Raw genomic sequence first — 112,951 nt, forward strand, 5'->3', positions numbered from 1 at the left:
GATTATCTGTACTTTAAAAAGGCAACCAAACAGACCCACTTGTCCTGTCCAGATTATAATTAACTTCTGTTTTTTGCAGAGTGGAAATAAAGACTAATATACAACAGGCTCAGTATGCCATAGCTAATGCAGAAAGGGTGAGAAGTTATTAGTTTTCAGCCCGTTTTTAGAAGGCTTTATGCAAGATAGATACAATTACAGTGTCATATTTCTGAAATAACATGTTTGGGAATATCTGTTAAAAAAGAGATGCTTGTTTTTAAAAGACCGTGTGCATTATGTAAATCACTGTACAGTGAATACATTCAATGCTAGACTTTAAAGATACGCACAGCAAACCCAAAACAGTATCAGAAAGGCAGAAGCCCCTCCACTCACTGCTTTTCTGTACCATTCCTTAACAACTAAACAAATGTTGCACCAAGTGGAAAGTCTAAGTAGCAGTGCTAATCTTAGATGTTGTTCCACTGTTTCCATGGCCCATTGCAGCTTCTTTCCCTATTAGCATACATTACATAGGAATACAATCCATTTTAAGTACTCAGATATTTAATAAAGGGTTCTTTAGATTGATGAGACCCGGCAGTAGCTGGAAGGCAGTGTAAAAGGCAGATGTGAAAATAAGTCAGCAATTGCTGCTGAAGCTCTCAAGATTCAGTCTGTTTTCATATTCTGACCATCCCTATACATTTGGTGACATCTAGAGAGATCTCTCTATTAAGCCAGGGCTCTATGAAGACCGTTTTACCTAGTCCCTAATATCTTAAAACATAATTAGCTTAGTGAAGGGAATCTCAGTTTGTTTACTGTACTAGTATTTCATGACCATAGGATTCAGAGTACAGCAGCCCTATGTTCTGGTCTGCTCACTCCAAACCGACAAGCGTGACTCTCCCACATTCAAATAAGCATTGCACTGCTAAGGGTCTAACACATTAAACTTTTATTAAGAAAATATTGCTTAGCATGAGGATCTAAACTGAAGCCAAAATTCATGCAAATGCTGCTAGATTACAAAAAATATATACAAATACAGAGGAAATCTATGCTATAGAGTTCATTCCATTTATTTCATAATAAGCTTGCTCAGCAAAATTAGAGACGTCAGCCCAGACACAAGACAATTGATCAGTTTCCACTGAGAGAATTCTGTTTAATGGTCATAATCTCAATGCTTTACCTACACATTTTGTAATTTCAGACATATATAGGGATGAATAAACTGTACACATACAAAAGGGGAACTGGCTGATGGAGCAAACTGGTCAACCTGAACCTTTTTTTTATTCCTGGAGACTTCAAATCCAGCTCTAGACATGCATGAATCAATACTAGGAGCCAATTCAGAATAGCATGCTTAAAATACAAGTATAGGATGTAATGGTCTGCAGTTACTCCAGGATAGGGTCCAATGCGCAGTCTTTTAAAATGTAGCTCTGCAGAGTCTGACTACATTATAAGCCGATAAAAATCTGATTAATAATCCTAAATATACTTTTCCACCACTCTATCAGAGATCATTTCTGTACATGTTGCTTCAATGTGTTAGCACGTTTGACATCCTGGTACTCTATACATTTCAAACACTCAATGGGATTTTTAATAATATTAAAAGAAACTAAAGATAAGGCAGACAGCCACCTTCACAAGGTGTAACAGAAAGCTAAAAACAGGAGGATGTTAATCTCACCATTTGCTTTTAAATGATATTCACATATATGTTCTCATTATTCAGTATATGCATTCATTATGTCCAATCAGCATTCACTTTATTATATTCAACAATAATAAAAGTCAAAAATAAAATTGATCAAAGTTAACTTGTCTTATAAATCGATCGATCTTTTAACAAATTAAAAGCCCTAAGAAACATCTACCTTAACTTTTTTTCTAAAGGTATTAGTATACAAGGTATTTTATAAACAATGCAGCATTTGAAAAAACATCATTACAGAACATGTTCCAATACAGCTCCTCCTTTAGCCTTGGGCATGGTAATCTGGTTCTCTGTCATGTGACTTGGATTTGGCCTTTCTGGAGACAATTCATGGAAGGCCTCTGCTAAACTATGAGCACTTTGCCCATGACTTGCAGACATGAACAGGAAGTCCACACAGTCCTCAACACTGGGCACCATGACTGTCTGCTTGTAAACCTGAAACTAAACAAAAAAGATGTGGGTAACGCTTTAAAATAAAGGCTGCAAATGCATCATGAATTCCATCTGAAGTCATTCATCCCTGTTAGTTCATGTGAATTTAATTTCCTGTATTCATTCCATGTTTCTTTGTAACAAATGATGCTGATCACATGCATAAGACATGCATTACTCACCCTCTTACTCACCCACCAGGGGGTTTTGAGAAGTGTTTATTCATGCATGAATGCATGCCTTATACATGTGATCAGCATTATTTGTTACAAAGGAACATGGAATGAATATTGGTAATTAAATCCACGTGAATTCAAAATGAATGACTTCAGAACTCCGCGGAAGTGCATAAGAAATTCAGGTATTATTCTTGTGGTATTCAGCCGGAATTCATGATGAATTCGCAGCCATTATTTTAAAGTATTACCAAGATGTGTTCTGTTATGATGATGTTTCCTTCCGTGTGTTGTTTATTAATTGTCCTGTATATCCATAGAATAGTTTTGATACTCCAAACAAACTAACTGCGAATAAGGAACTTTCTTGTTTGGAGCTTCCCAGACAGTTGACATGACCCTCAGACCTACAATGGCCCTAAAGAATAATGGAACTCCAGCAGCTCAATGGAGTTCAATTGGAGATATTCAGTGTAAGGAATCCATCAATTACATAATAGTGGACTTGTCACATCCTTAGAAAGATAATTAGGTTTCCCTTAACTTCCCATTACATTTGTATATTCATTTGAGTCACTTGCTTCCAAAAACAGTTCAAACCTATTAGGTGGCTAAATTGCCCATTAGAAAGCAAATATAAAGCTGTTTATTTTGCTATGGTACTGTGGTTGACAGACTACACACATTTTTGACCTCCCAAAATATCTCCCAAATGAGTAAAAATAGGTTTTAAAAGTTAGAAAACACCTTTTTTAATAATAAGCAAACTGTTTAACACTGATTGAAGATTTAAAATTGAACATGATCGTCACATTCTAATACAAGTAACCCCAAGACAACAACAACTCCCATTGGCCACTACTCAACCATCCAACCAATCAGATGCAGACTTGTGAATGCCACAGTAGGACAACAAGAGCTGCTGATAAAGACCCAGAGAGACTAGTCAAAACCTCTGGGAGGGAATCCTATAACATCACTAGGCAATGCAATGGGAAGACCCTGATAAAATGGCTTATTGAGGACTATTCTGGCGTTTCCCACAAAGCGCATTCATAAACTGTCCACCGCTGAGGGTTTCTGCTGGAAACTCTTCATATGTGTGTGTTGGCCTATTATTTCACACTATTATACATTAGCAGAACGATGTTATTAATGCTAGTCAAACATCTCACAATGGGATGGGGGATCCCAATAGTAATAGCCCTGACATTGCTGGTCACATGCAAGTTAATTGACCACCAATACATATGCCTGGCCAAACCATCATAGAAGGTGCCCAAACACAGTCATTTTCTGCCACACAGCTGTCTGGATATCTCATACAAAACATATATTCATAAAGATAATAAGCCTCCAATGCCTGAGGTTTAATACTGTCTTAAGGTTTAATACGGTCCCTGGCAAAGTCTAGACCAGGGCTGTCTAGCTGGCTGGTCTTGAGTCCAAAATATTTCTTTTGATTTAGAGCTTATTTAAATCTTAAAAGAAGTGCAATCGGTAAACAAAGTAGATTTTTTAAAATATTTAATGAGCACAAAATACAGAAGCAGTTTTAGTAAAACCTTACATATTTGCACAACTTTTTCTTTGTTACTGTTGAATCTGTTTTGTTCAATTTTAGTCTTGTTCATTAAAAATGTCTTTTGATAAGGCCAGTGGTCATAAGTATAGCTGGCTAACACATTTCATTAATTTAAAACTGTTATAACCTAATATAAAATTAGGGTCACTATTTAACAGTTGCTTTTTTTTTGTAGTGGAAGAAATTCAAATCATAACATTAAACGTGTAATATAGTAACTAGCATATGTCACGCTAAAATAGAAATGAATGGGAGAAATTACAAGCAAGGTTCAGGGCACAATCACTTTGCAGACAAACGTTCCCTCGCCCACAATACAATTAAAAGTATACACTTCCTATTGGGGCCCCCGGCAGGGAGCTCAATATAAAACAAAGTATTTCTTGTGCTAACATTTGCAGACACTCCCTGGGGGCGCAATATGAAGATTCTGGTCTGGAAGCCATTCAGACCCCAAGGTACTTATAGAACTGTATAGTGGTTAAGGAAGAGTGAATGGCCTGATGCTGTTAGCTGAGAATGGGTTACCAGGGCATGGTTCTTCTTGCATTCAGTAACAGTTTGGGCTTAATTAGATTGTATTGTAAAGCGGTGAATGGCTTTTGTAAATACCATCTGGGGAGGTCTTTTCAGCTGCATACAAGATGCTGTCATTCGCATACAGGTGATGCTTTTGAATCTGTGTGTGCAGACTTGGGCCTGCACACTTCATGTGATATGAAAACATCTGCTGTGACAATCTGGTATTGAATAAGTAATGATTATTACAAGTCCCAATTTGATTTAAAAAATAACCTTTTTTATATTCTGCAATATGCTTCTGCGCTCATTTGAATTGCAATAGCAATACAAAGCAACTTACTTCATGCATTAAAAATGGATGCATTGCATTGTCTTTGATTCATTGAAGCTGTGTTAAACTTTATGAATTTTGAACTTTGGTATGTATCAGTTATTTACAAAAAAAAAAGACATCCAGTTCACTTAAAATGAATCGGGCAAGGAGACTTTATTTTTTAAAGATTGAAAATAGATTTAATTTGGCTTCTAGTTTATGGGTAAATAGCTGCTTTGCCAAACATTGCCCCACTTATGGTAGCGTGCGCTGTGCCTTTATATTCAGTGTGCACACCCAGTCCCAATGGACATTTGAAATACCACAAAATGAAAAACAACATACCAAAACTATAGTCTGTGCAATCAGTCAGTGGCAGATGCATCGTGAAATATTTTGTGTGGGTCAGGCTTGGGTGAAAGCAGAAGAGCTTGGTTTGAAGCAAGACTGGCAATGCTGCCATGTCACTTGAATTAAAAGAATGAATTCTCTTGGTCAATTCACTAAACGCTCTTTTTAGCGACGAGTTTAAATGTATTGTTATATTACAGTGAATTCAAAGCAGAGATACTATATCTCCTTGGTGCATTAGCACGAAGCTCATTCATTTACAGCAACTCAGACTGCAGTTCTAATGGTCATGTTCTCGTCAGTGTGGCCCATGTTAATGAAGATTTTATCCTCATTGTTAATGCTTCTGGTTCCTTAAGCAGTGCACTTCTACAGTTTCAGTTGTGTGATTGTCAATTACAACAATTCAACCCCTGACACAAAACATGTTAAAAATTCCTGTAATACAGTATACTGCTTCGTACGACTGCACAGTATTTTGGTGTAAAACGATCAACCCTACTCACTAGTGTTACCATGGAAATTCCATATTACAATTTCTAATAGTTTTACTATTGACATCACACACCAAAATGCGACACACAATCTAAATATTAAAAGACTTTTGTAAGGATGCTATACTCATTTATGAAATAATACTACTAAAACTGCATGTGGAAAGTGATGTTTTTGAATGGACTATGGGGTATGTAGCTATTTTTATTTTTTGTTATTCCTCGTCACTTTCGTGTCAACTGGGTTAAGGAATCATATTACAACACCAAGTTGTATTGCATATATATGACGTATTGAGTAGTATAAAGCTGTTATTCGGGAGTCATTTTGTAATTATTTGCTTGAATTGTACAAAATATTTGGTGGATGGTGGTGACTAGACTTGAATGATATTTGGTTCATAAATTGAAATCGGTATAACTGAGTGGATATGAAACTCCTTTCAGCCCTTCAGCTGGCATTACTTTCCTTAGCCACCAGAGGGAGTACACCATTTATACCTTCACCAGAGACCCAAAATGTAATGATAAAGCAGAAGTATGTATGTGTGACAGGGTATTTACTGTTTGTGTGCTTCAGTGTGTATGTGTCTTTCTCTCAAAGATTAATTTAGCCCCAGGACACAAAGCTAGTCAGGTATGCTTCAAAGAAGCCATCCCCAAATAGCTTTAAAATTATGTATGATTCCGCACGAATAATAAACATGTCTGCACGTGAAACTGAACTTTATTATTATTATTATTATTATTATTATTATTATTATTATTATTATTATTTAAAGCTTGTTTGAGGTTATTGACATTATATTGAAGTTAAAAAATAAACTGTATAGCGATGTCTCTTCCGTAGAGGGCACTAAACTGTGCAAGGGTTTCATAGAGAGTAATCTAGAGGGCAGAGAGGACTGAAGCTGCTTTGCTCTGTCCAGCAGTGGTCACTGTTGGGCAAGGTGTAGGTCTCACCAAAGGGGGGCACTGTACAAGGTCCGAGAAGAATTGTTAGAGAACTGAACTGAACCATGTTAACTTTTCATCTCTACTGCCAATAAAACATGCAGGTTTGTTCCAACTGTAGTACTTCAAGACACATTGTTAGAAGTGTTACCTCAGACTTTGGGATTATCTAAACTGTCTTTATTTAGTGGTGTCTTTATTTATTTATTTATTTATTTATTGTCCCCATACTATTAGTATTTATCCCTTTCATTCCCTTTAATTAACAAATGATGCCCACATACAGAAATTCAACTACAGATCTTGTTTGTTTCCTTTGTATTTGTTGTAAACTATGGGAATAAGCTTAAGTAAATGACAAAATCTAGTGTTTGAACTATTTATTATTATGTCTTTTAATATACAAGGGTGATTAAAAAGTAAGTTTACCACATCAATGATATGGTGTGTCACTTATTTTCTTATCACCCTGTATATGGCTTCTGTTTTTGGTCAAGATTATTTTCTCCTCTGTCTTTCTTCTGATTTTAAGCTTTAATTCCTTTGTGGCTGTTGCATCTGTTCCATTCTCCTCCATTGCTATTGTTTTTCATTGCAATGTATTATTATTATTATTATTATTATTATTATTATTATTATTATAAGTTGTGATGACAAAATAATTCTTTTTTTTTCCCAGCCCTATTTATTGAATGCTGTAACATTGGTGCTTTTTGTATTTGTACATTGGTGTTATGAATAAATCAATAAATAGACAATTTTAGCATAATTTTTATCTGCCTAAGTGTGAACATTTTCCTGTTTTTTTTATTTGAATCTATGAATTGATTATACAAGTGTTGCGGTCTGGCCCTCCTCCTATTCAAATGCTAGCAAGAGCTCCATTCACAGTGTTAGTCTATCATTATTATTTATTTCTTAGCAGACGCCCTTATCCAGGGCGACTTACAATTGTTACAACATATCACATTATACATTATTTCACATTATACAGATATCACATTATTTTTACATACAATTCCCCATTTATACAGTTGGGTTATTACTGGAGCAATCTAGGTAAAGTACCTTGCTCAAGGGTACAACAGCAGTGTCCCCTACTGGGGATTGAACCCACAACCCTCCGGTCAAGAGTCCAGAGCCCTAACCACTACTCCACACTGCTGCTCCAAGTATTAGATTGTACAGTGCCTCTGTAAAACAGCACACTGTAGAATCCGGCACAATTTTCCAATCCAAAACGATTCAGAATTAGATAGATTTTACTGTACTCCAAAATGTAGTCTGTATTCATTAATTAGATGAAAAGTTTAAAATAGTTTTTGTACAAAAACAAACATTAATATATACTGCACTTTATTTAGAATTGAATTGCCTTTACTAGAAAGGAATCCTGTACAAGTGTTCTGTATGTAGTACAGTAGTGGCTAATAAAAAAATAGCCTAGACTACGGTGTGTGGTCCTGTAGTCTGAGAGTTCTGGCTTACATATGGTACATTCATAAAGCTCAATTACATCACAGATGAGTGGTTCTGACTAGGATGTACTGCCAGATCCTTGTTCGTTTGGGGATCAGTAAATACTCTCTGCTAGAAAAAGCCCTTCACATCCACCCCAGGCTCATATGGACTTTGTGAGTACTGTAGAGACGATGAGCTGGACGGTAGCCATCAATAAAAGCATATTGAAAGGTAGATCTGATGTTGGAAGCCTGGTGTTTGAATTGGAAACTCATTGTTACCACACGGTGATGAATGACGGCCTGGAGCTTAAATATGGAAAATGTTGAGCTTGTTACATAAGCACTGTGTGTTCCTGACTTTCCACAAACTGGAGCGAGTGACTAACACCTCCTTAAACTAAACAGGATTTCTTGCTTTATTTCCATTAGGACCCGACGCCCTTACGTAACCTCGGGCCTGCGTCTTAATGTTAGTGGTGCTCCGCTCTGCTGAGGAGAATACAAAGGAAAAGTTCTCTGTGTTAGTGGGAGAGTTTAAATGCTGCTGATACAATGTTACTGGAAGTGTATTTTCACAGCTGTGGAATAGCTTTCCCTGCAACGTGCCACACTGCATAACAGGGGGCTTTTGTTTCACATCTTTTTTTAGATTTTTTGCATTTCTGTTTTTTCAATGTGCACAATTTCTGATAGTGCACACTGGCCTACAGAGAGATTCTGATTTTGCACTCACCTTAAAGGTGTGTTGTATTTCGTTTGAGCACAATGAGATTCTTCGTGGAAAAAATATATCATGTGTTTAATTGTATTTATTTCTACATGAGTGCTATCATCAATCTGTATGAAACTTTGGGAAAACTTTATATAAGTTAATATGTACATCTGACCATCTTTTATAGTGTTATGGTGTCTTCTAGTGAGAACTTTGGGTGGGCAAGAGAACCACAGACCGACAGGGTCACCTGTAAATTTAAACTGACATTAAATCACGTTTTAATTAAAAAAAAAGACAATGGTTAATGCCGTTATTCATGTCCTGGAATGTTTTGGAATCTGCTGTTTTGATTGGCTGAGAGTGGCTTCAAGATTAATAATAACAAATGTAAGCAATTCAAATGCAATTACAGTATTACTGAACCAATGTTTTTCTTATTGAAATCATGTATTCGAGTGAGTAGTTTTTCATGATGGATTTATGTTAGTTTCAGATTGAAATATTTGTGTGATTACTTCATATGAATTTCTCATTAGTTCAGTAAGTCATATATTGGTTATTTCTCTCCTACCCTATTTTTGGTAAGACTTGAACTGAACAGGCACACTTATTATAAATGACCCTGTGGTTGTTATTTACAACAGCACGTAGACAAATGACATCTGCTGAGTGGACATTGTGCAGCTGGAAGCAACGGACCACACTGCCTCCAGATTACTGCATCACACATTGCACTGTATCTGTTGACCCGATGAGCAAATAAACAGATTTGTAAAAGATGACAAGGTAAAAATTCCCAAGGTATACTGATCCAGGAGTGACTGTATCCTAAATGATTGTTATCAAATTCAAATTTTCAAATGTATTTATTTAACCAGGTTATTACCCTTGAGATATACATCTTTTTACAAGGGGGAGACAAATCATTCAAACAGGACCAAAACATTTAATAAAAAAGAAAGCATCAAAACGATTCCGATTTATATGATCCAGGTATTAGTCGGTATTTACAGGATTTGCAAATAAATATTTCTGAGGCTGTTTTTATGTTCAAAGACAATGAGTTCTAAAGATGAGGTGCTTGATATACGAAGGCACGGTGGCTCATAAGATCTCAATTTAGGGATTTTAAAAGTAGGCATGTTTTGTCTACAATGTAATTGATGTAAACCCATGCAGGGGTTTTATATACCAGCTATACTTGGCTGCTCTGTACAAATGAGTAGAACCACAAGCCCTCAGTGAAGTCCAATACTGTAGCAAAAGGATGTGATGATTTCCCACAAGGGGCAAACCCTTCCTTCACATTTGAAAGAACTGTGGAAGGATTAAAGAAACCATTTATTCCAACCAATTGCTGAAAAAAAACCAAAAAAAACACCCGGAATGCTGACAAGTGAAGCTGACATGCTGACGCCTTGTCCTATAAGAGTAGGATTGTAGTCCAGACTGGAGGGCTGCATTACCTCAGTGAGGTCAGTGTTAGTCTGTATCCAATAACCCATTAGCTGCACTCTCTGGTGCATTAGCAGCAGAGTGCTAGAATCTGGGAGCCGCTAGTGTTGCATAATATTTATGTATTCTCTCTCTCTCTCTCTCTCTCTCTCTCTCTCTCTCTCTCTCTCTCACGCTCTCTCTCTCTCTCTCTCTCTCTCTCTCGCTCTCTCTCGTACCATCATCATCCAGTATGAGTCATTCAGTATTCAGTCAGCCTGGAGCCCAAGGCACACAAACAGAAGAATGGATCATTCTCCTCTCCATAACCAGATTAGGTCACTACTGTATATCATTCTGCTTCAAAATGACCTTTACTCATGAAAACATAACATGTTATTGGAATTGTTTTTTTTTTTTACATTACCAGGGTATTTTCAATAATGCTGAGTGGTTCTGGGACCTGGTGCTCCATTATGTTTTACTCAGTCTACCTTTACCTGGCTTTGAGCCTAAGCACTGAGCAGCCTTCCTCGTTCCATTCAAATGATGAACCGCTCAACTCTGCCGGTCCCACCTATTCTATATACGTGCAGTAGGTGAGGACAGCAGAGTTAAAAGGTCAATTTGTCTCATGTTTTCAATGTAATGCGTGTCGGTTCAGTCAAGTTGAAAGCAGGTAAGTAGCAGGGTTATGAAAAATATAGATTTACACATCCCACATGTTGCATCTCAGTTACATATGTGAGCAGGAGGATGATGGAAAATGTAGTTCTGAGAGGTCCATGCGGATACACGTGAAGCCATCTTAAGGCAAGAAATGCAATTTAAAAGTTTAAAAAAGTGGTCAAAATTTAAATAAATAAATAAATAAATAAATAAATAAATAAAACAATACACACACCTTACGTAAACAGTTGTAGCAACACATGGGAGCATGCAACACAATAAAATAAAAAGGTCCTTATGTACCCTTTAAAGTCTGTTTCAAAGCTTTTTTTTTTTCACAATGGCCGCTGGGGTCCTGTAAATCAATGCAGGAAGAAAAATAACAAGTGCTCTGGCTTTTCAGATCCGTAACCCATCATGGATCGTTACTGCTGTGTTACCCGTCCGCTCCAGCTCATCCAGAACTCTGCTGCCCGCCTGGTGTTCTCTCTGCCTCGCTTCGCCCACGCTACTCCACTACTCCGCTCACTCCACTGGCTCCCGATCACCGCTCGCATCCAGTTCAAGACTCTTGTACTAGCCTACAGATGCCTTGACCAGACTGCACCCAGCTACCTCCAGACCCTCATCTCTCCCTACATCCCCACTCGACCTCTCCGCTCCGCCTGCACTAGAAGACTAGCTCTACCTCCGCTACGCTCCCCTGCCTCCAGAGCCCGCTCCTTCTCCACCCTTGCTCCGCAGTGGTGGAATGACCTTCCTACAGATGTCAGGACTGCCCAGTCCCTGACCACATTCCGGTGCCTCCTTAAGACTCACCTCTTCAAACAGCACCTGTAGAACTCCTCTGTTTGTATCCTGGGACACTATCACCCTTCATTTAAATGTGCTTTATTTTGCTCTTATCTGCCCCCTATTTTACTGCATTTAATCCTGTACTTCAGAATACTATAATCTGCCAAGTGTTTAACCTGTAGTATTTTGTATTTAATCATATCCTGATGTAACTATCACTACTATCTGCTGTATTATTGAATTGTGTTTTGTCACACTTGTACTTTGCTTGAACAAAAGTTATTGTATTTCTTTCTCTTATTGTATTACTTGTATTGTAACACTTAATGTATTTGCTTACGATTGTAAGTCGCCCTGGATAAGGGTGTCTGCTAAGAAATAAATAATAATAATAATAATAATCCTTACACTATCAGTGCACTAATGCTGACATTTGCAAAGAGCTTTGAAATAGACTTTAAAGTTATGAGTGTAAAAAGGTGTGTCAAACTGAACAATATTTAGTGCTTTTTTCAATTCTCTGGCCTGAAAGGGAAGTAAAGAACTTTGAAGTGATCGCAGTACGGGATAGAGTTCGAATTGCTTGTTGGATCCAGCAAGGAAGAGTTTGAATGCTACCTGCACCTTTCATTTCTTATTTATGAACAAGCAGGAAGAGCTGGCTCCATAGAGATGCCCTCTAATGCTTTTCTGAATAACAGCCTGTCTGTAGAAATATATAATGGGAGGATTGCATCATTCACCACAGCCAACTGCTGTTATTTGTCTGCTGCTGTAGTTCACCCAGTGTGGATTGAATATGTTGAGCTATATATGCAGCGGTTGGACATTCACCTGCAGTAGTATGTAGCACACACTAGGTTATTTTTAATATACTTTCACTGTGTAACAAGGTTATGAAAACCAGAATCTAACCTAACGGCTTGGTAGATCACTGTGCAAGCTGTGGAAAGGTAAGCTCTTAATTAGTTTTACACCTGTGTATCCAGGCTTCAACATCAATAAGTGCTAAGAGCCCCATTGATTTCCAATCCGCTACCCAGGCGCTTGTTAAAGCACACCAAGACAAAACTCTTTGGATTAAAAAGGCTTTCATATATTCAAAGTGGATTAGAAATGGATGGCAACATGATCAAAGAGTAGCGCTTCGATTTACATTTTCATTTTTATTTCACTGTCTGTTTACCTGTTGAATTACTGTGGTTTGCCTTTCATCCATAGAGGGATTACAAACTTCCAACTCATTTCTTTCAGCTCTAAAAGACAACCATGGATAATTGAGAACTGAAAACTGATGTGTGAATATGTATATAGCTCTACATTGCATATCTATTTATGTATATTGAAATGGATTTAAGGGATGGAAATGAAAGCAGTTTGAGTTTAATAGAACACACCTGAGCTTGTTGCCTGCACACTGTAGCTAATAAAGCTCATAGTAAAACCTGGAATGGATATGTATGTATCTATACATGCATCTGACTGTGTATATATATATATATATATATATATATATATATATATATATATATATATATATCAACTCATCTATGTCATTAGTCATAATCTGTTACTTTATATTTTTACATTAACTGAATATTTCACTGGACAATTTGAATAAAAACATTTGAAACTAAAAGACAACCAGATACATGAAATAAATAAGTGAATGTAGCAAGGTTTAAATGATCTGAGCTGGATTTGAACCCAGCTGGGTCCCAGAGGAGGAAAGTCTTTATCAGTGAACAGCGCCACGGTGTAACCTAGTCTCCCACAAATGAGCTCATGTGCTAAAATTAGCTGTGCTGTTTTTGATTCCTGGTGCGGATGTGGCAATATTGATTGGAGTCCATATCAATAACAAGATTGGGTTTCAGGAAATGACCTTGTCGGCTGTGGTTATAGAGGCAGTGTTGATAAAGAGGGTGACTGCACTGCACTATCGCTGTGCCTGACCAGGCGGCATCAGAACTGCTAAAGAAAGAGAAACAAGAGCCCCTTCTCCAAGCTGGTCAATAGTTTCATGAAACGTAATGTTTTTAGGAGTGTGCTATCACTTTTAACCCTTCCACAGTAAAGTGGTTTGAACAAAATGCTTACCTGTCATGCACTTCCTTTCGCTACACCTCAAATGTGCAGTTTTGAAAGAAACACATGTTAAAGTCATCTCTGTTTGCAAGCCTTGTTTATTCAGGTACTGTTTCTCTTCCTTGGTCATTTTGCCTGCAAAGCTCAATGGGGTCCACATTCCTTCTGTCCTGTCATTAACCAGCCAACTGCTTCTTCTGTTGAGTGACATGCTTTTAGCACAGGTGAAGTGAAATGCCATAGGAAGTGTAACAGAGAGTAAGGAATGGAAACTGAGAACTGTCTTAACTTACGATGTATTCAAATGAAAACCCTGGACCTGTTTGCTGTAACAATTGTTGCTTTCAATTGGTTATATATACTGAGCATTAAAAGAAACGTATCACTTATAGTTGAGCATCAAAAGAAATGTATCACTTATATTTGGATACAATTTACTAGATGTGATCGAGAAATGACAAACTCTGTTTTAGATCAGGTGCAGTGACTTTTTATTGTGCTGATTAACAATTTACATCACGAAGGTGCTGCAAAATGATCTGTCGATCTTGGGCAGGTGTTGTGACTCTTGGTCTCCCAGTTCGTGGCTTATCATTGACAGAGTGTGTCTGGTTATACTGTCTCGCCAGGTTTGAAATTGCTGGCTGTGAGCACCCAAGATGGCGAGCCATAGTACGCTACCTTAGTCCAGCCTCTAACATGCCGATTGCACAAAGATGCTGCTCTCTTGACAGATGTGGCATATTGTTTTTTTTTTTCTGTGATTTTCTTTATTGCTTTTATTCAAGCTTGCAATTCAACAGCTGAAATCACTCCATATCCAGGGTCCAACCAACTGTCTCACTAATTATGTGATTAAGTGCATATGCTTCAGTTATAGTCACTCAAGTGTGTCATGGTCAAGGATGAATGATCGAGTGATTAAAAAGAAACCAAAAACATTTTGTCAATGTCCATCATTTATATACCTTATTTTTTTTGAAAATAAATGTGTTATAATAGTGATAAGTTTATTCTGATGCTTGGTAAATATATATAATTTATATTGCTTCTCCATCACTCCACTTTTTTACCATCTGGCTTAATTCCCCTCCCTGCTGTAACCCAGTTACCTATCAGGAGGACTGAACATCAAGGGGTGACCTTGATTCCAACTCTCAAGTCAGTGGCTTCTTTCCACCAGGCAATCCTGAAGTACTGAAGTTACTATACCAAACAACTGAACCCTGGAGGTGAGGCCCAACCTTGGACTCGTGGAACAAGCTGAGGTAGCTGAAGACCGATAAATTGATCCACAGACAATTTTCCTCACTAACCCAGCGGCCAAAGGCCAATAGGATTTGAAGCACACTCTTATGAGTCACCCAATGCTTAAATTGTCTATGACTTTTTAATGGAGTGATAATAAAGGTCACGCCATAGAGCCATGTGATCTAAAATGCAGGAAATCATTACCTGAAAGTAGTGGCTTACATTCAGAAAAAAAATTAAAAACAAACAAACAAAAAAACTTTTATTAGGAACACATATACTAGTTTCTTACTTGTTTAAACCTCCTACATGGCTTAAGACTGACCAGTAAGCCAAGAACTCCCTGCATCACAGTATGCCCACATTTTGCTCAACAGCAACCCCTGTTGGAAAAACAAAACATAAAATTGGAATTGCCACGGGTCTTCCAGTCCTCTGTGGAACTAGCTGGTGGTGCAATGCAGTGACACCTAGTGGATACAACACAAAATGTCTCCCAAGAGAAGTGTGTAAAACAAATTCAATTGGTTTTTATACCCTTTTCCCCCTGAAATATCGAAAAACGGCAAGGCCATTAAATATTCTAATTTGAACAGAGACTGCAGGAAAAGCAATAAGCACAAATGCAGTAGTCTAACTTTGACGGCAGAAAACACTGATGTGCATTGGTGGAGGCTTAACAGTATGGTCCCTGTCCTTAATGTGTTCATATGCTCACCTTGGGTTGCTATAACGTACCTCGTCCACTTAGATTCCTGGATCTGTTTAAGGGTCAAGTTAAATTGTAAGACACCATCATTCAAGATTTAAATCTCTGTGTAAATGCTACATTTATTATTGAATATTGAAAAGAAAACATACACAATGTGTAGGTGCTGATTGTAAGTTGTTGTTAGTATAAAATCAGTATAAAAACAACACCCTTTTTACACTACACTATAAAGGGTTGAGTTTCTTTAATTGACCACAAGATGGCAGTCACTCACCATCTTTAACTGTTGTGTTCCCCTCTGTTAGAAAACACAGTTGGTTCGGTCTCACCCAGTGGACGTCCCTCCTACAGCACGGGTCTCACCCTATCAAATCATCTTTGGTGGCAATGTAGACAATAGCAATGCATTGGTTCTATAGTAAGCAGCAGTGGAAACACAGGGTTTATTAATGCTCCAATACAATGCCATGCCAGTACCTTCTGTGCTTTACTAATATTTAAATCTGTATTAGCTGTATGAGTTATTATGTACAACTGCCAACTTTATTATTATTATTTATTTATTAGCTGAATTCCTGTAGCAACTGATATTTATGATCAAGTACAATTTTCAAGTAGTCAAACTTGTGCAATATCACTCCTGTTAACATCCCCTTCCGCTGATCACCACATTGAAATGCCCTGGCCATAATAAAAGGGCAGTCCAGCTCCTGCAACTATCACTCTGATTATTGTCTGGTTAATATCACTCACATGTATTAGTTATACAATTGATTTTCACCACACTTAATATCATTTGGAAAAAAAAGCAAAAGACCAGAAGGTTTACACGTAACTTCTGTACAGTATTGAAATATTCTGACATAAAGTGTATGAGTATGGTTGTACAATATTGCACACAGAATACCGCAACTGTTTTTAATTATAACAATGTATACTAGTAGACTGTATATGTAAAAATCGAGTTAATGTTCAGATACAAACAGGATAGCTAGGCCTGTCTAGTGTAAAATGGTCTCAGTGACTGGCTTTTAATGATGTAATGCAATGATTGGTTAATAAGCAGAAATAGGATGCCAGGGAGTCCTGGGGTAAGATGGGAATTCGTTTTTTTTTTTCAGGGTAAAAAACGAGTTCAGTAACAAGGTGGCCTTTCCTTTTAGAGTTATGTATCTGTATGAATATATTGCTACTAAAGTGTAATGACCGAAGGAAGCACAAGTAGCTAAGGTAGAGGTAATAAAAAAAATCATTTAAATATTATATTTGAAAATCAAAAACTCCATATTAGTTATGTCTTTAAAGCCCCAGCATGTCACCAATATTTATGGATTTATCTGATCAGACTTATGGAATTATGAAAACTGCCTCCCCTGAATGATTATTGGAGCAGCAGAGAGAGAGAGAGAGAGAGTCAGGTTTGCTGAGAGAATATGTTCTCTTATTAGATGCTTTTCTTTTTTTCTACATTTCTTCAGCATGACTGTATTGCAGTGTTATTAATGCTTGCCTGGGGGGCCCATCAAATAACATTTTGAAAAAGATTGAATTATTGAATGATTTTTGTTAAAATCCCACAGGGAGTGCTGTTTCACTTGGGGTCTATCGTGCTATGGCTTTGGTTGACACAGAGTAGAATACAATGGTGTAATAAAAAAAAATGGTGCGGAAGCTCATATCACATGGGCAATTAACTCACTGATTGATATGCTACTATATAAATGAGCTGTGAGGCCTCAGACACACAGCTTTAGACCTAAGATAATTAGCCATGTGATATGCATATACTGTATGGGCCTCAACAATGCCACCTATGGACACATTATATATATATATATATATATATATATATATATATATATATATATATATATATATATATATACAGTGCCTTGCGAAAGTATTCAGCCCCCTTGAACTTTGCGACCTTTTGCCACATTTCAGGCTTCAAACATAAAGATATGAAACTGTAATTTTTTGTGAAGAATCAACAACAAGTGGGACACAATCATGAAGTGGAACGAAATTTATTGGATATTTCAAACTTTTTTAACAAATAAAAAACTGAAAAATTGGGCGTGCAAAATTATTCAGCCCCTTTACTTTCAGTGCAGCAAACTCTCTCCAGAAGTTCAGTGAGGATCTCTGAATGATCCAATGTTGACCTAAATGACTAATGATGATAAATAGAATCCACCTGTGTGTAATCAAGTCTCCGTATAAATGCACCTGCACTGTGATAGTCTCAGAGGTCCGTTTAAAGCACAGAGAGCATCATGAAGAACAAGGAACACACCAGGCAGGTCCGAGATACTGTTGTGGAGAAGTTTAAAGCCGGATTTGGATACAAAAAGATTTCCCAAGCTTTAAACATCCCAAGGTGCACTGTGCAAGCAATAATATTGAAATGGAAGGAGTATCAGACCACTGCAAATCTACCAAGACCTGGCCGTCCCTCTAAACTTTCAGCTCATACAAGGAGAAGACTGATCAGAGATGCAGCCAAGAGGCCCATGATCACTCTGGATGAACTGCAGAGATCTACAGCTGAGGTGGCAGACTCTGTCCATAGGACAACAATCAGTCGTATACTGCACAAATCTGGCCTTTATGGAAGAGTGGCAAGAAGAAAGCCATTTCTTAAAGATATCCATAAAAAGTGTCGTTTACAGTTTGCCACAAGCCACCTGGGAGACACACCAAACATGTGGAAGAAGGTGCTCTGGTCAGATGAAACCAAAATCGAACTTTTTGGCAACAATGCAAAACATTATGTTTGGCGTAAAAGCAACACAGCTCATCACCCTGAACACACCATCCCCACTGTCAAACATGGTGGTGGCAGCATCATGGTTTGGGCCTGCTTTTCTTCAGCAGGGACAGGGAAGATGGTTAAAACTGATGGGAAGATGGATGGAGCCAAATACAGGACCATTCTGGAAGAAAACCTGATGGAGTCTGCAAAAGACCTGAGACTGGGACGGAGATTTGTCTTCCAACAAGACAATGATCCAAAACATAAAGCAAAATCTACAATGGAATGGTTCACAAATAAACATATCCAGGTGTTAGAATGGCCAAGTCAAAGTCCAGACCTGAATCCAATCGAGAATCTGTGGAAAGAACTGAAAACTGCTGTTCACAAATGCTCTCCATCCAACCTCACTGAGCTCGAGCTGTTTTGCAAGGAGGAATGGGCAAAAATTTCAGTCTCTCGATGTGCAAACTGATAGAGACATACCCCAAGCGACTTACAGCTGTAATCGCAGCAAAAGGTGGCGCTACAAAGTATTAACTTAAGGGGGCTGAATAATTTTGCACGCCCAATTTTTCAGTTTTTTATTTGTTAAAAAAGTTTGAAATATCCAATAAATTTCGTTCCACTTCATGATTGTGTCCCACTTGTTGTTGATTCTTCACAAAAAATTACAGTTTCATATCTTTATGTTTGAAGCCTGAAATGTGGCAAAAGGTCGCAAAGTTCAAGGGGGCCGAATACTTTCGCAAGGCACTGTATATATATATATATATATATATATATATATATATATATATATATATATATATATAATACACACATATTTTTAAAGAGGAGACAATTATCTATTCAGGAATACCAAGATATGTAATGAGGAAGTAGTCTGAATTAAGTTATCTGGCAACAAACTCCCCATCCCCAGTTGTACTGCTTTCCTAGAAAAGGGAGGACATTTCGGGGGACCATTCTACTTGAATATTTAGCCTATTTTTAAAGGGGAATGATAATCTATTCAGAAATACCAGGGTATTTAGTAAGTAAGGGGTCTGAGTGAGGAAACATGGGCAATAGAGAACTGCTCCATTCATACAACCCTGGCTGTCAGTTGTGATGGACAGATTCATGGCTGGCCTCATCGGTCTAGGTGTGTCATGCTAGGAGGTTGCAGATTCAGGGCTGGTCTCATCAGTGTCTAGGTGTGTCATGCTAGGAGGTTGCAGTTTTTTGGTTACCAGTGGAATGAGTTTCCAGGTCAACATAACAAAGAAACAGCCCCTGAGATGTGCAGGTCGGTATTGAGGTTGTTGCCTTTTATGAGCACTACATTTGCAAACATTAAACTCAGATTAGCAACTCATATTTAATATGAGCTTAATAGTACATTTTCCACATAACATGCATTTAAGATTAAAAACATAACATTGTGGTACTGCTATTTACTATGTGCTACCGGTGTAGCTGTAGTAACTATTTTTGGGATCTGTTAAATAATACAATTAGTTCTAACTAATGTTATAAATACTATGTGTAATGGGTAGTGCTGTGTGATGCATTGTCGTTACAGAATCTGTCCCTGGGCGGTGAGATGAGATGAAGTTAACTTAAAGCTTTAAAACCACGAATGCAGACGAGCCAGTGTGGTTAAGAACCATGCTTGCGCTATGCTGGGTCGCCCGACCTCCGCCCTGTTACACATGCACTTAATGTTATGTCGGCTTTCAAAGTGATAAAAAAGGATTATGTATACAGTTATCTATTGCAGATCATTTATCTAGTGACTCTGCAGCAGCAGTTGTGATGATAGTTCACCCCCTAGTCTCTGTAAGTCGCTTTGGATAAAAGCATCATTATGAAGGCGTTATTATTTGTTTATTTAGCAGACGCCTTTATCCAAGACTAGGGTGAGACTAGGGTGTGTGAACTATGCATCAGCTGCAGAGTCACTTACAACTACGTCTCACCCGAAAGACGGAGCACAAGGAGGTTAAGTGACTTGCTTAAGGTCACACAATGAGTCAGTGGCTGAGGTGGGATTTGAACCGGGAGCCTCCTGGTTACAAGCCCTTTTCTTTAATCACTGGACCACACAGCCTACTTATGAATGTAACATTGGGTCAAATTCTTATAAATCATGACTGTTGATATTCCACTTGAAGGGGTTGCCTAGCAGTGAATTTCTCAATATGTTGTGTAACCAACAGCTTCCTTAATAATTTGTGATGCAAACATCGGAGGTGCAGCTGCAAAAACAGCAGGGATGTCTCCAAACATCTTAAAAACCTGAGACATTATTAATGGCTTAGTCACACTAGATCTTAATCAGACTGCGATGTTGGTGCTCAGTGGGGGATTGTCTGGCTGTGTGTTCCACACTATCTTCTGAGGTGTTCAGTTAACCTGGCCTGGAATTCGGCTCATTTACACAGAAGTGTGTGCTACACATGTGTTTCTATTTTTATGGAACAACTCCAATTATGTAGGCCCCATATCAAGGCCCTGTGCATACCTACTATGACCGTTTGCAGTGTCCAAAAAAGTCTAATTATTTAAATTCAAAACGAACTGATTTAAACTACTAAATTACAGCTATACAGTAGTAGTGTTTATTACTGAAGACTACATTTACCATAGTAAGGTTGCGCTAAGGTCGTTCCGGTTTGAGACGGAAATCATACCGGGCAGCGAGGGAGGGGGCCGGGGGCGGATCTGTGTTTACTTCCGGCTTTCTTGTATGTGGTAGCTACAGATCGCAGTAGCAGTGTAGTAGCTCCAATATCGAGCAAAGGGTTCACGTCTGAGGAAAGAACAGCGGCATCCCAGGACTTTTTCACGCTTGCCCCGAACCCTGCTGAAAGCGAGCTGCGGCCACGACCTTCCAGCGGTCCACGGATAATATATAATAAAGGGCACATCGCAGCACTTGCTTGCTTTCCCCGTCTTCTTAACCTCTAAATGCAGCCCAACTCCCTCTGCCAGCCTCGAGAGCAGCCCAGGTCCTGCTGTCACGGTTGATGCTCCTGTTGTTATTTATTATACTAACAGGGCAAAGCCTCAGAAAAAAGGAGCGCAAAATAAAGGGACGTTGGAAAGAGACCCGACACACAGAGAGTAGTGAGGAGATCCGGATAAAGCAGGAGGAAGCCTCCAGCTTTTTTGTGGATTTATCCTTAAGCAACGATGGATTGGCTTATGGGGTAAGTGCTTGCATTTGAAACACACATCTTTTGGCAAATTGTCAAACGTACAAAAAAGAGTGCACGGCTGATACGGGTTCGTGGTTTCAAACACAAACAGAAAACAGTAGTTGCTTTTCTATGTGTATCTACTACTAGCTCACATGGCTTGTTGCATGCACAGACAGGTTCAGGTTTAAAAAAGCAACGTTGCATACCATTCATGTATGGAACAAGACTGGATAATGGGGCTGCCCTGTTGCACTTTAGGGATGTGTTTGTTGGTGCACTTTTCTCGTGGCACCGTTAATGCGTGGACCCTAGCAGGCCTGGGGCTACACTGTTACTCACTGTCCACCGGCTACAATTATAGCTGTCAGGAAATAAATGCATGCACGTGCCAGACTCAGTGAATGCTCACCCTTTTGCGAAACATGATTTTGTTTCTCAGGGGATGGGGATTTCCTATAACTGTAATTTTTATTTTAGGCCTGTGTGTTGCCACTAAAGTTTTCTTGTGCTGTTCTTACAGCATTGGATGATAGTCATAGCGATTTTGAAGTGCTCTTCATTTTGAACTTTCTGTACATATACTGCAGAGTGTAGTAGAGGATATGGGTATTCTTAGGGTATATAGTGCACTTTCACATTTGCTGAGCATGTTAGTTCAATTCAATGAGCCACTGGCAGTTGTGTACCATGCCAAACCTCCACCTTGGCATCTTAACATTTATCATCTAAGTTCCTAAAACACAAGTTCCTAATCCAGGGTTTCACAAATAGGCTTGGAGTGGATCTGGGTTTTGTTGCTCCAGGGAGTTAGGATTTTTCTCTGAATCTGCCTTTACCTTGCTCTGAGCTTGTCTGGAGTTTCTTGACTGGTGGGACCAACAGCCTTCTTCCTGCCATTCAAATCATGTGAAAATGTGACCTTTCAACTCTTAGCCCCACCTATTCTCTCTGCCTATAGGCTATGCATATTGGGTGGGGCTAGCAGAATTAAGTCACACGATTTGAATGGAATGAGGAAAGTTTTCAGTCCCTGCATTTAATGCCAGACAAGCTCAAAGCAAGCTGAAAGCTGTCTGCTCCCAACAGGTTTACGGATTAATAATGTTAATAGTCCACACAGACAACTGACAATATATTGTTCAGGGCTAGTGCTTGCATCTAAACCTAATGGTGAGTGGTAGAAGACAGTGTAACAATACCTGCAAGCATGTTAAACTTCTCTACCTGAAATAGTTCATGCCCGTTTAATGCAGTGCCTTTTTTTTTTTTTACCTAGAAAGCAAAAAAATCGTAACAGATGTATTTTTCACTGTTAGTTTTTACACAGTACTGTATTTGGTTAGGCAAAAAAGTGTAAATCATACACTTTATTTGGGGGAACCTTGACTGATTGACACCTCGAGTATTTTAAGGATTTATCGAACACCTTGTGTACAACCATCAATAATAATTTTATTTATTTATTTATTTAATCATTTAGCAGAGGCTTTTATCCAAAGCGACTTACAGAGACTTGCTTACAGTAGGACCTTGGTTTGGATTAGACATAAAACACAGTTTGACTTCCTTTGTTGCTGTTATTAATTGAATCAGCTGGGGAGTGAAACAACACTTTTGACTGCCCATTTTCAGCAGTCCCTATGAATAGATGCTGAGAACACAGCAATGGTGCCACTGCTACTGTAGCAATCACTTATAATTCAAAAGGCACTTTTAATATAGTTTGTACCAATACCCTCTTTAAATCTTCATTGTGTTTGTACGATAGACTGAGGTGCTGTATGTGAAGTAAAAGACCAGTAGCACTGACAATCCCTGTTCAGTTAAGTTGAGCTGCCCAGTGTCAAGTCAGAAATTGGAGATGCAGTATGTCAACTAAACCCCACTCTTCTTGAGAGTCTCAACATGCTTTTGGTTTCAGTGCTTGTAATGTCCAAATTATTTTGTAAGGTAGAGATTCATTTAAGAAAACTACTGTGAAGCTACCTAAAAACACAACATAAAAAGGTATCTGAAGCTATCCTTTTAAATGAGGATTCGTCAAGACTTTCCGTAAATGTCTTGGAGCGTTACAGTAGATGTTACTGTACGGGTCATTGGGGTACCAGAAAATGGGTACGTTATTTTGCAATTTTAAATAACATTTTAAGCCTGTATTTTATAACACTTATCAATGCCTTTTTTTTAACCTCACCATGTTGAAACAAACATGTTTAATGCAGGTGTAGGGCCTGTAATGTCTATAAAACAATCTCCAAAAAAGGCTTGCTGTTCCGCCACTGTCTCTTCACTAGTGGACTAGCTGACTGTAGTTATCTAATCAATTAAGTGGATCGTTTGAGAAGTTTCTATTCCTGTGCGGTCTGGAAAGGGTATTGGGTTACTGGCTGTACCAGCATGACACATTTAGCAGTGGTAGCAGTGACTTAAAGTGATATTTGGATATGAATTGCTTTTTTTTTTATTGACACTCTTCACAGTTGTTCAATTTGGTGTTTATTTCCCCCTTCTTGACACGTGTCCTGTAATATGGAAAAGCTTCATCTCCCTGTTGCAAGTCAGTTTTTTTAGTGAGCAAGGCAGCAGATCTGGTAAAAAGCTGATATATTGAGCAGGCACTCATTTGGCAGGTGCATCTGCATCTAGGACTGCACAATTACTAATGATTAATGACCGTCTCAAAAGTGACTTTGCTGCCGGTTTCCACTGCAGACATCCCTGAATGAATTACAGATTGAAATCCTTGAGAAATGGACAGCTGTCCCTTCAGAACCATCTCAGTCTTCATACTCGTCACATCAAATCACTGCCGTCTTGGCTGTCTATAGAGGGCCTTACCACATATTGACACTTATGTGGCTGGTGTTTCTAATTTTTTTAGTCCCTTGATTAAAAATACTGGGGATAAAACAGTTAGGCTTTGGAAAGTCAGTTTAACAACAATTGGCTCTTAAATTTACAAACTCTCAGCGTCTTCTTCAATTCAAGTGCTGGGATTTAAACACAAGCCGCTAGAGATTTCAGAGGGACAAAGATAGCTTTTCAAGTTAGTCTAGCTGGTCCAACAAGCAGCTTTCTGTACATCTTGTGTCTGTTGTGGCTGGAACAAACTGAAGTTTGTTTTTTGCCGATAGGCTTTAACTGCAAGCACCATGTGCTCCCTTGGTCAGAGTCCCACAGCTGATTGTGCATACTGTACTGTATTCAAAGATAATCAGCAATTAGAAAGATAATGGCAAAATAATTGGAATGTACACAGTGCAACACTGAGTTCAACAAAGGAGCCAAAGGCTAAATTCAGAAATTCAGACAAACTGTGTTTCTCCCAGAATAATCCTAAATGGGAGTCGATCCTTTCAACTGGTTATAGGCTGCAACAATGAAAGTCACTTTAAAATCAATTGTAAAACATACTCTTTAAGTGTCTTTTACGTTTTAGTATCATCAAACCTTTCGTGGGGGATTCATACCAAATGCGTTGACTAATTTGTTTTTAGAGTCAAAGGAATAATTCAGTGGCTTGACCTCAGCCAAATTCAAATGAGACTGCAGCTCTACCGTATTTGTTTGTGCCTGTCACTGAAAAGCCACATGTTCACCATGCTAAAATAAAAAAATACATACTAATCAGGGAGTCTTGGCTGTCGAAGCCAGGGACTTCTCATTAAAACCACTGTGGACGACACATGAAAATGAAACCCATGATTTATATTAAAGCCTACAGAGGAGCTACAGTATGTGAGTGCGTTTGAACTTGTGTAAGAAAATGATTGGTATTGTTCAATAAAATAAGAGAAAACAAAACTATACATTAGAAAGCATGAGTAGAGTATTAGGAGAGGATCCCGGCAACTCAACACCATGGACTGAGTCAAGTGCAGCATGTCTTCAGAACTTGATACAAGAATGAGAAGCACAGTGGTAGGTGAGCAGAGAGCCAGGAGACTCAGCACAGCCACTTTCTTACTGGGACCCCTGGCTAGCTGTCAGAATAGTGCTGGACTTTTCATTCTTCAGCCCAATAAAACTACAGCAGGTACCAATTCGGTGTAAGTTACATCTGTTTGTAAGTCCCATCCCCCTTTTGGGGGGCAGGAAAATACAATGAGGGAAAATTTTAGAAAAAGCAATTTACTGTTGCCATTTAGTAGTGTAATGTTGCACTACTGTTTTCTGAAAAGAGAAGAGACAAAACTTGAAACAAAGTTATCTGCAGTATTCTTGTTTGTTTTTAGTTTTTGCTAAAGAATAAAATCACTGTGGTGTGAAAAGAGGTTGAGTCTAACTGGCTAACATTGTGTTATCCAACATGTAATGAACCATTTACTGTACTTATGAGGATAGTCATTTCTTCTAGTTTTAGAAACATCGTCGTTGCTGTGGGTCTCTGAATTCAAAGCTGAGTGAAGCTGTTACTGTATTGTGACGGCCCAGCTAAAAGCTGCCCATTGAAATGTGAAAGATAAATACGCTTTGGAACACCCACATGAATAGTTTAGAAGAAATTATACAACAGAAAGCATAAATTGGTTATAAATAGATGAACAAGTTGGCTGCTTACATGAGTAACAGGCTTTGTAAATGCACATGATGTTTTGCCTTTATTGTACTCTATGAAAATGATTTTTATACCTGTTACATACCAGACCATTCTATTGCAAGTCCCCCGATCCATTAAGATATTGAGCACTTGAAAACTTACAACATGCTCTGTATGGATAGAGGTGAGCCGTGTTCTGACCGAGGCATTTTCTGATCCTGTGATTCTGATAAAAATGTCCCAACCTAACGAATACAGGATGGAGTCCAAGGTGGCTCTTCAGTCTAAGCATACTGTTTGCTGCCAAAATATGTCTTGTTTAAGCATGGGACAACTGGAGGTTTCAGGAGTACTCTTCTATTAATAGATAGTTAAATTATTTGCCAGGGAGAGATGCATATCGTTTGCAAAGTACACTTGACCCTTTCTGATCCCACTATAACGTGAAACATAGGCTGCATGTTTTGAGTTTGCTGTACCAGGTAAAAACCAACAGTGATAGTATTTTTGCAAATGGGGGTTCTGCTTTTCAGGTTCATTTTGTTTGCTGTTTTAAATATCAGGTTGAATTTTTGCATTAAAAAAAATTGTGTTTAGTCAGCGCTGATGTGAAATCTAATATTAACACCCCAGGCCTTTTGGTAATGCCTGTTCATATGAGTGATATCCAGTGCTGCTGTTTAATGGCAGGACTTGCCGTTACGCAGTTAACACTGTCTTGAGCATGGCAGTTTAGATTCGATTTTGCTCATCGCTTGACAGGCTTGCTTTTTTATCTGCAAGATGGCTGCAAATATAGAATCAGTTCATAAGTAGAATAGACCTATAGTAAGTCTGAGCGTTGTTGATCACAAATAGTGGATACGTGGCTAAATCCCAAGGTGGTTGTGGTTTTGTGTTACTTGTTTTTGTATTTTTATAACTCAACTTTTTCTGTGAACTTTTTTCACTGGTGTTTTGCCTTACAAACTGTAGTATACAGTAGTTCATTTTTTGATGCAGCATTGTAAAAAGTCTTGTACATTTTTTTTATCTGATTTTAGAGGCGGGTATGCACTTCCAAATTGGAAATCGACTTTTGGCACAGAGAAGCAGCTTTTTTTTATATCACAGAGCACAGGTAAGAGAGATCAAGTGTGTGCTGGAGATGGCGGTTGTTTTTCAGGTACTTACTTTGAGGCAACTTTGAGCACCACTGTGGGGAAAAACCTTGACATGCCTTCTAGACAGATGTAGGTTTAATATAGGATCTATTCAGATTGGGTCATTTCAGAAACTTAGCTTTAGTGCTGATTGGGCATAGTTTAGCCCATCATAGAAAGGGCATAGAAATCCATAATGAAACACTGTGTCAGTGGCATTGGGACAGATGTATGGTACAGTAGCAGTAGGGGCCTGTTCAGAGTCCTGGGGCAGCGCAGTGGCTTGTCCTTGTAGGGAAGAGGAGGGTTCTTTAATTGGATTAGCTGGTGTATCGCGCTGTGGCAGCAGGCTTCCCTAAATCCCTGAGATCAGGGCAGAGCCATGATGCTGTACATTGCAGCAATGCCTGAACCAACAACAGGGCCCCAGTCTTTGAGTCCCAGGTCAGAGGAATAAATCGGCAGCCCTGACATCAGCCCACGTCACTTTAGCCTGCTTAATAAAAAATAAATTCCAACACCCACTGTACTCCTCATCCCATTCCTTTCTCACACTCCACTTTAATGCAGGCTGCTGTCCCTCTGCCTGCTGTTTAGAGTGTTTTACACAGGGGCTTTGAACTGCAGCAGCATTAAGGGATCCAGTCGCGCTCACAATAGGGGTTCAGAACATTATCCTCTGTGACAGGATGGCTGTTTCTCAGTGGATGTGTGTGTCTTACAGTAGGTGTGCCACCTTATTTCAAAAGACTAGTTATCATAGGATGTTGAGAGATTGTACAATATTAGAGAGTTTTCTGTAGAAAGAGGCAGCTTTTTGGAAGGAAATCCTTTGTCCAATTGTGATGGAACTTGTTATCAAGACATTCCTTAGCACAAATTACTCTGGATCAGAATCTAATTTAGGCTGACTTTTGGCTTGCTATATTTACGAATTAATTGACTTCTCATTCATGACTAACTAATTTAAAGGATTCAGGTTGAGGACTGCTGGTTTTGATGGAACTACAGTACTGTATGTTTGGCCATAGAACTAGCCTATATCCTCGGAGAGCAAGTATGGTACTGCTTGTTTCTAGTAATCCCATTTGCACAAAAAGCCTGTCAACCTTCAATCTCTTGGGAATGGTACCATACTGTAGGTGCTAAAGTACAGTAAAGGCTTGGCACAGGTTTTCCTTACTGTGCTAGCTGTAAGGTCTGGTGCTACAGTATTTGTAAGATCTGATTCGGTGTCTTATTTAACATAGCCTACAACTACAACTCCACCAGTGCAATAACTATCTAGCCAGGGGTTACTGTGTCTTATAGTTTCACTAAGCTGTTTGCTATCATTAACATGTGCAGATTGTGCATGACATTGTGTCAGGTTAGGCGCTTCGTGTTAAGCTGCAGTTATACTGTAATTACAGGGTTTTAAAGGCGTAGCCCGAGAAGCTCAAAGTCAATTTTCATACCCTTCCCTTTTTAGTGTCAGTATTTATTTTGATTTTTTGTTTTTGTACTTTTTTTTTTATCATTTTGGAGTTTTTTCAAAGCTTTTTTTTAATACATTGTCTTTAATAATCTACATACTGTACATATTTGACTTACTGTGTGAAATCAGAATTCTAGGCATGAAGGCTTGATATTGTTCAACAAAACTGATTGGAACATTTTAAATACCTAGTATTAAGAATATGCTTTAGCAGGCTGACAAAAGTTATCATACCAGTCTGGTTTCACGGCTGTCGTTGTTTAACATATCATTTTTAGAAAAAGCACTATGTACTTTTATTTACAAAATTATGTATTTAAGTTTTATATTCCCTTATGTAGTAGCTCACATCATGACGCAAGGCAGGTATACAAAATTAATAACCTGCATAGTATACGTTCTCGCGTGTCATTTTAAGGTTTTGGAAAAAGCTTTGCACAAATATTGCTAAGGTTAATTTATCAACATCCCAGTTACTGTACTGTATGTGTATGCATGTATTTTTGTTTTAATGAGCACTTGTGCAAATATGTAGTTTCTCTTTCAGATTGTAAATTAATCACAATTATCACGATAATCTCAAATCATGTTTAATGTACCATTCAATTCAACTTTCCCCTAGTTACTAATTCTTCCACTCTCACACAGTCTTGTTCTGATTTTTATGTTTGTCGGCTTTATAAAATTAAGACATACCAATGAATTAAAGTAATTCTCAAATGCACATAGCATCTCTTTATGGACAAATCGGTTCGCTTGTCCCCAGTAAGAGAGAGGGACAAAACACCTCAATAGCAGTGGTGCTGATACAGTGGAGATTTCGATGACTGTCAGAAACAATATAATTAACTACAGTGAAATATCAACACAATAACAAATTATCGGTAATATCCCAATAATTATTAGTTCAATCCTATTTGTTAGATAGTAAGTCAACTTTTATAATGTGTAAACTTTAAAGGCCCTTAGTTAATAAAAGGTGTTGGTTTTGCAGAGTCACAGTGGGAAGCGTCTGTGTCTCACTCTCTGCATTCACTCTGCAGCTTGGAAGAGGTTCTGTGCAGACTGGAGAGTTGTTTCACCACAGCAGGATAAATACAGAGCCAGCTGCATTTACCGAGCCGCTGACCCCTTTGGCAAAGCAGAAGCAGGCCACATCATTAATTCACGCCGGCAGGCTTGAAGTTGCTTACTCATGCTTCTCAAAGTTACTGATGAGGTGTAGAAGGTTTAATCCTCTGCCAATGTCCAGCTGGGTTACAGAGTCCAAAACTGAGGTTTTCAAATAAGAGACTGAGTGCGTGTTGCACGAGCGAAATGGCCGCATTTAGTACAGCAAATTCTTAAGCCACTGTTTTTATATTGAACACTGTTTATAGTAGAGGTTGGCAAGGGTGCCTGAAAACCCGGGTACCCGTTGGGTTATAAATGACCCAACCCTGCCTGTGTCTCCTTTTACTACCCAGGTATCGATTTATTAATTTGAGAATTTAAAGAAAATGTAGAAAATATGGCAATGCAGTTGTAAGCGCGGGTCTCTGGCTGGCGTAATAAAGACAACGTTCTGTGATCCATTAGTAATAACCGCGTGGCTTCCAATATGGAATGCTTTATCTACAGTTATTGCGCAGTTTCTTACCAAAAAAGATCAAATAAGTAGCCTTTATTTAAAAATAAATAAGCAAATAAATAAAATAATGTGAAGCACATCAAGTAAGTGTGTGTCAAAACCCAGCTGGCTCAATTTACGGTACAGTAGCTATTGCAACAGTCTATAATGTAACAGCGGTGCTGTACTACTGCATTAGTTTTAAACCTGAACATAACAGCCATGTTAACAACAACAACTACAACAACAGCGGAATATGGCCAATATATGTCGCAAAGAATCCTGCAGCATGAATGCTAGCATAGTTAAAGTGAAAGGATGATTTTAAGTGCAAGAAGTTTGATATTTTTACCATTTTAAATCATTAAATTAGACAAGAGTACAGTTTAGATTCTAATTTGTTTGTAACAATCATAACAACAAATGTTGACCTTTAAAGCGATGAGACATCTGAAAGCGATGTGTATACAGTACATAGAACACAGCTTACGTTATAAAACACAGGCCTGAACAGTTGCAAAGGCAATAAAAATAGACAATCCCACACTATAACATTAAAACACACAGGTCTAGCTAGATAAAAAGTAGTAAAAGCCTAACAAATTTAGTTGTTGCAGCACTAAAACCGAACACAAAAGCCCTCTTCCTGCTTTTAAATTTCCAACTCGAGCAAATGGTAATTACATCTACATCCACACAAGCACGTTCAATTAGACAACAGATCTTTCTTTTATTCACTTCTGTGAGCAGCAGAGCTACACACACCTGGGACTCTCTTGCCATGAAAAGAAATAACTAACTGGGATCCCAGCTTTTATCTCCCATTGTTTTTTTCTCAATAGCCAGGGTTAGGAAATCTGTGAAATCGACGTAGTAGATGAAAGTTAAATAAACCCAAAATCCAGGGGGTCATCCGTTTTTATAATAACCTTGTAGTATTAAGTAAGAATGACACTTTGTCTACACTTTAAATAGTTTTGATTGTCACCCGTTACATCACAGCTGCCTACTCCAGGGTATGTAAAAAATAGAAGCGATTTGGAAATATGTTCTCGAGGTCATTCTCGATTTGATTTATTGAGTATGTGTTATATTACCGGATTGAAGTAATTCTCACTCGCATTGCAAGTACAGAACAACTAGTGACATTGATTGAGTGAGTATTAATGGATGAAGTACAGCCTAGCTCACATGATCACTAGATATTGCGATCGTCCCTATCGTCCCCATTATGGCACTGTCAAAATGCAGGAACCCAAGTAATTCATTTCTGTTGTGCCTTGTGATAACATCAACAGTCATAAACCTGGACTTGCTTTCTGGCATAAATCTGGACTGGCATCAGCTTTTAAACACCTCCACACCTAAGTCCGTATATTCCCACACTCCTTTTTGTTGCAAGACTGTTCAAATGTCACTTCGACGCAGTCAAGCATCACCTTTAAAGTATGTATGGAATCCTTGTGCTATGGCAGAAGAGCAAGATTCCTGAAACTGATCCCACACCTGAAAGAGGAATGTAAAAAGAAAATAAATCAATGCAGTCTACATGGGGAAACTTAGTTGGAAGTTTAATTACCCGGATCTCTACTCTTAATAGGATGAACTAAACCCTTTTATCAAAATCTATTTCATCCCCCATTTAATTGAAAATACAACGCCAGCTAGATCTGCCCCAATATGGTGCTCTGTTGTCGCTTGTTTTGTTCATTTCTTTTAAACTGCATCAATCTGGCATAACTGTGCTAGTTGGAGAGAAAGTGACTTTCACTGCCTGTGGTGAAGCACACACTGTACTGTACAGTACTGTGGTCTACTGTGCATGATTACAGCAAGCATGAGCCAGCTAAGTGTTAGAGTGCACATAGTCTGGGCAAAAGTCCGCAAAACAGCAAATGACTTTGTGTGAGAGCAGACCTTTGAGGATCACCTGTGTATCCAAAGCACCCTTTGAACAAGGACACAATACAAACAAAACTACGTCTGTCTGTTCTCGCACACGTTAAGCTATATCTTGAGAATCCCATTGTGATGAAATTTTGTACAGATATTCCTTAACCACGGCTCTTGGGGACACACATTGTGTGTACTGTATGTCCTTATGCTGAGATGCAGTATGTTATCATTCACAAAGCCGAAAGACACACATAAAATCAACATTGACATTTAAGCAAAACCACAGGTACTGATTATTTTCAGAACACTGCAGAAATGATGTGGGGATTGTTTAGAAGCGAGTGGTTCTACATCTTTTCTAATTGCAGAATTAGACATGCGAGCGCTGTACAGGCCCTGTATGGCATTTGGAGATTTGAGTAATCTGCTCTAGTGACGTGTAGTGCTCTGTTTTAAGTAGTAACCCACTTTATTTATTTATTTATTTATTTATTTATTTTCCCTTCATTACTGCAGCAGTGTTGTGGCTTTAAGGATGACTGCACTGGCCTTTGGATGGAAATAAGACTCCCATTGCATAGCATTTTCACCCATTCCAGATCCTATGGTAGAAGCACCTCAACTCTATCTTCTCGCATTCCAGAGAAGTTCTATCTTTTTTTTGTGGTGGTGCCATCTGCTGCTGATTTGTAGGAGTGATATTTGTAGTGATATTTGACCCCCCCCCCCCTTCACAGATAACCAGTCTAGATTGCAAGTGAACTTCATTAATATTGGATGCTGCTTATGGTCAAATGTATCTGTACAGCAAGCTGCTCAAATTGGCAGATAAATGAATGCTGTTCCATTAGAAGTGTCTGTATAGAAAATCGCTAGGGATTTCAGTGAGTTACGATCGTCAGTATGTGCAAAACCTGTTTATAATTGATAAGCAATAAAACACATTGTTTTAATTTTAATGAGATACTTTCGTGGGGATAACTAAGCTCATTTTTTATTGCAACAAGAACACTTTAAAATTAGTTTAAAATGCAATTCTTATTTTAACTTTCTCTTACCATACAGTACTTTATGGAGTTTGCAATTAGATGACTGGATCTATCCACTCCAATATTACCTTTTAATAATTTAGTTCTGTGATGCTACTGTAGCTTTCAATAATATCCAGTGCTGTTGCAACCAAACTGTCCAGTCTTTGATTTTCCCAGCTAATTAGCATTTGTTCTGAAACCTAAAGTCCATGCCCTCCACTCATAGACAATAAGTGCTGTTTGGTCTCCTATCTTTAAATATTGCAGTGCACGTAAATATAATTAATTTCTGTCAATATTGTAGTGTTTTGAAAGCAGTGATTTTTAAACAAAACAAAAAACAACCTAGTTATGTTTTTAGCTTTGCAGTGCACAGAACATTTTACAATTAATGAAAAAATGTTACAAACATTCTCACAATGATACATCTAGGTCTTAAATACTACTTATCTAATTTCCATTCAATTATTCATTTCCATTTCTTGGTCTGCACTGTTTTGCATCAACATACTGTGGATAAATGTCACGGTCATCATCTTTTTTGCCGTACAGATAGCTGTGCCTGGGGATGTACAGTATGTCACTGACGTACATGTTTTATCAGGTATGTTTACAGGATAGATCATACTGGACTGTATAAAGGATAAAAGCAAAGCAAGCTGCAATTGTGTTTTGAATCAATGAGTTTATATGCACAACAAGGGCAATGGTTAAATAAAAGGCTGGAAACTGAGGTTCAGCTAAAATACACCTGCCTATTTCAGTGAAGTATCTGAGAAGAGAGTGCACTCGGGAGGAGGAAGTGGTAAGAATAGCTAGAGGGAGCAATAAAAGAATAAAAATGAAACTAGAAGCAAAGTGGGGGCTATTAAGAGAGATCATTAGAGAAGGAAAAGCCATCGGCTTTCCCAGCAGCAAGAAACTGGAATAATCTTCAGCACTAGATTTTAAATTGGGTTTTTTATTATATGATGGATTTATTGCCACTATTTCTGTAGGTGTGGCCCAGCCTTGGTATTACCAATGTGCAATGCTGTCTGAATGCTGGAAGTTAAATTACATTTATGAAGGGCCCTAAAAACACATGTATGCAGACAAGACACACGCGATGTATAGGACACTGGCTGTCACTGTGGAAGTGCGCAATCTCAGAATCCTTGAGCTCTGTGTTGTTTTTCTATTGCTTTAACTGTAGAGCTGTACAAAACGATCACTGCATGGTGTTGATTGTGCAAATTTGCCAGTCCAATTAAAACAGCTGCTTGAATTTGAGATGAGTTCCCCCCACCCCAGAAAACAACTGTCAGCATTCTTCTCTGTGCCTCTTTGGAGAGCTGCAGTTGAAACAAATAAACTTGACCCTATTGAACCTCACCTCCGTGTCATCACCTGCTTGCTACTCAATTTGAGTAATCGAATAATCAATTCATGCAGCTCTGATCATTATTAATACTGGGATTTATACTGTCTGCTTGGTTATCACTGCTGGGCATTGGGAGGGGTAAATAGTCACAGTGATCTATTTTCATGATCTATTTGCTGGTAGAGCTTGATACAAGCACTCCCTAAATTGGATAAATATGATTATTTGTAGGTGTTGTATTGTTGGTCTACAGTAAATTGCTATACTGTGTAGACTCTTGGACAATTGGTTGATAAAAAAAATGACCAATAAGATTGGTGTACTAAATAAAATAGTTTTCAGTGCAGTAGAATTCAATTCAGCCCCAGTTTAAGTGTGTGTGTGTGTGTGTGTGTGTGTGTGTGTGTGTGTGTGAGAGAGAGAGACAGCTCTGGATACATGCAGCACCTGAGTCAGAGATGTGTCTTTGTGGTTTCTTGTCTCACTCTGTAAGACAAAGCCTCTGATCACGTGCGGAGAAGCTGACTAATGTTTTTCCACTTCCTGCCGTCTTATTGTATTTAATAGACAAATTAAAAATGCATTATCCTACGTCAAAAGATACCCTGATAAGCGGCATTGTGTATTGGAGTGTTTCAGCTGAAGAAAAGGTTTTAAAATGTAGAATCTAATTTATTGCACATTTTATTTCAAATACAAGTGATTGGGTAAATGTCATCCCCACAAAACTGTGGAGCTTTGATCCTACAGTACAGAAATCTTATCGATTTTATATAATATTGCTCTAAGAAATAATAAAGGCTGTTTTTTATTTACTTTTTATATCAATAAACTTGCAACATTGTGGCAATTTTCTTCAACATCCATAATATGAAGATCTCCCTCCAGGATGACCAGCACTCCCTGTCTTTTTTTGTTTTTTCCATAATTTTAAAACATAAAAGTCTGCGCTAATTTGAGAAATCTTACACATTTCAAATAAACAAGCGTTTCATCTACTGCCTTCATCATTGGCCGAGTTTAATAAAAGTGCATCTTTGTATTCATTTTTTACCCCATTCCAGTGATGGTCAAAATGAATACCGTATAAATTAATTTACCAGGACAAAGCGGACTGATCACATCACCCTAAAACCTCCATTCTGTATGTGTGGGGATGAGAGGTGCATATAGTTCCCTGTGTCTGAGAGCTGAACTGATTAAACGCAGCGCTTCCTTTGCTCAGATTCCATGCAAATCACCTTCAGGATGCAGGATTTGAGCTCTACCTGGGCTGCTCCCAACCTTGGAATACAAAGACACTCCTGAAACAGAACAGGGTTTGTCATGGCACTCCCGTATGTGCTGTGAATACACTGCGTGTTGATTTAGTACAGGTCTGAAGTCATAAGGGTTTGAACTTCACAATGTTATTCCAGGTACAATACAAAATACAATGAGTGAGCAAACAGATACAAAATATTGACTTTACTGTCCAGTGAATAACTCTTTCACTTTGTTTTGTTTGAAATTCAAATGGGTTTCGGGTCTTGCAGTGCATGCATTTGTCAGTATTCCATTTCATAATTATCTAAGCAATGATCTCTGACTAAATAACCCTTTTCCAGTAGTACATGCCTGGTAATGACAAGAGACAAAGCTAAGGCTACTCACAGTGACAACTATCCTTCACTTGACAGCACTTTTATTGCTGTGGAGTAATACTGGAATCACTTTTATCCTTTTTCTTTTAGCACTAGTGATTGCCTAAGCAGATGGTTATTGTAGCACAGTGACAAAATGAGTTGTTACCTTTGTTAGTTTCCGCAAGACAAATACATTGTATGGAAGACTGGTTGTAGATTAAATAATTTTCATGATACTGTTAAGATCGTTTTAGTTGTACCTGTCCCAAAATAAAGAATCCACATGATCTGTAGCTTGCATACAAGTACCCTGCCACCATATCTCTTTAAAGCTTTGCCTTAAAACAGAATAGTCCATCATTAGTCCATCATTGTTGTACTGTTACTGTAGTATAATCTATTGGACAATCACATGTGTCTCAGATTTGATCGTGATTGGGGCCTCATCTGCGTAAATCTTTTACCTCTTTTCTAGAATAACCCAATTGTGTCCTTTTTTAAGGAAGACACTGTCCCTTTAAGAATGTAACCTTGACAGCTCCAGCGCGGAATGGAGGAAGAGTCTGACTTCCTGCATTGATTGTAATGTATATGAGATAAAGATCACTAATCACCGCTGCTTTGTTGCATTAAAGCTGCCTACAGCCTGCCGTGTAATTCATGCAGCATGCTCATTCAGCTCAGGGCTAAGTGCTTAACCCTGTGTGTTTTGGAGTCTGGGTTACCCCGAGGAATGAAGTAAAGCCTCCAATGTGTTGGCTCCTGTACCGCAGACATGAATGAGTTAATGGCATGCATCCTGACCGGCAAGAATGGCAGGATGAAAAATACTCTCCACCCGACATCCTTCCAGTTGAGAAAGGAGTGCTGAGAAACAAAGTGAGTGCCATTATTAAAGCTGCTGAAAAAAAAACATCATGACTCCATACAGCAGCTATTACACTGACAGACAAGAACATCAGTTTGTTCGTTTAACCTTCAGTAATGTTTGTCAGGATTCAAAAATAATAAAAAAGGACCTGTTGCTGAGCAACTGCCAACACTTACATTTAAACTCTTTATTTTGAGAGCCGCTCAGCCAGCTGTAATTAAACTTGGTAAAGACTTTAAGCACCAATTATTGAAGATATCATCTTCTAGTTTTGCATGATTTCTGATCGCTGGTTGTTTTGGGACAATGAATGTGATATCTTCAGAACAACTTGTTCCAAATTTAATGAAACTTTGCATAAATGTGTGTTACACATAGTTGATTCCACATACTGTGAATGAAGGCCAGTGACTGACTTGTCCATGCTATTGACACTATTGGTTATACTTCGTAGGGGAAGCAGTAAAGAAGCAGTTAACTTATTGTTATAGTTTCTTGTTAGTCTTATATTCCCTTATACTGTAGTCCCTGAAAATTGCTTCAGTAGTTTCCAATTTTTTTAAATGACTGGTCCTAAGGTATACATTTCACTCACTGTAGAAAGTGAAATCAGAAACTTCAAGGACAGGGCTCTCTGCACTATAGACACCATGTCAGGGGAGCAGAGAGCTCCAGTATCCCTAAGTACTATACTAGGCAAAAGCAATTGAGAGTGTTCTCAATATATGTTTAAGATTGCAATGCGGCTGGCATTCTTTACATGTTTGTTTTTATTGGGCGGTTGAATATAAGAGCACAGTGTTTTAAACGGTACGTTTTCTTCATTGTGGCTGACCCCCCCCCCCCCCCTCTACTTTAAGTGGTTATGTACATTGTCAAATCATTCTTTTTTACTGCATTGACCTACATCTTATGTTATTAGGCCATCTGTACCAGCCGTGCCTGTGTTGAGAATAGAAGAAGGCAGGAAGGCAGTCGCTGTGCTGAGAAGCACCGCTTCCTGTGTTTGTGACTTTGCAGGGAGGTTTTAGGTCAACAACCTTTGGGGTACTCGCCAAAATGAATTAAACAAGTTTAGAGAGAACTTGACTTCCAATTGACTGAGCTATGTCCAGCTGTGGCTTGTTTTATTAAATGGAAAAGCCCAACTAATCTCCTTACAATAACAAAAACCCCACATGTCCACATTTTACAGTATGTGACCATTCATGTGAATAAGGGCATGCAACATAGTGTTGTAGTCATGTAACTTTTTGGCTTCTGGATGATAGACTATTTTGAGACACTGTCTTCAGATTCGGTGCACATTTGTATTCTTTGATTGTCTAGATCAGGTTTGCTTTGGTGGGGGTGGGGGGTATAATGCAAGCAACATTAACCCTTTTGCAGGATTATGTGAACACTGCATGCTAAAATTGACAGTGAACGTGACATTGACTTGCATATTGAGATCATGTGACCAGCTCTTTAGAAATACCAGCATAGTTTTCATGGGGGTCCAACAGAGGTAGGCTTATAAATACTGTACGCCCACAATGCAGTCCAGATTGCTTTAACGTCAGAGTACTGTATGAATGAACTTCTTTAGAAAACCATCACTGCAGCAGCAATGGAAGTACATCAGTCAGGCAAACATCTTATGAAAATCGAAAGGTACTTAAGGGTGTCTGTCTGTCAACAGGATCTTTGTACTGTAATGCCACTCTGCATTCCAGCGTCCTTCAGTTTCATGTTTTGTCTTGTTAGCGCTTGCACTACAGTATAAGTGTCTGTAAACCAACTCTTACATTTCTTTGTACTAATGTGACCTGCTTAAGTTACAAATCAAGTGAGATTCCCTATCTACAGTCAAACGCTGGGATACATACCATACTTTAGCAAGCAGAAATACCACAGAAACCCAAGAATGTTAGCCAGAGCTGTTGCCTAACCTAGAAAGGAATTTTAGAAAACAGCCTTTTATTTTTTTTTTTTACGCTTTGACAGGATTTATCACAGTTTAGTTTTCATTATCATTATAACAAAAAGAGTAGGGTGGATCTTCTTGAACTATAAAAATGAGCTTTAAATATTTTAAACTTCTATTGGTAGTCGTTTAACATGGGGGTGTGGGGGGGGGGGGGGGAAGATTCCCGTTTTTATAAGACGAAATATATACTATACACTGAACAGTCCTAGTTATCTCTAGCTAGGACTGTACTGTTGTAATAAGAGAAGCAGATATAGTTTTTCAGAAGCAGAGGAGATTGTATATCTCAGCCTTATAGTATTGGGTGAAATTGCAATGTCTTGGCACAAGAGGGCAGTACTTGTTTAAGAATTGAATTGTAAAATAGCATGGCCACCCAAACCAGTATTTGTAAAATAAGTCAAACTTTCCAATCTAATATGTACTATAGTAGTTCAGGAATTGAGCTGCAAAATAATCTTCTCAAAACGTTTAAAACTTCAATTTGTTAACAGGATATTTCCCATTTCCTTTTCAAATTGAAACTTGATGTATTTATAACGCTGGAACTAAAACTCAACCATTTTGAATGCAACAGACGTTGAACATGGTAACATTAAATCATAAAATATTCTTCTCAAAACGTTTAAAACTTCAATTTGTTAACAGGATATTTCCCATTTCCTTTTCAAATTGAAACTTAATGTATTTATAACGCTTGAACTAAAACTCAACCATTTTGAATGCAACAGACGTTGAACATGGTAACATTAAATCATAAAATATTTTCCTAATCGATCAAGCAGAACATCTCGGAAAATCATTAATATACCTGCTCTGTACCACTGTACAGGGTGGTACCTGTACAATCTCATCCTACTGTAAACCAAAGATAGGGGCCTGTGTGTGTGTGTGTGGGAGTACAGTATACATGGCTGATGATCCACAAATGAATGATAGATGCACCAAACTGCCACAGATGTCTTTCGTGCAGTGGCCTGGTCAATAGGATCCACTGTGAGGAGAAACAGTTCTTGCCAGTTTTGCTTCCAGTGGAACACACTTTGTGGAATTCTCAGCAAAGATCAATGATTTGCACTGCCAGGAAGTGAACCTTCACTTCCTTGACTGTGACTCCCCTGTACACAGCCTTGCCTTTTTCCTGGTGAGCCACTCAGGGGGCCCATGTTACACTGGATTTGCATTTATTGTCGTTGTGTGTTCAGTGAATCCTTTCTCTCTAATTGCATCTTCTCACTAACTGCTGCACAGCACTTGTCTGTAAGAAGGCTATTAGACTCCTTAGGAAGCCTGAGAGAGCACAAACCTACTGCATGTAATCAGGCAAAGCTTACAAAATACCTGCAGTTAACAGAAGGTAGGAATCCTTGCTACTGCTACCTCAGTACAATAAGTCAAATATTTCAAAAGCATTGCTTTTATAGGTTAATTTTGTTGCTGCATAATAAGCACATTTCTGTGGATTTAATCATTTGGTAGAAACCACATTTGTATTATTCCCATGATCAATGCTTTCAACTCGTAGCTGAATTCAGTTTTAAACCATGGGCATGTTGATTTTTAAAAAATAAATAAATAAATAAATTCAACAAGTACTTTCCTCCTAATTGCCAGTTGATTCTTAGTCATAAGATTTAGTGTTTTGTACAAGTAAGCCGAAATCTGTTAAGAATACAAAGGAGCTTAGGCTTGGTTTAACATGTTCATAATGACACGCCCAAAACAAAGAAGGGAGGACATTTTATATGATTGATCTAAATACTATGAAAATGTAATCCGTTCTGTTGAAAACAATAGTTGGGTGTGGTTTTTTTTGTATGTTGCCTTAAGGTGTTATATTCACCTTCACCACATGGTGGCGCCAGACTATTGGTGAAGATTCTTGAGCTGGGACATTTTCACACTCCATGAGTAGCTGACTACAGACTTCTAAAGAGTGCTTTTCTGATTGGTAACAAACATTCGAATGTTGAGAATTAAATGGAAATTAACGCAATTCTGGATTTCAAATGATCTTTCAAGCAAAAGCTTTGCATTTAGTGTAGTCTTCTGATAAGCTCTCAATTGGTTTGATGTTTTTATTTTTTTTAATTATGAATCGTACTCTTCAAAGATAGCTGCCACCTTTGCATCCTGTCTGTTTGTGGTGTTACACTTACTGTACAGTGAACACAAGCACTAAGTTGGATCAGGGGGTTAAACAGAGCTCCAGAGTACTGTACAGGGTCATAATGAACCTCAGATACAAAGGGTATTGTGGGTCCTGTGAGCAGGAGTTGCTCATCGGTGGGAGCAGCACCTGGAGATGTATTTCACAAGGTTGCTGCTTGCATCACTTGCATGGCCACTGTACTCCTGCATGTGCTTTGCATATCACTGGAAACATGTGTTCTGTTCCATATGCAGAACAAAACAATGGGTGCCAATGTCTGGTTGAGTAGCTTTGAAGTATGCTTACTGAGGAAACCTTTTTTGATTTGGTTACTGACCTCATCAGGGAGCTACAGTACAGCATCACAAAAACCAAAACAACATTGAGCTGGCATCTTCACCATTCCCTTTACTCAGCCCATGCATATTATATCACCAAAACTCACTGTACAAATCAATGGAATGTTTAAAACCATGTTGTCTGTTTAGAATGTGTGTGTTAATATGTGTTTTCTACATCTTACTGCAAGGCAAATATGTTGCAGTGGAGTAAATTGTTAATTCTCACTACAGTCAACCTCTTGAAACAATATACTGTAAAAGACTGGAAACTGAATTATATTTTCATCATGGAAACTGCTTATTTGTAGCCTGAATATCCGCCCGAGACTATGCATTATAAAGTGCAGTCGTGAAATACTCTTTAAATAAGTCTTGGAGATTTGGCCGGCTGGTATCATAGCTGTCAAGCTCACTAATGTTTTTATTTCTTATCTCCTTATTTACAAAGAGAGCATCCCACGTGTTTTTGCACAGAACATTCTGTTTCCTTGCGTGAACCCTCTCCGATTCTGACGGTGGAAAAACTAGGCTGCAGATTGTCGTTAGGAGCCAAGATTGAGCATCTGCTCCTATCCTTGTACACTTGTGAAGATCCTAACGTGATAGTTGTGTGAGGAATTGCCTGTCACCATCCTTGGTCTGTAACCTTGCTAGTGTTGGGGACGTCTTGCGCCACTGCAGAGTTTAAAACATTAAGCATCCAGCTCCACTTTAACTTTACCAGCCCAGTCCCTTGGTTACAGTACTGTATTCAAAGAGACTGACCACTGAAAGTACCTTTCTCAGTGTGATGAATACACCATTACTTAATCTCAATGAAGTGTGGGTGTTAGGTCAAATGTATTTCACGTGTGGTTTTAAATCTCTGGTAAGGCTGCGCAGAACTGCAATGATTGCAACACCTGCAGCTGTTTGGTCACACCCAGACCTCAGCACTGCAGCATAGGTTTATCAGTTACTTATCACCTTTTGTATAATGTGTCCATAAATCTTTTTAAGTTTGATCTGTAGCTGCCCTCCAGTAAATCTATTGGAAACTCAAGTTATGCTCTCCTACTGTTTGCAGTATGTTGTAATTGAGACTAAACTTTAGATAAACAGACCTTTTTAGTGTTCTCTGTACCACTTCACAGTGCACAAAGCCAAAAACTCACTTTATGTACTTTTAGAATAATATATTATCCAGTAATTCAAATACTTACCATCTTGGTCATTTGTTTTGCTATTTGTTGGTGTAGGACACATCATAATCATCATGTGTTCTCATGTTCAGTTTTCAATATATTTAGCACAAAATGCCATCCATTACTGTAAACACCAGTCATTAGGTAAAACCAATGCAACGATGCAGGTTTGTCTGCTTGATATAGTTTGTTATGGTTGTACCTCAGTTCAGTAGGTAACAGGGCTGTGCTGGATTGTAGGATGCCAAGTCGGATGCAGAATTGTGGGGTTGTAAATGTAACTACATGGCATGGAGTTGTACACTGATTGATCAGTCTATAGTCGAGCATGTACTTAACTGTAAATTATTAAGTTGGATTTGTGTCTTTTATTTTCTAATTGGAATGGTTCATGCCCTACATGGATGACTGTTGTACTGTAGTTTTCTTCATTAGCAGAAAATCAGCATGTGCATTCTCTTCAGAGTGCAGAGGTCAATACAGAGCTGGTAAGCAGTCCATTGCCTTTGCACTGCAGTGATTTGCTTGAGCCCTTAACCTGATGTAGGAATGGAGTGCATGATCCACTGATCTATTTCAGTATGTGAAACTCTGTAGTCACTTGCAATAGCAAGTGAGGCTTTTGGGTTTAACTGGCTCTACTGCACTGTTAAAAGCTTCCTGGACATTGCAGTGGCCCGACCTGATTCCTTTTGTGACTTGGTTTCTTTCTGAAGGATTTCAAAGATCGGCTCCCCCTGCTACCCCCCCTTCCCACACTAATTGAGATCCACGACTCTACGATGCTGCCTTTTTAAAAGCTGTGATCCGCTCGGTTCACCATCTTAGATAGCTAGTAACTCAAGGCCACACATCAGAGCGTCTGACAGATATGGCTGGAATGTAATAGGGCAGTTCAGTGACTTGATAGGGCTCTGACAGTTACACACTGCAGTTGCCCGTGAGAAATACCTAAGGATTATTTAAGAGCGAGTGCACGATTTAAATTAATGTATTTATAAATGGTATGAAACACGAATACTGGATGTGAAACCTCTACCCTTTGGGAGGAGGGGGGAACTTAAACTAGCATGTCCATGTGTTTTATTTAGCAAGTAATCGGAGCTTCACTTGGGTTTGTGACATTTTTGCGTCCACTGCATACAATATGTAAGGCTGCATTTCACCAGCTGACAGGTTAAAATGCTTTACAAGGGGGCACAGGGGGAGAGAAATCGCACATAATCAAGTTACAACTTTTATACAATATGTATACAGTCCTCAAATAATGTGTATTTAAAATATCTGCTGTCTTTTACAAGTCTGCAGTGTTGAAGAGTTATAAAGTACAAGAATGAACTACTGTATAGTGCCACAGTGTGAGGAAAATGGCTAGTTTGTTTGCCAAAGTAAAATTTGCAGTACAAAAATACCAAAGCAGTGTTTCAGTTGCAGCATATAAATACTACTGTGTCTTACGTTGACGCATGCAAAAAACACAGTAATGGATAGCTGAAATGTCATCAGTGTTACAGTGGTAACAAACGAGCAAAGGCAATGAAGCATACAGTACTGATGTACAGTATCTTTATTTCTTTGTCTGTTCTGTGCATCAATAATCCTTGCGTCCTACTTCTGGAATGCGTCAAGAACACGAAATTGAATGCACAACAGTTAAATGATTTTGCAGCCCATGGTTTTAAAAACAACAAAAAAAAACCCAAATGGACTACTCATAATGTAGCTAAAGTCCTCAAAGTTAACATGAAGAATGTTTGCAAGGAAATGACAAACTATAAATCAAGACTGTTGTAGTTTTTGTTCCAGAAAAGTCTGTTGAGGTATAGTACTGCAGCAGCTACATTACAGGCACTGTATAAGATCTGCTGGTTGTACTGTAGCAATCGGTCATAACCATGGTAACATGGAAGTCAAGCAGGAAAACACATTCCATGGCTGTACTGCAAGTGTTTCATAGCTACTGTCTGAGCTGTGTGCTGAGAGGGTCTCCACTGGAGACAGGAAGTGCTGGAGACAAGGGGAGGAGGAGGAGGAGGAGGGGAGTGACTGGTACAGGCTTTGGTGCTGAAGCCAAGATGTACTGCAGATGTGCCATGCGAGGGTAACTCCAGCACACATGGAAGGAGACGGCTCTGCTCTATACAGTAATGAAGGGGGCGGGGGGGCGGGGGGGGCGGGGGGGGGGGGGGGGGGGGGGTGCTGCTCTGGATTAGTTGGCAGTCCGTGCCAGAGTAAAAAAAAATCCCTTTGTGGAACATTAGCCATAAAAATAAACTTGGAAAAATGAACTACTTTTATGTGTGCCAATTGTGGGGGGGGGGGAAACATTTTTTTTAATCCTTAGTTATTTACTCTTCACTGCAAGTACTTTAGACAAGTTTTCTAACAACTGGGCTACTTAAACTCACAGCCCTCCATTCTCTTGCACAGAAATCCCCAAACAATTTGATACTGCTTTATCCACATTTTAGATTATCACTTTTAACCATAAGAAAGCACTAAAGCCAATTGCAGTATCTTACACAGCGTGTGCAGCCACTCGCTCTTGGCTGCTCAACTGAAGTTGAACCCTTACCCTTCCACTTCTTAAAAATAATCCTCCACATTGATGGCTTGCACTTTATCTGTGAGGCATTTAAGGTAAGCTTTGACCTCATGAAGTTCAAACATTGCTAGTGCATTGTATCCCATTAGAAGATAGCTAAGCTGGCATTCTGGTGTTGGAGGTGTGTTTACAGACCAGCGGGTGGGTTAGGGAGATGATGGGTAAAGTTTTTTTTTTTTTTTTTCCCCAATGCATGTCTGTGCCACTGTGGCAAAGTGGTAATGACGTGCAGGTGAGTGCAGTGCAGAATAATCACACAGACAGACGTTGGTACAGGTGCAAGGGTGTTTATTTAATTTAATAAATGTCCAGAGCCTCAAGGCAAAACCTGTAAATAATAATGGTGCTGGAAGTGATACAGCGGCGTGTATCACTTCTAATTGTAATCCTACGGGTTTGACCCGCAACCCCAAAGTCCCGTTCAGACACCCACACTAAACACAAACACAAAGACAGTGCGTGATTCAAGTGCTAAAAGGTGCAAACACAAAGACAGTTCCGATAGTGAAAAAGGTGAGTGGTGAAGTCCGGGTTTTCGCTGGCCTGCGGCTGCAGCTCCGGATCGTGCTCAGTAATCTTTAGTGAGACAACAACACACAAGACACACAGTGTTAGGACACAGACACAAAAACACTCACGGTCGATTTCCACAATACGGGCTCCTTCTTGGTTATATGAGTTAACCATATGCAAAGGAACAGATCACTCAAGCCATGCCCCCTATTTATACCCTCGCCCATGACCCCGAGGTTAACGAGCGCATCCGCTCCTCCAGTCCTCGGATGCCACGCCGCTTACCTTCTGGGTCACTGAGCTCGGGTGCCATAGCTCCGCCCCCTTCCGAACCGACCGACTTCCATCTACCCTACGGAATAAATTGTCGTGCCATTTCATTAAGGGTACTCTGTTCCTCGTACACCGTGCTCTCACAGGTCGAAAGGGAGATCTAACACTAAGACTCATTCGATCTCTGTCACAGCCACATTTTTTCTTTCTTTTCTTGTAGGCCAAAACAATAATGTGTTGTGTAAATGAGCTATCTAGGATGTTCATTGTTTATTCAAATTCCTGAATTTGCATTATATATAAGCTGCATCTCCCTGTAACAATTGACATGATGGGGAAATACAGCAGAGTCCTGATGCTGTGGAAGGTGTTTGGTTGGCAAGCGCTTCCGTATGAAAGCCTGACCTTTCATAAGAAACATTCTCCAAAGTGATTGCAGATGACTTTGCTGTTGATTTCCAAACCTGAAATAGAGATGGTAAACATTGAGGAATGGTCACGTAACAAGCTCAGGTGAGTCTTATTAACCCCATAATAAAAACAGGAATGGATCAAACTCCTATGCAGTGGGAGTCTTGTTTCCATCCCTGTGCCATATTTAAATAATTTTGCTATGGGGTTTAGCTGAAACAAGACATGATCTCATTGCTCAACAAGCAGTATATGCAACAAGATCTGGATACCATTGCATTGTTTTATAGTTGCGTTTTTACAGCTAGCCAAACAATCAGTCAGTGTTGGTGGTAAAATGTGCTTTCAGAATGCTCTGTTTTACTCTTGTGTGTCCAGCGGTCCAGATAAACTGCGTACCTGCTGTTTTTACGTGTTTAAAAAATCTGAAATACACACTAAATTTAAATATAATGCGTAAAAAGATGCATGGCAATTTTGCTGCACAGCTTGTCTGCCTCCCCTAAAACGTCCACTAACAACATCTCCCAGAATACAATGTCTTCAGTTACTAGGAAACTACACAAGAAAGACCAACCCAACAAACATTATCCAATCTCTGGCTAGCCCTGTTGTCTTTGTAGCCAATCACAGTAAGAATAAGAAACATTGTAAACTACACAGGTTGAAGCGTAAACACCCCAATCCAGCTACAAATCCAACTGGAGCCTCTAAAAAAAGGTGCATATAATATTAAACTAACTGTTTTATAACTTATTAATGCATTTCCTTATTGTATTTATCTGTATGGTTATATTGAAGTTTTAATATATTGACTGAGTTTAAGAATTTTAATGTTAAAATATAAGTAACGTAATTAATTTGCAGAGTCAGTGTGATACCTCAAAAAAAATGCGCTGTGCCGATAAAGAACCTTTTAAATGGAAGGTTCTTTTTTAATGCCTACCCCGTTACCATTAAAGAGTGTACATTATTTATCGAGATTACTGGTGACTTCAAGGTAATGTTGCATTTTACTCTGTTAAAATTAGAGGGTAAGTTACTTACAGACCCCAAACCTTATCTGGAGCGATGTGTGTGTCACAGTATTTGAAGCGGAGGTTTAAACTCATTCAAGGTATGTTTGAGAAAGAGAATGCATTTTGTATTCGTGTAAGTTTGATCATGTAGGTTTGGACTGATACAGTAGGAGGGCTACAAATAAACTATTACAATTTGAAAAAAGACAATGTTAACAACTATAATATCAAATAAATCCACACAAATATAAGGGTGGTCTATTTCCTAGTCTCCAAGCTATTACTGTTATGATGTAGTTAGTAGTAGTAGTGTTGTTGTTGTTGTTGTTGTTGTTGTTGTTGTTGTTATAAAATATTTGAATGTACTACACATACATACTAACACAAAACATATTTGCTTCATTGCACAGCCTGTTCAAGTACTTATCTTGTCCCTGCCACTTGAGTTGTTAGTACGGTAGAGTATAATAGAACAGTTTCCTTTTGATATCTGACAGGCCTTTCATTACTGAAGTTCCCTAGGCTGCAGTTAATCCTACAATAATAGACGACCCAGCGCCTTTGCTTTGACTGGAAGTGTCGCATGACGTCAAGGCAAGCTCTCAGCTCTTCTCCATTTTCAATCAGCTCGACACAGTGTAACAAAGTGTTCGTGCTCCGGGTCCATCGACACAGACACCCAAGCCTGGGGGAGCTGGGGGCTGTTTCACAGGCTGCCCCTGTTCTACAAAGGAATCAGAACAATAATGTTGTAGGCCAACACAGCAACATTAGCCAGAGCCCTGTTTGTCTATCTGTTTGTATAGTGCTGCTTCATTATCTGGCTCGCACATCAGAAAATGATGAAATATGGAGGTCAGTGAATTGGTGCACCTGAAGTTCAGTGTATCTACAGAATACTCCATATGGCCTAACCAGGAACTAACCGAGTGCATGTTTGTTTGTTGTTTTTTATACTGTGTAAATTGAATTAATCCTAAAACCTGTACAGTAGTACTGCTGTTCTGTAGCAGTCTCTCTATGTACCACACAAACAGGCTGTTTTTCCTGCTGCACGTGCGGGGAGAGTGACGGGACATTCCCTTTGTTGCTCAATCGTTGGGTTTTCCTGCAGGTCCTCTGAACAGGATAGTGGCACTGGGTCCCTGTGTTGTACAAAAGAGCTAATTGTCTTTGTGGTACTCTAGGTGGTATTGCACAACATTAACCAAACTGCAATGCAAATAAAACCAGGAGCTCCCTGCCTCTATTTGCATCACATTTTCCCTGTATGGCTATTTTACATTTTTTTTTATATAGAGAGAGAGAAGTTCAATTTTTTCAAAATGGAAAATCCCTGAATCAGGTGCACTGTCATCTCAACTATGTGTTCAGTCAACTGCATTATGTTGATATTTCTATGCTGAGGTTCTTCATCCAAAACTATAAAACACTAAATAATGGTTGTGTGTAGTGCTTTATTGGTGACGTCAGTGGGCAGAGAAAGGGTATTACCTTAACTGTTGAGTCATCTGGCTTAGCCTTCAAAAATTGTCAATTTTAATTTTACATCTATAAAAAACACACAATTCCATAATACTTGAGCAGTCTTGTATCAGGGAGGGAATGTAAAAGATGAACTTGATGAAGGCCAGCATCTGATTGCATCTTCCAACCCCCCCCCCCCCAAACTAAATATTTTGGCAGTACTAGGAAATCCTGAGTTCTATAATAGCTGCATTTAGAGAGAGTTGCATTCCTCCCTTCCGTCTCAGCAGCTTTAATTAATGAAGCCAGACGTTCAGGGTAATTTAATTAGACTCAGAATACAAAATGCGTCACGTCTCGACAGGGTTTGCTGATTTTAAATCAAGTCGATATAAATCATGATTTTTTCATTTACTGCCTATTTTATATAGTTTCTCAAGGAAAAGACATGAAAAGTATGTTTTAAAAACCTTTTATGAACACATACAGTGCCTTGCATAAGTATTCACCCCCCTTGGACTTTTCCACATTTTGTAGTGTTACAACCTGGAATTAAAATGGATTTAATTGGGATTTTTACCATTTGATTTACACAACATACTTAACACTTTGAAGGTGCAAAATATTTTTTATTGCGACACAAAAGTTAATTAAACAAAAAAAACACATCTGGATCCTGCAATTTTTGCCCATTCTTCTTGGCAAAATTGCTCAAGCTCTGTCAAGTTGGATGGGGACCGTTGGTGAACAGCAATTTTCAAGTCTTTCCACAGATTCTCAATCGGATTGAAGTCTGGGCTTTGACTGGGCCATTCTAAGACATTCAGGTTCTTGTTTTTAAACCACTCCAGTGTAGCTTTGGCTGTGTGTTTAGGGTCATTGTCCTGCTGGAAGGTGAACCTCTGCTCCAGTCCCAGGTCTCTTGCAGACTGAAACAGGTTTTCCTCTATAATTTCCCTGTATTTGGCTCCATCCATCTTGCCCTCAATCCTGACCAGTTTCCCAGTCCCTGCCGATGAAAAGCATCCCCATAACATGATGCTGCTTTCTTCTCGCCACTCTTCCATAAAGCCCAGCTTTGTGGAGCGTCCGGGTTATAGTTGTCCCGTGGACAGTTTCTCCCATCTCAGCTGTGGATCTCTCCAGCTCCTTCAGAGTTTACCATTGGCCTCTTGGTTGCTTCTCTGACTAATGCCCTCTTTACCTGGTCACTGAGTTTTGGTGGATGGCCTTCTCTAGGGATGGCCTTCTCGCGGTTGTGCCATATTCTTTCCATTTTTTAATAATGGATTTAACGGTGCTCCGGGTGATGTTCAAAGTTTGGGATATTTTTTTATAACCCAACCCTGATTGGTGCTTCTCCAGAACTTTTCCCGGACTTGTTTTGATAGCTCCTTGGTCTTCATGATGCTGTTTGTTTAGATATGCTCTCTAACAAACTCTGGGGCCTTCCAGAAACAGGTGTATTTAATCTGAGATCATGTGACACTTTAATTGCACACAGGTGGACTCCATTCAACTAATTATGTGACTTCTAAAGGCAATTGGTTGCACCAGAGCTTATTTAGGGGTGTCACAGCAAAGGGGGTGAATACTTATGCAATCAAGACTTTTCAGTTTTTTATTTGTAAATCATTTTGAAAAATATGTAGATTTTTTTTCCCCACTTCGACATTATGGACTATTTTGTGTAGATCAGTGACAAAAAATCCTAATTAAATCCATTTTAATTCCAGGTTGTAACACTACAAAATGTGGAAAAGTCCAAGGGGGGTGAATACTTATGCAAGGCACTGTACATCTTAAACTTTTACTGTCTATAAACTAAAACTCTTAGGGCTGTATTCTGATCACAGTGCAAATGCAAGTGCAAGCGTGCGCATAAATGGAGCGAAGATGTAAAAAAATGACATGGTATTCTGAAGACATGTTTTGCCCTGTTATAGAGCGCCTGCCCCATCATGAACATATTCACCCGCAGAAACCAGGTTTATTTAGTGGTGCAATCAGGAACTTTAACAATTGAACACACTATAAAAAGCAAAGTAGTCCTAAGTAACAAATGTGTGGCTTTTGGACTGACACAGAAAGAGGAAATCAAAGAAAAAAAAAAGTAAAAGAAAAGAATGACTGGGATGAGTGAGGGGGGGTTTTCTCTGGCATACTCCTCTGCTAAATTATTGTACATCACATGTTGTAGCTCACATTTAGAGGATGGCACAATGGTAAATAATTAGCATTATTTATGTATTCATTTAAGATTGAGTAATTTAGTTTGGTATGTAACTATTCACAAACCACCATTTCCAACATCCTGAAATTTACAGTTTGGAGGTACTGTAGAGCTACAACTACGGTACTACAAAAAAAAAAAAAATTAAAAAACAAAAGAAAAAATGTGATTTTTAAATCAAAAATACAATTAAAATTTTTTTAAAAATCACCAACCCTGTGTCTGGCCACTTAGGAGGAGAAAGAAAAAGAAATGGCTTAAAAGCAAAAGTCACCATAGACAACTAAAAATTTAAAACTCCCTATATCTGACATGCATTCAGTCACTGAGACAAATGGTGACAATTCTATCTCTAAATGTTCCGGTGTGGACACGTTTGCAGCAGGTGGCTGCATAAGCATGCAGGAATACCATGTATATCCACATACAATTGTTACACAGTGTCTAAAAAATAAAAAAAATAAAAACTTACAAAATTAATTTAATTGAAGTTCTGGTTGAACAGTTTCCAGATGTGTCGTGAATGCCGACCAGTTAATTTGATTAAATATAGCTTGATTGGTTTAAAAACTCCTATAGTTTGGAGTTTCCCCAAATCCTACATTCATAAAAAATATTAAATGAATTATGCCCTTTACCTCCTTATCAAATAGGGGAGTTTCAGAACCAAATTTAAGCTCTTTCCATTCCAGCATCACAACTGTATTGTGGGGTTTGTTCTATGTATCCATAATTGTGTTGACTTTATACACCTGCTTGACCAGTGGTCTGCCATGTGAAGCCCCGGTCTCCATGAAGGGGAGCTGGAGTGGGTGGGTTGCTTAATCCTGGAGATGACTCTGTTGCAGTGACTGCAGCTGAAGGAATCGATCAGTCTGAATAAAACCTGACTGCAATAATACACATGTGCTATTCATCATTGAGGACTTCCCGGCTGCCTGAAATGCTTGAAGTATTGTCTGCATGCTTTGAAATTTTAAAGAAAGCTTGCACAGAGATGATTAAGTAACAGTGGGTGCTTGTTTTTGGGGAAAGACTGAGCATGGTGAATCCTATACATTACTATACATAGCACGTTGTCCACGCTATGTAAATGAATTCTACCAGTAGGCTCATTCTAACCCAGAATAAACCTGCTTGGATGAAATGTATTGTTGCTAGGTGGCGCTCTGATTGCTTTTGAATCTAACTTGACATTTTCATTCAGAGCATTAGAACGATCGGAAGTCCCATATAATTTAAAATAAAGTATGAACCTTCACGTTACAATTAACCTTTAAAATGCTAGAAGTGCTCAAGTTTGTGCATTCGTATTACTTTTAATGCAAAAAACATTTTAATTGTATTTAAGTAACAAAAAAGCAATTTAAGCTAACTTGTGCAATTATTTTAATCAATTCATAGTTTTATTGATTAAAAAGCATGAATTGATTCGCCAGACTTAACATCTAAACAGTTTGTTGCTTATGATATGCCAGGAAAATCCCTTGGCATACTGTATCCGAACTGTGGAGCAACATCTGATTGCAAGTTGGATCCTACTTGTGCCATATAAGGTTTACTGTTCTATATCCTATCCCTTATACAGTATCTCCACTGCCGCAGAACTGCTATCCACCACATGGCTGCTTTGTGGTGAAAAACAGAAACAGCTGACTTGGCTACAAAGCACTGCTGTGCTAGTGTGTGCCAACACTCTTCATTTTCTAATGGGAATGAGGTTTTGTGCTAGGAAGATGGAGGATTTACAGCCCAAGAAACTGTGTATGCAGAGAGAAAGGAAGGTGGATTCAAACACAATGCACATGAACCAATGTTCTCAGCCATGTTGCTAAACAGAACATCCATATAGACCCATGCAAATACTGGTAAATGCATTGAAAAAGCAAAAGCCTATGCGCACAGCAGTGTTTTGAAATGTCATTTTTCATTTGTAACTTCTATGCAAACACAGATCTGTTTTTTTTTTTTTCATAGGCAGTAAGACTTCATATAACTGTGCAAAATACCCTTTTGAAGTTTTATATTTTCTTTATTGTCTTAATCATATTAAAAGTTACTGAATCACTCAGGATAAAACTCATGACTGCATTTCCCGGTGATTACCAGAAAAACTAATATGACTGCGAGTTTTAGCTTAAGGTGCGAGACAAGTGATGTTTCCTGCCGTTCAGATAATGTTTTTAACTGATGTCTTGTCGTTGAGCACCAGGCTTTGTGCGCTGGGCTATCCTGCACGACTGCCTCCACCCCTGGCAGTTCACTGGCGATGTGTAATAGTTCTAAAATTTGCTCCATGTCTCTTTTATACCAGGCACGGTGGGGTGGAGTCCACTGGCAGACGAGCCGAGCCCTCCCTTATTTTTTTTTTTTTTTTTTTTCTTTCTTTCCCTTCACCTCTGGAACTTGGTTCACTGAGCACAAAGTGCATGGGAGCAATTGATAAATGAGTAATACTGCATTTTCACAAGCCATCAGACATTACAAGAAGATTATTTATAGCTTTCATAAGATACTCAGTACTTGGTGTATTTTGAACAACTGTGGCAGGTTCTGAAAATCCCTGTTTTTAATTGATTTGAACTGAATTCGATCCAATATTCCTACAGTAACACCCCCATACTTAATGTTCTCTGTTAAATTATCCCACTCCTAAGGTAACAATACTAAGGTCTGTCATTTGAACGTGTTGGTTGTAAGTTCTAAGAAGGGTTTGATGTGTCTCGGATTTAGAACCGAAGTCATTGTATTTTATCTTGCTCTTAATTGTATTAATACTTGTACTGTGATTCTTGAAATGTATTTTTGTTTACGACTGTAAGTCGCCCTGGATAAGGGCGTCTGCTATGAAATTATTATTATTATTATTATTATTATTATTATTATTATTATTATTTTTGCCCACCAGATACAAGTTAATTTGGTCGCCGGTCAATGCTCCCTGTCGGCATGGACAGTTTGTTTTGCTTTGTTTTTTTTTCTGTTGACGCTTCATTCCGAACTGGCAGTTTGTTTTAATGAGGGGGGAAAAACAAGAAGAGTCAGTTTGCAGCAGGAACAAGCATTTAAAAAAAATAAATAAATCTGAAACAAAATCTGCTTTGATGGTGAAGCTCCTTTTTTAAAAGCATGGAAAATGTCTTGTCTATTCAGTGACAGCGTAGATGTTGATCAAGGACTTTACATTGCGTGTTTACGGTTGACAATTGTTACAAAATGACAAACACTGAGCACTTTGTTGGGGTACCCCAGGATCCTATTAATGTAACAGAGTAACAGCACCACTAACACAGTAAGAGTATAGATTCCGGAGCAATGTACAGCATCTCTCTGAGCAGAATTGCAAGCCTTGCTTGAATCCTTCCGTGCACCTGTGGTCTGGTCACTGAAATACTGCACACATTCCCCTGGGCCCAAAGCCAGTCCTGTAAACTCACTGTCTGGTGCCTGAATCTGACGGGGCCATGCAAGGGAAGAAGAAAGGATAGCATTCCTAGCCTTTGCAGTGCAATCTCGAATCTGTTTTCACAGCTTCTTGTCAGCTCTGTCGGCTAATTTAGCTCTAACCTGCCTGAAAATAGTTTCGGATGGAAGTCAGATTTCACAGAAGGTCTTGGAATATAATTTTATATGAGGGGGTGAAAGCGAGGGCAACTGGCGCATTACCGCACAGTACTGTAATAGTATTGTAGTACTTACACTGGTGAGAGTTTGGTATTTTATTGTAAACATATTCTTGATTCACACTACTACGAATTTTATTACATTTAACTTACAGTATACTGCCCCCGGGGGGGGGGGGCACGCAATATGCAGCGAAGTTCTTGACTGTGGGAAACTAGGGGTTAAGCAGATTCTTGCTTCTATTCTTAGCTGATCTGTCTTGCCCTGAAGATGTGGCCCCCTGTCCTCTGGCCAGTTTAGCTTGGCTTGAGTTACACTGTACACACTGGAAGAAGAACAAGCCTATGAAACTTGAGAGGACCATGTCCTTGCAGTGATTATTTAGAGGGGCAGGGGTGCAAGAAGGCTTAATTTTGAAATAAATAAAAGGGGAGGGTGTGTGTGTGAATACCTTGTGGTTTTTTTTTTTTTTTTTTTTTTGGTTTTGTTTTTATATAATATATATTTCTATTTTTTTAAGACTATCCATGATGGATGTAAATTTTAGTTGCTTAAATGTTATTTCTATCGGGAGCTGAGCAGGAGAGCTGTGTCTAAGTTAGTTGTGTACATGTGGGATGTTCCATTGCACAGGAAGGGAAGCCGAGCAGCCTCGTCAGAGGATGTTGCAGTGATTTATGCACGGCAGTTTGCCCAGGACAGGAAAAAGGGGGGAGAGGGGGGAACATTAGCAGTCTGTGAGTCTGGCTTAGAAGTACACTTTCTTCTTTCTCCTGGAGCCTCTTGATTTTTAGTACATCACTTTAATGATTTGACTTTTTGTCGTTGTTGCCAATTTGTATCACCCCCGCAAATACCAAAACCAAACAAGAAAAAAAAATAAACTGTTCCACGTCTAACCCCCGCTGCATTCTTCTGTTTGCTACGTTGTGGTTCTGTGCAAGTTGTTTAAACATAGCGGGGCACTTCTGTAGAACGAAAAAAAGAGTAGTTTTATTCACAATTTGAGGCTAATTATTGAATAGAAAAAACAAATTACCAATCGCATCTCTGAAGAAAGGCAGTTGCACAAAGGGAGGGGTGCCGTTTCATTTTGAGAGGCGTGCTTTTTCTTGTTGCAGGTGTACAGAACGCTGGAGAGGATTTGTTTTGACACCACCGGAGAAAGGAAAGACAAGGTTAGGCGCGGTTTGCTGTGCTCTGTTGCTTAATTAATTAGCTCTCCTCTCTGTGTCACACACACAGACAGCCGCTGGAAACAGCTCGGGAAAGGGAAAGGGAAAAGGTGGCTCTCCCGGAGTCCGTCTGTTTTTATTTTGTTTGTTTTATAACTTTTTTTTTTTGGTAAAACGAGGACGCAAAACGGATCCATTCTGGATTACTTTATTCGAGTCCTATCTGCCGGTATGAGGTTAAAGAGGAATGGCTCCTATACGCTAAATAGGTAAGCAGTATTGATTGTATGTAACTGTATATTGCAACCCTATGGATGTGCATTTAAATAGATGCTCGTGTCTGTAATGCGCTATAAAGAAATCACAATGAACACGTATGAGTTACTCTTATAAAAATACTGTATCAGTACAAAATAGCTACAGTAGAAAACTACTCTTGATATTCTGTGAACCAAGACACAACATAATATAGTGTAGTAGTGCATGTTGTTGTTGTTGTGAAGAGTTCAGCTGGCAGGGACGGTATTAATTCATTTATATTTTATGCAATCATTGTTTTCCATTGCAAAAAAAAAACTTCAGACGCAGCAAATAATCGAGTAATATGCCATGTACGGTGTATTCATTACAGTACAATGCATTAAGCACTTGGGTAAAAGCACATGTGTAATTAAACTATAGAGATTGAAAAAATAAATGACAGTGGCAAGTAGTCGCAGCCATTGACAGTCATCTGCAAGTATCCTCATTTATTGTTGATGATGATGATTATTATTATTATTATTATTATTATTATTATTATTATTATTATTATTATTATTATTATTATTATTATTATGATATTTGAATGTTACAAGTAATCAAGTGGTCAGTCTACTAAAGCACAAGGGCAACAGGTCAGTACAGAATATAGGTTAACTACATGTGTAAACATGTTTACAGGTTTAACATGTAGCTGAAATGTTTCATTTCACGGGGTTTATGTAATAAAATAAAATACAGTACCGGTAAATAAATCTGCATGCTGTATAGGAAACAGTTTGTTAAATACAAGCATATTGCCTTTAACGTATCAGTTGATTTATCTATTTTTATTTAACATGTGATGAACATTAGACTCATACTGCATAGCAGATTCACCCATTCCTCGTTTTAATACAAACTTGATTAGCCATACTGTGTCCTATTCAACTGGTAGTAAAATCTGGAATGAATCAAACGCAATGGAAGTCTTATTTCCATCCCTGTGCTACAGTACGTTTTGACTAGCTCTGTTTTTTATATTTCTATCTAGCAGTAAAATAACACATTCATATAAAGTTAGTATCAGTGTGTGTGTTTGTTTTTGTGCAATGCCTAATATTTCTGTTAATCCTGATAATGGCAGGCAGTAATGAAGGCACCAAGGGGGGGCCCACCAAGAATATCTACTGAAGCCAATTGGCTGTATCAAATATTGCTGTATCAAATGATTGCTTTTGAAATTTCAGTTAATGCACCATCTTGCAAGTATCTCCCACTATGTGAAATCTTAGCTAAATGTAGGTGTCATGCAATACCGTATTTGTTGTGACCACTGGGACACTTTGCAATGCTGCTGTGGGGGAAAAAAAGCACACTGCAGAGCTATTTTGTATTGTAGTAACTTCCTAATAGCATATAGCATTAGTTACATATGTGTTCCTGGGAGAGATTGTTATCCAAGCTGAGCATTAGCACAGAGTGTACAAATAAGGCAAGACTGTGGCCTCCGGGAACTGAAAACTTACCAAAAACCGCTACGCCATCATATCTGGGTCCAAAGTTAGTCAGGATTTGTCACTATGCTGGTTGCTCTCAGTCACAGGCATCTCATATTTGCTTGCATATGGTTCACTGACATCAGGTTGCTTAATTGTGCACCTGGAGGCATAAATCTGAGCCTGTCAGGGGCAGACAGATCTTAAACACATGACTTAATGAAGCGGAAAGATTGGAAACAGGTCACTGACAGCTGTCTGCTCTGTCCCTACCGGTTCTGCTGGGCTCAGGTGTTTTTCATGCCTGCTGCAGGTTTTATTTATTTATTAGGGTGTTGAATTGGAGACCTGAGACCTGGGATCCATTTTTATTTATCCACAGAGTAGTGGTGGATAGTAGCACGAACACTGTGATGTGGTCATCTAAATTGAGACCAAACTCGTTTCACTTCTGACCACTAGGGCCAGTGTACCTGTACTGCATGTTTGGTTAGTTGTTACTGCATGAACTGTTTGATTATCAACACTAAAAGCATAAAAATCCAAATCCATAGCTGGTCCATTTTGCGTTTCCAGAAAACACTACCACCAGATCCAGACCCAGCCCGTAGGTAATGTAAATTGCAGTTACATTGACTTTGCTATTCTGCTGAACTTGTTAATTGCAGCAAGGGATGCAAATGTCCTTTAAGAACATTTGGAGAGAGCTCAGTCTTCACAAGGATAATCTTTAAAATGATGAGCAGTTGCTGTAAAACATGTGTGGGCCTGGAGTCAACCTCCAAGTAAACCTTCGGAACCTAAATTCCCTGAATGCATCTCAAATAAATATACAATGTAGAACTATTTGGCAAGTGTCATACTTTTCATTTTTTTAACAATTGAGTCTGTCTGTGTTTAATAGATTAAACCAGGGTTCTCAGCTCCAGTCCTCACAGATCTCTACAGTCAGAATTTGTCTTTTAACCTTTTTGCTATTGCTTTGTTTTGCAGACTAGTTTGTGTTGCCATTATATAGAAAACACAATAAAAAGGGTGGAATAATAGTAATAGAGTGACTAAGAAGTAAGCAATTCATTTGTTACAGTAGCAGTGGTTACAGTAGCTCTCATTTTAACAATAGAATTTCCACATCTCACATACTCAAGGTGGGGCTGCTTTACTGACAGTGCAGGGACAGTAGAGTATCTGTGCACCTCGTGTCAACAGTCAAGGTAACTTGGTTGCTGTTATTAGCAGTTGCAGAGGGACACTATATATATGTATGTATGTATATGTGTATATATATATAATTAATTATTTATTTTTATTTTTTTTATTTTATTTTTTTTACAGGAAACATACCGGTATTTTCAACACCGCCTTAACAACCTTTATTAATACAGTATGTAGAAATGCTTAAAATCATATGAGACTCTGCACCTTTAAGAGTACTAATGTAATCCCTGAGGGAACGCTAAACCCCTTGAACTGATAAGGAGAAAGTGCTTGGGAAAAGCAGTTTTTTTTTTTTTCTGCGGGGAGATCAGCTACAGCAGCTGCAGTACTACAGTCAGCAGTTATTTAAGTCCCTTTTGCCAACCTAATCTTCCCGCCTTTCAGACCATAGCCAACAAGAGCGAGAGAGAGCAGGAGAGAGAGGCTGGCTTTCGGGTATTGTGAAGTTGAGCAGCTCAGTCTGCAGGATCGCACTGCTACAACTGCCATCACCAAATCTGCTGCTCTTTCTTCAGCTTTTAACATCAGCTTCTGAGTGCCAGATTCCTCATCTAGTGTAACATTGACTCCTACATGAGAAATACCCGCACTCTACAATGCCTCCCTCCCTAGGAGGTTCTTGCTGGACAGGGAAGTGGAAGCTACACTAGGCTGCAATGCTGCTGTCTCCAACACTGTAGTGACTGGTTATCTAAGAGCCTGAGCAGTAGGGGGGGCAAGGAAGACACCGCCCCCCCCCCTTTTGAAGAGGCTGCATGGGCGTTCTGGTTTGTTGTGATTGCTTCTTCTATAGGTAACATGTTTCTTTCTTGTTTGCAGTGTACAGATTTATTTCGGGGTGTGGTTGTGTTTTTCTGGGGGTGATATTCTGTAAAAGGAGGCGTTGTATTGGCAGAAATAACATATAAACATTCTTCTGGTTTGTGTGGAGTAGGGAGGCAGTTTGGCTAGGGTAAATGGCTCTTAGCCTGGTTTGAATGCTAGCTTGATCACATTGTGGGATCCGTTTACTGTAGGGGTTATTTCAGTGTGGAACTGTGTTTGCTTTTGCTGGCTGTGAAAAGTTTGGAAAATTTTGAGTTAACTTAACATTTGGGGTTTTATATTACTACTTTTCAAAAAATATGAACTGTTTTTTAAAGAAAAAAAGAAAGTGTACAAACTTTGCACTAAAACTGAAGCTCGGTAACTTGCCCATCCGAATCAGTCGCACGTGGTGTAAATTGACCCCTCACCCAGGTACCCCTGATAATCTTGCACACGTAGAGAGCTTAAATGATTTATCCTAACTGTCTTATCTGCTTGACGGAGTGTAGGAGCACAGTGATGATTTGTGATGAATGTTAACTGATTGGTGTAAAAGCTTTCTTTGCCATACACAGTTTAGACTAGGGTAAGACTTATGGAGTAAAGTAAGTTAGGAAACTGGATCCACTGAGGCTCTAAAGTTGCCTGCATAGTTAGGTAAACTATATTATTATTATTTTTTATTATTATTATTATTATTTATTTCTTAGCAGACGCCCTTATCCAGGGCGACTTACAATCGTAAGCAAATACATTTCAAGTGTTACAATACAAGTAATACAATAAGAGCAAGAAATACAATAACTTTTGTTCAAGTGTGACAAACCACAATTCAATAATACAGCAGATAATAGTGATAGTTACATCAGGATATGATTAAATAGTGATAGTTACATCAGGATATGATTAAATACAAACTATAGAGCACCCAGAACCAAAATGGCAGGCACATGGATGCAGTTTCATTACCTTCTATTGTCCCATATACAGTATGCTAAATCTTTTCTGGTCCCATATATACGGTATCCTAAATCTTTGACTAAGTCAAACAATTGGCACAAATGCAGTCTAGCACAGCTAGGGCAGGAGGAGCTGAAATGTTTTAACTGAAGTCAGCTGAACTGTAAAAGCCTGCACAGCTGCATTAGATTAAACTAGCAGCACTTGAATCGCGGTCCAGCCCAGAGAACAGCCTGTCCTTTGTCATGCTGGTAGCTTTTCGTTGTTTTACTTAAAACATATGGCACTGCTGAACAAAGGAAAGCGTGTGCTGCAGCAAATGTTTAATAACCCAGTTCTGATTCAAACACAACCTAGGGATATGATAGCTGTGTGACTGTACTGGGTCATGCAGTACTTTTAATTATGTAGTACACTCAACAGTGTAACCGTGCTTATTTCTGCAAGTTGCAGCAGAAGCATATCTATTGGTACAATGCATGTTTGTCTTAACAGGTGGGCTGGAATGTGCACAAACTGAACTCTCTTTTAAGGTCTTTCTTTCTGAAGGTACTGTAGTGCACAGGCCAAACTATGGAAGAATGTAATAAAACTAGCATCAAAGAATTGTATTTCAGTGTAAAACTGAACTTTGATGGTGGGATACTGCAATATTAAAGCGTGATGTGCTAATGCTGCAGCTGCATTTACACGTAGATCAGCCTTGTCCTTCACTCATATTGGGCATCGCTGGTTCAGCATTCGAGCCAAAGGAAAAACAGCTGGGAAAAGTAATGCATCTGCGTTTGTGCATCCATGTCAGAATACCTGTGTAAAAATAGAGCGCTGTGTTTAAACAAAGTTATTCCCTGGCGCTGGCTTTGAATCCAGCCTATGGAAAGGTGATCTGAAGCAAGTGCTCTTTGTTACCTCATTAGTACGACATTCTCAAGTGCCTTTTAGTCTTTTGCTGTTGATCTTTTTTTCTGTTTCAGGCTAGAACAGCGTTCTTAGCGTCCTTCCTTCTGGCCCGTTGGATTTCAGCTGCAGTGCTGCCAACTGGACGGTTTTTCCGCAAAAATGTGGCTGTTTTTAATTACGTTTTGCGGGAAAATCACTTTAATTTTATGGGGTTTTAGTGTGAAACAACTAAATAGGCTTTTAAAAGCAAAGTCTTTACTTTCTCATTAAACGCAGAATGAAGATTGCTAAAACGAGAGCACAGCATTTTAATAAATGACTAGTCTGTATTAATGTTAATACAATTACGAATAGTGATTTGTAATAGAGGGTGTCCTGCATTTGTTCTTTTTAGATTAATCGCTTATTAAAATGTTGAACCCTCATTTGCATGCAATTTCTTCCTTCTGTATGCACCAAAACATATACTTTTAAACCAGTTTTACTACTAAATGGCTAGCAGAAATCAATCGAATTCTTAAAGGGGAAGTAGGGTTGGACGATAATGACATTTTCAGTTATCAATTATCGGCCGTAAATTATCACGATTAATCATGATTATCGGCTGAAAAAATAACATATGTAAAATGTCTTGGAATTTATCAAATTTAAAGCTATATATACTTAAGCAATATGACAACTGCCTCTACGAGTTTAGAAGAAATAAAACTAGACAATTTTCAAAAAGACCAGCATCTTTAATAAAAGTTATGAAACAATGGTTGGTTACTAAAAAGCACAAATAATATAACCAAATGTTTGTTTGGTAGCTTTTCAACTTTTGAAATATAGGCTACTTATTAAAAAAAGTGTTTAAAAAAAAAAATAAAATAAATAAAATTATAAATTGCGACTCAAAAATATCAGCTTTTCCACACTGCCTACAGACAGGCTTATTACCTTGCGGATCACTTTCTGTCACTCCAAAAAACTGCCACACAGGACTGATGCTGTTTCTTTTTTCTAAAATCTTTTCGGAAGGTTTGGTAGTTTCTGCAGTTGCCATCGCCATTAGCTCAAACGTTTGCCTTTACTCGGTGAATCTTACATCACATGTTACAACTTCCCACTACGCAGTGAGCACAGATCACGTGTTACGCCTCACGCACAGTTAAGTCCTATCTTACTGCTTCAATGCAGAGTTACTGTTACACACAAGCATATTATAGTGGGTAACGGACGATAAATTGATTATCGATAATTATTTTACAATGCAAAATCGATGCAAAAACATTATCGATAATATCACGATAATCGATTATTGTTCCAACCCTAAGGGGAAGAAAACGTCGGGGGGGGGGGGGGGGGGGGGGGAGAACACACAGTAAAACAACAATCCTAAATATAATAATAATATTTAAGTTATATTTACTAACCCCTAAAAAGTAAATATTTAATATATTAGAAAGCTGCTTGTTCACAGTTAATACAAAAAAAAATGACAAGTGTTTATAGTGGCAAATCCACCTCCATTTCATTTCCACTGCTGTACCACAATTTCTGAGGCTTGTTGTAAAATGGTGGATCATGGAGTGTTGTGATCAGATGCTGAAATCAAGGCACATTTATATCTGGAGCGATGAAATCAGTCAAGGAGAACTTCAGAGTTTCAAAATGAAATGCATACATTATGACAAAATGTACCTTGTGTTTAAGAAACAAAGCCATAACGTTGATGCTAAGAAGCACCATGTCTTCCATGGGCACGGGCTCGTCATATTTGCCGGGTTGTAAACATAAAATACAGTGCATGGTGGGATAATGTCATATTCAGTCCCACAGTATATTACAGTGCTAGGAACTGTAACCAAACTATTTTAATAGTGTTTGTACTTTTAGTGTGGACTCTTTTGAGCTGGATTAATAAAAATGTTTTTGAGTACGGTTCTCGAGATTGGTAATGTAGTGTGGACAGGGCCTTAGTGTTTCAGGTAATAGAACCCTAAGCAGCCGGTCTCATGTATGTGCAGCAGAGAACAACACTAGTGCGAACACAAAGACACCTCTGTGAAACAAAAATAGTATATAAACAGCAAAACAATAAGGGAGAATAGTTATGACTGAGTCATCATTTCAGTGTTTTCTAGCAGTAATCCTATTTTCTATGGCAGTGAAAATCTGTGTACTGTAACATAAAACAGAGAAAACCGATGATTTCCATGGAAGCAGTCAATTAATTGGCTACCTTTCTAGAGTGCTGTGCGGTGCTAGCCAGAAGGACTGTCAGTCCCATTGGACACATTCTTTAAATGAGCAATTATTTATTTTTGAACGAAATTCACTGTCTTTTGAAGTGTGTTCAGGATAGTGATTAATGCAGGAGAAAACGCTGACTGCTTACTGTATCGCAGGGCCATGTGAATTTTATTAGCGCATATGAACATATTTTACATAATTGCATTGGTATTTGCTGCAGAACAAACATTCTCTTTGATGTACTTGCTTTTTGTTTATTTCATTTCTGCTGCTACCAATTACATAATTACAGGTGTCATTTTGTATGTCTCCATGTCAGTTTGAGGAAAAAATAAATATATGAAACTCAGCCAGCTGATAACGTTGGGAGAATGATGATTGTCATAACTATTGCTGCATATTAAAGAAACCTGCTGACAGATGTGCAAACAAACTGGACTGTCAACAAGACAGTCTTCCTTTCTAATAAAAGTAAAACTTTCAAATAGACATCACTCATAAAGGCACTTGTTGAAAAGTTTGACTAGGAATAATACTACATTTTGGTGGACACTGACAGCTTTTAGTAGGTAAAATAAAGGCATTATTTTATACTGGGAAAGAAAATGGAATTACAAAACATGGATCACTGTTCAATGTTTCCAGCAGCCCACAACCTGATCATAGTGCCATATATGTAGGGATACATACAGTATGCCTAAAAAATGGCCCCCTGTCTACAAAAATATTTGCACAATTTAAGATACGCAGTACTGTATCCTAACTTGTAATGCATTTTGTGGTTTGGGAGCCCACATCTTTCATTCAGCAGTGAAGCCCAAAGCTGCTTATTGATTTTTCTTTTTATTGTTCTCCTCTTTCGCCCACTCGCTTACTGAGAAAAGCATCTGTCAGATGGCTGCATCTCTTTGCACATACTCTCCAGGGATACCAGGGAAGATCACACCAGGATTCTACTTTTGCGGATTGAACTATGTGGCTGATTGTACAGGGGCAACCCCAGAGAGATAGTGAGAGTATCAACAGAAAACATGCCTTAGATATTTTTGTGGTAATGATGGGTCTTCCATATTTCAATCCTAAAATGAATTTTTGAATGTTAAAAGCATTGGGACTTGTTTAAATCAAAGGTTACGTGCGGTCGGAGGCCCATGATGCCCACATCTATGAAATATCACCCTAAATAAGCAGCATTCACTATCCCAAACCTTTCATATGTTAAACCGCTCAGAACAGCTCATCAACAAATAAGCAATGTGCCTCCTAACAATATTGCAATTACAATGACATTTTGCTCAAAAGAAAGCTTTGTTTTGGGTTTTAGAAACTGACCATTTTCCAATATCTAATACACTGGTACTTCTATTTTCATTAAATGGTCACACTGCTGTTAAGCCAATGTTGAAAAATATCATATTTTATAGGGGTTTCCTGTAAATCGTCTGTAGAAGTATATGGTTTGCTTCTTCAGATATAACTGCTTTTTTAGACATGTACACAAAACGGACAGTCAGCCCGGGTTGCATCCTTTTGTATACAGTCCAGTTCACAGAAAGCTAAACCAAGTACTTTTACACAGACAGGAATTATTTCAGTGTGAAACTGAGCATCACAGTGAAGACACTGCAGCTTTAAACCACACTGTAACTGCTACACTGGTTTTTCTAATTAATTGTAGAGGGATTTGCAAACAAAGCTTTACAGTTGTTTACAGGACCACCCCAAAGTGATTGAGGGAGATTGCCCCCATTAAGGACTCAGCATGGGCCGTTTCCTTTTTACAGCTATCTCCAAGTGGGACGTGCTAGGAAGTAATTTCCCAAGGTAGCCTGCTGTAACTGACTTGTCGCATGTTGTTGTTATCTGAACATATTTATTACAGGATGAACCCATTCCGCTGCAAAATCAGTTTTGTTTGCTTTCATAGGGGCCAGCTGAGTATCAGATCAAGTTAAACAACCCAATCACTTTTCTGTAACAGTGGCGAACACAAAAGCATGGTTCACAAAGCACCTTGCTATATTTAATTTCAACATTGGGTACCTTGGGTGAAAGTAGTTAATCCACCAGGCAGATTTTACAGATGTTAAAGCTTTTTAAAAAGTTAGTCAACCAGACAAATGTTTCAGTTGGGGCCTTCACCAGTGATAGAAGCACTTTAACCAAGATGTTAGTTTGCTTGGTTTAGTTTTTGGCAAGTTTGACAGTGTTTTTAATGTTATGGATGGTTCTGTACTGTATATATTTATATGCAATAACCAAGGAAGAAGTGAATTTGAGGATATCTTCAGCGTGCCAGGAGGCTGCACAGAACATCATTTCTAAACCTAAATGTGCAACATCAAGGGACTGCCTTGAAATAGGTTTAAAAACCATTTTTCTGCAGTAATGGTCTGTGTGCAAGCTATAGAAAAATGAACTTGCAACCGTTTAGGTGTGCTCCGGGCAATTTCTGAGTGCAGAAGGCAGGGCAGCATCTTATCAAAGTGTAGCATAAACACAGGAACACATTTTGTATATATGAAAATTGCAATGAGAGGAAACGGAGACACAGTCCTGATCCAGAAACTGTTCCTTGTTGCTTCAAGAAGCAGGAAATCGGATACAGTACTCTGTTGTTTAGGGTTGGGTAAGAAGTTGGTTCATCACCTTTTTTTTTTTTTTTGTTTTTTTTTCCAGTGTAGCAAACTTGGTCTTTTAATTTATTACTGTTGATTCCATAATTATTCTACTTTCATCACCATACTACTACGACTATTAGTACAATACAAACAAACCGTTAAATCAGGTTCCTATTCATTTTTTTAAAAAAAATGCAAGTTAGTGGGTATGCCTACCATCTTTTGCAAGGGACAGTACAGCCATAATGTGCTGTAGAAAGTACAAATTCTAGTCCAATACCTAATCGGGTTTAATGGGCATTAATTGATCATCCCATCTTTAGCATCATTGGTAAAAATAAATAAATCCTGTTCTTTTAATGCTTTTGATTTTGAGAGAAGATGATTTATCATCTTCCAGTGGTGTATGTTTGGTAACCAATTTCTCCTTCTAGCACTTGTTCTCACGCAGTACAGTACAGTACAATAGGCTGCCCTAAGGTGCTTGGCACCTCTCTGCTTTAATTGCAGTAATCTTGCACTGCTGGCTAAACCTGCCTCCTCTTAAGCAGGGTGCAGTGTGACGACCTGGTCGTCTCCAAGTTTTCTAACCAAGCTTGTGCAGGCTTTACTACCTCTTTGACAGCCAGCCACGCAGCCCATAGTGTATTCATTTAAACAATTTGAGTTGCCCTCGAGCAGGAAACCTTTGAAACCTCCGCTAATCACTCTGCCTTTCCATTGATCATCCCGAGCCTTGTTCTTCCAAATGCCTATGCCTCTGCCCATACCCAGAGGTCCTTAGTGAACTGCTCTCTTAGTGCTTGCATGATTGCACTGATGAAAGGAGACACATGCTGCTATTTTTAAATGCTTGTTAACTTCTAATTTTAAATTGTGAGGTAACACTGTAAGAAATGTAGTCAAGTTAATGCCTTGCAGTATCAATGTTTTAACTGTTTTATAAGAGAGAGTTTTCCCAAAATGAGTAGAATTAAACTCGTACAATAAAAACAGTTATGTAACCAGAAGCTGCTGAAGCAGCCCCTTACCCTGTGCTGAGGCAGTGTTTCACACTGGAATTAGGCAGGGCCTGGGTCAGTAATTTTGGAATAACAGCGCAGTCAAGTCATCGAATGTCCACTCCTCATTTTACCCTTATCAGAAGCTGCAGGCTGCTGTCAACTCAGCTGAGAAAGACTGAGAAGAGTCTCCCTCTGTGAACTATCAGAAGACTGCTAGTGGAATGTGTTGCTGTTTTAAGCACCGGGGTCAAACGATCTTTGTTGTTCAGTATACCGCTGAAGTATATGGATAGAAAATGGAAGCGGCTGATGATCCTACTACAGTGCCCCAGAAACCAGCTGAGCAGCAATTGCATGATCTGCCCTTCAGCCTAATGTCCATCTTTGAGAGGTACTGTGCAGTGCAGTATCAGGAAACGGGCATAATACAATACTACACTTCTACTGCTAGGTCGTATGGAGTGTATCATGGAGGGTGTCTGCTGTCTGTATTTCTACTAGAATTTACTAGTCTTTTCAGTGTCTCTTTACAATTTTATGTGCAGGGTGGAAGCTTTTGGGTGTTTTCTTTTAAAAGTTATACAGTTGACTCTCACAGTCTTCTTGTAAGCACTTGGGTGGGCAAGAGGTGCCCAAAGAGTGAGGTGGGTGGGGCGGTCACTGAAAGTGCCATAGAGAAGATGGTCTTGTTCCCTCAGTGCCCAGGTGTGAAGTACTTATGAATTAGTACAAGCAGAATGCAACTGTGTTGACCTTCAGAAAAGAACTAAATGAATACTGTATTACTGGGATGCTGTAGGCTGTTAGTTAATCAGGATGTTTATATGGTACAGAGGCTGTAGCCGAAATCACCCTACCAGGAGATTTTCCTAAACTGTTGATATTGGAAAGGTGCTTCTATTCTGACGGCTGAGTCTGGCTCATCTGCACTGCACTCTTTATCATTTACTGCAGGGGTGGGGAACCCATGTTCCTGGAGGGCCGGTGTCCCTCCTGGTTTTTGTTCCAACTGTGCCCTAAATTACTTAATTAGACCAATAATAGGTAAAAGGATTCCCCACCCCTGCTTTACTGTATCACTCACAGTGATATTTGCTCATTCTCTCTTTTGCTTGCAGCCAGCCTGTGCCATATAGCTCCCTGTTTTATTGTTCCCTTAAAGGGATCTTGTTTTTACCACAATTTAAGGGGTCAGTCACATGGCAGTGCTGTTTTAAAAAGTGTTTTTAAACCCTAGAGAGAGCTTGATTTTTGTATTAAGACATTTCAATGTTACACACCTCCCGTCTCAGCAAAGCTAACAGCATTACAGGCTTTTTGATGTGCTATATTATATTAATGCAGCCACTATCTGAACTGTGAGAGGCTCAGGGATATGACAGGATGTCCTTACAGCAGGTTCCATAGCTCAGACTTCTCCCCACTTGATTATGTACAATCTCGGTATTTTAGGAAATGTGATCACTTAATCACAGGGTTATTGTTTGTTCTGTACCATTGCACGCTTTTTTTCTATAGAAATATAAGAATACTGTGTTTCTTTTCAGGAAATTCAAAACGCAATGGAGATGTATAAGGCTTGAAAGAGAATACCTTGATTACTGGCACTGTAATTCATGTTCATGCATTACAGTGCCAGTAATGGGATTGAATTCCTATGCTATTTACTGGATTGCTTTTAATAGCCTTTCAAATTCTTGGTTGCAACTGATTTGTTGATAGGTCCTAATATTAATGGCTTAATGTTTGTTAGGGCTAAAAAGACTTTTCCCAACTTCGTACATTCCCTTCAACACAGTGGATCATCCCTGCAGTGGTCTAATCTTGCCTGGTCTCCCGGCACACCCAACACTCCTCCAGAAGCTCCCAGCGGAAGAGAGACATTTTAATAACGTCCCTTCCCATATCCCTTCCTCTCCAGAGCTGATGGATGTGTTTCCAGAGAACTCATTTGAAGTGGGTTTTACAGCAGAGGACAGGCGGGTTTGAACACATAACGTTTAGGGACACGCACACTCCATCTCATGGGATTTCTTAGCGGAAAATGAAAGATTACAGTGTTTTCAAGTGTTTTCGTTTTATATTGTGCTATTAAACAAAAAAATGTATATCTCTAAAGCAGCCTTTTTGAGAATATGTGCTTTTTAAATATCTCCTTATTGGGGAGAGCTGTTAAGGGTGTTACTGTAGACGCAAGGCATTTCTTCAGGGTAGGGTAAAACCATTATCATAACTTGTTGTCTTGGTGTAACCCTATTCTTTCATTAATGAAGGCCTCCCTTAAATCATTTCACTTGTGCCTTTTAGTAGGATTCTTATACAGAACACTGAAGGCAGTGTTAACCCTGGATAGACCCACTCAGATGTAACATCAGCTTTACACATGGATTCAAGTTTATGGCTGGGTGAAAACTGAGACAGAAAAAGACTAATTCTGTGTTTTAGTCTGTGTTACCGTGCTCTCAAGTTTGGAAGAGTTTGAGCAAGTCAGAACTAATGTAGGCCTATCTTGGATATAACTACGGCTTCTGTAAAAAGAGTTTAAAAGTTCATCCTTTTTCATATATGGGAGCAACTTTTGAGCCTTGTGTGTGCTCTAGTTCAGTCAGCAGGTAGAAACAATTGCTTTTAAACATGGGCTCAACAAGAACGCATGTGTGCAGATCAACATTAGGCAGTGGAAACATAGTCTTGCTGCTCCATCCTAACTCCTAACCACTAGACTACATAACCTGGTTGAAAGAGCAGTTGAGTAATCCAGCAGAGCTTCGGAGATGACATCACCAAATTAGTTTTGTGCGTCAGTTTCTAAACCATTGGGCTATTTTAGTCAGACACCAGGTCCCAGGCCAAACCATATTTATTAAGAAAAATAATGAGGCCCCATAAAGTTGGCTCGGGGGCAGCTGGTGAACAGAGCAGGCCTTTGTTTCGATCAAGGGGTGCGGTGCAGGCCCTTCAGGTTTTATTGGGAGTGAGGAGAGACGCCGTACAGTCAAACACACCCCTTTCTTCGTCCGCTTGGGCCACTCGTCGTCAATTGAGCTCCAAGTTGTTTACGTACTTGGATTCTCATGAAAAGCGACCTCTGTTCTCTGCGTGCCAATCGGACAGACTTTTAAAAGCACTAACCTCAGTTCCTGTGTAAATGCGAGGTGCTGCCTGTGTCAACTGGCCCGCTGTACACAATAGCCCTCTTTCATTTTACCAGCCTGCTTTTATAAAAACTTTGCAGCCATCTTGAAGGAATCTCGCTCCCATCAAATCATTCAGCACATTTAATGTACAGCACTTCCAGTATTCAGTCAAGTGTGGCAGCGTTGTTTCATTTAGAAAGGGGCCTGTGCTATAGGAGGGGTCCCACCTGTTGGCTGGATCCCATCTGTAGGTCATAAATAGATGAGGCCACTTCTATTTAAAACTGGACTATCCAAAATAGGCTTGTGAAAGCCAGTTGTTTCAGGCAGATTGCAAGACTCCTCCAATTCCACTGCCTTGGACTGATTCATGTCAGGAGTTAGTATTGCTGGTGTTTGTTCCTGGGTCCCAGCAGTATGTTCATATAAAAGTCACACAAGAGATTGACCATAACGGGCCTGATGGTGACCTATTTATTTATTTATTTATTTCCTGATTTAATAATGTTTTAAAGATGTTTAACACTGTGACCTTACTTCCCTGGATTACTAGAAAGCTAACGGCCTCATATTTTGTTTAAATTACTGTTTAAGTAAATCTTTCAAGGTTTTACAGAAGTTGCTGAAACTATGTGGTTGAAAGTTTTAAAAGGCACCTGCAGTATTATGTAAATGCAAAACGACTGGTCATACAAACCGACTGATCAGCAGTGGCCCTCATTTGAGTAGCAAATCGCTATATTCATCCAATGGGTTTTAACCATGAAGCCAATTTAGTTGCACAGCGCCCAGTCCAAATGGATTGATTTAAGAAAAATAATGAAGCTCCATAAAGTTGGCTTCATCCAACTGGATCTCCTCTGTGTGTTTTTATTTATTCATTTTAATTTATTTCTGAATGGAACGTGATTGGGATATCGGAACTAAAGTTGAGGGAACATGAAGCCACTGAGGTTTGGAACTTGAGTTCAAGAGACTAGGTTTCAGGTCAGTGCATGGCACATCAGGGGTGACTTGGGGTTTGATACAGCAAAGTTGCCCCAAACTAGGTCTCCTGGAACCAGTTTTCAAACCACTGTTCCATAAAAAGTTGCCTTGTGTTCCCTCAGCTTAAATTAAAAAGAGAAGAGGGTAGTTCTGAACAAAGATTCCGATATAATTGATTGTACACATGTTCTGAATAAAATAAAAATCCTTTATTTGCACCACTTGTAGTATTTCAAAATAGCATAATTTTAAAAGAATATCAACATGATATGTAAAAATAAATGAATGAACAAACCACTAGGAATGTACAGTAAATTCCCACTGTATTATGTGTATGTATTTCTGTTTTTCACATGTTGATACTGGGTTATTACTCCTTCACGAACAGATCCTGAGGCCAACTTTTTCAGAAAGCAGAAAAACTAGTATGGTTTTAAAAAAAAAAAAAAAAAAAAAAAAAAGTGATTACAGTGCAGGTTGAAATAAGTGATTTATCCAAATCATAACATTATATTATCTTCAGCAATGTAAACAAACTTGTATGTTTACCTTTTGCCTCCTTTGTAATAATTTAGTCTTTGTCCCAAGTATATACCGTGTATATTTACAGTGTATTTTTTTTGGTGTTCTTCTTTGCCAGTCCTTTCCCTAAATGCATCAAAGCCTTTGAATATCTTGCACTGCGTTGCATCACTAGTGCATAATAAGAGCAGCCTGGCATCAGGAATTAGGTGGGGATAGTGAATATCCTCAACTGTACAGTAGTTTGCAAAGCTCTTGTCTTTTTTTTTTGTTGTCTTTAAATTGATGGAGATTTGGTCAGAGCTATAATCCTTTATTCTTCTCTGTGTACTGTAAGGCACGATGCTTGCTTCAAATTCAATGCTGTACCTAGCTACCTGTGTGGCAGTTATAAGAACCATACAGTAGGGAAGGTTGCTGGAATGCCACTGGCCCAGCTGATCAGTAGACGTCGTTGTTTACAATACTGTACACCCTAGCTTGACACTCTGCACAGCCTGTGGTGAGAGTAAACAAACGAAACCCCCTTGTTTATTGGTTAGACAAAGTCATTCAGCATCCTAATCAAAAATATTATCTAAGGATTATGTTACTAAAATCAATTTCCCATATCATATTATTGCTGACTGGGCATGAGAATATTTGGCTAAATGTTTTGTTATTTCTGCAGCCCATAGTAACGGGGTGATATTATAAACTAAACTTTTGCATGCAAAGCTGTTTTTGTTTTTTGTGTGTCTTCTGTGTGACAGCGACAAGCTGTTAACCTTAAAAGAAAATAAGGCATTCTGTACCAAAACACAACCCACTGTGCAACTAGCATAGTCAATGTAATTTCTCTGCTCGCTGTAGTATCTCTCTGTGTACAATATCTGTATCCCACGTTGTCTCCTACGCTCTGTGTTGCCGTGTTGCTGTCTTCTCCAGTATATCTGGTAGTCCTCCTTGTTTCTCTCTCTCTGTTTTGGTTTGGCGGAGATGATTAACAGCTGCATCCAGTTTCAGTAACTCGGTTCCCCCTGTCGCCTCTCCCTTGCTGTGGAATGCTGGGAAAGTTTTGGTGGGGCCTGGGTTGCAGCCTGCATGTGCAGGCAGCTCCGCTGGCTATCACAGCTTGGGTTTACAGCCTTCCCCATGTGGCACTGCCCCGGGGCCTCTTCAAAAACAACAACATTAGAGCGGTGGCCCTCGTCACAACAACCTCCAAAACAAACAGGAGCTGTTGTCTGTCTTTGAACAATCGCTGAGGGGGTTTTGTCTGTTTTTTTTTAAATAATTCTTAGGAAAGCAGAGAGGCTGGCAGCTACAGTAGTGTTATTGTGGTTCACTGTCTCTTGCGTTGAGTGAAGTTATTTTCCCTAGACCGCTTTAGTTTTTTGCCGTGCTGATAAAGTTAAAGACCTGTTTACATATTTTAAAATAATGACCAGTGTTTTAAAGATTTTAAACAAATGTATGGAATTTTTAAACACCAGTCCTTTTTTTCAAGAAGTAGAGATTGGGGTACAAGCAAATACCATCACGCCAATAAATCCTGGTTTGGAAAGTAAAACCTAATGGTGAAAAACCAGTAAAACCTGAATAACATTTACTTGCAGGAGGGGGTAATTGAAGTGTATTCAAAAGTTTAAATGAGGTCAAGGCACAGAGACCAAAGACTAGGACTAGAGGAAGTTCAGAAAGAAGGTGGGAAGTACATGTTTGTTATGCAGACAATAACTGATGCATGGAATAGTTAACCAGGGGAAGTTTTAACAGCTAGTAAACAATTGAACACTGCCCTGGGGATAACGGTGTGATGGACTGACCTTCATGGCTCAAACGACTCCTCCTTAACCTTCCTATGGATCTGTAACAATTGTGTGCGATTTTTACTTACTGGTTACCTGAAGTGGAGAGGGTTAAAGTTTTTATCTTAAAACAAGATAGCCTAGAGCTTGTCTGTGGTACTTGACGCCCACCCCCACCCGACCCCCAACACACACATATATACACACACATACCCATACACACATGTACATATACTGGTTAAAAAAAAAAAAATCCAACATGAATGCAGTTTCTCTGTATGTCACTGCTGTTGTTTTTTTTTGCATGAACCAGCCACGATCCATCATAATAAGAGCAAACTTAACACTGCAGTTTACCGATTGTGACCAACGCGTAATACATAGTAAGCTGATAAACAACGTACATTACCAGATGACATGGACTTCATCCAAAAATATGCAGGCACCAGTCAGATGCACAGCGCCGTCTACAAACTTTGACATGCCTGGAGGTGTCGGTATAAAGATTTGTTTTAAGTTAATATATACCGTATAAATGGGAAATGTTGGCAGGCATTAAATTCGGCGGAGTTGCTACATTGGGATATTTTTCACAGCACGTTCACAAAAAAAAATCATTTATATGTTTAATTCCAAAAACATTTAAATAAATGTTTACTTACTTAATTAAATCTGTCTGCTAAAACAGTATCTCATTTACAGTAACTCGTTACAGCATCTACAATGTAACTGCAGCAACTTGGAGAACAAAAAAGGCCTTCTAATCAGTTACAGTATTTATCATTCTTATGTGGCCCTTAATTTTAAGAACCATTAAACTTTTAGGATAAGCATTTGTTTCCTCTCAGTTTTAAAACTATGGTTCACAACGTCACAGTGGAAATCATTTCGAACTGGTTAATAGACTAGCAAGCACTGGCAAAATCAGCTCAGTTTCATACGCTGCAAAACGTTTTAACGTTTTGTTTTGTTTCTGGACTTTGCGATACCTGCACAATGCCTGCATTAATAGTCGTATCTACAATGTATCGACTATGACAATCAACCATTTTGTTACAGACTTTCAAGAAGTCTGACACAAACAATTTTGGCAGTTACTTTATTAAACCATTGTAAAAAACAAACAAAAAGAAACCAAAAAACAAAAGAAAATACACACACACAAAAGCTTAACATAAAAAATAACAGTCCTACTAGAGTAGCAGGCAGTTTACACTGCCTCTTGGTTTCTGATCGAATCATCAATTCCACATTTTTTAAATCCATTGATGGAAATGTCCGGTCTACTTTTAATGTTTTCAAGCAAATTGACTTCACTGCCATTCTCATATCTGCTTTGATATCTGACACATTATTTTTCTTGTCCAGCGCTTCTTTAATCTGTTCTGTATACCAGTCTGACAGAGGATGGGATTGCTATGAGTATTGTATGCAATCCTTTGATTGGTGGAAGTATTATTGGCGATCCAATCAAAGTAGCCAATAAAGCCCAAATAAAGTATCTGTCTGTTATACAGTATAGCCTAGTTAAGATGTATGCTGTAATTAAATAAATAAATAAATAATATAGATAAATTAAAAAAAATTAAAAAACTTAACCTTTTAACCCCCCCCCCCCCCCCCCCCCCCCAGGATACAGTCCTGGCCCCCCAGTTTGAGAACCACTGGCCTAGAGCGAGATTGAACCACATTGAAGTCCTCGCTTCTTTGCCAGCTTCTTGTTTTTTTACAAAATGCTGCACACCTTTCTTTTGGTGAGCAGAGCGCTTGTCTCAACCTGCCTGATGCTGTGGCACCCTAGGCATTATGAATCATTTACTGGCAGCCCTTTTGGGTTGCTGGAGGCTGCCTTGCCAACATGGATGTAGCAATATTTAGTGCAGGAGGAAAAAACATAGCAAATAGGATTGCTCTGTTAAGACTGTGTATTTATCATCTGCTCCCTGAATTGCAGCATATGTACTGTAATAGAAATTGAGAGGCCCAAACTGACCGATTTTTTTTTATTTATTTTTTTTATGCCATGTGTTGAAGGAATTTGTTGTGCTTTAGTTAAGCTCAGTGTCTTGTTAGTAGAATTAAGACTTTCATTAAAATTTAATTTAGTGATGGACAAAGAGCAGTGGCTCCAGTGAGTCAGACACTGTGTCTCCAGGTGCGCTGGGACCCCTCTTTACTGCTATGATTTAGAGTGAGCCAATCACAGTCCAGACCTGAACACCCCTGCCATTGTCCTGAGAGAAAGAGGGACTGTGCACAGTGAAGTAGGTACTCCACAAAAAAACACTAGGCATTTTATCAGTGTATTGCTAAAACAGCAATAAAAGCATGGAGATTTTAAGATGTGTGTTTTTTTGGGGTTTTTTAGTGCTTAATTGGGTGGTGATTTTGTGATGCGACCAAACTCAGTTGTGACCTAAAGGTGGATTTAAACCCAGTTTGAAGGCAAGAAGACCTGGGAGCTTTTTTTAATTTGTTTTTAGTTCTAATAGGACATCAGATGGTGGCGTTTATGTCCAAACAGAATTATGAGGTAATCCCCAGGCTAGATTGGAGCCAGAGTTGAAGACCAGCATTGTACTGTACGGAAGAGTCTTTTCCTTTGGCATCCAATCCCTCTGCTCCACCACCTCCTTAGAAATTGCGGCAACAAAAAAATGCTCCCTTCAAAACAATAGCTGCAGACCAGATGTCCGAATTGTAGGTTGATTCATCATAGGTCGTAAAAAGTGTTAATTTGGAAAGGAGTCTGAAGAGCAGGGAAGGGTGTTTTGTAGTGAGGGCAGTGCTTCCAAACAGCTCCTGTTCTATGGGGACTGGTTTAGACTGCAAGTACACTTTGGTGCTCTTGGAATGGGTGATCTCCTGGCCTAAGAGACTCGTTAACAACAATGCTGCAGAGTGAAAAGCTTTTGCTGTGGGCACAGTGAAGTACATGCTGTACAAACAACACAAGACCTTGTACAAAGTGACTGTACAGGGTTTTATTCGTGGACTGTAACATAAATATAGCGAATTAGTTCTGGTTAAGACATTGGAATGTTTGTGAAGTAATAGTGCTTGTTTTTTTCAATTTGATTCTATCTTATGATTTTAGTATTTTGTGGTTATTTATGAACAAACTAGTTGTTCAGTATTTACAGTACATTTTGTAGACTCTTAACTACGCTATACCTGAATAATGCCAACTGCTAATTAATTGACCTGAAAGAGCCAGCTTTTCATGGAATGGCCCCACTTCACAGCACTGTACTGTCTCACCCTGAGTCTGTGAGACAGCCCTAATGCCTTCAGATCCTCAACCCCAACAAAGCAGCCACTCTGCAGCTGTTGCCTCCGAGCCAGCAGCTGCTTTCATTCCAAAAAGGCAGTCTGGCAGCCTCTTTGGAGCCTCAGATCACCCAGAAGAGATTTGTAGTCAAGATCACAAACACTGCAGCAACATGCCTTGACTTGCATGACTGTAGTCCATGTATGAGGTTCAGCTGCAGGTGATAAAAATCGGAATTGTCTCAAGACAATTTCAAGAGATGCCCCCTTTTTAAATGCTTTGTCTGACGCACATGGTGATTTTATAAAATCAGTGCAACACTTTGTGCTGCTGGGGAGGAGTGGGGGGGTGGGCGGACGCACCACGTGATGGGCAAAAAAGTGGTACAGGTTGACAGGCCTGACTGTTTAATGCACTATGGTGGTGGCCAAACCATGGCTCCTGGTGAAATGCTGTATGACGCACGCTTTGCGGCTCGAAATGAGTTCATTATTTTTGTTCTCTGTATTAATTTGTTTTATTGTTCTTTTATTCTCTCCCTTTCTCTCTCCTTCAGTTTCTTTTGAGCCTGCATGTTCACTGCAAGGACATTTCGTCACTTGATGACCGCGCGCTGGTGCATGAGTATTTCGATCACCTCGAGTGAAAGCCGGATGTGCAGTTGAAAGTGAATTTCATAATTTAATTAAGTGCTCAGTCGTTTTCGTGTAGAGACAATGGCATTGAGCAAAACCATCCACGAGTAATAAACAAAAGAATGAGGCTTTAAGCCAGGATGGGAGGAAGAGTTTGCTTTCACTGAAAACAGTGGTAAACCTCTGTCTCATCAGCAACAAATCCCTCTGTACAAGGCGAGCAACCTCAAACGTCATTATGAAACAAATCAACATTTTTTTTTATCCAGCTATCCTCCTGGATCAGTCTTGAGGAGAACGAGCTAGCCTCTTTTAAAAGCACACCTCGGCAGTCAGCAGATGCTCCTTTTGACGTTCAGCAAAGAAGCTGATGTAACAGCACAAGTTTTGTATGGCATGGAATATCGCTCGTGCCAAACGTCCTTATTCAGATGAATGAATCTTTTTATAAAATTGGAGTGTTGGCGCTAGACTAGAGAATGCATGTTTAATGAACAGGTACTCCTAATCCCTTTAAAAATAAATACAGTGCATTTGTCATCCACAAAGCTCTCAAAAGTATTTAATACACGCAGCAGTCATACAAAAGTGTTTTTTTTTTGTTTGTTTTTTTTAAAACGAGCATTCTGGTCTTCAAGGGAAGAGCTCGACAAAAATGTGGCTGCGGTGTTTTTGGTGAAATCAGGGCAGTTATTGTATTTTGCGTCCATAATTGAATATATTTTATCTAAAGTGCATAATATATACAGTATAAACAGAAATAGTGGAAGAACACCAGTGTTGTCTTGCTCGCAAACAGTTAATGTTTTACAGTATGTGACTTGCAGCTCTCAGCCATATGAAAATGTTGGTGTGCAGCTTGTAGGGTCAGGAAGTTCGGCCACCCCTGCACTATGGAAGTTGATGTGAAACAGAAAAGGTTCCATTGGATGTTGGAACATTTAAAACAGCTGAATGTAACTACTTTACATTTCCTGATTTAATGGGCATCCTTCAAATTATTTGAAAAGGGGTCAAGTTACGTTCTTATGCACATAGTAAAAAGAAACTTGGTAATAAAGATGAATATTTCTTTTTGAAATGTTTGTCTATTACGAAGGTTGTTTATTAGTACTACTGTATTGTAATACCCGTGAGGCCACTGACCATTATATTCTGTTGAAGTACAGTGCTGTAGGTCGAGGATAGAAATAAGACACCCATTTCATGGCATTTCCATGTAGATTTGAGCCATTCCAGGTTTCACATGCCGAGTAATTGGGCGCAACTGTGTCTAATTATTAGGAAAACCTGCAATGGCTCAAACTGCTATGCAATTGGGAGTCTTTTTCCCAATTCCTGTCAGGACCTGACCCAAAAGATATACAGTAAAATACAATAAATCACTGTACTCCTTTTAACATTTACAAGAAGTAAGTCTGTTTTTAAACCAGAAATCTCAGTTTTCAAGTTTTATTTAATGTGTTCTGACGGAAACAATGCATGTATTTAATAAGCCAATGTTCCATTTTTAGATTATGACTCATGTCTTTTATAATTACTTTTGTTGGGTTGGCTGGTCTTGTGATGTGACACCAGTAACTGCATTAAAGACTCATGATTTTATGTTTCCTGCGTTTATTAATAATAAATTAATTTAGAACAAAATATATCCATTCTCTTTCTGGAACATCTCAAGAAATAGGTTTGATTTATACTGTGTTATGAAACAGTAGCCACCGGCAATTGTGTAGACTTTTTTTTTCTTTTTGTCTGAACACTTAATTAATGTTTTAGTTGCTTTTCTTTGTATGGTGTGCCTTTTATTTAGAGAATATTAGCTTTTCTCTCGAGCAACACCTTCTTTCTTTCTTTTTTTGCGAAGTATATTTATACTTTTTAACCCCTAATGATCATTAAAAAGGACAAGTTTAACGAAACATGAGACAGACATACAGTAACATAAAAATAACTGGTTAGGTCACAGTAGTTTGAAAGCTTTTAATTATGGCAGTGTGGAAACAGGTGGACTAAACCAAAACAAGAAAACCATTACCATTAAACCATGTCTTTATCACAGATTGTTAAATGAAAGAGCTTGAAAGAAATGAGCAGTCAATATAAAGTGTGTGCAAACATTTATCTACCTAAAACTTTTTTACATTTTACATTTTATGATTCAGCATTTTATGCATTCATTTCCATTAAAACTGATTTACCTGTCAGATGCTCAGAAAAAAAGTATTATATTGTACAGAGACTTAACATAAGTACTGTAAGTAGACACCCAAGTTTGAAAGAACACCTGTTGATTCTGGAACCATACATAGCACAGGCAAAATATGGATGGAGTTAGCACTTTGTGGTGCAGCCCGGTGCCTTATGCAAGGCAGCACCGCGCTGACTCATTTTGTGGACGAGATCAGCAGTCCTGGTCTGCGGGATTGCAGCCCATTCCTGGCACAGCATCTATACGAGGGAGTCCTGGGAAGTGAGTTTACTGGGATGCTTTCCGTCGTGGATAGCCCACATGTGCTCAGTGAGGTTCATGTCCAGTGAGGTGAGGCCATGGTAGAGTTATGATGCCCCGAAATGTCTTTCCATTTTTGTGTTTCACAGGCAGTGTGAACTGGGGCATCATCTTCCATACAAATTCTGTCCTCTTTGGACAGATGACCATTATTGGGCAGAAGTTACAGTGCCACCATTTTACTTTGTATTTTGGAATTGCTGTCTAACTGAATCTGGATCTACTGTGTTTTCAAAATGTCTGTTTTTTAATGATGTAAAACTTTGTTTGGCATGCAACTAGATTATCTATCCATCTATCCATCTATCCATCTATCTATCTATCTATCCATCCATCCATCCATCCATCCATCCATCCATCCATCCATCCATCCACTATCTGTAACAGCTTAATCCTATAGAGGGTCGCGGTGAGCCGGAGGCCTAACATGGCAGACGCAGGGCGCAAGGCAGGACTACACCCTGGATGGGCTGCCAGTCCATCACAGGGCAACTAACGGGCAATTTAGAGAGGCCGATCCACCTAGCCAGCATGTCTTTGGACTGTGGGAGGAAACGGGAGTACCCGGAGGAAACCCACACGAACACGGGGAGAACATGCAAACTCCACACAAACAGACCCCTGAGGCCAAAATCGAACCCAGGACCCTGGAGCTGACCACCGTGCTGCCCGCAACTAAATTATTAAGAATTTAATTTAATAACAAGCGAGTTGTCCCAATAGACATTGTTGTGTTACAAATGCTGGAAAAGCAGCCTAGAGCCATGCTTCAATTATAGAAAAGCAGCAAAAAAAATATATCAAAATTAAATGTACTGTACTGTTCATACAGTTATTAAATACGGAGTCTGGCTACAGAAATAATCTCATTAAGTTTTATAAAAGGATTGCCCACCAGATATGGAACAATAATTATTCCTAGTTATCTAGTAACTATGAATGAAGACTTGATCTGTACAGCTGGGCTTTCCCGCTCAACCAGTCTGTCTCCTGTCTGTGTCCAATCGGAAGTTAGGAATCGACGTGCCTCTTCAGTATGCAAATCCTGCTGCTACCCAGAGTAAGGTTTCAGGAGGGCCTGGAGCCAATTGTGTTCTTTCATTCGCTGCTGCTGCAACTGACAAACCACAAGCTCATATCCTGTAGCTTGGTGTGTTGCAGTGAGCGCACTGAAAACAGATCCCGACCACATCAATGAACCAAACCATAGCACAAAATGCTCCTTTCCCCACTCTGAACTGTTAAAGGCATTTTTTTTTTATATCATCTTGATACATTTTCCTAATATTTATTTTTTAGTCATCGGTTTACTATCCTAATTACAGTATATGTGTTCTGTAGCAAATCAAAAACCCACAACGTTTATTTAAATGTGGTCTCCCTACATGCATAAAAGTTGTTTCTTGCAGCTATTGCTTTCAGATTAGAAAATGGTCTGAATATATTGCACATAGTTGTAAATGAGTACATCCATTATCTGGGATTCCTACCTACAGTATGGGTACTCTTTCAAGGAGTTTGAAAGCATTAGCTGACACTTCTCTCTACTAGACATTGCTTTACCAGTGCTGTCCTGGCTGGTAATTGTAGCCCTACACCCCTATAGAAGGTGGCTGTGTTTCTCATTTTTTTACAGCCCCACTGTGTACTACATTAGAGATGGAAACGAGGACTACTTTCAAGGACTACTTTTACTGGCCTGGTTTGGGCTGGAGCAAAAATAAACCAAATCAGTGTCGTGTACGTTTTCCTACAGTTGAACCTCATATTGCAGGTTTACAAACTATAGCCATACCTCGCTCGTTTTTGTGTAAATGGGCTGTACCCCACATAACTGATTCATCTCTTATGCAGGTCAATTATGTATATATAAAAAATAGGCTATCTGCCTGTTGGAAGCCAGTTTATTGTTACAGTGGACAACATATATTGATAACTATTAGAGTTTGTGTTAAGTGCTTATTTGGCAGGTCCTTACTTATACAATACTGGATGGTAACATTGGAAACCCTTTTTTTAAAAAAATGTTTTTGCTATTTTGAGGCAACAGTTGAATATTTTCAAGAAAAAACCTTAGCAGCAACAGTCCCAAAGGCAATAACGAAGGATTCCAAATCCCTTTGGGGCAAAATTGATTTTAGAAATCCCAACCTTTGGTTTCAGATTAAATGCTGAGTTGTGAGGCTTGTGCCTCCGCAGGCAGGCACAGATAGATACATCACTGCCACTCCATGGTGATCTGGCACAACAGTTTATCGCAGCTGTAGACTGGAGGGTCTGACAGTGGCAATCTGAGTAGACTAAAATTCCGATAGATTTGTAGTTGCAATGCGAGCCCAATACGGTTAATAAATACAATTTTTTATGTATAGAGCCTATGTGTAGTCGTCGTCGTCCGTCCCACCTATTTTAATCTACTACTTGCAAAATACGCGATGTTTTTATATAAACTATACTAAAGTGCATTCAGTGGTACTCGTCCCAATGTAAATAAATGGTAATAAGAGTAGTGTTTTGTACCCACGATGTTAAATACGAAGATAATGCGTGTGCATTGCGCTCACGAACTTTTATTTGATGTATTGCAGTAAAATATAAAAGTTAGAACAACATAATTATTCAGTTTTTAAAAAAAAAACAACAAAAAAAAAACCGTAAAGGTACGTTATTATTCTGATGCTACATGAATGAGGCTACCTTGTAATCTTAAGGGAAAAACAAAAATAAAAATATCCAGGGGTCTCAGTTACTGCAACCATATTACTCAGTTTCGCTCTGACTTGGTGCCTGTTATATCCCATTTATTGTGGGAGTTAGGAAATTTGAACACGCCACTGTGACTGCAAGCAGTATGCGAACACACATTTGTTTTCTCCTGCCGTTGCCCCGCCTGCCCGATCTGCTGATAGGCTGTGACCAGAGGAGGCGGGCCGGACGTGAACGCAACATAAATCTAGTTCAAGTAGTTCGTTTCCAGAGAAAGAAGTTTTTATGTATTCAAAGTTTCAAACACGCCAGTGTAACAGCAGCTTGGAAGTTGTCTTACAGTATTTGCAATGGTTGGGGATCACTGTAGTCACTCGGGAGAGAGACAGGCTATGCACTCCCAAACTAGCCCCAAAAGCGGATTAAGCTGTAAAATGGTCCTTCAAGCAGTGGGAAAAGTTTTAAGGTAAATTTCACAATACTATTAATTAAACATATGTTATACCAAAGTTACTTATAGTTACCGTTGACGTTAATGCGAATCCATTATTGTACAGCCGGCGTGTCAGAATTAATGGTACGCTTGTTATGTGGAAGTTTCCGTTGCAGAAATTCTTGTCGTTGTACAGAATATTGTTTGTTAGAAATTTGGTTTTATAACGGCTTTGGTTGTGCACGAATTGTAAATTATATTATATAACAAACAAAATAGTAGTGAACGATATCAGGAATATATACAGTAAAGTGAATGTAGCAGTAGCATGTAGTGTATCCTATGCTACAAACATCTTTCAGCGTTTTTAATAAGTTAATAAAAAGGTTTAATGTTAATTTTAACTACGCAAGCGCCACATGTTCCAGTATGCCACGCTCTGTATCCTGCACCTTCATTAATTTAAGCAGTTGTACAGTAGGTACAGCAGTACCTTTTATTCAGGAATGTCAGAAGGCAATGGCAGATTATTTAGGATGAAGTTTGTGTTGTCTGTCTTTAGTGTCACTGCATTGCAGTATTGTTTTTGTTTCTTTTACTTGTTTCGATTTGTATGAAGACTTGGAACAAATGATGTTTGTTACTCAAGTACAGAAGAGTAGTACATTTGACTTCTACTGTAGGTCTAGCAAGGTGTGATGCATAGAGAGCACATGCTGATAGTTTTAAAGCAGTGTCTTAAACATTCAGATGTACAGTAGCCAACATTCCACCACCAAAACAGCTGCCTACCAAACTGGGGACTGGCTGTGGCCTTTACAAAAAGGATACAGCCGAAACAACGGAGAAGGCAGCTGGTGCTGGTGGAAATGTACTTTAAAACCATTACCCATTTGCAGTTACAGTAATGCAAAATTGATAAGCAACAATGTGGGGTAGAGTTACCAGTAAACTGCCACTTCCAGCAAGTCGTTAGTCCACTGTTCTTCGGCTAAACGTTTTATATTATCAAATTGTTAGCATTGTTTTAGCCTCCTCACTGAAGAGGTCTGTAAAATCATTTATTTTTCTTCAGTTTCGTGGGGTTCTTTTCGGTGTAAGAAACGGCTAAAGACAACATGGTTGTGTTATTTTACCCACTTTTAATACAGACGTTTCCAGGGAAGACTATTAACACTACTTATTCTTTTTTATTTCACAGGCAAAACATGTAATAGTGGAAACAAAGCTTTAGTGCTTTTGCAGGTTTTTTCCCCTTCTTTCTCCACTACTGAATGAATGCAGTTTATTTGATGTGGGACTTCAAATGAGGCCGGTGAATTAAAATAAATGCTACAGATACAAGGCTTGAGAATTAAAATACAAAGATCTACAGTATGCTCATTTGTCGAAACAATCTTTAGCATTTTGGGGTGTAATCAGTTTGGATACGAAAGCAAATCAGTGGCTGTAGACTGTAATTTGCTAATCTTGATGAAGAATGGAATAGTCACGCATATAAATGTAGATTCATTTCCTGTTCAACAAAGCCCCTCGTTTTATGTCTCAGTGATTTGGTGATTGGTGAGTAACTTTGGGAAAGTGCCTTCGGAAACTCCACTCACTTTGAATAGTGCTTGGAGCTCTCTGCTGCAACTGAAGAAGTTTTTGGAAGTGCAGATGGTGTTGCTGGGGCTATTGGAGAATGGTGGATCGCACATACATGGGTGGGGGGGAATCATATTTTTGTAATATCATGTTTAGAGGAAGTAAAATTCAGAGATTTCAATTCCTGCATGCTTTTAGGATAGGTGGATTATACCACTGTACTATTGTTTACTGTATGTACAGCTGAAACTACCAATACGAGAATGTAAACAAACTAGACAGCCAAGAGGGTCTTCAGTTGAGTTAACTATGGAGGGATGTGGTAAAGGGTCACTCTGGAATCATTTCTTTATGAAATTGAACATGATTGTGAGACGTCTTCAAATGCACAGCATTACTTTGTCACAGGCACGCAGAACCACTTTGGAATACATCATAGAATAAGTTTAGATGACAGGAATTGCCATTGCCTTGACATTTACTTCAGAAACATAATAATCTGTGTCCTTTATTTATTTTTTAATCGTCTGACTACAGGTGTATGTTGTTGAGGTGATGCACTGTACAGTAGTTTTGCTTTCGGTGCACAAACTGTAGTTTAGGGAAGTCACAAAGAGTAGCCTGTTACAGAGAGACTGGGGAGAAAATGCATTTAATCCACAGGCATCCCTGCAATAATCCTTGGAAGTCGTCCGTTCTGTTTTTAGTTCTGTAATGGCAGACTCTGGCTTAAAAGGTGGTATTTAGCAGCTTGTGGCTTTTGGAGAAAAAAAAAAGAAAAAAAAACATTGAATCTGTTTCTATTATGGTACTATAGTTAGCAATTACACACATGCGTAGCCCAGGATATTTAAGTGGCTTGTGTGACATTAGCCGGGAGTACTGGAATCTACACAGAATCTGGCAACATTTGCTGAAACTTGGTATAGTAAAGTAGGAAACTTGTTTTGTTATTCTGAAATTCATATTTTGACTGCGACTGACGGTTTAAAAGTCTATTAGCATACTGTACATGTAACATTCTCTCGTGCCTTTTTTTCTTTTCTTTTAACTGTTGCAGTTTATAACATCTGTTTACTTTATTCTTTTATTTTGCTTTTTTTCTGTAGCATGTTTAACTGGTTAAGGATTTTCATAATGTTTCAATGCTAAATCTTATGAATCGAAAATGTACGATATCACAGGCTGTATTGATACTGGGTTACAATACTTGACCAATTATCCTGGTTGCTAATGGTAGGATTCTGCAGTGGCTGCATCAGTGAAATAGAACCTCTACTGTGTGTTGCATTTAATGTCCAGACACAACTAAAGCAAGTCTGTGACACTTGGGTCTAGTCCCTCAAGCAACAGTTTGAATTAATTAGGTCATTATTCCAAGATTTCGAGATCTTTCTCAGAACTGCGGAGGGGCCAAATGCTACAGGTTGCATAACACAGCAATAAAATAAGGAATTTGGTTTAACAGTGAGAAGCGTGTATACTTTTTGTTCTGAAGTCAGAGTATCTTTTGGAATTGAGGAGTGGGAGGGGTAGACCCTCCTGGCTGTGGTTTAATAAGAGATTGAGGTGAACAGCGAGTTTAATAACATTTAACATGGTTTCTATCCACACTTATGTCTGTTAAATAGGTTTTGTGTAACAGCCGGTAATTACAGCTGTGCATACAGTAAGTTAACAAAGTAATAACTAACAGTTAAGGCTAGCTAGGAGGTGGCACCATTGTTTTTCATGTTATATTAAGAGATCGCTCAACAAACTCTCCCGATCTTGCAACCTTTTATTTGACAGAGCTGTTCCTGCTCTGGATGCAACTATTGAAGTTCCTGTAGTCCAGCTGCTATACATTCCTCTTGTATTGTTTATAACAACGGTGTCTTTGAGACTTTTTGTGTCAGATATCCAATTTTACCTTGCCTGTAAACTTTATAACTTTCACAATACTTGCACTGATGGGCCAGCACGGGTTTAGTAAGCCTAGGTCTTTGTACCACTGCAGCTGGAAATTCTCATTTATTGTATTCACCTTCATAAAAGATTACATAATTCACTTCCCTACCTTGTGGCCAACGAGGGGCACTTACAGCAGATGGAGGTTATACAACATTCAAAATTCTATTGAAGCACAAGAAGCATAACAAATGTAAAAGCTCCAGACCAGTCCTTAGTAAATACCATCTTAAAGTAAATACCATGTGGTACAGTACTTTTAAAGCATTAGGCACTGCTGTGAAATGAATGAGCATCTTTGCTGGTAGTCAATTCAGGCAGAGTACCAGACTGTACCCTCAATTCCACCTGCTTGTAGGGAAGGACACAGTCTATTTTCACTGCACTGTGCATACAAAAGAGCCTTTGGATCCGGTGCCAGTCCTGCTATTGTCACAAGTTCTGACAACTAATCAAAGGGGAGTGTGGGCTGTGCGGTGTCGATGCCTTCACATGAAGAGGTACAAACAAAGCCTGAACTCAGGCAGTGGGTGCATTACCCCTGCTGCAGCCGGTTCACCTGTGTCAACACTGCTTCCTCCCTGATAATTAACATGAAGGCTGCGCATTCAGCTGCATCTGTTCTTGTGTACCTACCAGCACCTTCCCCTGCCCTGATGTGTAATGTTTAACAGATCTTGACAAACACTGCAGTTCAATTAACAAGTTGTTGAACGAGGTTGTTTTTATTTATTTATTTTTTTTAAACTGACGTATTTTCCCTTTACCATAGATGCATGAAAGTACATGTAAATGCATTAAAATGACATGTCCTCCATTTGAACATCAGTTTTAGTGTCCCCCCTGTATTTTTCATGGTGCTCAAATTAACAAGCCCAGGGAAAGTGAATGCACTCTTTCACGTAATAGAGATACAATGCATTCCTACGTGACACTTTCCCAGTCTGTTCAGGTCTAATTGGTGGTATGAAACTTTTTTTTCATTTTTTTTTTTTTTCAAGGAGGGGAAAAAAGTGTGTTCTCTGCCAGGGAACATTAATATTATTCTTTCCTTTTTTTTCACCATGGGTTCTCTTACACAGCAAATTTTGCCATAAAAGGTATTGTATGCTTCCAGCACCGGACACAGTGCTGTAAATAATGAATGCCAAGCTGTGTCAGCTATGCGCTTGAGGTGGGAGGGAGGTGGGGGCAGTGATACACAACAGGGAACCCTGCAGGCAATGGATATGGATACATCACTACAATGTCATTGTTCAGGGGCTTGTAAAAGTCACCTGAGCAAAGCTCAGCCAGCTCTCCTGGGGTGCTCTGGCCTTTGAACTCTGGATTCCTTTGACTGGAATGTTGCCATTAGCTGCCCAAGCACTGCCAAACCCGCTTGCTCTTTATGTCCTGTTACAGAAATAGAATTGTGTTTTTAATGTCTTTGTTTGAGGTTTGTTTTATTTGCTTTTACTTTATTTTTAAGACTTTGTGTGTTTTGGCACCTAAAGGGAGACCTCTGGTGTTTTCTAAATGTATTTATTTTAGTATGATAAAAAAAAAAAAAAAAATTGAAGATACCGTATTTGGAAACAACAGGTATTTTCTGTTTTGCTTGAATGAGGCACGCCTGTTTGGCTCACAGAGTAACATTGTGAAAAGTAGTGACTACAAGGGAGGAGAAAACGTGTTAATACAACTAAAACTAATGCTGGGGAATGCCAGCAAAGTGGAGCGTGAATACATTCTGCATGCTGAGTGCACAGATTGATTTAATTTGTTTTCAAGTGAAAACTGAACTACTGGGACACTGCAGTCATTTAAAATCTGATTAGACTAAATGCAACCTGGCTGTGCCTGTTAGCTGTCTTCTCCAAGGCCACACAATGATTAATTTGCACATCTGAATCAAGCCCCCGGGGTCTTAGTGCTTTTTATGTTACCATTAGTACAAACACTTTTTTTGCCATAATCCCCAAGGCACATCACCCTCATCTTGTACACTGTGATGAGTGGCGGCACCAGATCTAGAGTACTTTTGGTCGGCATCTTCAAACATCTTCTGTTTATCCCACAAACTGCAGGTGCACTGTGATGCTGTCCTTGCCTGACCCAAATGAAGGAAATTACACTATGAATTCCGGAAACATCGGTGTATAAAAGCAGACAGGATGGAGCATGCAGAGAAAGATCTGCCCAAGGCCCCTAGGAATGTGAACTGTGTGTGTGTCAGTTAATGTTGTATTCTGTAGGCATATTGTTTTGAAGACATGATGATCTACATATTTTCTGTGCTGTTTTATTTAATTGTTTAGAGGTTTGATGAAAAGCTTCCTTCCAGTTACAGTAGAACTCAACATAACCCACACAGCCTGCTTTACTATGGTGAATAACAGAATTAAATATTTCCTCATAATGGGATGGAAACCTTATCAAAATGAGTAAGCATGGTTCCAGAGGTCTGTTGGTGCACTGTTTTCGGCTTTTTGTCACACCCAACTAGCTTTATGTTTATGGAGACTAAAGAGGATTGAGTCCTCTGTCCTTGGGTGGGATTACAAATCCTTAATTACCCCCCCCCCCCCCCCCCTTTCAGTTTAGATTGTCTGGAAGCTATTTAGTTTTCTCTCTGAGGCTAGATGATTTTCACTGCCAGACTTCACTCTCAGTAATCTGCAGGATATCCTTTGTGTGTTTATGTAATAATTGAAGGGGTCAGTGTGGACAATTAAAGGAGAAGCAGGGAGTCGGAGTTCCCCCTAGTTATTCAGTGGACGTGAGCATTGGCTTCTGACCGCCCTTTGGGATAATAATTTATAGCTGCGGAAATTCTGGAGTAATCCATACAGTAATTATTAAACACTCAGTAGTGCCGAATTTAGAAATACTAAAATGACAAACATTTTCAGTGTCTTCAAAAATCATTTCAATGACAAACGTCATTGAAAAGTAGTTTTCTTTTATTGTAAATTTTGGAGTCACTGAATTGCCTTGAGCACCTTGTGATTTGAGCCTTTACCCATAAGCATTTTCTTCCCCAGAGCTGCCCAGCTGTGGAGCTCCATCAGGGCAGTACGTACCCGGTCAACAGCTGGGTGGGACTGATTTAGAAACTGATATAACCCCAAACTGCACAGTTTAGGCTGAATGTCCCAGGTGGCAGAAGTGATTCTCCTGTAAACTTTCTAACAGCTGGGTGGGTCGAATGTAGCAAAGTAGCAACCAAGGTTTGAAAGATATGGCAAAGAAGATCTTGTTAACAATTCTTGGCTCTGATCAGTTACAGTAGGTACATGCTTCTTTGAACCAGAACTGTCCCTCAGCATTGAAATTGGTGAACCAGACTGACTAGCATTTCCTTGCTACAGTAGTATTTCTTTTATATACCTGAAATCAAACCATCACCAATATTGCATGACTTTGAACTTGTGGATTTTGCAAGTACTTGATAAAGAAAAAATAAGTCATGCTCCATATAACCTGCAGTCTTTCTAGACCTGGAAAGGGTTTCTTACAGGCTGCAGTGTTCAAGGAATCAGACACGGTTCCTTTTAAAAGGAACACAGGCCGGAAAGCTGGGACAGGAGCCGCAAATAAGGGTTCTAGCAATCTCTTCAATTTTACACTCAGTCCAATGGGTGGGTGTGCCAAAGGTTGTCTGAAGTAGGTACCTAGACCTTGCAATTTGAGCTTTGGCGAGTATATTAAGAGTACTGTACCAATAATATTAAATGATAGCCTATCTGTGATATTTGAATAAAAAAGGCAGTTTCAGTGACTTGATAAACATGTAAAATTGTTAGTTTTAATTATTGGTTAATAATGACATTTTCTGTAAAGGGACTGTAATTGGAGAGCATTCACTGTAGTAATCAATACGTTGGGCAGTTACATTGCTTTGCAGCATTGTCAGTTCAGTGCAAATGCAAACTCATACTGTACCTAGGCCTACTGTATATCCGTGGCTGTTACCCATCAGCTATGTATAGATCAACCATTTATATGATTCTAGACAGCCTTCAAACCAACATGCCAGAAAACAATTACAAAAGGAGAAACATTTGACAGCAGAGGCTGGCAGTCATCCAGTATAGTATCTTTATTTTTTATTGCTATTTCTCTTTGATGAAGCAGTAACCCAGGCTGGTACGATGTGAGGATACAGTTATTTATCTGATTGACGTGGATGCCATCTTTGTGTTTGCCATTCTCCCAATAACTGAACATGCATACACTGTAAGCAATGGATGATTGCACCACCCAACCCACAGGCATTTGTATGTTATTGGCTACTGATGAGGTCATCGTCTCCACAAGCCAATTACATTCATCTCTAAAGAATGAATTTGTACAGACTTTGCTACTTTTGTAAAGATATGGCAATATGATGCTCTGTGACTTGAACTCAGGGGAGGGCATCGTTAGCAGTAGTTTCCTTACTATAAGAGACGCTGGAGACCTGACCCTGTTGTTTTTCCTTGAAACAGCTAAGAACACAATATGCATGCAGTAATTTTAATATACATGTATACTTCAGTGAATCTAAATTTGAAAATTAGTAGTATAGTCTTGTTAGATTGCACATACCTGATTTTAAACTGAAATATAACACATGATATCTGTTTAACAAATTCCTTTCTGCTTTAGGTGGCAGCAGTTCCATTTGGAACAAAAAAATAAATTATTACTGGTTCAGCTTCATTTGTGCTTACCTGTTTGTCTGGGCCACCATGTTCAGGTATGCTCTACACAAGCACAAAAACACCTGCACAATCAATGAAAAAGAAGAAAAAGCCTTTATTCATATATTAGCATGCTACTTAATTGTGTTATTTTATGCTTTATAAATATTTTGGTGTAACGATCCAGTAGAACCACAACACATAGCATTTATGCTGATTTACGACAGTCACAGTACAATACAAACTGTATTGCAAGGGATCTGATACCTTGTCTAATACTGTTGGCTGAAAGAATAGTTTGTCATGGACTGTTAAAGTCTACTTGAAGTTTTTAGAATCTGATTTGTGTTTTTTTTTTTAAATCCTGCATTAAAGGCTCGAATTAGATATGATGGAACATGCACAGCATTAATACTATCAAATACTTTGCTTTTGGTTGTGAATGAACTTTCATTGATAGCGTCTTTGGATATTTTAGTAGTTAATGCATGAACTAATATGGGCTAGCAGTCCTTATGTCTCTAGTGTTCTCGAGTGCCCATTTATAAATAGCTGAGAGCCCCTCTTGTTAATTCTGTGAGCTGGTCCTCTGTAGTATATACAGATGAGGTGTGTACTGAAAGGCACTCAGCCCAGGTAGAGTACACAGCAGCAGACTTGCACAAAGGAGGGGTTTGTGTGGAAAGGGCAGGCAGACCACAGGAATGACACAGAGCCGCTCACAGGCCAGCTGTGTAAAGGTCAGGAGCGTCTCCCAGTCTGCAGGACACACAGAGCCCTCTCTGTACACCCCATACGCTATAGAACAGCCAGGTGGCTGGTTTATTATTTTTGGGCAAAATATCACTGCAGGTGTGGCATTTCGATGTACAGTACACAAGAGGAAGCAGCTTCTAAACAGAGACGTGCAATGATACCTTTTTTATGTGAGCTGTATCATTTGACACCAGTGCTTTTTAAAACTACTAGCCAGTATCTTGAGTTTAGTAGGTCTATTTGACCTGGGGGTTTATTCAAATAATTCCGCTGATTTTAATCTTCATTTAGCCTACATCATTTAAACTGGGCCCTTTTGATTACCATGGTGATGAAAGCCAAAATCTGTAAATGAATGTGGGCCTCTGTCTTCTTAAATGGCATTGGTATGAGTGTTTAGATCATCAGAAAACCATTGATCCTGATCTCAAGGAACTGGTTGACTGGAGATCATTACCAATGAGCACCTCTCTTCCAGGCACTCCTAAAGGAAGTTGTCTTGGAGTGTCAGATAGCAACATTAATACCAGGCAAAGAAATAACTAATCTTGGTCTTTCATGGTGTATTGTAAACAGCAGTCTCTGTTAAAGTGTATGTACTGTGTGCATGTATTTTGAAATTCCAGTGTGGTTTATTTGCTGTTCCCAGCTTTGTCTCTCGTGACCTTGTTGAGGGTTGTTTGAGATCTGCAGTTTGGTTGTAAAAGTGGAGTTCAGGTGTTAAAAATAGCACTGGAAGTAAATACAATAACTTCATTCTTTTATGTACCTGCTGTTAATCAGCAAAGTGTGAAGTTACAATGTTGTGTAACAAATAACCCAGTTTATTGTTTATAAAGATAAATACTGTGCAATACACCTTTAGGTTTGTCTTGCTTGTTTCTATCTGGAGTGTTTTTTTTATTTAATGTGGCTGGTTTGTTTATCCTTTTATAAAACTATACACAGAATCTGGCCCAAATTGTTTTGACAATTGATATTAGTAATAATATAACCAACTATTAATAATGATTATTATTATTATTATTATTATTATTATTATTATTATTATTATTATTATTATGTGTATATTTAGCAGGCGTCTTTGTTTTGTAAATTAAAACCAGCATAGGATATTGTGTCTAATAGTGCTATTTTGAAGAAGTAATTCGGTTCCAGACAGCTGAATTTTGTGCCGTTACTCTGATAAACATAAAGAGATTGCCTCAATCCCTGACTACTGTATAGCATCTAACACTAGACTACTCTGCTTTCTCTATCCTTTAGCTGTGCAAGCTATTGGAGAAAGTTAATGTTTCTCTATTTCCTTGTGTTTCTTGCAGGAAGTCTAAAACGAAGCCCAATGGTAAGAAGCCGCCCACAGAGGAAAAGAAGCTCTACCTAGAGACCGAATACACCAAAGTCAGGGTCACCGATATAGACCTGAAGGAGTTGGTCATGTTACCCCGAGAAATCGATCTCAACGAATGGCTAGCAAGCAATAGTAAGTCACTGGAGCTGGCCTCACCAGACTAGCAAATCCTGACCTATACCATGAAATGCATGCCGATAGCTGCTGTACAAGCCCAACTTCGATACTGTAATTCTGTGATAAGCATGTCTCTTTATTGTTATGGATTATTATACTGAACATCAAAAGAAACTTTTCACTTCTATTTGAGCATCAAAAGAAACTTATCACTTACATTTGGATAAAATTCACTAGATCGAAAAATGACAAACTCTGTTTTAGAGCGGGTGCAGTGACTTTTTATTGTGCTGATTAACAATTGACATCACGAAGATGCTACAAAATGATCTGACGATCTTGGGCAGGTGTTGTGACTCTTGGTCTCCCAGTTCGTGGCCTGTCATTGACAGTGTGTCTGGTTATACCGTCTCGCCAGGTCTGAAATTGCTGGCTGTGAGCACCCAAGACCCCGGACCACAGTATGCTGCCCTAGTCCAGCCTCCAACATGCCGATTGCATGAAGGCGCTGCTCTCTTGACAGATGTGGCATATTGTTTTTTTTTTTTTCTGTGATTCTTTTATTGCTTTTATTCAAGCTTGCAATTCAATAGCTGAAATCACTCCATATCCAGTGTCTAATCAACTGTCTCACTAAGTGCATATGCATCAGTCATAGTCACTCAAGCGTGTCATGGTCTAGGATGAGTGATCGAGTGATTAAAAAGAAACCAAAAACATTTAGTCAATGTCCATCATTTGATATACCTTATTTTTTTCCAAATATAAATGTGTTATAAGTTTCTTTTGATGCTCGGTATACTTATTTTTGATAAACCTGAAAAACATAACTTGGACACTAGAGTAGGCGGTTCCAGTATGATACAGTTGACGATCAGTAGCAATGTGAACAGGCTCCGGTCCCAAGTGGTTCGGATATGCGGAGGCTCACTGTTCTTGTATTGTACTGTTGATCATGTAGTACTGAATGAAATGTCTGTCACCTTACAGCTGCAGCCCAAACAATTCAGTACATTTTCAATTGATGTTTGAGCAAAGTAATTGCTCAAACATCATTTACAGTAATGTTCCTATGTTGTAGTGCTGAAACGAAATGTGTTACACCATACAGAAGACAAGGGCTTTTCCTCCATTTGTCCTGCCTAATTTTATTACCAAGTTTCTGTTTCCTACTTTTGTATATCGTACAGTATTATTTGAGTGTTATGAATAATGAGATATTGCCTTCATTCATTTTATAGTGCCCTAATGAATAAAAGCTTGTTGTCAAAATAGAAATTAACATGCTGTTGCCTGTTTTCATACAGCAAGGGGGACACAAAGGGATGTTAGATAAGTTGCATACATAAGACAAAGATTTCTCTTCAGGCAAACTCTGTATCCTTTTGGTTTGCATTGTCTGCCAACAAAGACCTTTACAGTGGTGTTAAGTGTATTATACCTGCAAGCTAACTGTGAAGCTGCCCTGTTTTTCGTCTAAAGTAGTGTTTTGACGTCGTCGTATTATAGAGGGCGTGTGTTTATATGAACTTATACACAGAACAGTATAATGACTAAGCCTTATAATTAGTGTTTAGTGTATAGCACTTCATATGAAAAGCAGTGCTATTGCAAGCGTCTTTGTACAGAGGCTGCAAGGTACTTGTACCTCATTATAAGTGATAGTACAGCAAAGTGGAGCCTTGCAATTGGGGTTCAGTGAATAGTTTGATTTGTGTCACAAACGGTAATTAAAACGGTGGTTGTTATTTTGAAAACCTAGTATTTACTTTAGTGACGTGAGTGTGTATGTATCAGGGGTATGCTAAAATGTGGTTATCTCTGTTAGCACCGGTCTTAACAATATTTTGTCTTTTTTGTTTTTTCTTTCATTTAACAGCAACAACCTTCTTCAATCTCATAAACCTACAGTATAGCACAATCTCAGAGTTTTGTACTGGGGAGACCTGTCAGGCCATGTCCGCATGCAATACGTAAGTAACTGCTATTTGTTTTTTGTCTTCCAAAATGTAGACGGAGAAGTACACATTTACAATGAGATTAACATGGCGCAGTGACAATCCTAGAAAACAAAGAATATTTGTAAATGCTAACGGAATGCACATGACAGAGACAACACAGAGACCTCAACTACAACAGTATGCCCAAATCCACATCTAGCTGAACCAAAACACAAAAAGGTTGCTCTTAGACTGGAAGTATCTAAAAGAAGCTGTACTAACAAAGAGGATATAATTGTAACTATGAACAGAGTTGTGTCGTCCACACAACAGAGGAACCCTATTGTTTCAGATAAAAACAAGCTGAGGATAGAATATATGTTTCTAGTGGGCCAGCAGGCAACATTTATAACATTTATAAATTGCTCAACTGTTAGATGCGTCTCGATTCTAATGAGGACTGGAGCACGGGTCCAAAGGTCTGTCTGGTACAAAGTTGCCGGAGATATCCAGCCCTCAACCCCGACTACTATGGAAATTGCTGCAGAGATTTAAATGTCTTGATCAACCAGCCAAAACAAAAAGGGTTATTTGTGTAATATAAAATAAACCACAACTATGCTTTTTTTTGAGGTGCCAGAAATACACAACTTTGTACTGTCGCTTTCTCCTTTGTGCAGCTGTGAAGATCTAACAGCACCTTTTGTACTGCCAGAGATCTGCACCTGCATGCACCTGTCTGTGTGTATTAGAAAAAAATGTTTAGGGAAAGAAAAGGGGATTCATCAAAGTCAAGCACAAAGAAATAATAAAAAAAAATGCTTTACATGTAGGGCAACTGCCAAAGTTGCCTGCAAGCAAGTCTTCTGTGAAACTCATGAACCGTGCAATATACATTTCTTGAACTAGCAAGATGTGTGTCAGACATTATCTAATGTTGAGGATTGCCCAAGCAACTAAATAGTTTTTCTAAAAAACGTTATAGATTGGATTTGAAATCGGTAATGAATTTAGCTACAACTAATCAATAAATTGGTATGTATGCAAACATTCTGCATATTATTTAACAATCTGGGACCACTATAGAGTACCATGATTGTATATAGCAGTCCTAATATAATCCTAGCATACTGTTTTATACACTGACTTACTGGGAATCAAAAAGCCACCTTCATCTAACTAGGCAAGCATTGCACCATCGAAGCTATTATTTACAAGGAACTCCAGACTTATTCCTTTACAATCATAGCTGATTTAGTGCCTTGGAGACAGGTGCAATGCAAATGCACTTACCTCATGTTTTTTACTGTAACTTGGTTGAGGAAGTTTGCATGTCCTATTGGTTTAGCTGGCTAACCCTGTTGGAACTTAATAAGAAGCCCTCAGTTCATGTAAACCTTCTGTTTGCCTTGTAATTAGTAATTTTAAAAGCACAGTGACCCTTTTTGAAGACCTCAGCATAGCATTGTGACAAGTATGCAAACACCAAGCATCTATTATCTCCAGTCTAAGGGGAAAAAAATCCTTTACATCTGTCTGCAGCCTTATTCTTTTAAATACTGACGTGCAATTAATATAAGGAATAATGCAGACCCAGCAATGTTATATAATAGGGGTGTAATTCCATTGAGGGTGTCACTAGAATACTAAGCAATAGTATATCCTTAATATTAAGCTTGTTCATTAACAGTAGTGCAATGAAAGATACTATGCAGGTGGGCTTGGGGGCTACAACACCTTCCAAACTCGGTGGGTACACAGACTACTGTTATGTGCACAACCAGAACTGTGTGTTTTATTGGAGAAATAGCATCTTTTTGAAGGGGAAGTGGGCATTTATTGTGCCCTCATAATGCCCGGATAATGTTTATTCAAACCCATCAATTGCCCTAGAAGTAAGCAGTCAGTCATGTTTAAAATCACTGGTGCCGCTGTCTCTAATCTGGTCCAAACGCTTTTCAACTGCATTGCTGATAGGCATTTTAATGTAGCTTTGTCTGGGAATGTGACCGCTGTCTGGGAATGCAGCAGCCACTATATACAGTCCCAGTGGGAATGTCGTTTCTTTCAAGCCCTGGATTATCCAGAGATGTGCATCACAAGCTGCTCTGCGATGAAGGCTTCGTCCGAACGTTTCTGAACATTTTCTGATTTATCGCTTTTCAAAAATAAAATAAAAATTTAAAATGTAAACAACCCCTATGCTAGATAAAAATATATCTGCCTGTTGTATACAGAACAGAGCAGAGGAGGAATGCAGCCTGTCGGAGTGGTATTTCAGAACTCCAGCGAAACAAAAACATTGCTCCACCAGGTGTCTTATCTCCTGGCAGCCACTGGACTAGGCAGGCACGCTATTAAAAAAAAGCATTTTGTGTTGTTAACCAATGCGTGCCATAAGTGTTCACCAGCATATCCCAAATAAAACATTCGCCCATCCGCCAATATTACACCTGATCTGTAACCTGGAAAACTGGCAAAAAATAATCATTTGCATCACTTTTTGTATTTATTTGAATAAACCCAGATAAAATCCTGGGAGATTTTATAGAAAATACAGTGAACTGGGATGCAGACAGGTGGTCTTCAGTGCAAGTGTGACTGCCCCCACTACAGTGTACCGAGTACACTTTGCATTGGACAGAATGTGTGCTGTAGTATGTCTTGAAGTGCCTTCCCAGTGTTCAGACGCATCTCCACTGTTTGACTGGGTATCGTATACAGTAAAGGACTTTCAGTAGTGAGCTGGCAGTGTGTTCAGATCTGTTGGTTATCTGTCCAGTGGATCAGTTTGTCTGGATTCCAGCTGGTATGGGATCCCATTGGTTTTACTGTACAACAGCCTCTGCGCTTCCAGAAACAAATGTCTGTGGAATGCTTGTGTGATTCAATAAAAAATAAATAAAAATACAAGTTGATAACAAGTTTTATAATCACATCAGCTGCAGGCAGGAGCCAGCATGCTGTGGTTTTACAAAGTATGTGTAATTAGTCAGAAAAGATGTTTGCATAGAGTGAATAATATGTTCCCAAACTTCCTAAAGTCATTTAACATGCAAATTCCAGTAAATTTTTCTCAATATGCATTACCATCATTCTCCCCACCACCCCACTGTTAGTAACCTGAATACCCATGGCCATTCTGCCCCGGGTGTCTCTCAAACAGACACTGGACTGCCAGTGGTCCAGATGTTTATATGGACTGAGAGGGTGTTAAGTGACGTGAGCTAATTTCGAACCCTGACCCAGAGATAAAAAAGCATGAAGCTATTGGTCCCCAGAACCATCTATCCCCCTGGAGATATTTAGTTTGCTGTTAATCTAACAATAGGGAGAGATTTTAGGCACAGCATCTTAAGTTCCTTAAACAATAATAGAATCGTAAGCGCCAACAAATCGACAAAAATGGAATGTACAATAATAAGGACAGCATTGCCACTGTGTTGGGGGCTAGGGTGTATTTTTACTGGAACGGGTGTGATCACCTGTTGCTTTACCTTGGAGTATCTTGGTTACATTGAACCTGCTTCCATTTTATTTGGAATTAGAGAGGTTCCTTCGGTTCCAGTGGTAGGTATACATGGTGATAATTAACCCTTCCCACCATATAGGACACAAGTGGGGAGATTTGTTTGCAGCCCTGTGGTGGAGAAAAGGAGACATGCATCCACAATCTAGAGCTCCATCATGACAATTCTAACAGCTAAAAAATCCATCACACAATCTCCCCCTCTCCCTCTCTCCCTAAAAGTACTGAGGTGAAATCCTAGTTTTGCAGGCAAGGACAGTAGTGTAAACAAGATACCATTGAGGCTGTTGCCATAACAAGATTCCCAAAACAAACCCTGTTGTTGAATTGTACAGCTCCCGCACAGCATCATTGGCTCGCACTCTGGTACTAGCGCACAGCTCTAGGCTACTTTTAAATATCAGACACCATGGCTCCAACTACAGTGTACTGCACTCCTGTGTAGTTTAATAATCAAATCTCTATATGAGAACTAGCACTAGCAATGAGCAGTTTGGATGTATGGCTGCAGGAGAGTTCAGTGTATTATTGAATAATTGATAGAATAAAAAACCTTGAACATTGTTCTATTGTACCAACATCACGAACAAGTATGAACTAGGGCCTAACTCAAGCATTTGAAAGTAAAACTGATTGAAGTGATAAAAAAAAAAATCTACATTGCTAAATCCATGGTCATTTAAATGGATGGATTAAGTACAAGTTATGATAGTGTGATACTGAACATAACATTTATAAAGCTGTATCACTGGATGTGTGTGTTTTTTAGCCTGCCACTGCCACAGTGTTTTTGTAATAGTCACATTTCCTTTTCACGCAAATGGAGACCACAAAACTGACATCACCAGTGAACGTTTCATTTATCAGGAATTTCACAAAAAAAATGACTAACAAATTAACTCTCATAAATGACAGATTTTACTGGAAATGTGTGCACTCTCTTTACTCTTGCTCAACCCTGAAAAAAAGGATGACGTGACCCATAACATGAATTCAGACAGGTTGCTTAGAGTAATAAAGTAGGTCTGGAGATGTGTGTTTAACCAAGTTAATGATTACATGTTTGTTTGAATGATGCCCTTTTAAAGCTGGGTTAGAGAACCTGTCTCCTGAGGGAATCGTGTGTTCTGGGTTATGGAGAAAGAGACACTGGAACTGTGTGTACCCTTTGTTTGCAGAGGGACTCTTTGCCTCCTTGACCTTGACATACAGAGATACAGTGGTATGTGTAAAAGTAAGACTGAGTGCACGTTAATCAAATAAAAAGCCACAGACTAGATGCTAAAAGATAACTATGGGAAAGGAGCAAAATCCTTATTGTAACATAGTCAACATATGCAAACAGACTTGCTGTTTGTCCTGTTTAGTCCACTAGGGTTTGAATATATAAAGGCTAATTTTGAAAATGGTTTGAAAGAATTTCAGGTATAAATCTAGTCAGGTTAGCGGGAATCCTGCACTACCTTAACCTTCTGTCTACAAAACCAGTCATGACTGTATCCAAGAATTGCATTGCTTTCTATGTCTTGTTGTTGGACTTGTGCTGATAAATAATGTATTCTTTATCCTTTACACTTTTTATTGTTAAAAAAAAAAAAAAAAAAAAAACTCCCAGGCATTCATTATATCTTCAATATTGCAGGCCTGGGGGAGTGACATCATAGACCAACAAAGCTTCTAGCCTCATTGCACCCAGAGTGTGGAGTTAATAATGAACACCTTGTCATGGTTTCTTGCTTCAGGGAAAACAGACCCAGTCTGCTTCCCATGACACTGTGTGATACTAGCAACCTGTTATGAAGCATAATAACACTGCAACTTTAATATAAAAAGGGTATGATTTAAAGGAGACTTGATAGTGCTGGTTCTCTGTGATATTCTCTTTCTTATCAGGTCACCCCAAACAGTATTTGTATTCACTTCCCTTTCTTCCCACAGACAATACTACTGGAACGATGAGAGGGGAAAGAAAACCAAGTGCACTGCCCCACAGTACGTCGACTTCGTCATGAGTTTGGTGCAGAAGCTGGTAACAGACGACGACATCTTTCCAACAAAATATGGTGTGTACCCAAGCTCTTAATGGGGCTGGACTGGCAGCATCTATTTCTCTGGAACTTTTGAAACATAGAAACCACTTGCTATTCTTTCTTTGTTACAATATAAAATGTTTTTTTATTAAACTGTATTAACCCTGAACCCCGTAATGCAGTACCACAAGAGGCAGTTCACCAATATATGTAGTTTCCAATCATGGCGCCAAGTTTTCAGGCCTAACTATACCAAGTCAAGAACTTGTGGCACGAGTGCCATCTGCTGGCCAAATATGGCATTTTGGTCAAGCATCAGATTCATGATTTTCTCAGTCATTTCTGTTGGATGCTGGCTATTCCACACAATTGTACTGAACTCTTTTTTTTTTTTTCTTGCAGGGAAAGAGTTCCCCAACTCGTTTGAGTCGCTAGTGAAGAAGATCTGTAGGTACCTGTTCCATGTGTTGGCACACATCTACTGGGCACACTTTAAGGAGACGGTGGCGCTGGACCTGCAGGGACACTTAAACACACTCTACGCACATTTCATCGTATTTATAAGGGAATTCAACTTGGTGGACCCCAAGGAGACCTCCATCATGGACGACCTGAGTGAGGTCCTCTGTAGCAGCTCGGCTGACGCACAGAACCACGTGAAGGAGAGATGAACCCTCGCACTGCCTTCCTGGTGCTATGGCGAGGAATAAAAAACAAGACGAACGAAAAGAACGATGTGGGACAGTAGTAGCTCTTTTTAAGAAAAATAAATTGCAAAAATCTAAACTAAGACTGAGTAAGAGAACTTTGACCCATGCAGGGAAACACGAGTGAGCTTTCCCAAGGCAAGCCTGCTGCCCGCCGTTTCATTAAGAACGAACCACGCATTTTTTTTTTTTTTACTTTAGGACATTTGTTCTCTCCTTTTCTCACCCCTTTTCTCTGCCTCAGATTAGGATGGTGGTGCTGCGACTTTTAATGTATTATTGTGTAATATGTTATAAAAAAAAAAAAAAAACCTTTTTAATTTGTAGTGGCTTCTGCTTAATACCACAGATGGAGAGGGGGTGAGTTAACGGCCCATGGGATGTTGCTGTTGATTCACACTATCTCCCATCGCCTGTGGTATTCAAGATTGCATCTGTCTGAATGAGGTCTCCTAGTCAGGACCTGGGAGAGGTGAAAGTTTCAGTCCAGCCTGTTGAGATGAATTTAACATTTAGTCAGCTTTTTGTTTTTGTAATTCAGTTAAATCAGCTGGTAACCCCTTTTAATGCAGATGGTTGAGCCTCAGCTATGGTGTGTTGAGGCAGGGTTAAATAAATAAATAGAAGAGCCATTTCAAAAGCTAAAGCCCCTTTTTAAGACTTCGCGGTTGGCAGGGAAAGGGCGTTGTTTTTTTTAATGTTACTTCACCATAGCTACTGTTTAGAAAAGAAGCATGTATAGGACAAAGACAAAGTGTTGTCTGCAAATGTGTACATGTTCCAGTGTTGAGATTCACTGAAGGTTGAGGACCATTCTTAGCTTTCTGTTTAGAGTGGCAGACTGTGGCTAAGTTAAAGACCTGCAGATTGGGATGTGTGGTCTCTGGATGAACACGTTTAATTGACCACACCTGAATAAGAGGGAGAAAAGAGTAAAATATGAATCATGGTTGCTGTGCCGGTTTATTTAATGCAGATTTTTTTTTGTCAAGAGACCCCTCCCCAGGAATTTTAAATGCCTTTTTTTATATAACAATAAACATAATAGTAAATTTATTTTTAAAATAAGTGGATTATTTAAAGAGCAGCGTGAATAAGATTGGTAGAGACCCTGGCACAAGTGCTGCATCACAAGATGATAGTTGCTGTAGTGTTCTTACCTGCCGAGTCCTGACTCGAGAATTCTGAAAAGGTGCAGTTGAATATTTTTGTATTATTATTATTTTGACATTTGCAGGGTTTTCAGTTCTAGCTTTTATGTTTTATGTATTTAAGTTAAAAGCAATTTAATATTTTACGCTCTGTGAATTATAATCTAATAAAAGATAAATGCAACCTCCAGTCTCTCATTATATTTCAATTAATGTTTAACTACTTGTGATTAAAATGATTGTGTGTGTGTGTGTGTGTGTGTATATATACACTCTATACAGTGCACCTCTCTAGGAGTCTCAAACTTTACACCTCATGATTTAAGTTTGCTGCAGGCCTTTAAAGGAGACTAATATTAAAACTGTGTGTAATAATCTGCTTGTTTTGGATGTAATTTCAAGAGCAGTCAAAAGACACATGCTCATCAAGGGGGTTTAGTATAAGAAATAAATCCTTCTGTTAATTTAAACTCTGATAGTTTTACTTGAGAAAGAAACCGAGTTGCTGCAAAACCAGCTACTGAGCTCCAGATAGACTTGAACAAGCCATTGTGGATCTTCATGATTAGAAGTGTTGTTTTGTTGAAAGCCGCCTTATGGGAGCCTCGCTTTGGGATTTGGTGAAAATGTGGAAGGTGAATGACTGAAATATTCGGAATAGCTGTTGTCCTATAACAACTGCTTCTGTAGATCTGTTTTAATCATTTTAGTTCGGACAACAGCACAATAAAACCTGGGGTAATTTTAATAAGCCTCTATTTGTTTGACACAAAGTTGTGGAACATGTCAATCAATATAAATTATTATAAACGTTATTGCAAATTGTACTAAAACTGGGCGGGGGGGGGGGGGTGCTTTAATATTGAATGCGTGGGGGTGCACAGGTCTTTACTTCACCATGTAAGCAATCAGAGTACAGGCAGTTGCTTAGTTACAGGGTTAGTTTGATAGAGTGAGGCAGATTAAAGAAGGAAGTATCCCACTTTCGTTCATCATGCAGGTACTGTACATTTATTTTTAGCCTTGGCTCATCCATCTAGCATCTTTTAGTTGGCAGGAGAGATTGAATGCAAGGTCTTCAACAACTGATCATTTCAGACTGGTTCAGTGTGTGTTTTGAAGGTTGCATTATAATACTTTGTAAATACTGTTAAAAAAAGGAAGAAAGTGGAAGTTGGCATGTTGTAGCTGAATACAAGTAGCAACAATTGAGACTAAAGGTTTCTCTTTCAATGGGGGTTTATATCAGTGGTACATAGTGGGTAAAAATCAAAGGCCCAAGTTATACATATATAGTGTAGTGCCTCTCCCAAATACTCTTTTGGTGGGGTCTGATCATGTCGTTCTGTAGGGTTCTGCAACAGATCCTTGCAATTCTATACAATGAAAAGTGTTATAAAAGTAATTGCATTGAAAATACTTAGTAATTTGCATATACCTGATATATGCTCATACATATTAAACCCCTTCTCAATTTTTTTTTTCTTGAAAATACTTGCATTTTTATTTGTATTGCCTACACAAAAATAGAAGGAAGATTTATATTAAGTGAACCCACCCAATATAGTATCACTGTTCTAAAGATCCCAGTGTGCATACAGATCTTTTGTAAATACCGTCTGGGCTTGCTGGTTTAAAAAACCTGAACACGATATTGTACAAAAAATGGCTGTGCCTTTGTCTTTCTTCCAACACCTAATAGTAGTGTGGAGTAGTGGTTAGGGCTCTGGACTCTTGACCAGAGGGTCGTGGGTTCAATCCCAGGTGGAGGACACTGCTGCTGTACCCTTGAGCAAGGTACTTTACCTAGATTGCTCCAGTAAAAACCCAACTGTGTAGATGGGTAATTGTATGTAAAAAAATGTGATATCTTGTAACAATTGTAAGTCGCCCTGGATAAGGGTGTCTGCTAAGAAATAAATAAATAAATAATAATAATAATAATAATAATAATAATAATAATAATAATGTGCAAATTACCTGCTTTGGAGTTCTGTATCTGATTGGGACATGATCACCCCCTTGTGGGATAAAAACAATATTGCACCCTTCCGATTTTGATGACATTTCCCTATTAGGCAGTCCTGTGAGAGGGGGAAATGGAAAAGTTTCTATGCATTCAGATCAAGTGGCAATCTGTTGCAATATGTGCAAATTAGATATGGAAGGGTGTTCATACTAGAACCCTGTAAATGTGTCCAGTTCAGCCTATAGTTTATGTGAGCTGAGTCTAATCTGGACACAGCATCTTTTCTTTGAACATATGACTGGGTGGGAGGTTCAAATTGAATCTTGAAAATGTCAGTACATTTCCTTCACTGGGCCCACAACCAGCTCTTTATGAGTAATTCATTAAACTGAACTACTGCACTGTAAGCTTATGAGTTGTGGCAGAACAGCAGCCCAGGGCCTCAAATGTGCTCTCAAGCCAGCTTACCCAGTGGCTGCTTAATTTCCCCTCCATAAGAAATCTGTAGCTTTAACCTGGTGATGTATTTCAGCTTGGGACCTGAGCTGAAGTCTTGCTTTGGTTCACAATGTTGACAGGATAAACGGGCTTCAAGTGAATGAAAGTAAAAATAAAACCTGGAATAAAAAAAAAAACTCCACAGTGAAACAAGGTGGTTTGTGTTGTGAGAATCTTGTTTAGCTAATAAGTGGTTAGGAAATGCTTCATTAAAATTTTGGTTAAACAGAATTTTGATCCAGCACATTCTCTGTGTGCACTTCCCTTCATAGTGTTCCAGCCCCACCTAGCGCTAAAAGCGGGTGAGACGTAGTTGCAAGTGACTCTGCAGCTGATGCATAGTTCACACACCCTAGTCTCTGTAAGTCGCCTTGGATAAAGGCGTCTGCTAAATAAACAAATAATAATAACAAATAATAAAAGGTGATACAGCAGGACTCTACACACTGTAAAAAGGATTTGGCTGATCAGGTGAAAATGAAATTCTTATCCTAGACCCACCAAGCTATAAAACAGGGTATAAGAGGAACCCACACACATGTCGCATCAGAAATTGCCACAGTAGTTCGACAACTGGGTAATATTGTGAGTTTTTAACACTTATTTGACAGGGTTAGTTAAGGTCTTTGCACAGGGCCAGTGATAAGGCAGTCACAAAATTGAATTGTAAACAAGAGTGAATACAAAGGCAAGGAATGTGCAAACAAATCCGGATTTGACTTTAACTGACAGAAATGTATTTTAAAATAGCTTGGTTACAGTATATAATAATAATAATAATAATAATAATAATAATAATAATAATAATAATCTATTAGAATTATAACTAAACAGTCTTAAACACAAAGGATGAAATATATACAATTAAAATAAGTCTATGTGACACCTTAAGTGGTTTTGGCTGCATTAGTTGACTTTTTTTTTTTTTCTTGTAAAGAAAGCCTTGCATTTTTGTGTGCTGGCTTTATTTATTTGAGTACCACTGATATAAACTAAAGGGGTCATTTCTTTTATTTATTTCCTTCAGTTTGTTATTTTATTAAGTACTGGTAGCTGTCCCATCTCTTTTTACAAGACCAAATTCTAGAAAGAAAATGCCACACAATGCAGTTAATAATAGCATGGTTGGTTTTGGAGTCAAAACTTATTTCCATGGGTTTTGTAAAGTCTGACATTTCATGTTTTCTTTTCTTCTTTTCTGTTTTAATTATTATGATTATTATTTTCTTTAAAAGTGTAGATTTAATTTACCATTTAGGCTTTTCTTTCTCTGTTGCATAAGAACACTTTACACTTGACCTTTGGGTTAGAGTCAACTTTATTTTCTGCAAATGTGTTTTATTTTAATTTTATTTCTTAGTTTTTTAGGTCATTTTTTGGCTTCATTAAAATAAAAAGTGTATAAAAAAAAAAACAAAGGGATATAGTAGACCCAATGTCTTGTCTTTGATTTTCTGTCCTACAAAAGTGCACCCTCATCAACCCAGTGGGAACAGAAAACATGACAGCGCTGTCATTGACATTAAGATGTAGTCTTATCACGGGCAGCTAGGACAACACCGCTTAAAGTGCTGTGTGACCCTTTCTCAGAATGGACAATGGAAACCTTTCTTTGTCTTTGATCCAGAAGTACCTGCCAACTAGCCTCTACAACCAGCCCTGTTACTTTCGCAGCCAACAGTGCCCACAAGTATTGACATCATCTTATGTTTCCAATGCAAAATACTCCAGTACATGATGGCATTATTTCCACTTAGGAAATGTGTTAATCCATGCATTACATATGAAGTTGAAACTATGAAGAGTCACGTGGCTGGCTAACTAGTTAAAAGGGCCCTTAGACCCACATGGCTCCTTTGCTCTTCCAATGGAACCCTTAATCCTTTCGTGGTAGGTTCTATAAAGATCCATTGTAGATCTCATGGTAATTCATGTTTTACAATCCGGATTCACACACAATAGTGTAGCGTGCACAGGGGTAGGCAGCATCAGGGCTGGTAGGTGACGTAATCACATACGAAGACATAAGTATTATATACGTGGACTTGCCAGGAGCTGTATCTTTTGTACAGCGATATGGGCGCTATGCTTTAGTGCTACAGGTCCTAGGTTCGCTCCTGCCCTTCGCCTGTGTGTGGATTGCCTCGCCCTGTGTGATGCACCTGCCTGCGTTAAACAAGATCGCCACGATATATTATGCAATCATTAAGGAAGCAATAACCTGTCCCATTGTACTCACAGATTAATTGAAGTCTACCGCAGTCCATAGCACATATAAGACATTTTAACTGAATTGGGGGGGGGGGGGGGGGGGGACGTTCTCTAAAATGCGAAATCTTAAAAAAAAAACCAAAAAGGCGGCTTTATTGCCTAATGTGGACATGCATCCTATTAAGCAGCACACTCAAATAAATCTAATTATTATTATCAGTCGTACCGGTAAATGTGTTATCTATCCTGTTGTGTTATGACATTATTTTGTTTAACTGCAGGAAGAGTCGACGCAGTGTTTTCCTACGTGTGGGGAGCGTGCGGTCGAGGCCTCAACAAATGCAAGAAAACATAGGCACCATTTGTGTATGTTGTTGTATTATAGTACACAGTACAGTGATGTTTTTATATATTAAACCTCAAAGAATGTGGTGTTGCTTTTTCAGTTGCATCACAATCAGGCCCTGTATAATTTAAGACAACATGACCACTAGATGGCAGTGGAACTTTAGCTAAATCAAAATGACTAAAATCAGAACGTGGAATGCTGGAAATACCCCTGCCAATTTACATAGCGCTTATAAATTTTGTTATGTTTTTAATGTGAATTGATGAAGTCTTATGTTGGAAAAAGGGAGAGGGGGGGAGGGGGGCACAGTAATTTCAATTGATGCCATGTACGTATAACAGAGAGGCTTGTTGGTGCTTTTCATTGTTTGGTCCGTGGGTTTTGAAGCAGGAGAAGTTACTGTATTTCTGCAAATGTAATGATACATAATTATACATGCATGCAGTGAATGGCTGACTGAATACAATATGGCTTTAATTAGCTTTATTCAAACTGCAAAACAGTTGCTTCTGTTTGCTTTGTATTTTATTTTTAGATTGTTTCCTAATCCAGCCTTATGAGATGCTGCTCAACATCTTACAACCTCTTGGTTGAGTCTATAGCAGTTTGAGAAGTGTGGTGGTGTGGTTATATAGTTTAAACATAATGGATTTCAAAAAGGCCAAGAGAGCAACGCAAATGTGACCATTAAGAATAATATGGTTTATTATGGCTGACTGCATCAGTCACTTTGTAGTTCTCTTTGACACAATTATTGAAGTTTTTGTTTTTCATCAGATCACATGTCTCTCTATGTGAATGGCTGTCTATGTGACTCAGAAAGGCAGCACTCTATTGTCACTCCATGTGGCCTCCAGTGATGTGTTTCCCTCAGTTGTGGTGCAGTGCTGAATATGGGCTGGTGAAAGTTTGCTTTTACTGGTAATTGTGGGGCTCTTCAGAGAAATCAATCACATTTTTAACATTTGATCATAAGATACACAGTGGAACATTGTTACCTGTCTTTCCATGACTTGCTTATCTTTTGTGTATTATGGATACATCCTGCAAATGTTGTGCTTATTTTCCATAATGACCCTGTGCAATGCCACACAGCTGGCAAATGGCCACTTTAGTCAACACGACCATTCACGAGCAGAACATGGAGGTATAAATGCCAGGTTGGCACAAGTCAGCACTGTCTGTCAGCTGTCAGTTGAAACAAGTTTCAGCAGATTCAAGTCATTATGATATTGTTGCTTGAATTCTTCAAATGGAAAACATCTATTTATTAAGGAACATTATTGCTTTTTATATTTCAAAGAGGCACAGGGAGTTTAAGGTTTATTGTTTAACACCATTAAACATAGATCAGTTGTAATCAAGTAGACAAAATAAGGATACCCGACTGAAATGTGAGTTTTGCACGTGGCACAGACTCTTTGCCCTTGATTCTCCTTCCCTGGGAGATTTGGTCTGTACCCCCAAAGCTGAGGAGCGAAGCTCACCTTGACTGGGTAGAGTAGGGGGTGGTGGAAACATTCCTTTGGGAAGTGGAGGTCGCAAGAAACAAAGGAATCTGGTACGATCTGCATGTATAAATAGCGCAGGGAGACTGGGGGAATTAGGTGATGAGGATAGGGGGATTAGAAGGAGGGGTTTTCCTTGAGTCTCTCAGAAGCACAGCCAGGCTTCTATTGAATGTATCAATATGTTTTAGTATTTAGGTTTATTGTTTAAAAAACGAAAAGGAAACCAGAAGTCATTTATTATTATTATTATTATTATTATTATTATTATTATTTATTTCTTAGCAGACGCCCTTATCCAGGGCGACTTACAGTTGTTAGCAGATATCACATTATTTTTACATACAATTCCCCATTTATACAGTTGGGTTTTTACTGGAGCAATCTAGGTAAAGTACCTTGCTCAAGGGTACAGCAGCAGTGTCCTCACCAGGGATTGAACCCACAACCCTCCGGTCAAGAGTCCAGAGCCCTAACCACTACTCCACACTGCTGCCCTCCACACTTCAAACCCTTAGTTGCGACAGTGTTTGTGTCGTGCACTTTACAGTTGTGTTGGGCTGCATGGAGGGGCACTTTAGCCCCTGATTTAGCTTTGTTATTTTTGCAGAAGTACTTGGGAGTGGATTTGATCAATTTCTACCACACTGGGATAAGAGCATTTTACAGCACTAAGGAATTACCCTGAATTTCATCAACCACCTGTCTGTGGTGCAGTCCAGGGTGATTCCCAGTGCTTTACAACAATGGTCCTGTGCTTTATCCCAGCGGGATACATGTTGATCAAATCAACCCCTTAGGCTTCTGTTCACTTTGATGGAATTCCCAATGTGCTCTATTCGGTGTAGAAACCAAATTCCTGTCGTAGGCTGAATGTAGTGAATGGTCCCCTCCAAAGCTTAACAAGTTGGATTCTTAATAAAGCAATATTTGGTGTTGACCAGGGATAGAAATAAGACTCCCATTGTATAGCAGTTTAATCCATTCCTGGTGAGTTTAAAAAGATACACCTGATCAAATTATATACACTGTGGCTAATCAAGCTTCTATTAAAACTCGGAATGGGTGAAACCGCAATGCAGAGTCTTATTTCCAACCCCATTGACTTTCTAATATCTTTGAAAAAGTGGGGGGCCAAATAGACCAGCACAATATACTATAACAAAGGTCAGTTTGACCCATTTCTAAGTCTTGCACATACAGTTATTTTCAAGTATGCAAGCTTTATAAATTGCAGTTCATTGTTCACAAATTGTGTCACGATGGTTTGATTACGGAGCTGCTATTGCTGGCTGTCATTCAGTTTGTGATTGTGTGTAATGGGAGGTTTTATATGATGTTGCTGTTTGACAAACATGTACCAAGCGTTTTGAATAAGAAAATACTATTTGCTTAACCCAATGTTGCATTGCTCCCAGTATACAGAATTACATGGCTCAGACAGTGTTTTTTTAAAGTGTCTGTAAGATACATTTACATTCTTTTCATCGTCATATTGTAAGTTTCTTTCCATTATATTCATATTTCAGGGTTCTTTACAACATCTATTTATTCCAATAGTATTGCCCTGAGTATAACTACTTAATGTATCTTGCATTTGATTTTACTCTTATAGGTAACCATACTCATGTTTTTTGTAATTGCTCATATCTGAAATCATTCTTGTCCATTTATCATACTTACCTGTTCTTAGTGGACTTTACTCCATATAAGCAAATATTTACTATCAGTTTTAACTGCCCTTAGTCAAACTCACTCTTATATTTACTGTATTCTTTATCTTGCTTTTACTTGAATTTGATCTTATTGTACCTTCATAACTGCTCTTATCTGTATTATGATTATGTAATGTGATATTTTATAATGTGATACTTTGTAACAATTGTAAGTCACCCTGGATAAGGGCGTCTGCTAAGAAACAAATAATAATAATGAGTAGCCATCACTTAAGGTTGATTTTGATAAAGTGCTGATGGAAACATAAATTCAGCCTAGAACATAGAAAGGTTAGGGAAAATGTATTCAGGGTCTTACAAATCATAAAAGGAGTCATCAGTTAATTATAGTCACTATTTCTAGTCCTAAACAGAAATCAGGACCAGAGGACACAGTAAGACATTGATTGAGGTCAGAGGGTAGGGTGCTGTTTCTGCTGAACCATAGGGATCCTTAAAGAAACGTGAGGATGTACTTCGTGGATCAATCAGATGCTAGTAACCGAGGCAGGCATTGACAGGATGAACTGCCTTCACTTGTTTGTAACATTCCTCATATTCTTAAATCTAATCCAGTCGAGCAAGGTTGGATTGGGGTGGGTGTAAAGTAGCAAACAAGCCTGTGTAGAAGCATGGTAAAAGATATCCCAAGGTATCAGATGACAGCTGAACATATTTTACCTGTTCTGTAGTTAACATGGCAAAATACCATTTTTGGGGGCTATAAAAAATAAATCTCAACCAGTCATTCAGGAAATGAGCAGGAACAAAGATGTACTGTATTGTAGTTTGAAAGGGCAATGATAGCTGGTGGATGACTAGTCTAGAGACCTAGTCTGCAGCTGCAACGGGGGAACCACTATCTTTGGTAAAGTAGTGATTGGTCAAACTGGGGTTGAAAGTAACTGGTGACTGAAGCAATTCATTGTGTGTCAATGAGTCTCGATACTTCATTTATATCATACAGTAATAGAGACTGTGTATCCTGATACATGACCAAAAGCACTAAACAACTACTTTGTTTTGAATGATGCATATATGTGAATTATAGTTGGTATGAGTACAAACTCCCATATGAATACATCATTTCATATACATTTAATTTAATCTCATACATTTAATCGTATTACACATCATACACAGTAACCAATCAAGACCATAACATTTATTTCAAAACATATCGTTTTGCAACCTCACTGTGCTATTACAGTAGTGATGGGGCAAAGAGGATTGTACCATGACAGGTACTGTACCGAGGATAATGACACAGCCTTTTTAATACTGGGGCAATAGTTGAGGCTGTGG

At 38.8% G+C, this 112,951-nt stretch overlaps 1 protein-coding gene across 5 annotated transcripts; it reads left to right on the top strand.

Annotated features, from left to right (window-relative positions):
- The first annotated feature begins 21,113 nt into the window (after window positions 1–21,113).
- On the top strand, window positions 21,114–103,580 carry LOC117435058 (MOB kinase activator 2-like). Of its 5 annotated transcripts, XM_059002941.1 has the most exons (6): window positions 21,114–21,626; window positions 27,201–27,277; window positions 93,894–94,054; window positions 95,919–96,012; window positions 101,447–101,571; window positions 101,941–103,580. In XM_059002941.1, the coding sequence occupies exons 1-6, from the start codon at window positions 21,444–21,446 to the stop codon at window positions 102,207–102,209; spliced, it is 909 nt and encodes a 302-aa protein (XP_058858924.1). In that variant the 5' UTR covers window positions 21,114–21,443; the 3' UTR covers window positions 102,210–103,580. The 5 variants fall into 5 exon arrangements, with proteins under 5 accessions (XP_058858924.1, XP_033913847.1, XP_033913846.1 ...); XM_034057956.3 differs by lacking the exon at window positions 27,201–27,277 and having other exon boundaries at window positions 21,476–21,626; XM_034057955.3 differs by lacking the exons at window positions 21,114–21,626; window positions 27,201–27,277 and adding an exon at window positions 55,695–56,406.
- The last annotated feature ends 9,371 nt before the right edge of the window (window positions 103,581–112,951 follow it).

The sequence above is a fragment of the Acipenser ruthenus genome, chromosome 28 (genome assembly GCF_902713425.1).
Source record: "Acipenser ruthenus chromosome 28, fAciRut3.2 maternal haplotype, whole genome shotgun sequence".
In the NCBI taxonomy this organism is placed as follows: domain Eukaryota; kingdom Metazoa; phylum Chordata; class Actinopteri; order Acipenseriformes; family Acipenseridae; genus Acipenser; species Acipenser ruthenus.

Excerpts from the sequence above, each read along its gene's own strand:
- LOC117435058 (XM_059002941.1), top strand. The coding sequence starts at position 21,444 with ATGCTCCTGTTGTTATTTATTATACTAACAGGGCAAAGCCTCAGAAAA. Across the intron at positions 21,627-27,200 it reads ACGATGGATTGGCTTATGGG|AGGCGGGTATGCACTTCCAA; the intron begins GTAAGTGCTTGC and ends ATCTGATTTTAG. Across the intron at positions 101,572-101,940 it reads CATCTTTCCAACAAAATATG|GGAAAGAGTTCCCCAACTCG; the intron begins GTGTGTACCCAA and ends TTTTTCTTGCAG.